This window comes from Eleginops maclovinus, chromosome 1, assembly GCF_036324505.1.
Source record: "Eleginops maclovinus isolate JMC-PN-2008 ecotype Puerto Natales chromosome 1, JC_Emac_rtc_rv5, whole genome shotgun sequence".
Taxonomy (NCBI): domain Eukaryota; kingdom Metazoa; phylum Chordata; class Actinopteri; order Perciformes; family Eleginopidae; genus Eleginops; species Eleginops maclovinus.
This window is the reverse complement of record NC_086349.1, coordinates 6897289-7041467: the sequence shown is the minus strand read 5'-3', so window position 1 is coordinate 7041467 and position 144179 is coordinate 6897289. Positions and strand designations below refer to the sequence as shown.

The 144179-nt window shown below is 39.3% G+C and overlaps 6 protein-coding genes and 1 non-coding gene across 9 annotated transcripts; 3 read left to right on the top strand and 4 right to left on the bottom strand.

Moving 5' to 3' along the window:
* Nucleotides 1-10755: 10755 nt before the first annotated feature.
* On the top strand, nt 10756-12896 carry LOC134863254 (E3 SUMO-protein ligase ZBED1-like). Its single transcript, XM_063881704.1, has 3 exons — nt 10756-11384; nt 11775-12403; nt 12498-12896. Exons 1-3 carry the CDS (start codon nt 10757-10759, stop codon nt 12894-12896), a joined length of 1656 nt encoding a protein of 551 aa, XP_063737774.1. The 5' UTR covers nt 10756.
* Nucleotides 12897-29356: 16460 nt separating this feature from the next.
* Nucleotides 29357-41381, bottom strand: LOC134879353 (protein-glutamine gamma-glutamyltransferase 5-like). Its single transcript, XM_063905846.1, has 15 exons — nt 41337-41381; nt 40697-40891; nt 39911-40150; nt 39694-39812; nt 39470-39598; nt 38665-38842; nt 38228-38363; nt 37014-37117; nt 36038-36277; nt 35867-35908; nt 35667-35708; nt 35037-35249; nt 34390-34550; nt 33113-33252; nt 29357-30728 (listed from the first exon to the last, which is right to left on the bottom strand). The coding sequence occupies exons 1-15, from the start codon at nt 41371-41373 to the stop codon at nt 30572-30574; spliced, it is 2133 nt and encodes a 710-aa protein (XP_063761916.1). The 5' UTR covers nt 41374-41381; the 3' UTR covers nt 29357-30571.
* Nucleotides 41382-49149: 7768 nt separating this feature from the next.
* Nucleotides 49150-59697, bottom strand: e2f1 (E2F transcription factor 1). The gene is made up of 7 exons (XM_063891657.1): nt 57936-59697; nt 57699-57798; nt 53426-53645; nt 53146-53298; nt 52430-52544; nt 51340-51622; nt 49150-49919 (listed from the first exon to the last, which is right to left on the bottom strand). Exons 1-7 carry the CDS (start codon nt 58185-58187, stop codon nt 49678-49680), a joined length of 1365 nt encoding a protein of 454 aa, XP_063747727.1. The 5' UTR covers nt 58188-59697; the 3' UTR covers nt 49150-49677.
* An 83-nt stretch (nt 59698-59780) lies between these two features.
* znf341 (zinc finger protein 341) lies at nt 59781-68524 on the top strand. Of its 2 annotated transcripts, XM_063889669.1 has the most exons (16): nt 59781-59873; nt 60588-60698; nt 61298-61488; nt 62414-62563; nt 63048-63371; nt 63987-64170; nt 64392-64485; nt 64579-64669; nt 64780-64957; nt 65043-65293; nt 66006-66214; nt 66332-66428; nt 66514-66646; nt 67130-67241; nt 67386-67456; nt 67619-68524. In XM_063889669.1, the coding sequence occupies exons 1-16, from the start codon at nt 59843-59845 to the stop codon at nt 68134-68136; spliced, it is 2745 nt and encodes a 914-aa protein (XP_063745739.1). In that variant the 5' UTR covers nt 59781-59842; the 3' UTR covers nt 68137-68524. The 2 variants fall into 2 exon arrangements, with proteins under 2 accessions (XP_063745739.1, XP_063746500.1); XM_063890430.1 differs by lacking the exons at nt 59781-59873; nt 60588-60698; nt 61298-61488 and adding an exon at nt 62176-62217.
* Nucleotides 68525-71713: 3189 nt separating this feature from the next.
* Nucleotides 71714-99677, bottom strand: itchb (itchy E3 ubiquitin protein ligase b). The gene is given in 25 exon segments (XM_063878497.1): nt 71714-73539; nt 74486-74558; nt 74812-74908; nt 75785-75889; nt 76052-76172; nt 76323-76463; nt 77217-77350; nt 77460-77619; nt 77791-77879; nt 78065-78136; nt 78962-79034; nt 80774-80902; nt 81061-81145; nt 82022-82091; nt 82643-82817; nt 84016-84111; nt 84938-85023; nt 85025-85242; nt 86290-86477; nt 86572-86617; nt 88891-89025; nt 90334-90458; nt 92495-92636; nt 94570-94662; nt 99524-99677. Coding segments are annotated over 24 exon segments (2730 nt in total). The 5' UTR covers nt 94640-94662; nt 99524-99677; the 3' UTR covers nt 71714-73439.
* Nucleotides 99678-102469: 2792 nt separating this feature from the next.
* Nucleotides 102470-132868, top strand: calcrl2 (calcitonin receptor-like 2). Of its 2 annotated transcripts, XM_063881860.1 has the most exons (14): nt 102541-102610; nt 116931-116988; nt 117494-117732; nt 117902-118064; nt 120825-120932; nt 121494-121606; nt 123979-124070; nt 124716-124845; nt 125055-125208; nt 126564-126624; nt 126954-127020; nt 128865-129083; nt 129681-129722; nt 129838-132868. In XM_063881860.1, exons 3-14 carry the CDS (start codon nt 117517-117519, stop codon nt 130120-130122), a joined length of 1650 nt encoding a protein of 549 aa, XP_063737930.1. In that variant the 5' UTR covers nt 102541-102610; nt 116931-116988; nt 117494-117516; the 3' UTR covers nt 130123-132868. The 2 variants fall into 2 exon arrangements, with proteins under 2 accessions (XP_063737938.1, XP_063737930.1); XM_063881868.1 differs by lacking the exon at nt 117494-117732 and having other exon boundaries at nt 102470-102610.
* A 352-nt stretch (nt 132869-133220) lies between these two features.
* Nucleotides 133221-133292, bottom strand: trnaq-uug (transfer RNA glutamine (anticodon UUG)). Its single transcript has one exon. It is a non-coding gene; the product is annotated as a tRNA-Gln (tRNA).
* Nucleotides 133293-144179: the final 10887 nt, after the last annotated feature.

Sequence of the window (144179 nt, the reverse complement as noted above, 5' to 3'; positions counted from 1 at the left end):
TTGGAAATAAATATAAAGTATTTAAGAATTGACCTACCAGAATGAGTCGTCTTACAACAACAAAACCATTCTCAGGAATAGCCATATTCCAGCTTAAACATGGCTTCCTGTTTCCAACAAAGAGACACAAACATATCATCCACTGCTCAGTCACAACAGTTTTATCAGGTTTTCTGATGAGTCCTCTGCTCAGGATAAAGCTACAGGTTGTCCCGCTTTAACAGATTGAGATTGTCAATCAAACCCAATCTTCAGGGGAGGTAAAACACAAACTGTGTTTAAACGCTATTCATTAGTTTGTTTAAAAAACACTGCCACGGCTTTATTGTTAATCCCAAAACCTAAAGACAAACATCAAATATGAAATTATTTCAAACTAAATTCGAAAAATCTCCTGAATTTACATAAGCCCCAATATAAACCAAGAAGATGTAATGCACAAATGCCGAGCTGAAGTTAATTTGCAGCCATTGTGTTTATTTTGGGCTTTTTAATATAGGTTACTACAACTAAATAAACAAAGAGATTAAACAGATTTGTGATAAAATTGGCAGAACAGATAACAATGAGTGTCTGTTTGCAAAAGTTATGCTGCATGATGAAACTTTACAAGATGAAAAGCTATATTTGGAAAGACATCTCAATTCCAAAAATCCCTAAAAGCCAATAAAATGCAGTTTATTTATATTCATAGTATGTGACAATAAACTATATTTTAAAACATCATTTAAATATCTTTCATTGACCTTGCTTAGCGAGACCCTGCCATGTCAGCCACCTTAAACCCTTTCCTTACCTTACTTTTAAGCACATTAGTAATGTAGCCCTTAGAAGGGTATTATCACTGGTGAAACCTTAAAAATGATGCTGCTGAGCAATACATATGAAATCCATACTGGAAAATGTGATTATTACAGCCAAATATAACCGGCAGTTATCTCTGATGCTGACGCTGTCATGATCCTGGTTTCGTGTCTGTCATGTCCTTTGTGTTGTGTGTTTTATTTTGAAAGGTTTTCCCCTCTTGTGTCAGGTTAAGTTTCAGTCCCTGTCTTTAGTTTCCCTCCTTCCCCTGGTTGTGTCACTGTGTTCACCTGTTGCCCCTGTGTTTCTCCTCCCCTCTCCAGCTGTGTGTTGCTTGGTGATTAGCCTGGTGTATTTAGTCTTGGTTCCCCTTTTGTCTCTTGTTCGGTCGTCGTCGTTTCCTACCTGTTCCTGCCCGTCCGTTAGCTGGTTAGTGTTGGTGTGGTTATTTTTCGTTTAAAGTAGAGCTTTAATTTAAATAAAGCTCGCCGTTTGTTTGGACCCATACCTGCCTCCCGTTCATTTTACTGCACTTGCGTCCTGTTTCCCCTAACCCTGACAGTACGACCGAACCCAAAGATGGACCCAGCAGTATGTTTGGACGATGCTCTGGTGGAGTTTTCGTACCAAATTCTGTATATTATGGGAGAATGGAGGAAAGCAGTTTCTAAAGAGGCTCAAGATGCAGCTCTCCTTCGGGCACGCCGGGAAGTGGCAGAGAAGCCATGGTTTGTGAGTTCACTGCCGGAATATTTAAGGACATTTGTCACTTCCCCAGAAAGCCTGCACCCGATGCTGAAACCTCATGCCACAGCAGTGACGCTTCCGGCTCAAGCTGCAGCCAAGCCTCCTGTCGCCAAGCCTCCTGCAGCCAAGCTTCTGGCTCAAGTTTCGGCCCCAGCCGCCATGTTTCCAGCTGCGTTCCGGCCTACTGCAGCCACTCTGGTCCTGTCGGCACCCCGGCCGACTCCAGCCCCTGCTGTCCTTTCGGCGGCCCGGCCGACTCCAGCCTCTCCTCTCCTGTCGGCTCCGGCCCCGCCTGTCCTGTCGTCTCCGGCCTGGCCTCTCCAGTCGACTCCAGCCCCGCCTGTCCTGTCGTCTCCAGCCTGGCCTGTCCAGTCGACTCCAGCCTCGACTCCAGCCTTGACTCCGGCCTCGGCTCCAGCCTCGACTCCGGCCTCGCCTGTCCAGTCGACTCCAGCCTGGTCTGTCCAGTCTACTCTGGCCCCGCCTGTCCTGTCGTCTCCGGCCACATCTGTTCCTGTGCCATTGGGGGTCCCGCCGTCACCTGTTCTGATGGGGCCCCGCCAACACCTGCACCTGTTCTGTTGGGGGTCCTGCCAACACTTGCACCTGCTCCGTTGGGGGCCCTGCCGTCGACTGTTCCGATGGGGGTCCCGCCAACACCTGCTCCGTTGGGGGCCCCGCCGTCACCTGTTCCAATGGGGGTCCCGCCAACACCTGCACCTGTTCCGTTGGGGGTCCTGCCGTCACCTGTTCCGATGGGGGTCCCGCCAACACCTGCACCTGTTCCGTTGGGGGTCCTGCCGTCACCTGTTCCGATGGGGGTTCCGCCAACACCTGTTCCGATGGGGGTCCCGCCAACACCTGCTCCGTTCCCGTTGGGGGTCTCGCCGTCACCTGTTCTGATGGGGGTCCCGCCAACACCTGCTCCGTTGGGGGCCCCGCCGTCACCTGTTCCGATGGGGGTCCCGCCAACACCTGTTCCTCCTCCAGGCCGCCCTCCAGAGCTGTCTCGCCACCTTCCAGGCCGTCCTCGGGAACTTTCTCGCTGTCCTCCGGAGGCGTCTCGCCGTCTTCTAGCCCGTCCTCCGGAGGCGTCTCGCCGTCTTCCAGCCTGTCCTCCAGAGGCATCTCGTCGCCCTCCTACCCAGCCCCCAATGTGTCCCTGTCGCGGCCTCCGGCCCTGTCTTGGTCTCCGGCCCCGTCTTCGCCGCCGACCCCGTCTTTGGCCCTGTCTTCGTCTCCGGCCCTGTCTCCGCCCCTGTCTCTGCCCCCCAGAATTCCCTAGCCTCGGCCTTCACCCATGTCTCCGGCCCCCAGTGTTCCCTTGCCGTGACCTACGCCCCTGTTTCTGGGGCCTCACGGCCTCTGCCTTGTCCCCGGGTCGTCCGCCCGAATCCTGCCTCCGGACCCCATCCACCCACCCTTTTGGCCTTGGTCAGGTGTCCCTCCTCCAGACCCCTTCCACCCACCCTGTTGGATTTTTTTTTTGGACTTTGGTGGGACGTCTGGAATCTGTCCCTTGAGAGGGGGGTTCTGTCATGATCCTGGTTTCGTGTCTGTCATGTCCTTGTATTGTGTGTTTTATTTTGAAAGGTTTTCCCCTCTTGTGTCAGGTTGAGTTTAGTTTCCCTCCTTCCCCTGGTTGGGTCATTGTGTTCACCTGTTGCCCCTGTGTTTCTCCTCCCCTCTCCAGCTGTGTGTTGTTTGGTGATTAGCCTTGTGTATTTAGTCTTGGTTCCCCTTTTGTCTCTTGTTCGGTCGTCGTCATTTCTTCCCTGATGTTGTACATGTTACCTGCCTGTTCCTGCCCGTCCGTCTGTCTGCTCCTGTTCCCAGTGTCCCTGTATCCCCTGGTTAGTGTTGGTGTGGTTATTTTTTGGTTGAACGTACAGCTTAATTTAAATAAAGCTCGCCTTTTGTTTGGACCCATACATGCCTCCCGTTCATTTTACTGCACTTGGGTCCTGTTTCCCCTAACCCTGACAGACGCCTGGTGACAGAGATAGAAACATCCATGAGGACGTTAAAGCTGTCAGGTTTAGAAGTTAAGAGAGAGACATGTGCAAGAAAAGAAGCCTTGCTCGAGCACTTCGAAGCAAACTGTGGTCACTTATACATTTGGTGTCTTTCATGTAATCCCACTTTCTTTTTTGTATGTATGTGATTGTTGGGAAAATACTGAATGTACTCTTTTAAGGACAGAGGTGCACAAGATAATGAAGGCCCAAGTGTATAACAGTGTATATGACAGAATGTATGATTACCTAGAAGAGATGAAACACTGTTTGAGGCATATGATAAGACTTATGACAACGATTGACATGATGATTCAGCTTCTAGGGAGATAGGCATATGAGAAACGTGATCATTTTTAACGTGAAGAACATGGTTCAAGGAACTAGTTGTATAAGCTTGTATGTGCCAACTACTTCCATTCTTGCAAGGATAATAAATACATGTATCCTGGTTTGAAACTCAAGCCGGTGACGATTGAGCCCACTTTTTCAGTTTCTGTGAACATATATTAGTTTTTCTGTGCTGAAAATAGATAGTCAGACAGACAGTAATAATGTCTTTTTTGGACTCTAAAGCATGTAAACATGTTCTAGTGGAACAAGTATGAAGCTGAAATTTGCCATAATACTCTATGTCTCTTTTAATACATAGAAATTAGTTATATGGTATGTAAGGGAAGAGACTAAAGATTTATAGCCAGTACTTTTGGATTCATTACTCTGTTCCTCAAAGCCCCCAAAGGTGTCCTTATTGTTCAATTGGCAAATTACCGTCTTTCAAGTTTTATCCTTTTTCAGTCATTCAGAAAAATTGGCCATGGATCATCATACTCAGGAACTGAGTGCCAGGGCCATATATTTAAAATCCGAGTTTATTTCCCCCTTAAATCTTTGATGATCATAACTCACACAGCAGTGCTCCAGCTCTCCGGTGGTCATTATTCATTCACTGGCCCATTTCTCTCTTTGCTGAGAATTCTCCTAGTCCAGTCGTATTAATCAAACGCTGCTCTAATTGACTGATTAAGTGGTGTCTCCAGAAGCCAAAATGGCCGCTGACTCATTAAACCTTGACACATATTCTGGTTGCAAAATGGCTGACTGCAATTCAATTTCCCTGAATTTAATGGGCACTTTCATTTTATGGGCACTATTTTTATTTTATTCTATTTTTATTCAAATGATGTTGAGCACATGAGACGTAAGACGTAAATCCCCATCTTCCTTGTGACTGGTTCATTTGTGTAGAGGCTGTAACAGTAGAGGGTAATCCCCACAACACCGATTAACTCCAGGATGGCCATGTGAAAGGTGAAGACCTCGGTGTGGCTCTTTGTAGCTGCAGAGCCATGTTTCCTCCATCGTTCGAAGCCAATGTAGAGGACGAGGATGAAGAGAAGGATGAGGAGGATGTAGACAATGTAGAGCGCGGTGAAGACCAAAGAGTTGAGATTGTCTTGGCAATCAGGGGGGAGGGAAGAATTGGAGGAGGAATTAGAAGAGGAATTGGCCAACATGTCCATTTGTTTGGAGGACTTTACAGAGAGAGAAGAATAATGACTGTTAATGAAACACAATTCAGCATTCATCCATTTACACTGAGTGTTTCAGAAGCTTTCCAATGGACCCTTAATAAAACATGGTAAAGATACAAGAAATTGTCCCATTTTCTACAATTTGACAATTTCCTACACTGCTAACTCACTACACTGTGCTAAAGTTAACATTTTTAAGCAAGTTTCCCATTGTTATTTTTACAAACGTAATAAAATAATGGGTTAAAAGAAGACCCACCTTGTAAGACATTTCTGATCGCCCTTCTCCAAAATCAATGACTACCTTTCAATGCTTTGTTTTCCAGATATATGCTTATGGAAGTGTGTGTGTGTGTGTGTGTGTGTGTGTGTGTGTGTGTGTGTGTGTGTGTGTGTGTGTGTGTGTGTGTGTGTGTTCTATGATATGTCAGCTAGCAGCAGAGGTTTGCATATATCATAAAACACGTTGATTTGATTTTGCAGATCAATCAGGGTTTGCAAATTTTCTTAATGGCTTTATAGTTTTCCACAGGTCAGGTGAGGATACTATTATTGTCAATGTTTTAATGTACAAAAACCAAAGGGTCAATTGTCAGACTTTGACTTAATAACCTCAGCAGGCCTTTCCGAGAACCAGCACCTTATCATGGTGGAGAGGCTTGTGTGCCCCGATGAACCTGGGGGCTGTGTTGTCTGGAACCTTGTGTTCCTGGTTGGGTCTCCCATGACAAATTGGTCTCAGGTCTCAAGGGGCCAGACTAAGGTTGGTTCAAAAGACTTCATGAAAAACACACTTGAAAGCAAGGATACCCAGGCCCGGAGGAAGCCCAGGGTCCCCTTCTGGAGCCAGGCCCAGAAGGAGGACTCTCACAAGGATCCTGGGGGGGAGGCCTGGAGTACGCTCATCCGGTGTACATGTGCTTTGTAGATTTGGAGAAGGCGTAGGACCGGGTTCCCAGGAGATACTGTGGGAGGTGCTGCGGGAGTATGGGGTGAGGGGGTCTCTACTCAGGGCCATCCAATCTCTGTACTCCCAAAGCGAGAGCTGTGTCCGGGTCCGCGGTAGCACGTCGGACCGATTTCCGGTGAGGGTTGGCCTCCGCCAGGGCTGCGCTTTGTCACCAATCCTGTTTGTGATATTCATGGACAGGATTTCGAGGCGTAGTTGTGGGGGAGGGGGTCTGCAGTTCGGTGGGCTAAGGATTGCACCTCTGCTTTTTAGCAGATGATGTGGTCCTAATGGCTTCATCGGTCTGTGACCTTCAGCACTCACTGGATCGGTTCACGGCCGAGTGTGAAGCGGCTGGGATGAGGATCAGCACCTCCAAATCTGAGGCCATGGTTCTCAACAGGAAACCGATGGACTGTCCACTCCAGGTGGGAATGAGGCCTTACCCCAAGTGAAGGAGTTCAAGTATCTCGGGGTCTTGTTCTCGAGTGAGGGAACAATGGAGCGTGAGATGGGCCGGAGAATCGGAGCAGCGGGAGCGGTACTGCAGTCGTTTTACCGCACCGTTGTGACGAAAAGAGAGCTGAGCCAGAAGGCAAAGCTCTCTGTCTACCGGGCCATCTTCGTTCCTACCCTCACCTATGGTCATGAAGGATGGGTCATGACCGAAATAACGAGATCGCAGATACAAGCGGCCGAAATGGGATTTCTCTGCAGGGTGGCTGGCATCTCCCTTAGGGATAAGGTGAGAAGTTCAGTCATCCGAGAGGGACTCGGAGTAGAACCGCTGCTCCTTCGCATTGAAAGGAGCCAGTTGAGGTGGTTCAGGCACCTAGTGAGGATGCCACCTGGGCGCCTCCCTAGGGAGGTGTTCCAGGCACGTCCAGCTTGGAAGAGACTGAGGGGTAGACCTAGGACCAGGTGGAGGGATTATATCTCTTCTTCAACATCTTACAACACAATTATATCCAACCAATACTTTGCTTTATGAAAAATATCTTGAAAACATATACCTAGCAATTGTTAGCAAGATTAATGCCAAACTAAGAAAGTGGACATTTGGCGCAAAACATCCGCCTGTTATTATTGACTTTCAATTGAAATTTACAACATAGACGTTTTGTGAAATTGTCTCATTTGCTGACTATCTATTGGATTGAAAATCGTGTATTTAGCCTAATTTTCACATCACATGTTGAATGTTGAAACCACTGGACCTAGCATTCGGCTAGCAAATGTTTTTCAGTGTTGCTGCAAACTAAATGTACGCATCTGCGCACCCTTTTATCAGACTTATACACAATCAATTACAAGTTTCCTTTTTGGGGGTTTATTTTCCTTACACAAATAGTGCTGACAAATTAGCTGTATATATTTAGAGTGCTTTGTATATACATTCAGAGAGGCAGAGGAATAATCCCATTTAAATGTTCTTATCTGTGATGTTACTGTTTGTAAAGCAGCTCTGGTGTCGACATTCAATGATCCATACCTTTACTAAAGTCGATGCTTGACAGGATTCAAATGAGCTGTGAGCTTAAACTGCTGCACAGTCAAATCAGATAGTATAATGTTACCCAGCACACCTGTGTGTCCTTGCAGTCTTCAAGTGTGTAGACACCAGGGTTTCCCCCAGAAAATGTGTTAGTCAAGGTGGTGAGGGGGGGGGGGGGGGGGGGGGACGTACTCATCTCCGGGGGGGGGGGGGGCGGAAGTCGGCCGGCTACGTCGCATGAAGAAGCCGGCGATTTTGGGCTGAGTTTTTCGATCCATTTGGCTGTGAACATTGCGAGAGAAAATTACGTGCAAATGTCAAAGGCAGGCTAGGCTATAATAATATAGCCACGTGTAAACGTTAAACACAATTAGCCTTGATAAGAAAACATTACGCTTATCCAGGTAGCCTACTAGTGAACAGTTGACAGACTATTATTAGACTAGTATAGAATTCAATAATAATCTTACCTTGATACGACAGGTTGTCAGCCATCCAAATAGTAGTCTTTCCGAAAAATGCTGGTTTTGAAGGATGTTGGTCGAACGATGATAGTATGGAGATCGTATTGAAACGCAGGAGACGTTCATTAAAGTTGAGCACACGAATGCGTGTCTCGTTTAATCACACAGTCAAAGTTAAAACCAAAACAAGATGGCGCTGTCCTGTAAACCAACAAGCATGGGGCTCCACGTCATCGTAAACACAGATTAATTAAAGGGACCACGATCCCTTTTTACAGTTGTACTTTTAAGCATAAACCAACGGTCATACTTACAGGCATGAAACAACAGTGTGTAGAACCACACTTAAGAAGGAGGTGAATTCTGTATATTACATTCACTACAATAGCACAATGACATATACCACTAGATGCCGCTGTTCGGACGCATCACGCGATTCAGAGGCATATTTGGAGGCAACGTTTCTTTTATTTGTTTTTTGTTTTTTATTTTAAAATGCGTTCTGCAGAGAAGATAGACTGTCAGTCACGGTTTGGAATGAAAGGTAGAAAACATGAAAGAGTAAAACGGCAAATATCGCTATAGGCCTATATCTATATAATTTTTTTTTTTTTTTCTGGAGACGTGACGTTAGTCAAGGCGGCAACCCCGTGTTGTTAAGGCGGCCGCCTTAACAGGAAAGCGCTGTGGGAAACCCTGGACACTGTTTGAAAGACAGTAGTGCATATCCGTTTGAGGCTAAAATAAAATGAAATTAAAGACACTTTGTACAAAAATAATTCAGAATCAAACCAGGAATATGAGAATTACAACGCTAGCTCAGATGACTTAAAGTCCAAGTCACTATTCCAAAGGGAGCCAGGACAAATGAAGAAACCTCATACGTGTTAGAAAATATAACAAGAGTTCAAAATGCATTGACGTGTATCATTGTTGACTGCAAATGGTGATTAAAACCAAAAAGTATGTAAAGAAAAACATCGGTCTAAATGTGGACCCGGACACAAGTGTTCAAAGGTGATATTGAAAATGCAGGCCGCCCTGGGAGTTCTATAAGGCTGTATATCATGCACAGCAGGAGTCCATAGGATTGCTATGATCCAGCAAGCACAGCATGGTGCCAATCTTCAAAACGGCATTCAGCATCAAGAGGTTTGAGCAAACTATGCCAACCCTGTTAACCCCAGGGCGTATGTCAGACCAGTGAACATGTGAATATGGAACTCATCGCATTCAAGTGCAAAGCATCTTTCTGCATTATCTTGTAATATATCTTTTGCTAAATTAATGTGAATAGAACACTGCCTTATATATTATATCATGTATTTTGAAAGAGATACTCTATCGATATATATTTTCCGCTGTTGATATGGAGATATTAACTGTTTTGTTTATTTTCTACTGTTATTGTCTATTTCTGTTCCTTTCTATGTTACTTTCCTTTTTTTCATATTTAGTTGAATGTGCAATGCCTCATTTACATGCTGCCGGCATAGTGTTACCGGCAACGGGTGCTCATGCCAAGAATAACGTAATCACGTCCTGTACTTACAGTAGCCTATACGCTGTGAAACTTCAACAATTATTTGTTCTTGCACCTTAGATTTTGTTGGCTTTTCAGACATGCAAGAAACAAATGAATTCATTTTTGCCATTAATGTCTCAGGGTTTAAAAAAGATTGCCAATTAGTTTCCAAAAGCTAAGAAAAATAGGGGTTCTTAAAAATTGACATTTAAACTAAGGTTTTGCCAGCCAAAATCGATTCATTGTACAGGATATTCAACTTTTCAACCCTGAATTCACTATTTGTTGTTCCAAATATTTCACTCCTTTCTTCACTCCTCTCTGCAGGGATTACATGAACTGCATTGAGGTGTTACACATTTAGTCTATGGCCTTTTGCCATTACCACACGTAACTTCTTGGTACTTTACAGAATGTTTTGTTTGTATGCAGCATGGCCTTTCAGAGAACACTACCACCAGACTTGGGAGCGAACCAGGTGAAAGCTCCAGGGTAAAGTCTATTTTGAATTTGTCAGACGCAAGCACATGATTCCTTGTTCCTAAAAGGAGGCAAGTATAAATCTTATGCACCATTATGCACAACAAGGGTATTAAAATATCTGTAACGCCTATGATGATCGTAAACTACACCTAGAAGTAGGGCTGACCGATATATCGCATTTGCGATAATATCGCGATATGACCAAGTGCGATGTTCTAATCGCGAAAGTCTGCGATTAAAAAAAAAAAAAAAAAAAAAAAAAAAAAAAAAAAAAAAAAAATTTATATCATTTAAAAAATCATACAGTACATATCAACATACAAACGTACAAGGGGTACACACGTATAAAAATACATCAACATTATAAAGAAAGGCTGCGATTATACTCTGTTCACGTGATATGCGGGAGTAAAACGAGATTGTCTAACCACAGAGGCTGCACTCTGGTCACGTGACACAGGGAGCAAAGTTTTGAAACAGTCTACCGGAGAGAACTCGCAAGCAAAGCTAGCTGTAACCTACGCAATGGCCTCAGGCTCAACAGAACCAGACCCTGCGGGGCTAGTTTCAAAGAGGAAATACACATCAGTCGTGTGGGACTATTTCGGTTTTAAGAAAGAAGATGTTGCACAGAGTCAGGTACTGTGTAAAACCTGCCTGGTCAGAGTTGGTACATCACGGGGCAACACTACCAATTTGTACCAGCACCTAAAAACGCAGCACAAAACAGTGTAGATGTATGGCTACAAAATCAAGCAGTGTGCAGAATAATCCTAGTAAAGTTAATCGGCAAGGATCACTGACCGAACTGTTTGAAGGTGTTACGCCATATGAACGCAGTTCAAAGCGGCACACGGAAATTACCAAAGCAGTAACCCAATGCATCGCGAAAGACATGATGGCCGTCAATACGGTGACCAAGCTTGGGTTCAATAATTTGGTAACTACGCTGGATAAGAGGTACAAAATGCCCTCCCGCACGTATTTTAGTCAGACTGCCCTTCCGGAGCTACATATGCAGTGTAGGCAGAAAGTAGCAGCGGACTTGAAGGCTGTGGAGTTTTTTGCGGCTACAACGGACATGTGGTCAAGCCGTACAGCGGAGCCTTATCAAAGCCTTACGGTCCATTATATCTCTGAAGACCTCCACCTCGAAGCTCGCAGCCTTCAAACGGCCTACTTCCCCGAAGACCACACAGGCGAAAACATTGCTGCTGGCCTGAGAGAGGGGCTTGCGTGCTGGGATCTCACTGAAGACAACCTTGTCTGCATAACGACGGACAACGCGTCAAATATGGTGAAAGCAGCACAGCTGAACGAATGGACCAGACTCCAGTGTTTCGGACACAGATTACATCTTGCTATTGGTAAGTTTCTGCTGAGAGAGAGAGAGAATGTGTGTGTGCGTGTGCGTGTGTGTGCATGCACGCGCCTGTGTATCACTCTCTCCCACAAACACACACCACACTATTATTTCCCTTGTTCTTTAATGCTGTTAATTCTAGTTATGTTATGTCAACCCAACGCTGATGTACCCACCTCTCCTTATGTATTTTCTTTTTTGTTTTTGTCTTATGGTCTGATGTTCTTGTATGTCATGATGTATGTAACAATAGCTTTGGCAACACTGTTCCCATAGTCATGCTAATAAAGCAAATTTGAGAGAGAGAGAGACATGGTGAAACCTTGTATCACACAACTGCAATTGTTTGAGTTACACTAATTTTACTTTTTTACTTAATTTTTTTTTCCTCCAGAAAATGCAATCAAAGATGATAGAGTATCCAGAGCAATAGGGCAGTGCAGGAAGTTGGTGGGGCACTTCTCCCACAGTTGGAAGAAAAAGGCAGCGCTCACTGAGGCACAGAAGGAGCTTAAGCTTCCTGAGCACTCTCTCATTACTGAGTGCCCTACAAGATGGTGGTCCAAAGAGAAAATGATTGCCAGAGTGCTGGAACAGATGACAGCCATATCAAAGGTATTGTCAGGTGACCGACATGCACGCCCCCTCATCCCAACCTGGCAGGATGCTGCCGTGTTGAAGTCCATTCATAAGGCACTGCATCCTCTCTCCGAATTTACTGATGCTCTTTCTGGAGAGGAGTATGTGAGCATCTCCTACCTCAAGCCAGTTCTCCATCTTCTGGCAACATCAGTCTTGGCTGAAGATGCTGAGGACACTGATCTGACTAGATCAATTAAAACCAAGGTCCTGGCTTACCTCAACGACAAGTATAGTGACCTCATCACCCAGGAGCTTTTGGATGTTGCGTCTTTCATGGACCCTAGGTTCAAAACGCAATACATCAGCGCAGACAACCTTCCTGCCATTAAGGCCCGACTGAAGACAGAAATGGTGGAATCAGCAAGACGTACACATAATCAGGTTAATCCTTGAAAATAATTTTTCCACAAACACATACTATAATAGGTATATATAAGCTAACTGCAAAACTAATGTCTCTTTTCCCATCTGGCAGGAGAAGAGGTCTCGCACTGAAACCGCTCAAAATTCTCCAAGTGCACAGGCCTCTGGGGGAAAGGCAAAGAAGTCTCTTGGTAGTCTTTTTAAAACCAGTGTGGCCTCTTCAGCTTTGCCTCTGCCACTTGAAGATGTCGTGGAGGCAGAGTTGAATAGTTACCTGTTGAGCCCTGTCATTGACGGAGAGGATGATCACTTAGCCTGGTGGAAGGTGCACAACATTCACTTTCCACGACTGTGCAAGATGGCCCGCAAATATCTATGTGTGCCAGCCACAAGTGCCCCCTCAGAGCGTTTGTTCAGCACTGGAGGGAATATAGTGACTTGCACTCGCTCATCCTTAAAGCCAGCAAAAGTTGATATGCTGGTCTTCCTGGCAAAAAACCTTGAGCTATGATGATTATGGCTGGCAGAGCCATACTCATTGTGCACTTTAGTTTGTGCTGTGTTACTGTTACTGCAGATAATCAAGATGTTCAGCCAGTTTTAATTTAAAGGTGTGTTTGTGTGTGTATACAATTGCTATATTATGTTTGCACTTTATGTGTAATGTTACTGACTAGTTTTATTTATTTAATATTATTTTTTAATTTAATGACTTTCTAGCAGTTCACAGATGTCGAAAGTCGAGTGTGGTAAAGCCACAGATTGTTTTTATATATATATATATATATATATATATTTCTGCACATTGTACTGACTTTCATTTTAATGTTTACACCAGGGTTCCTTGTCAGCACTTTATGCTCAGATGTTACTATACTATGCTCAGAGATGTTACTACTCAAAATATACTATTGTGTATGTTCAAATATACTGTTTTGATTGAATTAGTTGTCAGTCATCATTCATGCAAACTCATGTCATCATAACAGAGGTATGTCTTCCAGGAAAGAACAGTTTAAAATTAATGTAATATAGTATTGGCCATACTATATGATGTTTTGCTTGTCAATAATACAGAAGACAAAGTCTTAAAAAATAATCGCATATCGCATCGCAATCGCAATATTGGCGCGAAAAATCGCAATTAGATTATTTTCCATAATCGTTCAGCCCTACCTAGAAGTGTGCTACGGATCACCAAGTTTCCGATCGCGAGACTCTGTATTAATGAATAAGCAAATTGTGATTTACTGACGCATAAACAGTTGTGTTAATTAAAAGTTTTGCTTTTCTTGCAGGCATCCAACAACAGGAAGTCTATGATTAATTTTAAGGACAGAACTAAAACTTTAGTACCTGACAAGATTATGTACATACATTTGTTTTCAAACTGCCAGTTTTATACTCACTGTGAATAAAATATGAGGAAACTAAAAGTGACCTATGCTTCCATGGCAAAATTATTGATATGTTTTACCAAGCCTTGGTCCCAGAATGAGGATGAATTTGTCCCAGGGTGAAAAATAAGGCCTGCATTAGAGAGGAAATGTGTGATCGTTGGGCTGCCAAGTGCCTGAGCAAGAACCTGCAGGGGAAAATTCATTTATATTAAGATGCCCCATAGGCAGCAGTAGCAGTCTTATAGTTTGTCTATGGGAAAATGCAGTGACCGAGGACATCCGTCTGCACTGAGCTAATGAGGCAGCGCTGTGTCAGTGAGTAGTGGTCATATTAGAACACACTTACACATATTTTTACTCATGCAGGCGTGAACATACACACAGGATACAGAAACAGGCCACATTGAGCAGTACTGCTTACTTAAGTGCAGTGATGACAATGTTTTGCAGGCTTACTCAGAGGTTAGGATCGCTAGGGCTTTCTCTACTAGAAGCAATGAGATTTCTATTATTGGTTTTTGGAATATTGCATAAAACAAGATCTGTGGCAAATACATATGTATGTTGATTTATGAAGGGTAAACGCTATCCCTAGCCTACAAACAAAACGTATGCGCTTCACCACCGCTAAGCTATAGGTGGCTAACGTTTAGTAGTCTTAGTCACGGTAAGTCACCTATTAGCAACCGCCTTTTTCATGAAATACAAGCTTCGGACATTTAGTCAGGTATTTACTGATGTACTTTGTCTTATAACAAAACGTCACTTTCACAGATCTTAATTGAGGCATTTACTGCACAGACACGCGCAAAAACACGTTGCTTTGAGAGAAGAGAACCGGTGTTCCAGTTTAACTGGATTTCGGTTCAACTGGTTGAGTTTGTTTACGTTTTCCACTCCTTGAGCGTCATATGACGCTATACGGGCCGAATCATATGTGGTTGCCAGGTTCGTCATTTTCACCTTACTTGTGTGTCTGAAGTATGACCAGACAATATTAAAACCTCGGCGAAAAAACGTAAGCATCTGTTGAGCTGTAGTGCACTGTCGCACAGCTAACGTTGCATTCTTAGAAAAGGAGACGGAGAATGAATTATCTTTAGCCTTTGGCTAATTTATTCCAGGCTGCTCTGACGCATCATACTCACGGTCAGAGCTTCACCATCTACTACGCACACTGAACTAGCATAGCTCAGTTCACCCTTTTATAGTCTGTACCATATCGCCATCTAGTGGCATAAACATATATACAGCATTACATAGAACTGAGTACATACAGTAATAATGAACATCTCAACACCCCCACTTGTACTCAGGTTGCTATACTTCAAGCAAAATAAAAATAGAATGAATGTGGACCTCTGTCATACACATATCAATCTCCAAAAAGAGCACTTGCAAACCTCTTCAGTTTCAACTTATTTACAGGTTTGGTCATTACATCAGCAACCATGTTATCAGTTGAACAATACACCAAAATCACCCGTCCCTCAATCACAGTTGACCTGATAAAGTGGTACTTTATGTCAAAGTGTTTACACCTTTGTCTGTTTACAGGATTTTTGGCGAGAGCGATTGTCCCCTGATTGTCTTCATGTACTACAGTTTGTGTGTAATTGTAATTATCTATACCCCCCAGTAACTGCTCCAGGTATAGACACTCCTGTATGGTTGAAGCAAGCGCCATGTATTCTGCCTCGCAGGTGGATAGCGCGACTGTAGGCTGTTTTCTAGTCTTCCACGAGACTAGAGAGCTGTTCTGACTAAGGCTCACACAGTATCCTGTTGTACTGCGTCTGTCACTGGTATCAGCCGCCCAGTCAGCATCACTATAGGCTTGTATACCTAGCTTCTCACAGTCGTTTCTCCTAAAGGTTAACCCTTTCTCTGCAGTGCCTTTGAGATACCTTAGTACATGCTTCACAGTGACCCACTGCTCCTCTGTAGGCTCTGCAAAGTACTGCGATAACCTGCTCACTATAAAGCTTAAATCGGGTCTGGTACAAGTAGTCAGGTATATAAGACTGCCTACAGCCTCCCTGTACAACCTGACATCCTCCATCTTTACTGCATCCTCAGTATACTCGAGCTTCTGCTCACAGGGTGTTTCTCTGGTCCTACAGTCTTGCATATTAAAACGCTGTAGTATTTTGTAAGTGTACCTTTCCTGTGACATCTTTACACACCCATCTGATTGACTGAAATCAATACCCAGAAAATGTTTGAGTTTGCCTAAATCTTTCATCTTAAACTTTTCTGCGAGCATCTCTTTCACCTCTTTCAGTCTCTCTTCATTGCTTGCTGCAATGATCAAGTCATCAACCCATGTGATTATGATCACTTTCCCTTCTTTTGACTCTTTGGCATAAACACAGTGGTCGGCTGGGTTTTGTGTGAAACTATCCTCAAGTTAAACAATTGTGCAAAACCCTGTTCCAATTTCGGCCGGACTGTTTAAGACCGTAAAGGGATTTCTCTAGCTTGTAAACTATACCCTCTTTCTCTTCATAACCCTCTGGTGGATAGATGTAGATCTCATAGTCTATGGGAGCGTGCAAGTACGCGGTTTTCACGTCCATTTGGTGCAGGAGTAAACTCTCCTGTGCAGCTTTCTGTAGCACCACCCTTACACTTGTCATGTCTGCCGTGGGTGAAAACGTCTCCCCATAGTCTACGCCCATTCTCTGGCTGTAACCCTTGGCCACAAACCGTGCTTTGTATTTGTCTCTTCCATCTACATCAGTCTTGATAGCGTAAACCCATCTACCCCCCACTGTTTTCTTGCCTATTGGCAGTGTTGTCGGGGTAAAGGTCTTGTTCTCTTTTAAAGACTGGATTTCCTCATCCATGGCTTTTACCCATTCTTTGGAGTTAGCTGACCCCATTGCCTCCCCAAATGTTTGTGGAATGCCACACACCATTCTACAGCAGTAGTCTACTGTGATATTTACCGCATCACTTACACGGTTTTCAGTAATGAAGTCATCCAAGTGACTTGGCATCTTTCTCTCTCTGATCGGATACCTTCTACTCTCTGGTTTACCACTCTGTTGTGTTTGATCATGGTCAGTAGACCTCACTTCTGTACCTGGACTATCACTATGAGCACTTTTACTCCGTACACTTGGCTCTGGAGCATTTTCTGTACTCCTACCGACCCCCTGCGTGGTTTCACTAGTCCTGGGTCTCACACTGTCATAGCCATCATTTGGATCTGGCTCACCTGTCTGTGTTTGTTTCTCCACAGCTGACTTGCTCACAAACTTCACTAGTCTGTGTTTTTGTACTTTGTTTGTATCTGGATGATACACCAAATACGCTGGGCTGTTCTTGTCGTGACCTACAAAATGCCCCTGATCACATCTGGAATCGAGCTTCCCCTTGTTCTGTTTGTACGTGTAACATACAGATCCAAACTTTTGCATTTTGGATATATTTGGCTTTTTGTCTGTTAGCAGCTCATAAGGAGTCTGCCCTGTACGCCTGCTAAAACATCTGTTCCGTACCATTGCTGCTGTTTGTACGGCATAGGGCCATAGCTGCTTTGGCAGCGCACTTTCAACCAACATACACCTGCCCATCTCAAAAAGAGTACGCCACCCTCTCTCTGCTGTTCCATTTTGGTGTGGGGAGTATGGAGCTGACGTTTCATGTCTGATCTGATTTTTCCTTAACACTGCTTGGAAATCACTGCACGTGAACTCTGTTCCGTTGTCGGATCTGATGCACCTCACCTTCCCATAAGGGGATATGTCTGCTAGGAACTTTTCCGTAGCCTGCACTGCGTCACTTTTCTTCTTTAGAAAATAAACAAACACTGCGCTTGAGTAATCATCAGTAAATGATTGCACATATTTGAAACCATCTCTTGACTCTGTTGCTACAGGACCTGCAAGATCAGTGTGAACCATTTGTAAGGGAGCCTTTGCTCTGGCATCAGGATCCCTATTTCTGGTTTGGGCAAACTTTCCTTGAATACACACCTCACACTCTTGTTCGGGCCTAACCATTTTGCCCTTGATCTGCATACCTACAACAGCATTCTGCAACTTAAGAATATCGTCATAGTTACTATGACCTAATACCTCATGCCATGTCTGTATGTCGTGACATGCATTACACTTATCATTAGATTCAGTTTCAATGTGCAAATAATACAGCTTTCCATACACATGAATGTTAAACCTGGTACCGTCTCTGGTTATCAGGACGTCTTTATCTTCTTTGAAGACAACCGTAGCTCCACTCGTAGTCGCCGCCTTCACTGAGAAGATGCTCTGTGGATATGACGGTACATACAAAGCGTCTCTCAGCGTCGCCTTGTGCCGCTGTCCTCTGCTGTCGATGAGGGAAACCACAGCATTTCCCCTCCGCTGCGCAATCCCGCTGCACCAGGTGCCGTCTGCCAGCTCGACATGGTGCGTTTCTGGCCTGAACGCGCTGTCGAAACTCTTGAAGAGGGTTATGTCAGTGATGACATGAGATGTAGCTCCCGTGTCCACCATAAGGCCCCTCTCCTGGATGCTGCGCGCCGGCTGCCGTCTGCTCCCCCCGTCTCTCACCGCGAACGCGTAGTCCTCGTCGGCATCTTCTGAGACTTTACTCATACCATCCTGTTTGTCTTTACTGTTCTTCTCCTTGCGCCTACACGTGGCATCTTTGTGTGTGTCACTTCTGCAAAGACTACACCATGTCCTCTGTCTACACGCTTTCGCTCTGTGCCCTTTTGCGCCACACTTGAAGCATACCATTTCTGTGTCGTCTTTGTTCCAGCCATGGCCAAACGTTTTGGCGGGACGCCTTCCACTTTTCCCTTGAGTCTTCATCACACTGTCGCTTGAATCAGCTGCATTTATCTTCTCTGTTTCTTCAAAACTTCTTAGCTTAGTCTTGAATTCTGCAAACGTGATGTTATCGTCCGTGTGTGCCACATGTATTGCAAATGGCTTAAAACTCTCAGGCAGTCCTTTTAAGATCATAGCCACCAGCAGGCCGTCTCCTAACGTTTCTCCCGCGGTTTCTGCTCTGATGATATAGTCTATTATACTTTCATGGTTTGCCTTCTGAAGCGATGTCAACGTGGTGTACAAGTTGATTATACGGGGCTTTCCCCTCCCTGCATAATACTCTCTCAATATCTTCATAGTTCTTCTTCCATTGTTGGGCGCATCCCTCATAACTAACGAGAGGCTTTTGTCATCTAGCAGTAAAATCAGTGCCGCTGCTAGCCATTTTGGTGCCCTAAGCATAATTCCTTCATGATGCCCTCCCCCTCGCAAAGGTCCTTGGCAGTTGACACTGCCTGAGCAAACCCAGAGTGCCTGTATCTGGAGAGGGAGGTTTTGGCATTGTCAAGCTGCATTGAACTTGTCTGCAGGAGCTTGTTTACCTGGTTAGTGGTTGTAAGAATTTCACACCAGACAACAGAACAGATCAGAAATCTGAAAGAGGCCACTTCTTCTGCCAGGGCTTGAGCCTCTATTTTTGCAACAGAGTCATTGACAGTTTCCCTAGCCTCGATGAGCGCATTTTGGATTTCTTTGATTTGACTTCTGACAGCTGTGACACTCCTAAGCCTGCTCTCCCACCTCACATCACTCCATGATTTCACAGTTAGGTTGATGTGTTTTGTCAAGATGCTCCACCGCTTTGTAGCTCCTGAGAAGAAACAAAATAGCTTCTGCAAATAGCCAAAAAAGCCAGTGGCATCCCTGGATGACTTCGCAGCATCAGCTATGACAAGGTTCATAGAATGAGCTGCGCAAGGAACAAACAACGCCCTCGAATTCAACTGTAGCAGTCGGGCCTGAACTCCTTGCTTTTTCCCCTTCATGTTCGCACCATTGTCGTAGGCCTGTCCGCGGCAATCATCAAATGGAATGTCGAGTTCCTTTAATTTGTCTAAAAGGACAGTAGACAGGTTCAGGCCAGTTGTTTCAACCACCTCCATATACCCAAGGAAATACTCCTTGATATTTGGCTTTGGCTCCAATTCAACAATGCGCACGATGAGGGACATTTGCTCCTTGTGGCTTATATCAGGTGTACAGTCAAGAATTATGGAGAAATATTTCGCTTCCTGAATCTGTGTGTGGATTGTTTGCAATGTTTTGTTGGAGACGATCTGGATCAGCTCATTTTGTGTCTGCTGACCAAGATAATGTGTTCGGGAGCTTTCATCGGTTATCTTGGTCAGGTGGTTCTCCATCACAGGATCAAAACTGCCTAAAAGTTCCACTTCTTTTAAGAAGTTGCCATTGTCTGGTTCATACAGACACTGTGAAGAGCCTCTAAATGACAAATTCCTTGAGGCAAGAGATAGGGTTATTTTCAGTAAGCGTTTGAGAACATCTCGCCACCTTCTTTTTTCTGCCTCCAGCAATGTCTGTTCCTGGTAGTCTATTGTCGTATTTGTCTGTAAACGTGTGTCCAGTTCTCTCCATTTAAACATGCACTGGGCATGGTCTGAGCTACATTCATGACTTATCAAATTATTGTTAATGTTGGACCAGTCACCGTTGCCCTCTGCAGTGAGCTTTATAGCTTTCAAACTGAAAAGCTTACACGCAAAACAGAATGCAGCATTGTTCTGTTTCGAGTAAACAAGCCAACTTCTCTTGACTTTCTCTCCATTTGAGAGCGTTTTGAAATGCAGGCTACTATGAAACGCCCTGCCATCTAGTCCCTTTGGAAAATTAAAATCTGATGGGACTCTAAATGGACCTCTTCGTACGATCTCAACACGATCCGCATCTAAAATCCGTAATGGCCAGAGAGCAGGATCAGTTGGAGAGGGCAAACCCGTTTCTACCTTGTCACCTTCTGACGGACTCTCAGTGACAGGACTTTCAGAGGTGGTGGTTATCTGCTGTGTATCTGTGGTGGTTGAGGGTGGTTGATCAGGGCTTAGTACTGTTGCGGGGTGTACAGACCTGCTTGCTGGCTGGGGTTGATTGGGTGAACTTGTCGATGGTTCTTCCTCATCTGTGTCCTCTTCTTGGCCTCGTGCTCCCGCTTGAACGTATTTCAGCATTGACCCTGCATTAATTTAGAAATACGAAGAAAAAAGATCAGTATAGAAAGAGACAAAATATTCAAATAAAGAATCTTATACCAAAAAAGAAAATAAAGATTTAAAACTGAAAGCATGCAACCAAGGAGCTCTCCCCCTTTATTACTTATATATCAACTATTTGATCAATCTTATCTAATCTAATATAAAAACATTATAGAATGAGTTGCAATATTGTACACAATTTAATAATAATGTTTGCTTTATATCATTCATAATGGATATTTTATATTTATATCTTAACAACAGGAATAAAAGGAATAAAAGCAAAATGATACACCTTACACAAGACTATTAAACTCTACATTTAATTGAATACAATATGGTTAGGAGGGCATTTTGTTTACTACAAAACGTTTTTCTATTTCACCGACAGATGTCGTCCATGCCTTTGCATGATATAAATGCAATCAAAACGCCAGTTAATTTAGTCATGTATCTTCTGTCACTCTCAGATATAGCTAAGCTAGCTGTAGCAGTAGCTACAGGCTTCACATTATCACGAACCCTTTTCTGTCCCATTGCACATAGAACACCTAACCTTATTTATGTGAGACTGTAGCCTATTTTGCTGAATTCTACCGAATGACAATCCTAAAGATGGCCGTGGGTTTATTATGCATTGGCATTGCAAACTCCAAAATAAAATATACTTTCTCAAATGCTATGTAAACTTTTCTAAATGCCTGGCTAAACACTATTAATTTCACGCCACACAGTGATAAATGGTCTGAAGCCAGAATTGTTAGCCTACCTAGTGCAATGACTGCTAACTGTTACTGAGAAAGTATTGGCCACCGTCACGTCAAAATAAACCATAAACTGTCTACTATTCAATATCTAAAGTAAAGTAACGGCTAACTGGCATCAGTTACTTGCAAAATGCAGTTATAATTTTTAACAGCAAAATCTCAATTTAGCTTGCGCCTAAGTTATAACACATATTTGAGTTTGCTAACATTAGCAATAACGTCAGCTAGTTCAAGGTGTATGCATAGGCTAAGCTTTACACTAGCTGCACATATTTCCCGTATTTAAGAAAGATTAAACGTGGACACTTACCTGCAAGTGATGCACGGGCATCATCTCGCTGTTTCCTCTTTTTTCTTTTTTCTGCTCCTGACTCCTGTTGCCTTTTCATTTCCAAAAATGTCGAGTAATCCAAAAGACCACTGACAGCAAGGGCACCCACAGGGCGCTTGGGACGCAGATTGTGCAGATTGTGTTTTCGTTTGTGTTTGTGTGAGTGGGGAGGGGAGGGGGGAGGGGAGAGGGGGGCACCATCGGTACCTTTGAGTAGTATGCCTAAAAAGTGCCTCATATTTCTATAGTCTACTGAAATAATTTCGGCCTTATAATTATTATGACGATTTTTCATTAGGCTATTTTTGGTGGTGCCCCCTCGACACTTGGTGCCCTACGCACAGCGCGTAATGCGCGTTATGGGAGCGGCGGCACTGAGTAAAATTAACTCTGCATATGCGTCAGCATTTTTCTTTGTATCTGCTGCTATTTCGGCTTCTAACCTCGGTTCTCTCAGAACAGTGTTCTTTAGTCCGTTTAAATGGAAATATCCCAACATTTTGGTTTCCCATATCTCATACTTAGTCTCATCTCCGTCGAACGTCGGTCGAGGCAATCTGCTCGTCCCTCGTTGTTCCATCTTGCTAGCTTGCTCTTCTCCTTAGCTAGCTGCCTGTTAGCACGCGGTTCGTTGCGACTTTCTAACTGACCAAACTTCTCTTCCGAATGACTCCTGGGCCCATAACCTGTTGAGCTGTAGTGCACTGTCGCACAGCTAACGTTGCATTCTTAGAAAAGGAGACGGAGAATGAATTATCTTTAGCCTTTGGCTAATTTATTCCAGGCTGCTCTGACGCATCATACTCACGGTCAGAGCTTCACCATCTACTACGCACACTGAACTAGCATAGCTCAGTTCACCATTTTATAGTCTGTACCATATCGCCATCTAGTGGCATAAACATATATACAGCATTACATAGAACTGAGTACATACAGTAATAACGAACATCTCAACAGCATCACTTCATGTAAATGTGCATGTGGAGATCACCTACAGACAACAACAGAAAATACGCTGGCCAAAAAATAAACATGAAAATAAACAATATTCATACTCTAGCGACAGGATTCGAACCCGTACATTTGGGTAATATATATATCAACCATGAATGTTACTCATTACGCAACCGACCGGCTCAAACAACACCCTGCTTGAACCATCTAACTGTTGTCAGTTCTTGTCAGGTGTTCACAATCACCGTTTGACATGGATGAAATAAACCTCACCCATCTTAACTGGTGATATCACAATATGACACAGGCAGACGCTGCCAACGCAAGCCTCAAAAACGAATGTAAAAGCCATGTGTTACGGACAAAACACTAACATGGCCACCTCAAAGGATATTGCTTTGGGTTTTTTTGCCTAAAAAAGTGCATATAGTGACCATTACAAAGCACATATCAAACGCTATGAAAATAGCCGCTGTGAGATACGAACCCAGTCATGCTTTCAAAAGGTATTAATCCTCTGCCTTACCGCTAATGGCATGAGCTACCGTTCAGACGTTGAAGCAACAAGCTGAATATTTATTATTGACTATTTACTTGTAGAAAAAAAAGATATGCTTTAGGACCGTTGTATAATAAAACATTACAATAATCAACTTCAAGTGCTTACCCATTGGTCATGGGTGTCATGTTCGCCACACACCCGGCATAGCTCCGACAAATCATCTGATTACAGATAGCCATGTTATTGGCTGGAAAAAATAGCACTTGCATGACAATAACAACTGAAAACAAAGTAGAAACCAACCCGTTTCCTTGATGAGCTGTTGGGCTATGTCCATTCGCAGATGGCTGATCCCCTGCTCATCAAAGGGACCAGCCACCAGTTTCATCAACAATCGACAAAATAAGTCCATAATTACCAGTTTCCAGAGTGTTTGCTTGTATTTCTTGTACTTGTGAAATGTAGGGCTGGACTGAGATGAGGATGGGTCAGTAATTGCGGATGGGGGATCAGTTTGCCATTTGTGCGGCACACGTGGTGTTGGCTCTATGGCCGAGTTGGTCTGTAGCCTATACTTTATGCAAGGTCTTGCCCTTCTTTGACATTATGTCAGCACTTTTTCCATCCATGCTGACTATTATAAATGGCCCGTCTAAACAGCTATATATATATATATATATATATATATATTACCCAAATGTACGGGTTCGAATCCTGTTGCTAGAGTATGAATATTGTTTATTTTCATTTTTATTTTTTGGCCAGCATATTTTCTGTTGTTGTCTGTAGGTGATCTCGACATGTGCATTTTACATGAACTGGTGATGTTAACGTTTTTTCGCCGAGGTTTTCTACATTGTCTGGTCACATTTCAGACACACAAGTTACGTGAAAATTACGAACCTGGCAACCACAACATCTGGCGGAAAAGGTAAACAAACTCAACCAGTTAAACCGGAATCCAGTTAAACTGGAACACCGGAAGTAAAATGAAAACACATTTCCACGTTTTTTTAATCATTCCAGACACACTTTGCTCGTCAGCGGTAATGAAATCCAGACTGTTCAACGGTAAAAGACAAACAGCCATTCGGCACTACAGTAAACAAATAGCCCAGGCTGACCAAAGCACCTCCGGCATTTGTGAGCTACATCACAGCAGCATTGGCCAGCGCTGGTAATGAGCTATTACAGCAGTGACCTTCGGGACAAACTCATTACGTTGTGAATAGACGGCAGACAGAAGCTAGATTCATTATCATAATTATCAGCGCCGCCTTTATTGCAGCTTGCTGGTTGAGGTGCATGCTTGAGTGTGTGTGAAAATATAAAGCAAAAGATAGATACTGTTACAAGCAGTTAAAGACCATTACAATACTGTGAAATATGATATCCTTGCCTATATTAATACGAACAGTTTTGTTCGTATGTTATGGGCTGCAATGAGTAGGTCTGTTATTTCAAATACCACTTGGACTCCATTTTGCCCGGCGGAAAACTGAATGAATCTTTTGGGGTTTTTTTTGGCAACCACCACAAGTTGAAGCTCAAGCTTTAACTCTGGTGAAAAGGCCCATTACAAATCCTGCCTCGGTATGCTCACAGGAATGTCAGGACGGACAGCCACTTCAGGGCTCTGCAGCTGTTCCATCTGTTCAGCAGAATCCATCAGATGCCGATCCATCAATCTGCTCCCTCACTGCTCCCTCTTTTGTCGACTTGCCGCGGGAAGTTTACAAACTTCTGTTTCTCAGGCTGCAGGACACAGGGAGGAGTGGATTAGCAGCACTGAGCACATCAAAAATGTAATACTATACTTGCTCTCCACAGCGATGGGACTTGATGTATTAGTAACCTGAAATGATTGCTGTTCTCTTAAAGGGGCCCTTTTACGCTCATTTTCAGGTTCATATTTGTATTTTGTGCCTCCCAGTTTGCTCTGATTGGTTAGCTGGCCGGCTATATTGTGACTGGTCCTCCGCCTACGCTTTTCCACCACCTTAACATATCATGTGCAATGGTTTGGAGGGCTAGCCAATAGAAGCGTAAGTGTTATATATCACTCAGTTACTAAGTAAAAAAATGGAGGCGTTTCAGGCAGTGGGGACCATTCTCAGACCATTTGCATGCACAAAAACCTAAATAACACAAAGGGAAAACCCCAAAAAGCATAATATGGCCTCTTTAATATAATTGATACGGAATTGGGCGATGTAGCATTGTTAGTGGAGTACTTCTTCCTCCACTCTTCACAGGTTACTGAATGATTTAATTGGAACTAAGACCTTACCCTAACCCACTGACCCCTAACCCTAACCCTATTTAAGTATTGGATTTTCTTTGGACGATTGCATCTTCAGTATGATATTCAAAGAATGTGATTCAAAGCTTATGACTCACCATTTTGTAGGAGTTTAAATGGTAAAAACAGCTCTCTGGTAAGTCTTGGTGCAAGCTGTGAGTAGAAAATGGCCAGGTAGTTCTCCACAAGTGCAGCTAGAGATGGACTGTGATTGGCTGCAGGGCCCACATTCAACAGCCAATAGCAGGAGGGGGAGGACAACCTAAATCTGAGGCATAGAGCCTGAAACACATGTTTTAACAATTAGACTTCCAACTATTGGGGGACACAACACATGTTACGATTTTTTCTATATTTTGTAAGCATCGGAACTACATGCAAGTCCACCCCCCGAAACTACACACCCTTACCTTCAATCCCGCTCAAAAACTGTAAAAGTGGACAAAGTCACTGAGACGTCACCAATTGGTTTGTGGACTTTGGTTGTTCTTGTTAAATGCCATCTTGTTTTTTGGAACCAGAAGTGACACAATGGAGTGGGGCAAAGTACAGACCTGAATAACAGATATTTTAGGGCAACCAATCGTATACATAATGTTGATCAACTGAAAACATACTGTGAAAGTTTTAGGATGAAAACAGAGACACCAAGACCAGACAACAGTATGTGGTAGCAATCTGTCAATCACAAGAGCTCTGCCCCAAAGCAGACCCAGATTAACTATCTCTTTTACTACTTGATCCAGCTACTTTAAAGTCACACTTCTTCCTGCGTTGGTACTCAATGTTAGTTTTGGCTGTTTATTGTTGGGTGCAGAATTGTATAATATGATTGGAATTGCTTGGATAGTGGGCTGGGTTGGAAGATCTTTACTAAATTCAAAGGTTGAGTATACAATATCTTAAATAGATATGTTAGCTTGCTTAACTATTGACCATAAAATGACAAGCAGAAGAGAAAACAATAAGGAAACAGGATGCAATATGGGTTAATAATGGGTTAATTAAGGAATGAGATGACAGTAAGAATGAATGATTTTTTTTTAAAGGAGAGAGGGATATGCAAAAGAGGAAAAAGTGATCAAGATTAAGGAGGGTAGAGGTAATGAACAGCAGATGGATGGGAGGGAGGAAAATCAGTTAAGTCAAAAAGAAGGCAGAAATGAGGGGGAGAACAGAGGGAGGGAGGTTTGGACAGGAGATAAAGGAGGCGAAGAAGAAGTGATTTAAAGAAGAGGTGATTGGTGAAGAGGAGGGAGAAATGACAGAGGAAGAGAAACAAAAGTAAGAAAGGAAAAATTGTGATCAACACAGAGGAGGATGGATGAAGATCAGGATGGTTGAAGAGAGAGAGAGGGATGCAGAGAGGGAGGCCGTGACGGGGAGCCATTAATAATTTATGATAGCCTGAGCTTTTCAAAGCAGCCCAGCGGTCCCGCTCCCTGCTTTCCCCTGACGTTTAATTTGTCTGAAAATCAGCAAGCGTGGAGTCTGATTATCGTCTCCGTCTGCCAACGCCTCTGCTTCCATCTCCCTGACACCGAGGTGAGATCACAAGCTGCTCGGTACACACATGTCAGCCTGGAATCCTTCAGGTCAAAACAGTCCTCGTAGTGGAAGCTGAATCCGTAAAGCATCTCAAAGGAAAGATTCTCAGAGCTGCCTGAAATTAAATGCCCAAATACAGAGCTGAGGTCTTCTATATCATCCATTTATAAACCCATTATATTGACAGGGAAAAGTGCAGGGTGAGCAGTAAAGTGCCCTTGTCCGCGCTCACTCAGTATAGTTTTACAGGCTTTCTGATGGGCCTATTTCTGGAAGGAATGACTCGTTCTCTTACAGTAAAGTAGCTTCTCTTTCAGTGGGCCAAAATGGACTTCCAGCCACTGGTAAAGGTCTGTTCACCATGCAAGAGACTCAGGGTAAGAGTTTGGAAAATTATACAATCAAAATTGTGTGAATAGTCATATTAAAGAATAATACTTCTGCAAGATGTTTATTTCAAGCTATGTTCAACTAAAAGATGTCTTTCCCCTACTGTCAAAACAATGTGAGTTAATTAAACTTAAGCTCAATATTTTTTAATTTATTAAAGAAAATGACTAATGTGTTTTTTTCCATGACAATGAGACCATACAGCACAGAGGTGGATTGGATAAGGTTGATTAAATACCTTATCCAATTAAATAAAAACGGTCAAAAATATTTGATACAGAAATAAAACCTTAACAGAAAAATAGCAACAAGATGAATACTAAAGTGAACTTAAGTCATTTTAATGATGGATGGGTCATCAATGGTAGAGTTATCACTGGTTTCTTTGAATCACGACCACAATTTTCACCGAAATTTAACAAGATTTTACGACGAAACTAAGGTAACGAAGGAGACTTTAAAATCAATTCTATAGCAACTTTTGTCATCGTTATGATTGTTTTCTCTTTCGCGGTTCCAGCTTTTGGACATTTGTGCATTTTTTACCCCTCTTTCTCCAAATTTCAATATGGCAAATGAATGTGAAAATACTACACATACAAAAACCTCTGAATTATTTTCAGGTCTTAAATGGTTGAATTTAGCTATGAAACAACGCATCCTGGAATTCTAAATCTGTTCAACTCAACAGTTCAAGTCATGAGATTTAGCGTCAGAAAAATCTGTGATCATGTTCTGGAATATGTTGGAAATGTAGGAATTTTAACTTGTAATTTACATTTTCCACTACATTACTGTACGTTTTTACTGTGTGTAAACTGACATTTGGTTTTTGGAGTTGATAATATGGAAATGTCTTTCTCTTTCCTAATGTTCACAGCATCACTAATGTTTAAATGTTTTCAATGACAAATAATTGCATTTTTAAGACATTGTGCCAATTAAAAACAAATGACAGATGCATTGAGCAATTGGTGTGCATGGGAAAAAAATGTGGCTGCTCTTCGCCCTGTAACTCTGACAGCTGAGAGAGTTTTTAAAAAGAGGCAAAGGAACAAATGCAATATCATTTAGCCACTAATTTAAATTGACTTCTGAAACTAAATGTCAAACATCCCTTTAATGATCACAGAATGCAGGGAAAGACAAAGTGATAAAATAACCAGAGAAAATAGCATATGAAAACAGATTTTCTGAGAGAAACAGATGCAGAAACATTGGCAGACACTCCAATGCTGCCATCTAGTGCTGATACTCAATAACAGAAATGCAGATCAGCCTGGACTGTAAAGGGACATTCACATTCATAGAGGGTCCCTTTATTATCTAGCAGACAAGCTACCTTGGCGTGACTCTTTTTCCCCATGTAGTGCACGATCACAGGTTTGAACTCAGTGACATTGGCAGGAAGTCAAAGGCACTTTTGACGGTGTTGACAGGACAAACCTACTAATTAAATGTTTGTTATACTGCTATTTTCCATAAATGCTGAGAAACTTGACTGCAAGACTGACAGGAAGTAGGTCAAAGGGAGATCGAGCATTTGCTGAATTGGCACCTCTTCCAGTAGGCCTACACATCTGATGAAATACGAAATCGCTGTATGAATTACATATTTCGGGGGAGTAGCAGATAAGTGCCTGCCTACAAATCGTATACTATAGACTTAACAAAGTGTTTGTTTGGTACAGATCCATTTAAAAGAAAAATCACAGAATGAACATTTAATTTATATTTTTTATTCATTCAATTATGATCAATCTCTCCAATATCCAATTTCAACATCAATCAAAAATAATCCCTATTTATTTTTCAGAATTACGCAGCCCTGTCTTCCAGTTAGTAATTGATCTGTTAGACTTTCTTTTCATAACGCTTTGTTGTGAAACCACTGCTTTATTTTCCATTGTTTGAATGATTTGCTTTTTGATGTTTAATAAAAAAGATATATTATTTTGTTATGCTATTTATGCTAAAATGTCTCCGCTACCAGTTTGAAAAAGCCCAAACAATAGTTTCATTATGAGGCAACTTCTACTGATTTCTGACTACCGTTATCAGTAGAAAAATAGGGAGTGTGTATGCATATATTCACATTTCTTCTTCTAGTGAATCATTTATTTGTTACAGCTTTTCTCTCTTATCTTGTCAAACTCTTCCTTGTGAGGCAACTCTAAGGCTTGAACGCGCACTGAGCACCAAGACAGGAAGTCAAAGGCAACCAAGTGTCCCCTGATCTGACTCACTAGAGAGTAATGATCCTGGCAGGATCGCTGATCATTGTGATAATGATTTCATCATAAGTAACATACTGTAAGGCCCCTTCTTTATAATCATCATGTGAAAAGTATGCAGTGCGTAACCTTTATACTGTATATGAACCCTCAGTGTGAAGATATACACTAATAATGCTGTCATCAGATCTCTTTGAAAAGGGCTAGTTAATAAGCGATTCTTTCTAGTCCTATAGTTGAGGTTTCTACCGAGTCATTTAGTCTGCCTGAAAATTCTGAGACAGTTTACTCGTGGAAATGTATGCAACTCCAAAAGAAAAGGGAAAAAAAAATAATAAGAATTCAACCTACTAACACTATGCTGTATTCATATATCAAATGAAATTACATGTCGCTTGTGAGATGCGTTTATCCATCTATAATATATATTTTTGTTTAAAGTATGGTACATCAAATCTTAAATAATCAAATAATTGATGGTAAATCTGAAATATGGTTAATTGACTTTGATGCACCTGATCACGGTTACAGAATATATACTTAACATTACAATGGATTAAAAACAAATAAATCCAAGTGATCAATGAATGGAAAATACCCTAACACAACATATTAAGAATATAACAAAGTCTCAGTCCATGTCTCAGTGCAGAGAAAATCATTTCCTGGAGCTTTTCTGGAGGACGGACTCATTAGTATCATGCACTCACGATGATGACTTTGTGGAAGGTTTTGGAAATGGCTTTGGGGCTGTTGCTGTGTGAGAAAGTTGCCTTCAGCAGTTTAGTGCCAGGGCCAGTGGCTGTGATGGTCACTGTGTTCTCTATCTTCTCGTCTTGCTTCAGGAAAGTCATTCTAACAGAGAGAGAAAAAATGTAATCTTTCCACATTTCAACTCACACAAAGACCCACTGAGAAAACTTTCAGAGCAGGCATGAAACAGAGATCCATTGTTGTCGTGAGATAGTCATCATAATAGCTCTGTGTGTGAAGGCGATGAGTGTTGATTTATACTTCAAATTATTCAAGAAATCTTTTCCCAGGTAGAGATTATTAGAGAGGCCCTATAATGCTTTGTTGGGGTTTTCCCTTTCCTGTGTTATATAGGTTTGTCTGAATACACCATACGCCACAAACACCTCCATTGGACTCCTTTGTTTACGACTGTAACGTAATGACATGTAACTCTTTGCGCTTTATTAGCTAGCGCTCCAATACATTGAACTTGACAAACTAAGGGGTGGGACATCTCGAAAACCGTTGACCAATCACAACAGAGCCGGCCAGCTAAGACAATCAGAGCAGACTGGGCTCTGGTTTCAGACAGAGGGTGAAAAGAGGTGCAGCACAGGAAGTATGAGGAAAATAAAGAGCTTTTTGAACGTTAAACCATGGAGACATGTCACAGTAAAGGCAGTAAATGAAACCTGAAAATTAGCCTTTTAGGGCCCCTTCAAGCTAAAGCAAAATGATCTATCTAACAGTAACTTCATGTCTCTGCTTAAACTTTTTGTTATCTTATTAGCAATCTTATTTCTGTCTTGGAGAGAACTTTTGCTTTATTTGCTCAGACAATTAAGCAATAGTCAACATGGTTCCAGGGACCTCAATAAGAGGGGGACTACAAAACAAACACTAAAGATTAACTTAAAACTTTCATGTCAAAGTATGTCCGGTAAAACCATACAAGAGGTTACAGAGGGAAACAAGAGATTGAAATCTTAACACTACAATGGATCAAACCAAGACCAAAGGATATTATTATTTTTTTCATCGATTTTACAATTCAAAAGCTTATAATATTATTTACTAGTGACACTGACAGAGAACCCGGAGAAAAACAGATTTATGGACCATTTCTTTCTCATTCTGCACAGTGGGATTGCAAAACTAAATGCAGTTGCAGCTAAGTCAGAAAATCATGAAAAAACTAAACAGAAACAGTGTTACATTCCTGTAGGGCATTTCTCAAATTTGCATCAGGAGGATTGTTAACAGCAGAAAAGGTAAAAGCAATGCCTCATTCCACACTGCAAAATTAAATCTCTCTAAGAAAGGCTAAACTGGCCGCAAAATGTATCTTGGAATAATGCCCACATGCCACATTATTAATGGCTGTATTCAGCTCAGTCAACATGGCTTGGCTTGGGATCAGATCGTCACAGATCATCACAAGTCCCTGCACGGATCAGAAGAAAGAACTGTGACACTGTGAGAGAAAGTATTGCAAAACCACATTTCTCTGTTGTTGTACATTACCCCTCTTACACACCTGAACACTTCCCTAGAGGAATGTAACACTGCTTTTGTTTTGTTTCTTTTGTCATGTTTTTCTGTATAGCACAACAATGTATGTGTGTTAATTGGTCCTAATGTGTATAGGTCTGATTTGTGCATGTGTGTATTTGAACTTTAAAAAAGGATCATATTTGTGTGCCTCTACTGTGACATGTTTCCATGCTTCAATCTTCAAAAGGTGTTAATGTTTCTCATACTGCCTGTGCTGCAGCACCTCCTTTCCCCCTCTTTCTGAAACCAGAGCCCAGTCTGCTCTGATTGGCTATCATGTACAATGGGATGGAGTGCTAGCCAGTAGAAGTGCAAGTGTTATATAGTGATGCCACCATTTTATGGAAATATACAAAGGAGTCCAATGGAGGCGTTTCAGTGTTTTCTGGACATTGTGTTTAAGGTTTGTCTTCATATAGTCTGTTTACTCTGGTTACACAGGATAACGTAAACTGCACATTATCTCCCCTTTATTCCACTAGTGTAACTCCCTGTCCTGAAGACACAGCTAATGAATATATGCATTAATGCATACAGTATATGCATTTAATGTCGTTTTTTATCATTTGTTTCAATTGCAATAGATCATAATGCTTGTTTTTGGATTACGTTCAAATCGTAACCTGATTTGCCAATGAAGAACATTTGACTTGTGGGAGGCAGGGATCATTGCATAAATATATATTAGTACATTTAACGAGGATGACAGGTCCATACTTTACCTATAGCGCTAAACACGTTCAGATGTAATCCTGCTGCATAAACAGACCTGACAGCATTCCTCGGACGTACATACCATCTCTTCTTTCAGCTCATACGTAAGGAAAGGTATGTCTAACCCTCGAAGATTACACCGGTAGCATCTTTGGCCATTCCTTTTTGAAAGACACCTGTCCTTTTGCACAATGATGATTTATTGTATAACCCTGGGGCCCTTGTGTCAGACTCACCTGACTTCCTGTTTGCCCTGCAGCAAGCCAGATCCCTCTACAGTCAGCACGGCTCCATTCACACTTCTGCTCAATGTGTTGATGAAGGACACATGGGCTTTGTACTCCTTTTTGATCTGGATGCGGTCCCCTCCTTCGATCTGTGAAAAAGACAAAGTAGCATGATTAGACACTTGACGTCAAGCTCTGTCCAATAATCATTGATATACTTTTACAACATTTTTAGAGTTTTTATTTTTATTTTACAGTATAGAGTGGTGAACTGACGACATATTTGTTTAGACCAACCTGGAAGTTAGCTTATGGCTTCCTACATAAAAAGCAATGACATTTTTCCATTGGACTCTGAATGTTGCAAAAACATTGCGATTGCAAATTGTAACTGCAATCGCAGTAAAAAGTGAAATCAATAAACAGATAAACAAATCCTTTGAATCTTTGCTTGTCAAAACTAACACTAATGTAATTTTAAAAATGCAGGTGTGGTCGAGTTGGCTTTAAATCGGCACAGACTACATTTTCTTTAGGTAATTTGACCTTCATTTTTAGGTTTGGTTCCAACAGAAAGAGAAAGCATTCTAGCTGCCAGCAGATAAAAAACAGGTTGTTTAGGATTAGAGAAACTAGCTGGTCAAGAGCAACTAGTTTATGTTTGTTTGTTTTTTAAACTCACACCTTTATCCCTTTTACCTTAACAGTAAAATGATAACACAGTATGATGTAGTAGGACATTTGGATTTCAGACTGATGGAGATCAATAATGTTCTTAAAAAAACATTGACATCTTATTATTCATATCACATACATTTAAATTAAGTATTTACATGGGAAGACACAGTGAAGCCACCGAAAAAATCAGTGGTTCAATAGTGCTGCTCGTTTGCACTTTTGTGCAGTTTACAGTTCTTACTACTGATTGCTACCTGCTATCATAGGAATTTAAATATTCTGCTCAAAAGTGCAATATCAGCTTTTTATTAAAAAAAGCCTTTAAAACATCCTTCTTTGACAAAAGTACCTATAATAAAAGTGCTGGTTGATGAGGAAAACGCTTGTTTTTTGGAGGTTGTTTGTCTGAAAATGTAAAATATGTAGGTAAAAAACAAAAACAAAAGAATGTTTTAATGAATTTTGGTTTATGCTCTTAATTAACGTATCTTAATCTTGTCATGTACAACCGACAGGATACCGAAGATCAAATTAAAGAGTGCTGCAGAAGAAAAATAACTAAAGAGAACGCAGCACAGTGTATTTGTGAGTTTGCTGCTGGACTGCACCTCCACAGTTATCTTTGGTGAGGTGATGTTGAACTCCTGCGTGGCCAGGAATATTTCATCCGTTACGACATCCTTTATCACAACTGCCACGTTCACAATGTCATCTTCAGCCAGCACCGACTCATACTCAGACAGAGGGATGGAGTGTTCGAGCTCCAGAACTGCAGGACAGCAAAAAAAAAAACATCACATTTTTACAAAGGGTTTTATCTTCTTCGAGCTAAACATAATTGTGGCCCTTGGAAAAACGTAACATTAATTAGGTCTCTTAGGTCATTTTTTAGAAAGGATTGGATTGTAGATAGCTTCTTGTTTACCAGCTTTACAATTCATTGTTAAAGGCTATTATGCATTTTTCGCCATTTTCCCTCTATTGTAGTGCGTTGTACAGGTTTTTATGAACTCAACTGCTTAGCGATGTGGGTGTTACATAGTGATGTCGGTATGTTAGTGAAGTAAACAAAGGAGTCCAATTGAGGCGTTTCAGGCAGGAGGGGAGACTGTTGGAGAGGAACTTTGCGATTTTAGCCTTTGCAGACCATTTACATGCACAAAAACCTATATAACAGACTACAAGAGACCCACAAAAAGCAGAAAAGTGCACTTTTAACTGAGAAAAAGTACGTAAAGACTCATCGTATCCTCACCTCCCCCCCCCTTTATGCGCTCTTCTTTGTGAGACTTCCAGAAGCTCTGCTGTGCATTGCCGTTGTACTCCTTCTGCTGAGCGTTGACATGCTCCCTCAGGACCCGGGAGCTTCTCGAATTATTCCTGACCGTCACACACATAACGATACTCTCACCCAATGTTGGCACTCCCTTGAGGCTTAGGGACACCTCCAAATCCGGAGGCATTTCTTCTGCAGATGAAGGGGAGAGTTGACTTACATTTAACACACAAGTTCTGTTTTTTCTTGCTTTGTAGATGACCCCATCATAATGCTATGCAGCAAAAGTAGAACTAAACATGCTTGAGAAAAAATCAACAGGATTCCACACTCTGCAGGGAACGGGTATTTTTCCTATATGAAAGTATATTCTTTTGTTGCGGAACTCAACATCTGATAAGTGATTGGACTGCCAAATACCTGTAGAAATTGAAGAGATTTTGTCATGCAAAAAACAGCATCAAAAGCATGCTTATCAGAGTAAACTCTTTTGGTAGATATTGTGCCAGTGGGAAAAAAAACCTTTGAGTAATTTTCAGTGTCAAACACCTAAAGAAAAATGGTCTCATAGCAGCAAATTGACATGTTTAATTAAAAAAATATCAGTACCTTCTTCATATTCCACTGCACTTGACTGATAAGAAAGACACACTGCGAAAATAAAAGGGATTTTGTCAACAATGGTATCAAGCGTATGCCCTCACCAGACCATAAACAACAGAAATGTGTTGTATGGCTTTTCTGGTTAACAGAAATACTCCTAAGAAAATCTGAATGACATTTTATAATATTTTATCACAACCACTGACTTGTCCTTCCTGAGTATCTTCTAGAGTCTGCTTCTTTTGGTTCTGAAATGGAAAAAAATTAGGAGAAAGCTTTATCCAAACATGTGGAGAACAAAGATGGTAAACCTATTGTGTTTGAATAATTCTAACACAATGTAGATTCATTTAACACAATACTGTTTTTTGCCTTACTTTTCTTGCTCTTGTAAGCCGGTGTCAGGTTTTCTGGTAGGTCTGATCCAATGCTCTTGGTGTAGATCAGATGTCCCACTGTCTCAGTGTCTACCGTCCTTTTCACCACCTGTTCATTGCATACGACCACCCGTACGAGGTCAGCGTCAACAGCGGCGTAGATAAACGGTGCGTCGAAAGGGGCTCTTAAGACATGGTGCTGGATGGCAACTACTGGGCAAGGGCCACAGCAGAATATCCCTGCAGAGAAAGATGTTTGTGTTACAGTACATGCTAAGTAGCTATATCACAAATAAATCACCAGGGGCATCACACATTTTGCAATCACATAAGCTACTTGGACTAGTATGGCGCTACATGGTTATTAATCTCTCTATGTTGAGGCATAGATAGCGACTTAGCTTAGCTCTTGTTTCAGAACGATGAACACTTTTTTTTTGCGTGGATGCCGCACTGTCTTGATACTAAAACAGAGCAGATGAGATCAATATTGACTGAAAACATAGTTTCCAAGCCTGCTTTCGATTCATGGTTTTAAATAGCGCTTTTGTGTACAATGCAGAAATACGGGGAACAAATGAACAGTTAACAAAACAGTGAGAGAGAGAGAAAGATGCAAACTTATTTTATAATGTTCCTTCCCCTGCTGATTAAAACTGAAAATCACTCATCAGATTGTTTTATTTTGTATTGTGAAATAGTAGCCTTACAGTGCTTTAATTAGACTTTCAAAGGTATCCCCAAGAGGCTGATTGAGATGATGGATGTTAATGATTTTACTAACAGTATTATTAAAAGGCTTATATTTATTCCAAAATAGTCTATATATCACAAATAAAAGAAGAAAACCTAATAATTACATGGAAAATCAGACATTCATCCGAACAACATAGTCAGAATAGAATGATCCTTTGTTTCCTTTTTCGGCCATTGTGACGATTTGACTATGAGATTGGCAATTGAGCAGAGAACCCACCTCCACTTTTCTCCTGGGGGGTCGGGTCCACTACCTGCCACCCATCAAATGCTGAACCGAGGTCTGGTCTCCTCATCCAGCACTCCACCCACACATGGAAGTTCCTGCAAGAGGACAAAGAGTATAGATGCTGTAACATAACCACACTCATTTTGAAAAAAATGTACATGGATATACGTATACAAAATCAAATACACTGGGAAAACAACATAGCCAACTGGGATCGGATTCGTAATTTGTTTATGAGAAGTTGATACTGCAAAACTGGGGAAATAAGGAAGCGCCTTCACTTTAGAAATGGAAATACATTAAATATTACTTAACATTAAATTGGCCCTTTTCTACTCATTTTCAGGTTCCTATTTGTATTTTGCGCCTCTTCTGTGACATGTTCCCATGCTGTAATGTTCGAAAAAGGTCTTTATTTTTCTCATACTGCATGTGCAGTTTGAAACCAGAGCTCAGTCTGCTGTGATTGGTTACCTGGCCGGCTTTGTTGTGATGGCCCACTGCTAAGAGATGTCCCGCCCCTTAACCCTATCACGTAAAATGTGCTGGACTGCAAGCCAATAGAAGCACCAGTGTTACATAGTGAGGTCATTATATTAGATAATAAAAGCTTAAGCTTGCCTGTCATATGATTTTGTTTGTGTATGTGTTTTTATTTTATTTTAAAGGGGGGTTGTGTTTTTGGCAAGTATGCAAATGCATGTGTGGTTGATGGGACACTGTTGTACTGTAGGCCGGGGAAGACAAGCATATTTTTCTTTGTTCTTTCATTTAATTGTTTTGAATGAAGATGATGCATGTTAAAATGTGTTGAAATATTGAATGTAGGGTATTCAAACACCCACTCACTCAGTAAAAAATGAAAAATATACACAAAAAGAACATTGACGGAATTTTAAATATAAAACTAAATGTCGACAACATTACAAAATAATTTTTAAACTGCCTCCTGAAATTGTAGTTTAAAGGTGTAGTAATAAACCTGTATTTTTAAAACTCGGTTTTTGTTAAGAAGGAGCGTTACCAAAGTCATATTTTCTTTGTGATTTTAGATGCCATTTGGTTGTGGGCAAAAGGTCAAAAAACATAGAAAAAGTGTTATTAGTAAAAAAGAACACCAGAGTAGGTCTGGACTAAGGGTATTTAAATCATCGTAATAGCTAAACAGGTAAAATAGCAACTGTTTGAGAGTAATAAACACCCACCAAATGCTGTCCTTTGGCCCCGGGAGCTTTTCCCCAGTGCTCGAGAAATATTCCACAATTTTCAGGTTGCTGTCACAGTCATGGGCAGCGTTAAAAACTGTCACCACCCTGGAGGGAACACCCAGCACTCTCATCACTGAACAAAAAAAAAAGTTAGTTAGTCCATTTTGGAATGTGGCAGGTTTGTGCCATTATGAAAGATTTATTAGCAACAGTTTGCTAAGCTTAACAAGTCCTTTATTATTAAACAAAGGATTGGGATGAAAATGTAACATGAACCAATGCAAGTACTGTATCAATATAATAGATTAAAACACGTTCAGGTAGATTTAGCTTATGCTACTTGTAAGCCACGTTTGACAACTCCATTAATCATAGGCCAATTCAAACTTGTCAGCCATGATATTAGACACACAGTGTCCTAATTATTATAGTACCTGTGCAGAGGACAGATGCAAAGACCCAGCACTGTCCGTAGAGTACGGGTCTGCAGTTGGACAAGGCCCATTGTTTCAGGATGTCAGCACTGCTGCTCCACTCTGTAGGATTGACACCATCTTTGTAGTTGCCTGACCAATTCCCAGCTAAAATACCCAGGTCATCGTTACAGTTAACCTTAGACAGGAAGAGACACATTACATTCCTTGTTTAACTGTGAGAAAAAAAATGATGATCAATTTTCTAGATTAAATGTGTGTGTTTGTCTTAAAATAAATTTGCCAGAGCAACTTTTTTAAGTGATATTTTTTACACAAGTGGGGTTTTTTTCAGTTTAGTTATTGTAACACTCAATTCAACCCCAAGACGATGAATTGCACGACTACCCAATGTTCAAAATGGGACCAATGAAATTAAAATGTAAAAACATGACATGACATTTATCTTTCATGCAATTCTACCAAACAATATGTTCCTGTGCTTAGAGAGCATGGAGGAACTGAAAAATATTAATATTTTCAGTTCCCATTTAGTAGTCCTTTTGCCGTGTTTGGCCGAAATGTTACATTAGTAACCTAAACCTAAACAATAATTCAAAAGTGCCTAAAATGGAACTGGCATAACCTTTAACCTGTTCTTTAGTCATAAACAGGAGATCGAAACATTTTTCAATCAGACTTATTTGCCTCAGTAGGCTTCCGTATATTACTGTTAATATAATTAAAAACATTTGACATAAGAGGAGTTACATCTGCATGTTTTACATATCTATCACAGAAACTGAATGTGAATGTTGTCGCTCACCATAGCACATATCACCCGGCTGAGGTAGACGGGGTCTGCTCGTCGACTGTAGTCTTTTTCTTTGTTCTTGAAGTGCCACTGGCTGACCTGCAGCAGCTTCATACACGCCTCCAGGACTCCAGGCTCATACTTTATGTTTACAGATGGAAACATTAATTTTCTGTACTGTACTCTTACCATCACATAACGCTGTGACCCATTCATGAAAGCTGAGCATAACCTACCTGACCAAACATCCAGGGCCTTTGAGCAATGTTGAGATGGGTGCCAGTGAACAAAATGCCATAATCGCTCTTGACATATTCTTCTGTTTGAGCATCCAGTGGCATGTACACTGGATCCTCTGAAAGGCAATAGCAGTGGTACGGAAGGACCTTTAAAACAAGGTAACAGCAACACATTTAGACAATAAAAGGAAGTAGTATAACTAAATGGACCCACCTTTCAGCCAAGGATTGCAGAGCAGCACAAATGTTCCCACTTCAAAGGTACATCTTCTCCCCTGTATTGTCTCAATGTGGAAGAAGAGATAATACTGAGCTACTGGGGAAGTAACAGGGGAGCAGATGTGGATGGTGACTGACTTAGAATGAATGTCACATGGGGAGATTTTGGCTGACCAGCCTTGGGGGCAATGTTGTTCGCCAGAGTACTGGACTATGATCCTCTCTGACTGATTTCCTGCAAGGTGAAAGAAATAATAATACCACTTTACCTAATGTGATACTATACTTGTGAATAAAGAAATAACATACTTTTCGCTTAACAATAAAAACTATGATTTATAACAAGCACTATTAAAACCCAATTGCCCCATTCAATACCAGAAGAGGTTTTGCTGCTACATCCTGATTTGTTTTGGTACAACCAGTAATGGTGGTGAATGATAACTTAGCAAACGGCTGATCACCCTTATGATTTTTTTCACACCTTACTCCAAAGTAAATAACAGTATTTCCAAATATTTTAATCTAGTCAAATAACTAAAACTTTATAAGTCAGTAAATTGACTCTAATAACTTTTATGAAGTTTGCTGACATTAGCTCAGATTTGTAGCTAAAGCTACTGTTCATACAAGACCATGTAAAACTTTAGCAACAACTCCCTTGACTGCACTGGATCAAAGAAGTGTGCTTTTTATTTCTTTTGTACGGAAATGTGTTTTCTTCTTAAATGATAAAGTCATGCTTTAAATTTAAGCAGAATTTATCCCATCTTTTTTTTACCCAGAAAAACCTCGAAGACCGGGTACTCTGTTTGCGGATCCCACAACCGCTTATGAAACCACATAGTCAGTTTGAAAGGTTTCCCTCGTCGCACCACCAGGTGTTTTTCGCTGAGACCGTGTGTCTCATGGGAAATGCTGTTTTCCTCAGCCTCATAGTTGACCAACTTCAGACGGCAATGGCTATTGTTTATGCCTGGGGGAAAAAGATGACTTGTAAAAACAGATTAAAGATCTGCTATCACTCACAGAACCAGGGCAGGTAACTGAAATAAAAGAAGCAGGAAAAACAGCAGTTTTGAAAATAACAATAAAGGAAACCAGTCATATTGTCCAGGAAAAATACTAGTCTAAATAATTGTTATTAAAGTTTAGTTAGTACTCGGTCTTCTTCAGTGGCGTACCATGATATAAATGTTATCACTCCCGTATACATTTGATTTATGTGTAACTGATGTAATTCATACAATGTGGGGTGCACGTTAGAAAGTGTCTAACACAGCCAGAAATCTTAAACCACATGCTAATCTATCTGACAGAAAGGGCTAGAACAAACTTGATTTTAAAGAAACTGAAAAGCATTGACTAAGCTTTCTCTTCAGCAGATCTTAAAGTTTAGAATGGTTTGGAGATAAACTCACCGTTGATTGTCTGTGTAGTCTGCTGCATGAAGTCCATGGTGTGACAGCTGGAGCTACACGTGAAGGAATGACAAACACACGCCCTTATAAGTATGTCCCCCTCCCTCCTTTGTTGCGACAGCTCTTTTTTTATCTATTTAATTCTATCTTCTGGTTGCAATTATTGTTAACAAGCTCTTTCCAACAAGAGCAATACAAAAAACCTGCGGGGAAAGCAGTATTAAATGGCATTTAATAAATACCTTTGTAAAACGAATGTATTTCATTTGGTTTTAATAATGTGAAAAACTCTGTAGTGACTGTTAGGTTTGTTAATGGTGTTGGAGGACTTTAGCCTACTAAGTGAGGTGTTAACAATACTAATACAAAACAATATTAATGTTAACAGCATTGCCAATTTAAGTCTCAATATCATGCGCGATATTTGAATATTAGTTTCTTAATTGATCTTTCATTCTTTTTTTTAGGCATTGTTAATCTTGATATTAATTTAATTTTGTTGAAATGTACTTTTCTATTTCAGTGAACTTATTTTACTGAATGTATCATATTGAAATTATAGTTTGCACTGGTGTCAGCAATTACTAACACATTTTTGATTTATTAGTTTATAATTTATTCTTATGTTGCAATTTGGGTTTAGGTATAATCATAAAATATTCACTGAATGAGTTAGCGCAGCGGTGATTTAGCCCATGGTCTGTCTGAGAAAAGGCCTTGCTTTTGTAGTCTTACAATTTGGGTGTACTGTATGTGGCGACATTTTCAGCAAATAAAAAAAATCAGCTCCCTTGGAAGTTAGAAACTAAAATTTGAACATTCAAATTAAAGCTGGTCGCCAAAGAGTACAAAACGGAACATATTGAGATTGTTACTTTCATTTAGCATGTTGAGGTGCTAAATAGCACTTAGGACAAAGAACAGTTGAAGCTGTGGGATCAATTCATTTTTAGATACTTTCAGTCAGATTTTGAGTTGATGTTGATGCAAGATGAAACGTATATAGATACACGTTTTATTATTCATCCTGTGTTATATAATTCAGTTTTAGACTGGGGTTATTTTGGATTAATGTATGGACCGGATTATTTGTCATATTTATTGTCTTTGGTATTTCCTCCATTATTTTTGTTGTATTTCTGTTTCTACCAATCATTTAGCCCTTCCCCATTCGATTTACATTTTCACATACACACTCCAGCCTACTGTATCCAAAAGTTTGTAATGTTTAAAAGAAGATTCTTATAAAAAATAAAGGTATATAAATGTAACAAACCCAACAAAGATTGTGCAAGAAGGTTGTAAAACCCCCAGGAGCTTATGGTAAAACCTCCTCTGATCCACAAGACACTTGTTACCTACACAACGAGATCTTGAAATATAGGGAAAACAAATCACTTGGTAAAAAATCCTGATGAATTAAACGAATTAAACGCATCAAAACTACATTCACTATCGTCTAAGGAAGCTGCATACAATGATTCAATGTTCTGATGCAATTATTTTTGGCACACACTTTAATAACCAGACAATTAATCAAACCTTTTCCCTGGAAATGAGACACGACACTGAACAAACCCTGTACACACCTTTATCTGGCAATTGATAGCTGTGTCTGATGCCTCCCTTGCAAGTAAATGCCCAAAATGATTCAATCGTGTCTCAAGTCTTTTTCTTGAGATGTCCAGAAAAGATTAAATACATAGTAATAGATTAGGAGCTGTGTTTTAATGCGGGTAAAATAGCTTTTTAGATTAAGTTCAGCGACATATGAATCATTAAAGCATGAGAGAAAATGTGACTGGGTTTCCCACTTAACACATAGCAATAGATTAAGAAGAAGCTGGGTGAATATCTGAAATGTGATTCCACATCACTCCTTAACTGGGAAACGTTGCTTTAAACAACGGCTGGTGTACTGCATCATATCTTTTAAAATGTTTGTATCGAATAAACAAAATATGTACAAAATATTAATATAGGAAGAGCTTTAAAGGACTTTTAGTTGACTAAATACAACGCTATACTCTGGAAGCCCCTTTTCAAACCAAAATGTAGAATGACTTGAATTGATTATGTTCTAATAACCAAAGCATCTTTATCATATGCTCTAAAGAAAACTGAATGAGTGGTAAATGTTAACATTACATATTGTACAATTCTGCCTGAAGGGTTCCGCTCCTTGTTCCCTTTCCTCTCTTTGTGAATGTCCTCCCTCTAGTTACAGATCTGAGATTGCATTTGTTTGTATTTGATGAAATTAACTCAACTAATGGTCGCACAACCCCAAAAAACAATGTGACATTACAAAGTGTTCTATATCTGATCAGCTTATTTTCAGACAGGTTCTTATATAAACATCTCAGGACAAAAAGAGAATCTTTATTCCTGAAACTTTCTGAATCTCGTTACACAGTGGGGAAACATTTATGTTGAAAAAAAATGTTGTTCCTCTTGATATATCTGACAGTGAAAAGCTCATCTTTATATTTATGTAAGAATAATAACTGTAAGACAATGTTAAATAATATATAGATATTGGACCTTTTTATTATTTATTCATGTCTAAATGTTTATTTTTCAAAAATAGTTGCAAAATCCAATTTCTCCAGGTGATAAATGCAGTATTTCTGACTCTAAATGTCATCAAATACAATAGTTTTTCATCATCAATTTGCTTTTATTACTCTTAAAGTACTTATTTGATCAATAATTGCCAAAAATCAACAGTTAATATGCAAAACTTTTTAAAGGGGATGCTGTGTTTGGAGTTGGAACAGAAAAACACGATGTTGAGCACATGGGTCGAATCAAAATAGTTATTTTTTATTTTTGTAAAAGAACATTTGATACAAAAGAGCATATTGGGGCCCATTAATAACTCTAGTACAAATCTGCTTTTTTCCTTTACCCAGTATGCCACAAAAATAAAATTTGTTAAAAAAAAAAATATTGATTGTTAAGTTGCTGGATAAGCTAGAGTCCCTTAAAAGCACTTTGGACAGCGGCTGAGTCAGGGTTGGAGTCAATTCTCTTTTGTTAATATTTTTGATTTCATACAATTTGTCAGAACCTTTTTTCACCTTTTTTAAGTCACCTCGGCATAAAACTTTAATCAAATTACATATTTAAAGATGAATTTAAACCAACCAGGACTAAAATATGGTTTAATTCCTTCAATTCCCAATACTGTATATTATTTCAGTTTTAACCAAAGCCGATTTGATTTCAACCCTTGTGTGAATCTTAACTTAAACCTTTTTCTCCAAACAAAAACACCTGAAAAAATTGCATTCTTTTACCATGGCCACACACACACACACACACACACACACACACTAGGGCTTTGACCTCGAACTTCGTTGTTCGAATATAATTCGATTGTTTAAAAAAATAAAGAAATTCGAACGAATTTTAGGGAGCCCTTAATATTCGAACCTATATGGGAATTATTTTTTATTAGTGTTGTTTTCAATTCAGATTCCAAGGTTTTTTTCACGCCTGGTGAAGTAAAACCGCGAGCTCATTATCAAGGCTATTATTGGTCATCTGGGCTCCTGTAGACCTATGACGTTGGCATCCTCCTGGTTCGCGCAATCGCGCTTATTTTAAAACAATATTCTAAAACAATGGCCGCGCCAACGACAACTACGCCTGACGAGGAGTAGGCCATAACCTACTTAGCCTGACTGGCTTATTTTTTTATTTATTTTTGATGAGAACAGTGGATAAAACTGTTTGTGTTTAATCCAGAGTCTGATAATAATACAATTAAAAAAACCAAAACAAGTGACTGTGTTTTTCTTCCGAAAGCATCATTGACTGACTAGGTGCACGTCACGAAAGGTTCCTGTAAGCTCGTGTATTTCCGATGGAGCGTTAACTGTCATATGTGGGACCCACACTAATGTTGTACATATTACGGACACCCGCCATTGACTGATACACTGCCCTCTGGTGGACAGAACATCGAACTGAAGTGTGATACTAATATTGGTCTTACTGAAGACATTTAATGGTCAAAATATTATTAATAAATATTCGAATACATTCGAACTTTAATATTAATAAACAAACGAACTTCGAATATGATTTTTGGGCAAAAGTCAAAGCCCTAACACACACACACACACACACACACACACACACACACACACACACACACACACACACACACACACACACACACACACACACACACACACACACACACACACACACACACACACACACACACACACACACACACACACACACACACACACACACACACACACACACACACACACACACACACACACACACACACACACACACACACACACACACACACACACACACACACACACACACACACACACACACACACACACACACACACACACACACACCCTGATTTGAATATTAATTAATAATTAAAGAAAGACTTTACCTCAAAGGCACTGCATTTTGACCTGCAGACAACCAAAACATGACAGGTTGAAAACAAGAACTGCAGAAATTCAATAACATCGATCAGTTCAGATGCAGAAGGAAGTTAAATAAAATAAGACAACAAAATAGGATACATTCTAAGAGTTACAAAAGAAGACTTACATTTGAGTGGCTCGTAACACCGCTGTCAGTTGAAATTATATTCTGAATATTTTACAAAGGACATAAGAGATGACTGTAGGCTTCCCTACAATACATGTACAACCTTAAATTAGCTATGTTGCCTGCAACACGGGTAATTCTGTAATGTAAACTCATGTGACTAAAGAAGTCACACAATCAGTCAAATGATTTCCTGATTAGTTTTTAGCATCATGAGCCAATGCAAAGGTTGCACATGCACTACAACAGGCAAGACAGGAGAAGAAGAAGAAAAAAAGAGCAAAATATAAAATGTGCTACGGAAGCTAATTTACAAACAATTTAACAACTAAAGGACATTTATCGACGCATGATTTGCTTGGATTAACCAAGATTCCTGCCAGAAAATAAATGAAAAATTTGTACCACTTTTAAATAAATATGAAATTCAACCAAACACTTTGCACCCACACACACACCCACACGCAGTAAAACCCATTACTTCAGGGAATGCAAAAAATATGCGTTAGCTTACATCACTTAAAATAGGGAAAAATAGTTTGACGAAGACATTTGAACTAAACCAATACAAGATTTTCATCAGAGTGCATAAAGAGACATTGTTTTGTTATTGCTGCTTTTTTCTTCAACTGAAAATCAATGTGGTTAAGAACTTATTAATGTAGAACCAAGTGGAGACCAAATGTGAACAACAAATACAAGGAATTGATCCTTTTGAGCCCAATAAATGTCATTGTTGATTTAAGGCATGAACGCTAACTTTCCAAACTCTTACTCCACCACCACCGCACAACCCTGGTTTGACTTCCTGCTATCACTTCCACTGAACTTTTCCTGAAGGCTTCGTTGCTCTTCACTGATTGGAATGGGGAAACCAAAAAGCAGCGGTGCTTCAATTCACCCATAATGAAGAAGATGCCTTTAGAATTAGGAAATGATGGTTTGTGGGGAGCTTTAAACGAGCTTCCCCCGCATGACAATAACAGTCGGGTGGTTTATGGAGCATCGGTCGACAGGCATCTGGTGAGCTCACTTGAACCCTTGGCTGGAAAAACAGAAATAAACAAAAAGACTTTCCTCAACCTATTATCGACCTACATTACACCCACAAAACGCATCTATAGAACGGTTACAATCACATACATGTTTGCATCAATAACATTGATTTTAAGACTTTGCTCCACTCCAAACACCTGAGACTATACAGGCTAAACGCCAAGCTGACTAACAGAGAAAACCATTCAGTATTAGTTTTAAAATTACTAACTGCGACACACCATCATAACCTGGTTTCCCACACACCAACAAAACGCATCACAGATGATAAGGCTTATTTTTTCACATCATTGGTCTAAATGTAGTCATTTAGACTATAACATGGCTTTTAAACACCTTTAATTTGAGTATCTGAATATTTAACATGTTATGGTATCCTTTTATGTTACCATATACAGTGGGGCAAAAAAGTATTTAGTCAGCCACCAATTGTGCAAGTTCTCCCATTTAAAAAGATGAGAGAGGCCTGTAATTTTTATCATAGGTATACCTCAACTATGAGAGACAGAATGAGAAAAGAAAATCCAGGAAATCACATTGTAGGATTTTTAATGAATTAATTGGTAAATTCCTCGGTAAAATAAGTATTTGGTCACCTACAAACAAGCAAGATTTCTGGCTCTCACAGACCTGTAACTTCTTCTTTAAGAGGCTCCTCTGTCCTCCACTCGTTACCTGTATTAATGGCACCTTTTTGAACTCATTCAGTATAAAACACACCTGTCCACAACCTCAAACAGTCATACTCCAAACTCCACTATGGCCAAGACCAAAGAGCTGTCAAAGGAGACCAGAGACAAAATTGTGGACCTGCACCAGGCTGGGAAAACTGAATCTGCAATAGGTAAGCAGCTTGGTGTGAAGAAATCAACTGTGGGAGCAATATTAGAAAATGGAAGACATACAAGACCACTGCTAATCTCCCTCGATCCACGCAAGATCTCACCCCGTGGGGTCAAAATGATCACAAGAACGGTGAGCAAAAATCCCAGAACCACACGGGGGGACCTAGTGAATGACCTGCAGAGAGCTGGGACCAAAGTAACAGAGGCTACCATCAGTAACACACTACGCCGCCAGGGACTTCAATCCTGCAGTTCCAGACGTGTCCCCCTGCTTAAGCCAGTACATGTCCAGGCCCGTCTGAAGTTTGCTAGAGGGCATTTGGATGATCCAGAAGAGGATTGGGAGAATGTCATATGGTCAGATGAAACCAAAATAGAACTTTTTGGTAAAAACTCAACTCGTCGTGTTTGGAGGAGAAAGAATGCAGAGTTGCATCCAAAGAACACCATACCTACTGTGAAGCATGGGGGTGGAAACATCATGCTTTGGGGCTGTTTTTCTGCAAAGGGACCAGGACGACTGATCCGTGTAAAGGAAAGAATGAATGGGGCCATGTATCGTGAGATTTTGAGTGAAAACCTCCTTCCATCAGCAAGGGCACTGAAGATGAAGCGTGGCTGGGTCTTTCAGCATGACAATGATCCCAAACACACCGCCAGGGCAACGAAGGAGTGGCTTCGTAAGAAGCATTTCAAGGTCCTGGAGTGGCCTAGCCAGTCTCTAGATCTCAACCCCATAGAAAATCTTTGGAGGGAGTTGAAAGTCTGTGTTGCCCAGCGACAGCCCCAAAACATCAGTGCTTTAGAGGAGATCTGCATGGAGGAATGGGCCAAAATACCAGCAACAGTGTGTGAAAACCTTGTGAAGACTTACAGAAAACGTTTGACCTCTGTCATTGCCAACAAAGGGTATATAACAAAGTATTGAGATGAACTTTTGTTATTGACCAAATACTTATTTTCCACAATCATTTGAAAATAAATTCTTTACAAATCCTACAATGTGATTTCCTGGATTTTCTTTTCTCATTCTGTCTCTCATAGTTGAGGTATACCTATGATAAAAATTACAGGCCTCTCTCATCTTTTTAAATGGGAGAACTTGCACAATTGGTGGCTGACTAAATACTTTTTTGCCCCACTGTATTTGAAGACAGAGGAGTAAAGCTCCCCAGAAGCATCTTAGTTCTTGTTTGTTTTCAGTCTCGTAAATACAGCGGATGGCAATTAAAAATGTACCTCTAGTAATTGATCTTGTTAGTCCACTGTATGACATGTGTGAATCCTGACATTAAAGGAACATTTCAACCCCATAATGATCTTTTGTGTACCATGTATTTAACCTCAATTTTACCATGAATTCTGGAAAAAATATATACGCTTCAACGACGAACACAGCATTTAAAAACAGTCAAAAGTCTGGATGAATTCAAGTAACTGGGGGCCGATTACAGAAGCGAAAATGTTTTTGTTTGGGAAGCAGTACAGCCTTATGATTTGTAGTATGCATCTCATTGGTGTAAAGGAAACCAGCTCTACGAGTCCATACTCCACACACCAAAACCTGCACAATCCACTTGGATGAAACGTAATCAATAACAAAAGAAATATCAAAATAACATTCATATAAATAATTTAAATAGCTATACTAAAGCTAAATTCTTGGTCTAAAATTGTAAGGGCCAGAGAAGTGCTAATAATGTTATTTTAGGGACTGAGATTTTTACACAAAACATTTTCCCGGCACACTTAGAACATTAAGTTCTAAAGATTTGCAGCCCTCATTTTGAAGCCTATAAGGGAAGGAATCTAGAAGTCTCCGTGCTCCTCTTCGCCTCATTCGTCTAACTGTCCCCCAACACTTGCGATAGGTCACCAAAGTCACAATCGAACAGTTCACTGATGCCCTCATTGTCCTCCAATCCAAAGTGGTAGTCGTGACTGTGGGGCGGGGACAGGTTGATAAAACCATCCAATGGGAGAGGGAGGCCATCTCCGTTCAGAAAGTACGAGGAGGAGAGGGGGGACAGGTTGAAGTCGGGCATGTCACCGAGGTTGGAGAAGGGGTCGGCTCCCAGGAGAGATTCTGATGTAGAAAGTCAAATGTCAAAGAAAACACACAACCACAGAAACATTGTTTTAGCTAATTTAGATCTATAATTATTTGGCAAACAGATGTAGTATCAATTTTCTTACGGTATATGCATGTATACACACACATTTAGAGAGGTCAAGGCACGACAAGCAAAAGGTGGGATTTGGCTGCACGCTGGGGTGAGTCACTTTCCAGGAAGTGTTTTGTGTTTGCCAATTAGATCCAAACATTGGTAACACTTTAGCCTTTCCTGCCGACTGGGGTTTCATAAACTGTTGCACAACACGAAAGTGCTGAGGTGACAGAACTACCGGTTGCTGAATTGCATTTTTGACAGTTGGCTACTTTTCCATTACCACAACTAGACACATAAGTAAAACATACTGCAAATGTAGCAACCATACTATCATAGCTAGTGCTTCATCATTAAAATGTGGGACAAACACAATACTGGAGAGGTTGCACATCACAAGTGGAAAAAGTGGGAATCATATGTAGCTACTTCTTTCAAGTCCAAGGTTACCAGCATGATGGGTAATATTAAATGTGACCTAACATTTCTTCCACTGTAATTCATTTTAGGGTATTGTATCGCACTGTTACAAAATAAAAAGGAATACTCCAACTCCACTCTACAGAACACGTGGAGGAACATATCTTTATCAATCAATCTCTTAAAATAATCTCTTAAAAAAACAGATGTGTTCATTTGGAAGGGTATCCTGCCTTATCATTTCAGTAAGTTTCTTTGTGTAATGTGATTTAATATTAGTTAATATAATAGTTAGAAGTGACTCATGCTGTTGTTTTGAGTTGAAAAACAACAGCGTGGAATTTAATTGTTTTGCAATTAAAGTCCTTTATTGAAAATCTTACTAAAGTAAAAATACAAAAGTATTGACATCAAAATATACTTGAAATACCAAAAGTAAAAGTACTCCTTCGGCAGATTGGTACACTTCAGAATAAAATATATGATACATCTTGATTATAATTATTGATCAATAAAGTGTTCACAAAGCTGGTAAAGGTGCAGCTAGTTCTAATGACTTTGTATACTGCAGGGTAGCTGCTGAATTTACTCCAGGTGAACCAAAGTATGATATTTCCCATCATTAAGCCAAATCTGCAAAGTAACTAAAGGTATAAATTAATGTAACACTGTTTACCCCTGAATATAAAATACATACATATATAACATAGTAACTAAACATCACTGGTGACCAAAATCTACCTCTTTTTTTTATGGGTTACATTGCGCCTTATCCTGCAGAAAACTGTTTAGCTGAATTCCCAAAAGTTATGAATGGGCGTACAACACTTGGAAAAAAACGATTTTTGGAATATCAAAGTATTTATTTTGAACATTTCCCATAACTATACATTTATTGACTGAAATGTAAAGACTCACCTGCGTCCCCCCCTAACACCAGTAACGAGGGGTCTTGCTGGGAGGTGGCTGTCACCGTTGAGGACGTGGAAGCTGGAGATGATGAACCCACTTCAAGAGCGGCTGCGGATCTTCTGGCTTGCGATTGGTCCGTGGGTTGCGAGGGAGGCGGGACCAGGGATGGGTCTGCATCAGGTTTGGAGGGACTGCCTTCTGTCACGGGGCTGCAGACGCCGGAGCTTTCTTCTGGACAGAGGAAGACGTCGATTGGCCCCCGCGTGCTCTTCAAGGACACCTGGTAACTCTGAGACAGATAAGCACCGTCAGAGGAAACCTTATCTGGCTGCCAAACATGGAATTCAAGGACTTTCCAGGCCCAATTCCCACAGAATTAAAGTATCCAACACGGCACAGTTTTTATAGAATTGTTACAACGAAACTAGCAGGCTTAAGGGAAGCTTGCAGAAAAAATATACAACATTTTCAAGGCCTTGATATTTGACCCATGATACTTGTGTAGGTATATTTCTTTTGTTAAAAAGTTAAAGCAATCTGGTTCAACATGTTTTTCCTTTTGTTAGCGATATATTTGCAGTACCTTCCTTTTTAATTATTTTTTAAAGCAGTGTGGTCATCTCATCATATTGTCGGATCTGTTATGTATATTACTATTCAAAACAAAAAATAAATAAATGTATTTTAATTTAAAGAACTACATACCAGTACTTTTCACCCCCAAAAAACAGATAAAGACTGTAGTCTGAAGTAAAGTGAGTGAACTGCTCTTCCACTGAGTCTGAACCAAACGTGAATAGATTGATTGCTGAATTAGATCGAGGAATGATGTATACAATTCCTGCGTATTTCACTCTAAAACCTAAATAAAGAGGCAGATGGCTGGAGGGAGAACGCCTGAACGTTTCCCTCTTGCTGTTGGGTATATTGTACATTATTTCCAGTAAATATCACAATATAAAATGTTTGTTTGGAAAGTACAAATGATAATGTTTAACTGGTCACCTCTCCAGTCTGGTATGAAACAGACTATTGCGTCACACCATAACTATTGAATATTTATTTGCAGAATTTATTGTCTGTTTACGGCCCATACCTTGCTGGGTTCTGAAACTTGCATCTGGGTCTCTGGTGGAGCCCGGATCACCATGACCAGCTGGTCCGGGGAGTCAAACGACTTCTTCAGGTCCTGGCAGCGCACATAGCCCAACGTGGAGAACCGTTAAGGAACACAATGACAATATCAAACTGCAACACAGCCTCAAAGAAGCTCTGTTACCTTGGGGTCAGTGAAGGCCCCTTTTCCGAGCACTAGTGTCTTTTCAAAGTTATAGTTTTTGTGCGACTGCTTTGAAGCTTGAAAATATTTCAACTTTGGAAGAAAATGGCTCGTGACGTAACTGTAGGAACGATGAGAAGCTTGTTTTTTGCCCTGTATTTTAGACTGAAATTATCAAAACAAAAACCAATACACTTATTACGCATCGGTGAGGACTTATGGCCGTACTGGCTTTATGGGGGTCGGATTGAGTGGTGACAGGCTCAGGTCTAAGAAGTTTGAGAACCGAACCTGTTGGTGTTCATGTCAAACAAATATATAGTGGCACAAACGGATCATAAAATTCCAGAGGACGATGCTAGTCTGTCTTATCAAGCAGTGAAACATCAATATACTTGAAAAAAGGAAACAAGCGCCAGGAGGAAGCTTTGGCTAGTGCCCTACCAGAGCATTTCTGCCAAAAAAAAGTGCTTGGAAGGGTACTCTGCTAGCTGTAAAAATTAAACAGGTTACTAAAACTGGTGTAAGGATATTTCTTGTTATGTTGGTCCTCTGTGAGCAGTCGCAGCTGTAGGTTGCACTTGGAAATGAGTTCATCCAGCTGCTCCTCAGCCTCTGTGAGGTCACACACCTCCGTCTGCAGCGCCTTGTGGCGGGAAACCACTGCCGCATCAACTCGATTACCACTACACCAGAGAAATAACAGAAAAAGTAAAAAAATAATTAAGGTTTATGGGCTCCAAATACAAATGCCAGCCACTTAAGTATTTTTGTATTGCAATAGTTGTTGTTTATGTAGACATGTTTACTCACAGCCACTGGATGTTGTTCTTGGACTTCTTGGAGATGAGCTGGATTCCTTCCAGGACGTTGGTGATGTCATAGATGCGTCTCTTCTGGACATCGAGGACCTGCGACGCCCAGTTCAGGTCCACCACGCCGTCAGCAGACTGGGACAGCAGGTTCAGGAAGCGCTTGGTGGTCAGGTTCAACGAAGTGTCGTAACGGGACTTCTCCGTCGTTGTTCGAGGGACTGGAGAGAGGAAACATATGGGTTCTGAAATTCTGCTTTTAAACTAACTGGGTGATTTCACTGTAAAACACCCCCTTAATGCCCTTCAGCAGAGTGAGGCAGCAGTGAAGAAGAGCAGCATCTCTCCTAACTAGGGCTGCACGATTAATCTAATTGCAATAGAAATCGTGATATCAGCTTGTGCAATTACATAACCGCAACAGGCTGCGATTGAATTAAATTAAAAATTGTGCTTGGTGAGATTGACTATGTGTTCGCTGCATGGTTCGCTGTCAGTGTGCAGTCTGATCCTTATGTATGCCCCAGAGTTTACACACAAACTACTTATAGATTAACTACATTATTCAAAAGTTTACATTAACTTTGGATAATAACACAAATAAATGGAGCGCTCTCTTTTCTTCCCCCTCTCCTGACAGCCCGTCCCTCCATATCAGAAACATGCATATCGCTGATCCAGTAATGAGTGACCTAAGACAGTTAAGAATAAACCAATTTATAACTAGTTTAGCTTGTTCCGGATGTAGATAACATAGCTAAGTGTTAGGTCTTTACCCGGCCTACAGAGGTTACCAAACCGGTTTCAAAACAGGTACGGCTGTGGACAGAGGACAGTACTGCTGCACTTCAAGAATGCTTTGATACGACAGACTGGGACATGTTTAAGCAGGCAGCTACTTACAACCATCACTTTAACATACAAGAATACACAGAGACAGTCACAGGCTACATCACCAAGTGCATTGATGATGTAATCACCATCTGAGCCAACCAGAAGCCATGGCTGACAGGGGAGGTCTGCACGCTGCTCAAGGCCAGCGACACCGCCTTCAGAGTTGGAGACCCAGCTGGGCTGAGAGCAGCCAGGGCTGACCTGTGCTGTGGCATCAGGAAAGCTAAATGTCTGTACACCAGGAAAATCACAGGACATTTCAAAGACAGCAGGGACTCACGGATCCTGTGGCAGGGTATTAGGACCATACCGGACTACAAACTACCGCCGCAGACCTGTGACAGTCACACCTCCCTGCGCAACAACCTCACCGGCTTCTTTGCACGCTTCTTTGCACAGAACTACACACACACACAGAAACACCCCCTCAGCCCCTCTCTCTGCAACTGGTTGCTGGACTTCCTCACAGAGAGACCACAAGCTGCCCGGGTCAACAACAACACATGGAACACACTAACACTGAGCACGGGGACCCCCAAAGGCTGTGTGCTCAGCCCCCTTCTCTTCACCCTGCTGACCCATGACTGCAAACCCAGCTACAGCTCCAACCACATCGTGAGGTTCGCTGACGACACCACCTTGGTGGGTCTCAGCCACAACGATGAGACTAACGACAGGAAGGAAGTGAACCAGCTGGCCCGTTGGTGCCAAAACAACAATCTCTTCCTCAATGTGGGGAAAACAAAGGAGATTGTTGTTGATTTCAGGAGAACCCACTCCCAACCCCCTCTCCCTCTGAACATCAATGGTGCTGCTGTGGAGCAGATGAGCAGCACCAAATTCCTGGGTGTGACCAGCATAGACGACCTCACCTGGAACAACACCACCACTGCACTGGCAAAGAAGGCCCAGCAACGCATCTACTTCATCAGGAAGCTCAAGCGAGCTTACTGATGAAGTACCAGTCATGCTCTCATTCTACCGAGGCGCCACAGAGCATCCTCAGCAGCTGCATCACGCTGTGGTTTGGAAGCTGCACCGCCTCCAACCGCAAGAGCCTGTAGCGCATCGTGAACTCTGCCCAGAGGATCATCGGCATCTCACTCCCTACACTACAGGACATCTACAGCACCCGCAAAGCACTCGGCATTGCGGGAGACCCCACCCACCCCTCCAACAGCCTCTTCAGCCTCCTGCCTTCACTCAAGCTCCACCAGGCTGAGGAACAGCTTCTTCCACTAGGCGGTCAGGGTCTCTCTCTCTCCCTCTCTCCCGGCTCCCATCTCTCCCCTGACCTCTCCGCCCTCCGTCCCACCCACCTTTCCTCACTGCCTCAATGGAAATGTACCAGGACATTAATCCTCCTCCCTCACACACCCTTCCCTCATCCAGCACCAGTCACTTTATATTCTCCGCTGCTACTGACAATGTACTTTGCACTAAGTATTATTTGCACTAAAGAACTACTTGCACTACCGTCAAACTGTGTTGATTGTGTCTAATATATGTATATATTACTTAGGTTTTTTTGTATACCCCTTTTTACTCCCCCCCCTCCTTTTTTCCTAGGCTCTTATCTTTTTAGGTTATATGTTCTTGTTTATATATGCACTGTCGGACTGCCAGAAACAGTATTTCAATTTTCTGTATGTATAACACGTGTGGAAATTTTGACGATAAAGTGGACTTTGACTTTTGACTTTGAAGTACGTGTTTTTCGCCGCTGACCGGTCCTGTCACAGGCGGAGCTGCAGGTGATCATGTAGCTGCGTGTTCTCGGTCAGCAGCAGCTGATCCTGATCACTGATCCCTCGCGTCAGATTATACTTCACTCGTTTATGTCCATATCGATCAGATCCAAGTTATTTTCAAAACAGTAGCCTACTACTAAGATATTTTTGTTATTGTATTTGTTTATGATTCTTTGAGAAACAGATTTCAAAATGATCATTTGTCTGTGCTCTTTCCTTTCCCTGACTAACCAAGTACATATATTATATTGCAAAATTGTCCACAATAATCGCAATACGAGTTTTTCATCAAATCGTGCAGCCATACTCCTAACTGACGATTACAGGCTTATCTTATCTTCCCAACAACATAACAATAACAAGTGGAAAACAACAACTCAAAAGAGCAATCAATCGTTCTTCTTTGGAATTGTCTGGTGTCATGTGATGGAAGCAACTGGGATTATAGGAGTATAATTCTAAATTCAAATGAACCATAACGTTCTCTTTCGAACCAATGTGTTCTATATTATAACGAGTGCTGTACATTGATTAAAAAACTGTAATCGGGTTTATCACAATTATTATCTGTGATTAATCATGATTTTATAATACTAATATTTACTTTTTAGGGGAGGTGATGAAACATGTGTGGTGCTGTAATTAAGAAATGCATGACAAACTGTTAAGAGAAATAAGAGGGTTTTTTTTACTTCATGATAACTTGTTTTTTGGCATGATTCTCTCTGCTGCTATCATACTGCAAGCCCTATCATATGTAAGCATATGTTCCTCCTTTCATGAACACTGGTGGCAAATATGGAAATGTAATCTTTACCATTGTCCTTTTCAGCAAAGGTTGAATACACATCTAAAAGAATTTGACCAAAAGATTAAGTATAGATGGAAAATGTGACTTTATTTTAAATGTGATCCTTGTAAATTAAGCTGACGTTAGAAGGATAAAATGAAAAAGGGATGGCAAGAATTTTGTCTCGTGTATTTCTAGTTGGAGTTCTTTCAATTAAATCTTGTAGGTTTGTGTAATCTACTTCTTACTTCATGCATTTCATTATTATGAAACTGTGCTTTATGCTTTTACTTTTTTTAATACACTTCCCTTAATACAGTTAATGTTTGCACTCCCTGTAAAAACTTATACCATGTATTAATCCCATTTAAGAAAGACATATTCCATGAATTTGTAGTTTGTTATGTTGTGTAAGTACACTTAAAGTGTTAGTCACATAAACTACCAAACCCTGTCTGTCTTGTCTGTGTTGCAGCAAAATCTTTGCAACTTAAACTTCTTTCCTGTGTTTTGAACTTGTTAACCAGATTGATTATTTAACATCAATAGGAGGGAGTAAGCAAAATTAAAAAAAAAAAATTGATTTCTTCCCAATAACTTATCAATTCTGTTATTAGTCAGCCTGCTGTCAAAAGAGAACACCTGTTGTCCCTGCTGATAAAAGGAACAGCTGTTGTCCCTGCTGATAAAATGAACAGCTGTTTAATGGACAATGATGTCTAAAACAAAGGTCAAAGTTTGTATTCGCTGAATGGAGGTCCAGCTCACGTGTTGCTGCTTCTGCTGTGTATTTTGGGTAACAATGAGAGAAAGAAAAGCAGGGTAAACTGAGTGTGTACCTCTGGGAGGGGCAGGTGTAGAGGGTGGCGCTTGGCCTATGGACGGTCGAGTGGTGCTGACATACTGATGGTCACTATCCAGGTCCAACTTCCTCTTTACCTGAAGAAATAAAAATGGTTGCAAAAAAAAAATCAGTCATGATATTGTAACAATCATGTAATATGAGGAAAGGACAAAATGAAACTCCCCGTTGAATGAAAAGCCAACAGTCTTAAAGCAACAGGCAGATGTCTCACCGGAGGTCTCCCCAGGGCTGGTCGCCTCTTATCCTGGACCCCAACATCAACGGGGCCCTGTGGCGTGGCAAACAGCAGGATCTCCCCTGTGCTGGTGGGGGCAGCAACCGGGTGGAGTCCCTCGTTGCTGGGGCTGGTGATGATCACTATCTGGTGGTCTTCAGCCAGGTCAATGCTCCCAGAGTTCAGCAGAGTCTCAAAGTCAGCCAACAGATCCTCTGATGTGTGGCCCGTGATCAGAGTCTCTGACATTGCAGTGTCACTTAAAACCCCTTCAATGGACTTCAAGATTCGCACACTAAAATGCTGCAATTCGAGTTTCTGCAAACTCTTGGATTTTATGGTAAACAATGATGAACCCCCTTAAAAGTTTGCTTGGTTATTGGGAGCTTTAACACTGCTAAACAAAAGTTACCCTTTCTGCGTGGTCCATCTTATAAACAAGCAATTACAAATGCATTATGAATAGCAATATTCCCTAGATTAAAAAAAAGAAGCTAACTGCTCACCACCACTTTAAGGCTGGTGGTGACACAGCAACACAGGATGTCATGCCAAACAGGAAATTTGGCAAATGAAACTGTGCTAAATGCATACCAACTGATATAGCTCATATTAACAAATAAATAGGCGAAAATGAGCCGTGGCTGAAATAAACGCCGGGGGGTAGCGAGCTAGCATGGGAGCAAGCTAATCTTTTGTTGTCATCTGTCCTGTCAGTACAGTACAGCCGCGAGGCCTGGCCACACTGCACCTAACACAAACCCTGCTAACAAGCTAGCGTATCAACAAACAAGTTAACAAACTATACAGAGACGCCGAGAAAATAGATATTTAAGTCTATAAAACACTAGTATTTATCCTGACACATAAGGGCTTAGTTAAATTGCTATTAAAACTTTATCGCACCACTATAACGGTGGGCTTTTGAAATACAATTATAAACAATTCAAAACCCCCACTGTTACTCAGAAGCATTTTGCAAGCACATTTAATGAAGCGACAGCCAGTTCAGCAGAGTGTAAAGCGATCTTGTTGAATATGAAAACATAGGGCAGATTAGCATGCTAGCTGGGTTATTAGCTGCATTTCTCCAACCCCCTCGTTTTGTTGGGGCACGCAGGAAGCAGTCTGACTAAACTGGAAATGAAAGGAAATAAACCGTTGAAATAAACCGGCATCCTCTAAAAGAGTCTTCGTGGTTCCGTTGGGTCCTCACAACGGGCGCAGTCCATTTATAAAAGCGACGTTCCGACCCAGATAACGGCTGTTATTGTTGTTATTGTCCCAGCTGATCTACATCTAAACAAGGATCCGACGGTTTTCGCGCGAAATCTTTTTTGCCGCGAAAGTGCCATGTGCCTCATTCCAACGCTTGCCATTGGTCGAAAAGCAGCCGTTTCCGGAGGAAGGGACGGGCTGCGTCTGATTGGCGTAAACTGTTGTCAGTTATTTCATCGAGCGTAGATTCATCGATGTGACGGTGCATACTAATTACACGGGGGAAAGCGTTTGTTCTATCATCACGTTCGTTTGTCATCTTACATTTAATAACTTACCATTTATAAAACACTTTATTTTGAGAAAATTGTTCCCCATTAAAAATATTGAGCTGTGATCAAAACTTTTTTTATTTTTTTATTTTTATCACTATGTTTTTCCTGTTGTGTAATTCGGGAAACTATTATTTGGATCAACGTTGAACTTTACAAAGATGTTCTGAAGATTCCAGGAAAAATAATCAGTTCAGTCAATATGTTTAACACCCACCAGTCTACTATGAAGACTCACTTGGAAAACGTTTGCCTTTAAGCATTTAGTGATATAATTCTCCATGATTTATTTAGCACATCAACTAGGCAGCCCCTGCCAATCGAGCGCCTATCGCACAGCAGAGGAGCTACAAGATGGCGCAGGCAATATTTGAAGTGCTTGAAGGTAGGAATATTTATTTATAACTACGTACTTGCAAATACAATAAAACGCGAATGTACATTTTGAACACCGTCAATAAACCAGGACCCTTTTGGTTTGCTGAACGCTCCCTATAAAAGCATGTTAATGTGGCTGTTCTCCTTATAACAATCAAAACATAACATAGGGAAGAGGGATTGACTGTAAACAAACCAATTGATTGTTTATTGTCCATATCTTATAGACAACTTGAAACTGGAAGTATTTCTATAATATTACAGGCAGTCAATACCATTATTTAGCCCTTTTGCTATCTAGACTGCATTTACATTTTTACAGCAGGCTCTTTGATGACAATATACTGTATTGATGGTCTTTGTATCTGTTTTGTTAATGCGTCGATAATATGCTTTGTGTATATTAGTTTGTTGAGGTGTTAATCATTAGATTTGGGTAATATTTCCCAAACGTGTAATAAGACCAATATAGGTTAATAAAAGTTGCTTTAGAAAATACAATACATTATCGATTGTGAGTATGCATCGTTTTTCTACAGTATATTATAGGTTTACCTGACTATGATCACAGAGACCAGTCCTTGCTGAAATATATTTTAAGGAAGACACGCCGCATCACCAGTGCCAGTCTCCATCTCCCTTTTAGCTTATTACCCAGACCCCTTTACGACTGAACTACATAGCTGGGCAGTGTCTGACTTTTTACACGTTTCCTCCTCAGGCATGGACAACCAGACAGTGTTGGCTGTCCAGTCTCTGCTGGATGGCCAAGGTGAAGTTCCTGACCCAAACAACCAGAATGTCTCTGGGACGTCCACTATCCAGACCATCGGTATGTACAGCAATCGCTGTAAATAACAGCTGACCAAACAAACCAAATAATTAAAAAAAGGCCAAAAATTGTATTTATCTTTGTACTTATAATATGACAATTTCTTTATTTGGCCAGTCACATGCATTACATTCACTCTATGCGCTATTATGTGATCGAATCATGTTCATTTTAATACTGTAAAGCCTGCACATTCCTCTATTTTTTGTACATTTTTATTGCTATGATATACTGGCTGTATGTTTAATTTCCAAAGTAATCAGTTATATTTTTTTAATTGTAATTTGTTTTCTGTCAGTTTATATTTCTTGTAAAGAGTTTTCTTTATTTTAAAACTAGTTAACAGTTCTATTTTTACGACTAAAAATACTAACTACTAACTGTGTTTATGTGTGCACAATTGAACACCAAAGCAAATTCCTTGTATGTGTTAACCTACTTGGCAATAAACCTAATTTTGACATATCAGCTGCATTAGTAATGCTATTGTAATTTGTTTTTTTATAAAATAATGGAATATAGATACTATATTTTATTATAAATTACCATTTTAGGACTGCATATACAGCACCTCAAACCTGCATGTGTCCTTCCTTCAGATGACGAGGACGTGTTCCTGTGTGGGAAGTGCAAGAAACAGTTTAACTCTCTGCCGGCCTTCATGACGCACAAGAGGGAGCAGTGTCAGTCCAGCGTCCCCTCGCTGTCCACAGTGTCCCTGGCCTCCACCAACGCCTACACACCGGTCCCCTCCATCAGCTCGGGGCCACAAACGCCTACAAACAGACAGGTGAGGGTAGTTAAAGGGGTTTTAATGGAATGTGTTAGATCAATATCTATTTATGTGGAATAATATACAAAGTTACTCTCTATCGGTTGGTTTATTAGTATTGGTGCAGAATATAATCCAAATCCAGGTGGTACAATAAAATTTATAACTGACAAATGATTATATAAATGTGTGTGTGAGTACAAAAGAGCCATATGTATACACACAAGATTACTGTTAAAGTTAACTAATGGAATAATACATTTTTACATGCTTTTAGCATGACCAGAAATTAAGAGGCAGGGTTTAAAAAAAAAAAGTTTTAAATTAACAAAAGCTGGTAAACACAAAAAACACAGGGACTAGGCAAGTTAATAGAGAAAGAACAACAGCAAAAATAAAACAAGGCACAAACCGGGGATGTCAAGAGCAACACGGGGAATAATCCAGATACAGAAACAAAGACAAGAGAATCTCAGCAGGAAACCATCGACACAAACAACGACAAACTGGAGCACTGTGAAAGACAGGCATATATACACACATGACTCATGACACTGACAAGACACAGCTGGCATGGATAGGTAGAGACACAAGCAGCAGGGTGATTAAACACAGGTGGAAAAAATTAGGGCGTGGCAAACAATCACAAAGACAGGAAGTAAAACCAGACATCAAGACAAGAAAGGGATCTTGCAAAAATAAAACAGGAAACACAGGATCATGACAAGGAGAGCATGACGAGAAGAAGTAAAAAGGAGATTTTAAAGAGATATGTGAAGATAAAACTGCAGTAACATTTATTTTGTCTTATGAGACTAAGACAAATAATTATTTTCCAATTGTTATGGATTTATTTAACAAAGTAGAATTATTAAACAATCGTGCATGCTTTCTCACTTGTTAATTCTGATCTTTTGCATATTTCTCACCACTTCTGCTTCAGGTATCGACCTACATCGCAGTGCCTCCCTCCCCCCTGACACACACCCTGGTGCAGGGCAATGTGCTGGTCAGTGATGACGTTCTCATGTCGGCTATCTCCGCCTTCACTTCCATTGACCAGCCTATGGCTACCATGCAGGCCCCAATACAGGTGATACAGCACAGCAGATCAAGTAGGCTTTCTATTTAAAGGAATACTCCAAAACATGAGGTTATGTATTTATTCATAACTTGTGTGTTATTTGAAATTCTTAAAGAAAACGTTGTTTTTCTGGCATGGATCAATGGCGAATAAAGATATTCTTGTTCAATCAAAGTATACATGTATGGTGACAACACTGGCAAAACTATGACAAAACATACAAAAATGTTATTACATCTGCTGTGAACAGGGCATGTATGTATGAGAATCGGCCGTTATGAGTCCTGAGTGTTCTTTTTTTCACAAATTCTTCAAAAATAATCTTTAGAATTTATAATTTCAGGTGTGATGAATTTGCAAAAGGCAGCAAAGGTGTGACATGAATTCAGAGCAAATATCAAAAACATTCATTTGGAGTCATTCTTACATACATTATAGGATCTCATCAATGTTGCTGTTCTGTTATCAAATCTATTTTCTTGCTGTATTGCAGAGTAACCTGAGCATGCACTCAGCTGGTGTATCGTACCTGCAGCACCATCACCACCACCACCACCATCATCATCACGCCCAGCAGCAGCAGCAGCAGCAGCAGCAGCAGCAGCAGCAGCAGCAGCAGCAGTCCTCACACCCCCACCCACAGACTCCGGCCCACCCCCTGCCAGCCGGACAGCCCCCCCAGCAGCCGCTCTCCTCACAGGTCCCAGCGAGCCACAGCAACTCGGTGGTGCAGGTGTACAGCACAATGCCCCATATGGTGGGGGGTGGTGGTGCAGAGATCCACACCTTGGGTCTGCAGCCTTTCCATCCTGTGCAGGTGAGTGCAGCTCAGCAGCTTAGTATTTTATATATAATAAACCGTTTAACTATAGGCTTTTTGGTGTTGCACAATAAGAACATTTAGCTGATTCTGTTTGTGATTACTAAAGGGCGAATATTAAAGGGATAGTTCAGCCTAAATCAAAACTACATAATTGTGGGTAAGGAAAAGGGAAATTGATTCAGAAGGTTGGAGTGTACGTGGAGCGATCGTATTAATGTCTGCTTTTGCTTTAATAAAGTAGAAAAGGAAACATTTGTATTTTCTATTTATTTGAGGTGAACTGTCCCTTTAAGGAACTCCAAATGATGGCGTATAAATGAACCCAGTCCGAGGAATGAATTAAAAAAAGCAGATATTGAAAAAGTATAAAGATATAATGAAAAACAACTATTCAATGTCAAAAAGTGTAAAAAACCTAATTTCACATTCAAGGAAATACTTAGAATATCAAAAAGAACTTTGAAGGTGGATGAACTGGGCAGCTTTAAAAGTGGTAGTATTGTACAGAAACGTGCAAGATTATCAGACAGAGGAAAGTGCAAAGGCTCACAGTCCAGAATATGAGGAAGACTGAAATTGAAAAGCACTGAGTTTGTGTTTCTCCCTCAGGTGCCAAGTCAGTGTGTGGAGAGCCAGTCCTTCAACACCCCCCCGGTCTACAGCCCCGGGAAGCAGTGCACTAAAACAAAGACCTGTAGCATCAGCACCACCCTCACAGAGCTGGGCGACTTCGAAAAGGTCATCATCCCCAAACGGACAAGGTGCAGCAAAAAGAACCCTGATGGAGCCACAGGTATGAGAGGGAAAAGATCAAAACTCTTGCAAGATCAACTCTGTTTTTAAAGTATGTCGACCCCTATCTTTAAGAGGAGATATTTGAGATGTTTCACAAGCTCTCTGTGTTCTATTCATTTCATAAAAAACGAGTATTGATTAGTTTGGCTTTTAGCACACAGTTTTTGTTAAAATGATGATGCTAGGATAAATACTCCCCCGCTGAATTTCCCTCCTTAGCGGAGCAGCTTAAGGGAAAACTTCCAAAGCTGAAGTGCAACTTCTGTGACAAAATCTTTTCGAAAAACTTTGACCTTCAGCAGCACATTAGAAGGTGAGTTAGAATTCATCCTGGTAGACTCTATCCATCTTATAATAAACGTTGTACACAAAAGTAATGTCAGTAATGACCCTTTTCTGTTCACAGTCACACAGGAGAGAAACCGTTTCAGTGCATCGTCTGTGGTCGAGCTTTTGCCCAAAAGTCCAATGTGAAGAAACACATGCAGACACACAAGGTGTTGAAACCAAAACAATTACATATGCTACACTGATCAAATGTATCAGAGAGAATTTCCCATAAGTACTGCACTAAGTACTAAACAACAGTACTGTCTTTTTGTTAAAGGTGTGGCCTGGGGGTGTGGCAAGCACAGTGTCCAGATTACCAATCACACTGAAGGTGGTACCAGTGTCAGAGGAGGAAGGGGGCGGGGAGCAGCAGCAGCAGCAAGGTGAAGCAGAGGAGGAGGAGCCACAGCAGCAGCACTGTCCGGCGCAAACAGAAGAGGAGGAAGTTCAAACAGGTAATTGGCAATATTCAATTATGGTACTCGTAAGAGTAACAGTAACTGATCCAGTGTCAGATAAGCAGCTCTCACTTCATTACAGAACCACCAGGAAATTTGGAGGAGAGGGCTGCTGAGGCTCAGGCTGATCCGGAGGTCAGCATAGGGCAAGCCACTCGGTCACCCTCAAACGGTCACCCTCAGGACCAGGTGCAGACCAACAACCAGGACCCTCAGTGCCAGGCTCAGTCAGTCCTGGTGATAGACAGCTCCTACCAGTGCCAGTTCTGCGCCAAAAAATTCAAGACCTACTTCCAGCTCAAGTCACACATGACCCAGCACAAAGGGGAGCAGGTGAGTCTGCGTTTGCTAACTTTTTATCTCATGGGATTGATTATCTGACAGAAGAGTGCACAGTGTCTTGCTACAATACATTACCATGAACAATGAGGTCCATAGAGTTTTGCAGGAATGAGTCCTTAACCCGGTAATGAGTTAGCATATAGCACTTATGGATTCACATGTCTCGAAATCATTTTTTTCAGATGCATAAAAAAAGACATGTGGTTTAGACAAGCCTAAGAGATTGTTAAATATTGTAGTTCTACATAAAATACCCCATTTGTGTGTTCTTTGACTGTTCAACGTCATCACCCCATACATTACCCACCTTTTAGTGGTAGTGACGTGAAGTGCTACTGTTATGTAGTTTCTTTAAAGCATAACTTTAGCAATTTACTTTCAAAAATGTTAAAAGTGGTGTTGATAGCTAGAGATTATCCTGCTGGACAAAATTTGTAAGGATTTTAAACATGGGTTTACCACATGTTTAAAATCCAGGGAGCCCTCGCGATGGCGACTTCCTGGTCAACCTACAAAAATACTCATCACTGCACCACTCTACTGTCATGCAATTGTCAAGCATAATTTCAGTCTTTAATTGTTTTTTTATTCATTCATGTTTGTGATATGAAGCTGAGGGTATGCATTAGAAAAAGCATAAGAGTAAAGTATCCTTCATTTGGACAAAATGGGATAATGAATGACCACGTTACCTTCCCTGCAGGTTTATAAGTGTGTGTTGAAGTCCTGCTCCCAGACCTTCCAGAAGTTGGATCAGTTCCTGGAGCACATCAGGACACACCAGGAGCAGCTGACCTACCGCTGCCACCTCTGCAGCAAGGTGTTCCCCTCTCTGTTTGAGCTGGGGGTCCACCAGTACTCCCACTGCTTCTGCCCACAGCAGAGCACGCATAAGGAACCCACCCTCTACAGGTCAGCCACCTCTCTCAGCTCTGTGTGAAAAATTCTCTCTCATTAATTAAGCTCCTAAAGAAAAAACGATGAATCCATTGGTAACAATGCCACATTTTTGCTCTCATCTCACCTCAGGTGTGGGAAGTGTCAGAGCAGATACTCTACCCAGGAGGCACTGGAACAACATCTGCTCAACGCCACACACAACTTTCCCTGCCCTCACTGTCAAAAGGTACAATACACACTCTGTGAAGCTGTCGATGACACCTCTTAAGAAAGCTGTGCTGTGTCTGATTTGTTTTGTCGTTGGCCTTCAGGTTTTCCCGTGTGAAAGGTACTTCAGGCGCCACCTCTCCACTCATGGCGTCGGGGGGAGGTTCAAATGTCAGATCTGCAAGAAAGCCTTCAAGACAGAGCACTACCTCAAACTGCACACACGCATTCACTCAGGTCAGGAGGACTTTCATAAAGCAGGAATTGTGGCAAGTTATAGCAAAGTCAGGGATAGTTCTGTGATATTTAGGACTAAAGTGTACCAAAGGGAAATGTTAGTTGACAGAAATTCTAACTGCTATTTTAATAAATGTTTTGTCAATAGGAAAAATGAGCATGTAATCTCTAAATCAACTAAATCTGACTAACTGCACACTGGTATCTGCTGGTCTAAATTCATTATAAATAAATGTAAAAATGTATTTGCAGCATATAAATTGCACTTTAGCAAAGTCAATGATGACCAGAGAGGCATCTGCTCTTAATCAAAAGATTTCGAAACACAACAAGCCATCTAAGATTTTTTTAACTCGCACCTATTATAGCTTTTGCTAAAATGTTAGCATTTCAATATGGCCAGAGCAAACACTTTAGGCGATGACTGTAAAAGTGAGTGGTGAAAGTAAAGGCTTACTTTTTTTTTTTTATTACATATTTTAGGTGAGAAGCCATACAAATGCTCCCTCTGTGAGGCGACATTCAACAGGAAGGACAAAGTGAAGCGGCACATGCTCATCCACGAACCCTTCAAGAAATACAGGTGTCCCTTCAGGTAACTCATTCAATCGTTTTTTAAGTCTATCATTTCCTTCCCTACCCAACTTGCTTGTGCGTGTCATGTCATTCCATTATTTCCTTTCTTACAATCTTGTTTTTAATTGAAGTTATTAAATGTAATACTTTGTGTTTGAATCAGAACACATGTAGGCTGCACCAAAGAGTTCAACAGACCGGACAAACTCAAGGCCCACATTCTGTCCCATTCTGGTGAGTGAATAATACTAGTGATGTTTTTAAAACAACATTTCTTTTCCAATGTTTTTTATTTCAGTAAACAGATCAACTACAATGTGTATGACTGGGGGTCCCATATTTTCAGTTACATACAGTACGTTAACCCAAAATGCATCGTCTCCTCTCTTCCTCCAGGTATCAAACCCTACAAGTGTCTCTTCTGTCAGAAGGCGTTCAGCCGCAGGGCCCACATGCTGGAGCACCAGCAGTCCCACACAGACAACTACCGCTTCAGATGCTCCACCTGCAACAAGGGCTTCACCAGGCACAGCTACTACAGAGACCACAAGTGTCCCGCGGCAGGAAACGGGACAGGACGTGAAGGAGGGACGGGAGAGGGAGAGGGGGAAGAGGGCGGAGGGGTGGCTATGTCGGAGGAGAACGACGGAGAGGAGGATGGGGGAGGAAGCACAAACGGGGGAGACGATGGGGAGAAGGATGACAGCTCGGAGGAGGAGCAGGAGGAAACACACGGGGAGGAGGAAGAGGAGGAGGGGAGGACTGACGAGGGGTGTCAGGCGGCGCTGACTATCTCCACCATCGAAGGGCAGGAGGACAGAGAAGAGGAGGATGATGGGATGGAACACAGGGCCGTGTCACTGGAGCAGATTCAGAGCAATGACCAAAACTGTCTGCGGCGACCATGTTTGTAGTTTTTGACATTGTTTTCTGAACATGGACCAAACAAACCACACTTTCATGATTTTAAACAAGCCTGGGAATTTGTATCATTATTTGTTTTAAATTAAAACGTTATTTATATCATACACACTGCTTTTACCTTTGAACTCTAAAGAAAGGAGAGTATGTAACCTGGTAGATCTTAAATGCCAAAGTAAGCAGAGGAGCATTGTTTTGTACCTGTGAATAGAAATGTGTGCAAGTTAGGCCACAGTTGTTCATTTAAAATGTCCTAATTTGTATTTGTTTGTATCAAAGGACTAACTTATTTAGTTTTGTCTCAAAGTATACTTGTGTCTATATCAATGTTCTTGCACTTTGAGTAAAAACACTCTCTGGTACTCGTACCATTACACATGATCTGTTTGACGTTCAGTTTGTTTAATTTATGGGTGTAGCCACTTCCCCTCAGTGTCTCTTGATTTTCTACTTTAGTTGGTCATTTTTTAGATTTTTGAAAGAAGCTGATGGAAAACAAATAAAATGGCAAAATCCAAACATTAAATTAGTAATGTAGAGACTATCAGGCTGCTGCTGCTGGAATTTCCCACATTACCACTTCCACATGGTGACATAACTGTTCTTAATCGGATGAAAGGAAAAAAAACATTTTACTTAGAGATACTTCTTTATTTGAGTATTTACATTTCATGCTACTTCGTACTTCTATTCCACTACATTTATTTAATACCTTTAGTTACTTTACAGATTACAGCTTTGATAACACTTAATGCATCAATAATTATAATCAAATCACCTCATATATATTATTCTGAAATGGATCAAGCTGCAGAATGAGTACTTTTACTTTTGGTACTTCAAGTACATTTTGATGCTAATACTTTTCTACTTTTACTTCAGTAACATTTTGAATGCAGAACTTTTACTTGTAACGGAGTATTCCTACACTCTGGTACTTCTACTTTTACTCAAGTACAAGATCTCGTTACTTTCACTTTTACTCAAGTACAAGATGACTACTTCTCCCACCTCTGTTTTAGAGTGATGCACTTGACTTTAATCTGTCACCTGTCTTCACGCCGGTATGAATCTGCAGTCATACCGCACTGACTCAACATGGGGGCGATATGACACAAGAAGGGCATTGTTGCCTACTCAGTTATAGGGCTGCATCTAACCTTAATCTCGATTGTGCCCATTATTTCTTGATTATAATTTTGATCAATAAAAAATCTGAATACGAAAGAAAACGGTACGATGAGAAGAAAAACAAAAGAAGAGATGAGAAGAAAGAAGCACAAAGAAAAGAAGGGACGGTAAATGTCAATGTCTATCAAAACTGTGTGAACTTTACCACGCTTAAAGGTCAATTGAATGTATTCAATATGTTCATGTATTGGTGAATCACTTAGCTTTCCACTTTTATTTTCTTTAGATTTCGTTACTATTAAGTTGTGTTTTTAACTGAATTAAGGAGATGAAAAGCAAGGATTAAAGGATAGCAGGGATGTGAGGGGATGAGAGGATGATGAAAAGATGGTGGCAAAATAAAAAGTCAAATCCTCTGTTGTCATGATAAAACTGAAGTTAGTATTCGAGGAAGTGTCTCAGTTTGTTGCTAAGGTTCATGTTTGCAGTTCATATACTGTATGTGGGAAAATCAAAAGGCAGATTTGAGGCCTACAAAAGATAACTTCAGAAACATAAATAATATAATGAATAATCAATATAAAGGCATTGTGTCAGTGGAAATGGTTCCTATGGTAAAAAAATTATGAAATACTGAATAATTAATTGCGATAAAAAATGCTAATAAAAGTGTTAGATAATTACAAACAAAAAATACTTCTTGTATTGATATTTTACTTTAAAAAAATAAGGGATCATTTAAGATGGATGTTGTTAATGATGGTAAAAAATAAATTAAAATGACAAGAAATAAGAAAAAGGGAGACACAATAATTCATATTAAAATGATTAATTCATTGAAGACACAAAGCTTTTTTTGATTTAATTTATTAAGGTGACAATTTCTATATTACACATCTTTCATGTACATCAGCAATTTAACAGGGAAAAGAAAATATAGTGTTACCATAAACCTCTTATTAAAACCTTTCTTTTTAAAAAAGAACATTTGTTATTGACACCATTTACAACTTGTTTCATATACAGGAGAGTGACAGTGGTTTTAGTTGTACATGAGGGGGAAAAGGCGGTGAATTATGATATTCACATATTTAACTGCTAACTCCCTGGGATTTTTATTCGTGTTCGACCCAGATCAAAACCTCACTCTTCATCAGGGGTAACTATCTGAGGCAACGTTTCATTATGATACATTCGTTATATTACGCTGACTTTGTCTCAGTAGTTGTTATCCATGCTGAAGAAACAAGTGTAATCAGCATATAGCTTTTCCAAACTGTTGCACTTTCTCTTGAAGAACTTGTGGTATGAGTGTGTCCATAGAGTCCATGGTTAATCTCTGCCATTACCATGTGGCTAAAAAAGGATTTGTGATGCCTGAGAATGGAATAAGGCTACCTGGAGGCTCATGACAAACACCATCTCACCACCAAGTTGAAACAAAGAGCCCAGGACTAGATAATTCACATGCTAAAAAGAAACAGAGGGATATTTAGTTTTAAAGTGCAGTGCTAAATCACACCAACACCTGAGCGAGGGCTGCACAATCTGGAAAAATACGCATGGCAATTCTATTTCCAATATATATTACAGACAATGATATTTTTCTATTCAGATTATCACTGAAGGGCTCCTATTATGCTCTTTTTCAGATTTCATGATCGTTTTTTTTATGCTTTAATGTTCAAAAAGATCTTTATTGTTCTTATACTGCCTGTGCTTCAGAAGCTCTTTTCACCCTCCGTCTGAAACCCCAGAGCCCAGTCTGCTCTGATTGGTTAGCTGGCTGGCTTGGTTGTGATTGGTCAACCAATTAGAGATGTTCCGCCCATAAGCCTATCTGGTACAATGTGTTGCAGGCTGGCCACTACAAGCTTGAGTGTTGGATGGTGATTTTGTGATTAAGTTCAGAAAAATGTAAGCACGTTACAGGAAAGGGAAAACCCAAAAAGCACATTTTTAAAAAAGTGATACAAGTATGGTGTGGTTTCTTTTAAGAGGATCTGAACTGAAGAATGCGTTTGCGTTTCGTTGTAGAATACTGTTTCGGACGGGAAATCTCTTCAGCTCCACATCTTTCAGAATATTCTCAAATATGTTGTCTTTACTGATACATTATTGCGCTTACTGCAATTTGGATATTGCACAAGTCCACACTGTGACGTAAACATTTTGTTGATGAATTGTGCTGCCCTAACCTGAGTGTAATTAACTCATTCAAAATGAGCAACAGCACTCCCTGGATTTGTCTTTTTATTTGACTCTGTTACTGATCAATTGTCTGACAACCAAACAAGTCTTTGCAGTTTTGTTCCACATTGTTAATGTATCTGGAGGGGTCTTTTTGCACACATACTTCTGTTGTTACTGAATAGTTCTTGAGATCCATAATCAACTCCACACTAAGAATTAATACCTGAAAACATCTTCAAAATTGAAAAAACTGCCACAGGTATTATTTTATTCTGTGTGTCAGACATACATTTAAAATCAGTGTCTCGGTCTGAAAAAGCAAACTGACATCAGATGGATTTTGACTGTTATGAAGTAAATAGGTAAACTATATTTTGAGTATGGAGGAAAAACAAACATTTTAAATATATCATTTGACAGAGTTCTTGAAAATAAAAAGAGTGTCATTTCATGTTCCTGTTCATTTTGTGGTAGGCTGTCGGGCAATATGTTCACCAATCTCCTTCAAATGCTACATGTATATTTTCTTGCAATTTCTTTTGGATTTTTGCAAAGAATGCATTCAAAAAGTCACTTCAGATTTTATCTAAACTAAAAGAAAAACAAGATTTGGTTTGACTTGCATTTGGTGTTTTTCACTTGCATTCTAAAAATAATAATTTAAAGTTCTGACATTAATCGACGTACATTTCGAGTACTTCAGACATCTCTTAAAATACTTCATTCCCACTAGATTTTTCAGGATCTTGTTTTTATCACCCCGTGAATTAAAAATAACCCTCTGAAGCTAATCTTAACACGAATAACTTATAAAATACTCCCAGAATTCTCTATAATCCAAGACTCCCCCTTCCCATAACAGCGACCAAACTCTTCCCCTATAAAACTAGGGTCAGTCTAATTTCTTTTGTCCACATTTCCCACTACTTTCAAATAGTGGAGGCTCCAACACTTTTCACAATCATCAAGCGATTCACAGATCAAATACTAAAGAACACCGAAAAATAAGTTTCTCTCTTGTTACGCGCGGTTTAGACATGTCGCAAAAATCTCTTTGCAGCACCAAGATTGTCTGTTATTTAAGCATTAAAATGGGGCACGCAACTAAGCTATCTTTTTACATGGTCACAAAAAATCCACTTTAGTCAAGAGCAGAGTGAAAGTGTGAGAGATTTAAAGATGTGATGATCAAAGTCACCGTTTTTCACGATTTTAAATGTGGACATGATAAACAATCTTAGGGCAACAAAGTTTGCTTTTTGGTGAAATTTTAAAAAGGGCACAATGAGTAGGATTTTTCTCAAATGTATAGAAAAATAAATTCTGTCTCATCATCACTTATGAGCTATTAGAAGTGTGTGGATCTGGACCGGGGCTGAATTTAAATGTGTTAACAAAATTCGAACTGACAAATCCTACTCTTTGTGCCTTAAACCCCGTTAAAGAAAAAGCACACCCTCTCAATCTTATCTTAAAATGAACACTTATAGTTATTAAATCATGGTCAAAGTCACAAGACTCTACTTTAAGAACCTGAGCCCTTTCTGGTTTTAAGATTTCAACTGTAGCTCCGTTGCCCCCCGTTGCTCGCCGTTACATGATGAGAGGAGGGGAGATATCCTGCAGATTTTATGGAGGGTGCGTTTTCAGGATCCCATGCACAATTTGCCACACATTCTGAGAGATGGGAGCAGCTTCAGGTTCAGGAGAATACACAATTTTTCACGTACTTATCGAGCATTGAGAGGCCTGCCGCGAGCGGGGCAGACCAAAAATCCCAGCTCCGTAGCAACAACATGCAGGCGACGGTCTCACACACGCACCCGTAGGAGTAGCAAACGGGTGCGTGCGTGCATGCATGAGTAGAATGAAAACACCCGCTTTCTCTGAAGGGGCTCCCTGATTTGAACACTGGTGGTGTTTTTTTCCTTCAGAGTCCTGCACCCACTAATCAAACTCCTCCTGATTCCTCTCACTCCTGTCCGAAGCCTTCCGTCTCCTCGATGGCAAACAGCAGCTTCTCCTTCATTTGCTCATAGCTCTTGTACGGCGGCAAGTCCAGTCTGTTGAAACTGGAAAATAAAGTAAAGAAATATATATATTTTTACTGTACATCAGCTTGGCATCGGCCTAAGTAAGAGTGGAAAGAGCAAGACTCTGAATGAACTACATTCTCCTAATACCCATTCATCTTTGGGCTATGAGGATTTTTCTTGTAGCTGATCCCCAATATAACTACCACCCAAGCTAAGAGACCAAACTAAAGGGGTAAACAATACAAGTTCTTACAATTAACGGCTACAAACAGGCTTAATTGACTAAACAATTAGGCTAAACGTCATCAGATTGGTTCTCTACAGTTTAATATTACCTAAAAGGTGTGCACAGAAGTGGTAATCATCCGGATTAAGAAAGAAAACAACTCCTTACCTTCAAAATATGTCTCCATGCCTGGGCTCTTTATATTCCTTATAAACTCATAAGAGTGGTTTGTTTACGTCCACAAAGTTTTTGGAATAATGTCATGTGACTTCTATTGCTGCCTGTCAGCTTATTACACTGTTGTTGGGTATGCTTTCACTCATTACCTTAAGATGCAAAATAAAAGTATTACCACCTTTTATCTCTTTAGTTTTGACCCCTTTTCCTATCAGGTATGGACATTTTTTATTTTTTACAGTTTGAAGAGGATATGGAAATGTGTTGCGTCACTGGGCTGGATTCCCTAAATCCTCGGATGATGTTAAACAAGCCTTGTTTACTGTCTTGGAGCTAGATTGAATGAATGACTCCTTATTGATCAAGGACATTTTCACTGGTTTGAATACATTTTTGTATTTTGTAGCTTTGTGTAAAATGTATTGAAAAGTTCTATGACCATTTGAGGGCCGTGATTTAAAGCAATTAAAAGTCTGAGCTATCAATAGCATTTTTTCGCTAAGTAACAGTATCGACTCTGGGTTTGATTCACCCCGAGTAAATCTCCTGCAGAGTCTATTGAAGCTTGCATGAACTTACCACGTGTGACTTCTGGGAAGCCAGTTTTCTTTTCCCACCTTCTCGATACAGAACTTCTGTGGACCATTGCTTCCTGTAAAGTAAAAAGAAGAGTTTATTTAATTAATTGAATACACAACAAAGTAGGACTAACACAGTGAGATCCCACCGATACCTAGCTTTACAATCTTAGTAAGAAACTGATGTAAAAACAAACAGACATGTACCTAATAAACATAAGAAATCAATTCAATAAACATGCTTACAGAAAATAAAAACGTTACCTAGGTGCATATTTAATTTACTTTGGAATTATTGCACAAAGTCATATATACTGATGCATTTACCCATAAGGTCAGCAAAGCCTCCGACAGGTAGGCGACAGGTTCCTGTGACAAACTGCAGCAGCCTCATCCTCTTCTCATTGTCCGCCTCCTTTATGAACTGTGGGACGAAGAGGCAGGCTGGTTAAAACACTTAAATGCCCAGGACAAATTATACAATCATACATTATATATACATCAATTTTGCATTGTATTAACAGCATAACAAATAAAAGTATTGAAAATGAGTAGAGAGAGGGTGGGTTACACTCTTTCTCTTGTTTGTTTGTTTTTTACCAATAATGAACAGACAGATTAATCATAAACCAAAAGGGTGAACCATCTAAAAACTGATGATAAACTGATCAAAATGATTGGCTTGCTTCCTCAATGCAATGATTTCAAAACATAATATTGAAAACTCTACGTATAGTAAATGATGACCATTCCCTTGTATGTCTAACATGTTTTTGGACTGACACCATTTCTTACAGAGTTAAGTTGCAAGACATCTCAAAAATGTATATTAATGGTCATAAATCCCTCAAAGATGACCATATTAAGACTCTAAGGAAAACCACGCAAAAATACATGTAAATATTTTGTATCAAATGCTTTTGACATTTCAAGATTACAGTCCGAATTTTGGGGCGAAACTCCCAGATTATCATCTTATCAATATATCTAGGAAAGCCCCCAGTCTATGGTTTGCAGTTGTAAAGTTTCATAAAGCTGTATTTATCATAACACTCACAACAGGTCATTTTATTAAGTGAGGTCAGGTTGCAAAAAATTGGCTAACATTGAGTCCTGAATAAAGTCAGCGTTCCTGTCATACCAAAGATATGCAATGGAGAAATGTAGCTTTTTAAATGTGGTGAAAATAACTAATTTGTACAGCATGCAAATATCACTGCATGATTGTTTGCCTGACCTGCCCCTGTGGATCTTTTTGTTGATAAATATGGTAAATAAAGTTTATTAGGTGAGTGCTGACCTGCCAGAACCAGACGATCTGTTTGCTGCTTCGAGCATAGTGTCTGTAGATGGTGTTTTTCTGCCAGTCTGCGAGGTCGATCTCCTGCATACCACACAGCATCACCTGTAACCAGACACAAGGTATTTATATTTAAAGATTTGATTATTCATCTAAAACTAAAGCTGTTACGTATAGTTCAGCACAAACGTAGAGTTCAGGGTGTGCATTCAAGATGTTAGGCAGGGTGAGGTTGAATCAAGCTCTTATGTGCAGCTTCTTCTCTACCTCGAGCTCTTTAGCATCAAAGTACTGCAGGTACTGCTGAGGGAGGACCTCGTTGAAGCCTTCAAAGAAAGCCTGAGTCTGCTCCTCCACTCCTCGGGACAGCCTCCACTCTGCTACCAGCCTGCGGGGGGGAGACAGAGGCACACACACACGTTACACTCCACTAAAGTCAGCAACACTTCGCAACACAGTATAACCATGCAGACATAATATCTGTGTTAATTATTAAAAGCTGAAAAAAAAGGCTGAGTGAACTTGATAGATATTTTACCTGATGTACTCCTCCTTGTTCTCCTCTGTCACCAGGAGCTCTCCCCCGTCTGGTTTCAGCTCATGGGTGGAGATCTCCCCGAGGATCTCTTTGTCGACGGAGAAGAACATCTCCAGCCCGCACTCCTCGATGTTGTTATCCCTAAAGAGTTAACACACTCTGATCATTTATATGATTTTGGAGATGAAACAGATTATGTTTTAAAATCCATTCATTTAAGGATTTGTCTCCAAATTCAAGCAAAAAGTTAATACTTTAAAAATGATTGTTACTTATTTTTGCCGTGTTCAAATTAATCTCACTTTACTTGACTTGAGTACAGTGGTCTAATATGTGTGATAGCAGCATAATTGCAGACTCCTTTGATCTGTGACGGATTGGTGCATTTTGTATTGGTTTGATAGAATTAAAATAACTTAAGCTCTTCTTGGAATCTCCCCAATAAGAACATTAGAGGTTAAAACTGTTTTTCTTGGGTAAAATATGTGTTCAGGTTGTGATATCAAACCTAGATTTGTTTTTCCTTAAACAGCCCAACCGGATTGTGTGTGTTTATCTGCTGTAATTTTCCCTGAAGTTTTCCTAGCATTGAGATATATAAACGCATTGTCATTTCAGGTGTGTTTTTGCTCTTAAATTCCTTGTTTGCGACGTTTCTAGCTGTACTATAGTATAGTCTGATCCATTTTGCAGACTTGACTCAGACGCTCTCAAAGGCTTATGATTTAGCCTGGATTAACCATGGATTGTGTGACCAAATGGACGTTCTGAGCCATAGTCTGACATCACAAAATGAGATCATCCACAAACACAAGGAATACATTCAACAAGACGTGGAAAACTAGTCAAGGGTGTCTGATACGTTCAGAGTGTAAATCTGAAAAGTCGACTTACTTGATCCACATGAGTGAGTTGTAGAACTCCGGGTCGATCGACTCCAGGTCTTTGAGGGCCAAGGGCTTGTTCAGGATGCGCTTGTAGAATGGCAGTGAGAAACCTGTGTCGATGAACTTGCCGTGGAAAAGAGCCTGACGGACAGAAATACACAATGCTTTCTTTGTAATCTGAGCAGTACCAAACCCTTAAACTTAACAAATGCATTAGCCGAAAAATGTTAACGTATAAAACATGACTCACCATGGCAATGAAGCGTCCGATGAACTTGAAATACTTAAGGTGGTCAGGGTTGATGTAGGAGGCGGGGTTAATCTGGAGGCAGTAGTTATCTTTACCGGCATATTCAAACAGGCAGTACATGGGGTTCAAAACTTCATGGGACAACAGGAAGAACCACTCCCTGCAAAAGAGGAGAACAGAGTCTTGAGAAAAGGGCGGACTCAAACAAGACCGGAAACACGATCCAGATGATTATTGAGAGGAGGACCAAGTCAACTGCGATAAGATTAGACTCAGGATAAGACTCAGGATTACATATTCACAACCATTTACGATAAGCCATCTAATTTACCTGGCAACGCCTCCGTAGTCGAGGCCTTCTTCTCCAGGGAAGATGATCCAAAGCCTCCTTCGCAGGTCTTGAGCGTTGAAGCTCATAATCTAAAATAGAGACAATGAATTTAGAGTGGGGATGTAGTGACTGTATTGCGCAACAGTAGCCTATTGCAGTTTTCCACAAGAGCAATCCCAACAGCATCTGATTAATCATAAAAATGATGGGAAGTGTAAAAGCACAACTTCTTGTAGTAACGTAAACTTCGTGTGACATGTTTGGCACACTCTACCTGCTGGAAGGAGTCCTCAAACAGGGTTTTCCTGGTTACGCTGATCTTGATGTGTTGAGGCATTGACAGTTGCTGGTGAAAAGGGGAAATATCAGAAGCGCTCAACAAACATGATTTCTAGACGACACAGACTGCATTGAGCAAGAGTGTGTATGACAAGACTCAAAGGACCTACAATCACAAAATCATAAGTTTTATAATTCTGGGGACTCAAATTGGGTTTTGTGACAGTTAATAAAAAATAGAATAGATACATATATAAACATTAGAAGTTTAAGTTAAGATGTGCAATAAAAACACAATATAAACATAATGAAATAAAGATAAATGTATATAAACTAAAAAAGTGAAAATGTTCAATCAAACATAAAATACTCTTTAAATGAACAGCAAATGCCTAAAAAAGATAAACACAACATAAATGTATTTATTTAAACATAAGAAGTTATGTCCCAAAAAAGATAATACAATTATTTTTTATATAAATTGAAATAATATATATAAACATATATTATTCAAAGAAGTTAAAGTAAAAATGTGTAATATAAAGACAAAATAAAAATATTTATATAAACATAATAAATTACAGTAAAATTTCCCCCCAAAAAAGACACAAATAATAACATAAAAGGTATTTATATAAACATATTAACTTAAAGCAAAATTCCAAAAAGAAATAAAAGACAACACAAAAGTTTATATAAAGATGAGATGTTATGGTTAAATGTCCACATTGTACTACAAAATCATAAATACAATATCATATTCTAAATAAGGCGTACATTTACCAATGCTTATATCACAGCTGGAAAAGAAAATATGGGCTCAAAGAAGAACTTCACTTAAAGTATAAGTAAACAGTACCCATATTAAAGCGTGCACTGTTACGACTCTTACCTGGCACCAGAATCGGAAGTACTGTACTTTGGCTTTAAAGTCTCGAACGTAGGTGATCTGAGGTCCGTTTTCACTGTGAAGGCAGTGAAGACAGAAAGAGTTTCAATATTGTTAGACCTTAAAGCCGAAGCGTATATTTTCCCCTGTTGTTAAATTGTTATCTCCTCCTGTGTTTTTGGACGGGTTTGCGTGTCTGATTGTCAGCAGAAAGAAATACTATAGCCACTTTTATGAAACTTGGAAGTGTGTTGAGGGAAAATGTTTTCCTAGGCCTCTGCTTTTTACCCAGGTAATCACTCTAGTCCTATAGTCAATGTTCACGCACCTGACCTCGACGCGCTACTGTCTCCCATCGCCAGCACTCGGTTTTGCGACCTCGCTTGCCTCTTTCTCTCTTCCCTTGAGAAAAGTTTTGTCTAGAACTAGATAAATACTTTGGATTTGGTGTCAGTGTCTGCTATCAAGTCGCGCTCTCCTGTCTTCTCATTGTGTTTTGAGTCCTTGCTCCAGAACTTTCCATTACAACGTGGACCAAGGACGGATTCATGCAATTTTAAACTGAACGCAATCCCGTTGCATATATACGGCTAATATTTCACTTTTGTTTCCTTCGTGAGGTATGTCATTTGGCCAAAGTGTACGCATGTGCTCTCATAGTGACCTTCTTGTAAAAAAAAGGCATAATAACACACACAAATGTGCAAGGTTGTAAATATCTTAAAGGTTAATTTGTGTTAACATGCCTGTCAGTTCATATTGTCACATTCACCAAGCTGGTTTTTCCACCACTGTAACCAAAGCAATTACTCTCAAGTCTTATTATCGTCAGAACTTATATTCATGACTCAACTGAGGTGCTACATCTGACAGAATACCACGTCAGGATAGTGCATCACAGGTTGTAAAAATACAAGAAGGATTTTAGAGACAGTGACTCAGTTGGTCAAAGATCTGTGTAAACGGTTGTATCTGGTAGAATAGAACTACCTGCCAATACAAGTAAAATACTTTGGGTTGAAAAAACCACATTAGCAATAGGTAAACATGTTGTTTTTCTTTGTTACTCATTCATTTCTGGCATGCAGAAGAGCTGGAAAGACCAAAGCCAGAATGTTAACGGCAGTCTCTTCTGGCAAAATGTATCCAAGAAGGAGCTACCATTAGTTACTTTAACCAACCCACTGTGCCTTTTCACAATCTAATCTATCATTTACAGTCATCAAACATTGGAATATGCTTCCAGCTGATCTTAGAACCTGCACAGTTTTTCATACTTCTTCCCAAAGTGCAGAAAAAAAAGATTTTAGGCCACCAGTCCAGCCAACATTAATGTTGCTGACATTTGAGATGTTAGTTTAAATGAAAAGTACAATTATATTTGTATTGACAGATGTACTATCATTTCTATGTAATGCATCTGTATTTGTTTGGTTTCATTTGTTAGTGTCATAGGCATTATGAAATGTTTGTTGATTGTCATGTGTGTAGCTGCCCGGGGACTGATGGAATGCTTTTAGCTACAAATAGCATATTTACATTGCATTATTATTTACATTCTATATTTTATGCATGGTCCTTGTTCAACATAGATATATAATAATTATTATTGATACCTTGAAGACAAAACGTAGATGAACGCTTGTGAGTTCTTATTTTCTGCAATAATCCAAAAGCCAATGGAAAAATCCCATTGGCTTTTTTACTTACAAGTATGACTAAAAAAATGTGTCATCACCGCACCACTTTTTGGTTAATGTTTAAGTGAACAGTGAATATTTTAAGGTAGGAGACACAAAATGGCAGAGGACATACAGTGACGATTTTCCAGTGCGAGGGTCGATGTACGTGGTCGTTCTCCTGTTGTGATCCACGAAGTAGGGAATACCGTCTACAGTGAACCTCATCTCCCAGCCCTCAGGGAGAGGCTTGTCATTCAGCAAACTGCAAAAACAAAACAAGATCAACAATAAGTGATGGACTGTTTCAGAAAAACCTAATATAATGCAGCAAACAAAAGTAGGTCAGATAATGCTGGTGCTACATGCATTATACTGTATTATAATCTTCCTCTAAAATGGTTTTCCAATATTCGTACTAACCCCTGTGTTCGTGGGTCCTCCCACTGTGTTGCTCGCGTAGGGTGATGTACAAAATAAACTCTGCCAGTGGAGTCTGTTCTCTTCTCTGAAAGGACACATTAGCAAAAAGACAAACATTTGAACAATTACTTACTATTATTATCGACAACGTGTATACCATCAAAGCTATTTAGGGTTCCTGATCCATTTTAAAACAATCTTTAAATGCAACATATCGATCATTATGCCACTAGGGGTTTCAACTAAATTGTTTTAGATTAAAATTCAGTGTTTGGCCGATGCAGTTGCAACTTATGTTGTCAGGTTGTTTCTCTGATAAGGATCCAGACGTTAAAATTAACATGGAGAGTTAAACCGGTAAAAACACTGACTAAAGCAGTTTCATCTCAACTGATCTCAGAATCAACTTAAAATCATAGAATCCAATGACTCAAATCCATCACATAGTTAAAACATATAGTGAAAAACAACCTCGAACAAAAAATTGTAGCATTAAAATGTGGTTGAAGTCTTTTTGAGACTGAAAACTGAAGCATGAGCAAAGGAGAGATTCCTCTTGGTTTGAAACATATCTGGTAATGTAAATACACAACTCAACATCATATACATGATTCTAATTGTTCTTCAACTAGAAACTGTATTTCACCGATATCTCTGTTCTCTAGCAAACACTACAGATTTAGCAGTTCATATGCAGAGTTGTTGGCCGACAAACAGCAGAGTGTGGTATCGTTTGTTTGCTTGATGAGTGTTAGGATTCATTATTGGAAGCTTATTTTCTTAAACAAACAACAAGTTTCTATATTATCTCTAAAATAATAAGAAAAGTAAGTTCTTCTGAAACAGATTAGTATATTTTAATAAATAAGAGGCTCAGCTAGATGATACTAGCTAAATAAATGGTGCATTTAACGGTCCCAAGCCGGTGTACTAAAATTAAAAAAGCTTTAAAGGATCTTACCCCATCCATGTGGCAGAGGCCCGAGAGGATCAAACTCCTTATTCTGAGTGGCTGAGACCTGCTCTTGTAGCTGCACAGCACAGAGAAAGAATATTTAGTATAAATCTCAAAGCACCATAAAGACATCTATAATATTTTTAATATGATGTGAATAAAAACAAAAGTGACTTCACATAAAGAAACATAAAATAAGGGAAAGGTCAGACTATTGATAAATATCAGTAACATTTTAAAGCCCGTTGGTTGTTGGTTGTTGGTTGGTGTTTGTCATTAACCTTAGGACCCAAACATACTGTAAACCTAACATCAGCATTAGAGGAATTTCCAGTAAAAACCTTTACATTTTGTAAACTCATGGGGGTGACAAATGTTTGTTTCACAGAACAACACGGAACAGTTCAAAGAACAAGAAAAGAAACGACATAAAAATGTGCACCAATTAACTAATATTGCAGATGAAGAGGCTGCCATGTTCAGGACTCTGTAACTGATCAGATTGGGAGTTGAACCGCCAACCTACCATTTCTCAAGTCAAGATTCTACAGTTTGAGCCGCCCCTATTCCAGGTAATAAAGACCTATATTACCATATAGTATCATAAAACACAAAGGAAGTCCTCACCCCGAATATGAACCTCTGGTTGAACTGCTGCATGTGCCCCTGCAACTGGCTGCGCTGGTGCTGCCATTGCTCGTAGTTACGCACCGTCTCCATGGTGGGGCGCTGCCACGTGGTGGTTCGGGTCATGTGATCGACAAAGTAGACCCGCCCCATCTGGTCGACTCGACGCTCCCAGCTGAGGACCAATACATCGAGGGAACACAGCAGGAGAAAAGTGAGCAAGGTTAAAAACAGAAGACTCTCAAAGTCATTCTGCCATATTGAAACCATTGAACCCATTGAAGAGGAGGAGGAAAAGAGCAAACGTGTTAAGGAAGACAAGATGGTGGTATTGCAGACACCCTACCGGTATAATGGGGTGTATGGAAAAAGCTTGGATGATTTAATGCGTCAAGGCTTCAGAATGAAGTAAATAATCATATATAGAATTTGATGATTTATCAGGACAAACAGCATTAAAAAACAACGTGTAAAATAACTATTTTATGCCAATCGAAGTTACTTTGTAGCAGTTTCTGACAAAGGTGTGAAGTCTCTTAACTCTGAAAACTCTTACAGTGACTAGTTTTTGAATATTATTAAATATACATTTATTACATCTCCTGTAAATGTTTTCTGTCTGCCAGCATCAATTAATTCCAAATTGTGATGATGATGATGATGATGATGATGATGATGATGATGATGATGATGATGATGATATGTGGCTAAAGAAAACATTGAGGATTTCTGTGAGAAATTGTCCAAGCTGTAATGAATTGCGCTATATGTCATTTTCTAAGGGTCTCTCATTCAAAACAATAACAAAAGATGGAGTTTGGTGGCGTTTTCATGTAGCAAGGGATCATGGATCATCATTAGGATATTTTTGTATACTTTTCAGGAGGTTTTAAACGGCAGCTGAATTATCCACATGCCCACTCCTCTCCAAATCAAAAGGATTAAATATGGCTTGGATACACTAAAAGCAGTTGCACATTAAAAATGGCTTTTTTTGGGGCTATGCTTGTTTCTCTGATCATTTGGGATCCAGGTGTACTAAAATACATGGATAAAAATGCATAAGATCTCAAAAGTGTGGCTTAAAACAGGATGAATAAATCTGTTGATAAAGGACAACTTCAACACTGATGCATGTGCAAAGGGGTTATGAAACTTTTGTGTTACTTTGATAAAAACTAAGTATTTCTTTGACATTTTTTGAAACTTTTGGGAGGAGGATTTTAAACAAGCATGAGCCATTGTCTATTAACTTCTAAGATGGAGAGACCCGTTTATTCAAAAGTTCCTTTCCTATGAAAACATCCGATCAACTTCAAACAAAAGAACAATCCGTCATTAAAAGAAAATCAAAAAAGGGAAGGACGTTTTACCCAGGGGGCAGTGGTTCAGGGCGTTCCCACGCTGTTCTCTTTTCCACGTGATCCACAAAATACACCCTGCCGTTCTGATCCACCCTCTGCTCCCACCTAGATAAACATGACGATAACATCGAGGATATCAGGTGATGGTGCTTAGCCCTGGCCGTTAGGGTGATGTATGGATGTAAACACATTCACAACATGATTCAACCTAATACAAAGCAGCAGATAGCCAGTGAAGGTCATGATGCTGTCACAATGACGCACTAAAAGAGCTCTAAGGAGAATTTGAGGAATTACAGGCTGAATGAAACCCAATAGAGACAACAAGAGAAAAGATGGTGACAAAGGCAGAGTAGATCATATCTACACACAGAAGGGGAACATGTTGCCCCTCTCCGTAATAACAGTTTATCATAAGGCTGAAACATAACTCTACCTGCATATATCTCCCTTGTGCCTGCTCCTGTACATGGTCTGTGTCTGATTTGAGATATTTGTTTGGATTTAAGTGATGTTAGATGTGTTATCTAAACCAAAGCAATTGGTAATCCCACGATCCTCACGCTCCGAGATCCTCTTTATCCACACAGGAAATATTAAACGCTCAATAAACTTTGCCTCAGTGCTGGAGGAAAAGTTGAGTTAAATCACTCAAAGCTGACCCAATTTGCAAAACACCCGTCAGACTGTAATCCTCCTCCGAGTGATTCATCAACTACTTTTCCTTCTTGAACTTTGTACTGCTTAAGTTTGCGTTTTTTAAGTTTTCGTCGTCTCAATTCATTATATAACCTAACAACATATTTATAAAGTTGTCTGGCACTTTAATACTTCTATTGCACAATAAACCTGCATAAATGAATATCGTTTAACTTTACTTTGACCCAAACCTTCCTAAGTTCTTCTGCAAAGATTATTAAAGATGGCTAACCCTGGGGGCAGGGGCCCGGTGCTGACAGCGGGGACCCTCGGAGTGACAGCAGGGGTGGCGGGGGGGGGCGCTGCTGGCTGGCTGTCTCGCAGCCCCGGCACTGGACGCTGCTGTAGAGTTCCTCTCCGAGCCCGCTGATGGACTTGATCCTGGCGCCGGTGAAGGTCCTTGGGCCGGTGAAGGTCCTGAGGCCGGTGAAGGTCCTGGGGCCGGTGAAGGTCCTGAGGCTGGTGTTCGAATCGGTGTGTCAGAACCTGACTGACCATCACTGCCGTCAGCTGTTGCGGAGCCACTGCTAGAAGATGCTGAGGAAAGAATCAGACATTGTGGAGAGTTAAATCATTAGACCATGACGGCCATAGAGTGGTGCAGTGATGATGTGTTTTTGTTTGCCGACCCAGAAGTTAGAATTTCTCCCTCAACGAAAGCCACTGGGATATTTCCACTGGATTTCATAGGAAAATGAAATATGTGGCAAACACATATCTAACATCTAGCTTTTTCTAGAAAAATGTGGTATGATGCGCTAGCGTCACTTCCGGCCAAAATAACGGCTTGCCCACTTTAAAGCAAAAATAAATATGGATTTGGTATGAGGGGGGACGCCAAAAGTAAGAGGGCACAGTGTCCCTGTTACCCGGTTTAGACAAAACCCTGCTTACACGTCGTGTTCAGCAGGATAATCTCCACATATTACCATATATATCATATGTTATATTATATAAACCACTTTTGTAATAATCAAGGTGTCAATGCAATCAGAAGTAAAAGGCTAATGTGATGCTATAAACAAATTACATCAGGGTCACATGACTCCATATCAACTGCTGTTAGCAACTGCTGTTTATAGGCTTCGTAGAAACTTCAGACTTTCAAGGGGGGTATTTACCAAGTTAATGCAAGTCATCAACTCTTTATCAGGCAGTTAACCAGGAACGCATTAAAAAAAAAAACATGATTTTAAGATAAGAGAGCCCAGAAGGGCTTAAATGCTAACTCATTTCTGGGTTTGGGTTATTCCTGCACCATTATTTTGCAGAAACACCAGAATGATGGAACAAAAACACAAATGTTCATCAAAGCGGGCTGAAGATCTATTGTTCCCTTCACAGACACATTGCCGCCATATTATTTGTGCTTTTCCTCAGTGTTGCCTTGTATGACTCACCTACATGACATGTTTCCTCATATTGTTTGTGCTAGCATTTAGCTAGCAGGTAAATGCTTGACCTCAATTATTATATGACAGACTACACAGTCAGTGCAGGAAGAACAGCACTCAACCTTTGCTTCCCCCCCTTTCTTAGTTGAAAAGTGTCAAGAAGGAGAGCTTTCTTCAGTAAATGTCTGACCTGGTGAAGAGGCTGGTCTGCGCGGGGTTGGAGGGGGAGGTCTGGAGGGCCTGGGGGGTCGGAGAGGCCTCGTGCCCCCTGAAGACACAGAGGGAGAGCCCGCGCTGTGCACCGACCTCCGTCCACTGGGAGAAGACCTGTGCTCGACGCCGTCCACGCTCACAGCAGGGGAGCTGTCTCGACTCCGCCTGTGAGCAGGAAGAGCACACAGAGATTAATAAAGCAGAAAAAAACTTAAACTACAAATATGACGGAAGTTCAAATCTACTAAAGTTACTGCACCTTGTGACATGATCCCCATTGGGTTGGGATTCCCCGTTTGAAGTACCTGAAGTAGAAACATAACACAAATCAAATTTATATTAAAATAGCTTCAAGTGTAAGTTCCTGATTGCATACATTTACCATACACCAAAATGTCCCTTTTAGAACCCATGGAATCCCCCTATTCTTTCTAAGGTTTTTCCCTAAGAAAGAATAGGGGGATTCCATGGGTTGTCTTTTTGTGAAAATTCATAAAAACGCATCAAAATCAGTTTGTTGCTAATCATTGCCATATATCAGACTTTAAAACAATCACCCCTAGCATATAGTAAACTGAAAATAATTCACTTTGTTTACATAAAATACAACCGCTGCATTATTTAAACACACCCTCCCGCATTTAAGGAGTTATAATTCAGAATATTAATGAATGAAAGTGAAGGCAGTTTAGGATAAAAGATATTTAGTTATTTAACAACATTTTAAATGGTGAGGCACTAGGATTAATGATATATTGATATACAGTGGGGCAAAAAAGTATTTAGTCAGCCACCAATTGTGCAAGTTCTCCCATTTAAAAAGATGAGAGAGGCCTGTAATTTTTATCATAGGTACACTTCAACTATGAGAGACAAAATGAGAAACAAAATCCAGGAAATCACATTGTAGGATTTTTAATGAATTAATTGGTAAATTCCTCGGTAAAATAAGTATTTGGTCACCTACAAACAAGCAAGATTTCTGGCTCTCACAGACCTGTAACTTCTTCTTTAAGAGGCTCCTCTGTCCTCCACTCGTTACCTGTATTAATGGCACCTTTTTGAACTCGTTATCAGTATAAAAGACACCTGTCCACAACCTCAAACAGTCATACTCCAAACTCCACTATGGCCAAGACTAAAGAGCTGTCAAAGGAGACCAGAGACAAAATTGTAGACCTGCACCAGGCTGGGAAAACTGAATCTGCAATAGGTAAGCAGCTTGGTGTGAAGAAATCAACTGTGGGAGCAATTATTAGAAAATGGAAGACGTACAAGACCACTGCTAATCTCCCTCGATCTGGGGCTCCACGCAAGATCTCACCCCGTGGGGTCAAAATGATCACAAGAACGGTGAGCAAAAATCCCAGAACCACACAGGGGGACCTAGTGAATGACCTGCAGAGAGCTGGGACCAAAGTAACAGAGGCTACCATCAGTAACACACTACGCCGCCAGGGACTTAAATCCTGCAGTTCCAGACGTGTCCCCCTGCTTAAGCCAGTACATGTCCAGGCCCGTCTGAAGTTTGCTAGAGGGCATTTGGATGATCCAGAAGAGGATTGGGAGAATGTCATATGGTCAGATGAAACCAAAATAGAACTTTTTGGTAAAAACTCAACTCGTCGTGTTTGGAGGAGAAAGAATGCAGAGTTGCATCCAAAGAACACCATACCTACTGTGAAGCATGGGGGTGGAAACATCATGCTTTGGGGCTGTTTTTCTGCAAAGGGACCAGGACGACTGATCCGTGTAAAGGAAAGAATGAATGGGGCCATGTATCGTGAGATTTTGAGTGAAAACCTCCTTCCATCAGCAAGGGCACTGAAGATGAAGCGTGGCTGGGTCTTTCAGCATGACAATGATCCCAAACACAACGCCAGGGCAATGAAGGAGTGGCTTCGTAAGAAGCATTTCAAGGTCCTGGAGTGGCCTAGCCAGTCTCCAGATCTCAACCCCATAGAAAATCTTTGGAGGGAGTTGAAAGTCCGTGTTGCCCAGCGACAGCCCCAAAACATCACTGCTTTAGAGGAGATCTGCATGGAGGAATGGGCCAAAATACCAGCAACAGTGTGTGGAAACCTTGTGAAGACTTACAGAAAACGTTTGACCTCTGTCATTGCCAACAAAGGGTATATAACAAAGTATTGAGATGAACTTTTGTTATTGACCAAATACTTATTTTCCACAACAATTTGAAAATTAATTCATTAAAAATCCTACAATGTGATTTCCTGGATTTTTTTTCTCATTTTGTCTCTCATAGTTGAGGTATACCTATGATAAAAATTACAGGCCTCTCTCATCTTTTTAAATGGGAGAACTTGCGCAATTGGTGGCTGACTAAATACTTTTTTGCCCCACTGTACATACAAACATCTTGCTTGATTTTTCCATAACCATGAACTTCAAGCAACTAAGACATGATATTGATAGAATAAAAAAAACATTTGGAAATTAGCTCATTTCTCATTTTCCTTAGATTTTGGACTAAATACATGCATCTGAATTGCTTTTTCATATGACAAATAAACCTAAATTTGAGAATATTCTAACAGGCTTTGGCTCTGTGACTCACTGTGATGGTCGGCCTCTGCAGTGGCGAACATCTCTGGGTCGACGGTCATTCCGTCCAGGCAGACGGAGAGGTCTCCCACCACATCGGACTGGTCTCTGTCTGCACACAGCTGTAAGGTCTGCACCACCTCAGAAACTACATAGAGACCACAAAAACACAAGACGGTCCGAGTGAGACAATGACAAGTGAAATATTACGCCTGCTTTTAATGATGCACGCATAACTTGAGAAATTAGCATTCTCCGACTGTAGGTAATGCAGTTAGATTGTAAACCTTAGGAAATACTCTGTTTGGTAAGTTACCATTAGGTTGACATCGTAGCAACTCAGGGATCACAGAAAATACCAACTGTATTGTATATTTTAGTGTCATCATTAGGGAGATGACTTTTACACTTTAAATTATAATAAATTATCCAAATACATGAGAATAATTACGGTTAGGGATGCTGTTTGAGTTCTGGCTAAATGTTTGTACTACATTGTTAAAAACACCAAACATTTCCAATGACTAATTATTTATTAGAACAGTTACGTTTAGCTTAGTTTAGATTATTTGTTTATAGTGTTGTGGATAGTCCCCATTAATCACCTGTCACAAAAAACAGTAAATGGGGCAGCTTTAGCCAGCATTGCTCATTTCCAGCTGTCGTCCCCAGCCAGATGATAATAGACACCCTTAATCACAATACATCAACAGCATTAGTTAAAAACACAAATAAGTGTGTTTTCCTGCTTTGGCATGGAACATGAATCAGCTATTTGACACTATGAACCCAGAGCTCTGTCCTAAACACCGTTGGACAGGGTCCAAGAATAATAAATAACCTAAATATCTAACGTGGCAAAAGGCGATGACAAAAACCAGCTACCTATTACAGGATCTTTAAGTGGAATGCCTTATTGATATATATTCTTTACTCTTAAAAAGTCAGATAAACCACATGTGTCGGCATTAGAACACTTCCTGTTTTTGAGGGTTCACTCATTTAAAAAGAAGCCTCAAATGTTTTCTTTCAAATTAGAAGTTGCCTTCAACATTTTGTCATCTACCACATCAGATACATCTCAGATAAACTTTTGCCAAGACTTCTCGTGTTCATTCTACATTTGTGAAATAAATGAACGAGGAAGCGGGTAGCTGGTAGTAAGCCTCTTTCTCAGGAAAACAAAAGGAAACACCCCTACACTCGGAGATAAACCAGGGCATGCACTGTTTAGCATCAGAGTCCTTGAATGAATGCCTATGGGATTCTTAGACCAATGTGTGCCTGATTACACATTTCTAAAGAAAACACAACTTTAGGGATGTCATGGGAACCAAAAGGTGCAAAAGAGTAAATTATAACACTAACATGATCTGCTAAATGTAGCCTTATGAAATTAATTTTAGCTGAGCAACCTGAATAAATACATCTGTTTGAATGCATGATTCTCACTCACTTTTCATTTCGTTAGACTTGAGCGTGTCACTGACGTTCAGCGTGGCTATGCCCAGCAACACGTCGGATTTCAGCGTCTGGTGACTCCACACGCGGAACACCAGTTTGCTGAATGGAGTCACAATCCTATAGAAATAAACAGTTCAATTTATTTGAGCAATGCATTGATACTATCGGAGGACCGATGTACACAGAGGATCTGATTTCAGATAGCCCTCTGGGGGCTTACTGTCAGGACTTCACTGACAATCAGTTTCAAGCTGAGAGGCCTTTCACTGAGCAGCACTATTTCTCTCCTTTTGGCGAGGTACTGCTAGTCCCTTAATCACAGCTTACAAAATTAGATTCATCTCACAGTTCACCATCATCCCATTTTAGAGGCATTTACTTTAAAGGAGCCCTATTGTGCTTTTTGGGTTTCCCTTTCCTATAGTGTGTTGTATAGGTTTTTGTGCATTTAAATGGTCAGCAAAGGCTAAAATTCCCAAACTCCCTGCAGAGGGAGTGTCTCTCCCACACACTCCACCCCCCCTGCCTGTAATGCATTGATTGGATTCCTTTATTTACTTCCGTATGATAATAACATCACCATGTAACAATGTGATAGGCTAAGGGGAGGGACATATCAGGCGGTAGCCTAATCACAACAGAGCCAGACAGTTAACCAATCAGAGCAGACTGGGCTCTGGTTTCAGACAGAGGGTGAAAAGAGGTGCTGCAGCTCAGGCAGTATGAGAGAAATAAAGAGGTTTCTGAACATTAAAGCATATAAACATGTCACAGTAGATGCACAAAATACTTATCCCGATAATCTTAGACTTCTTAGTTTCCTCCCTATCTATATTTTCTAAAGGTAATTACAGAGGAGTTAGTTCATGTATCATTTATAGCCTGGTCGGGTCAGGTCTGATTACAACCCATAGTAAACACTTGTTACACAATAAGTAGGCCACCTTGAAGCATTCTATATTGGGAAGGTCAGAAGATCCTTGAAAGGCTAAAATTAAGAGGACATGATGTGTCAATATGTAGGACTGCATGAAGTCTTGGGTTGTGTGTGTATCTGCAGTATTAATTAGAAATAGGATTCCTGTAGATGAACTGGACACACTCTCTCACCACTGTGAGGCATTTTATATTTAAGTGCCAACCACTAAGAGATAGCATCTATCTATTAAACTGTACACACCATTATCCTTAACTCGAGAGTTTAACTACAGAGAAAAAATCCTTCCTGAATTCCTGGTGACTCACTGGAAACTGCTGGAGGCCCAGCGTCTCGATCGGAATCATATGTTACACCGGCAATTTCATACAATAATAAGGGAGTCTGTGTTTCTATGCATTGGAAGAACTCTTCAACGTCTGGGCAGATTTTTTGAGGAAATGCTGATGAGCAATTGCCAAAATACTTCAGTCAGCAGTCATTTATCAAGATATGAGAAATGCCAAATGAAAAAAACACACTGGTTTCACAATCCCTTCCTTTAAACTCCGATGAATGTTAGCAAGTTTTGGGAACACACACCACCGTTTGTGACACAAAGACCATCAACAGACATTCCATTGGTCAACTAGTGAGAGATGTCCCACCCATTAGCCTCTCGCGTACAATGTGTTGGAGCATTAGCCAATAGAAGTGCCAGTAGTGACGTCACTATGTTACGGAAACAAACACAGGAGTCCAATGGAGGCATTTCAGGCAGGGGGGGATGTGGAAGATTTTAGCCTTTGCAGACCATCTACCAACAAAAACCGATTTAGAACACTACAGGAAAGGGAAAACCCCCAATAGCAGGATAGGGCCTACTTAACTTCCATGTGTGCACACATAAAATATATCCTAGAGTAAAACCTGAAAAAACAAGCTTTTGTAAATAACAGATTTAGGGTTGTTTTGAGCTATCTGGAACACCAGACTGGTAACATTTAACTTATTAGGGTGAATAATAATAATAAGGGTAAGATCAAAGCTGAGTAAATTGCCCTGCAAGATGTTTCTGTGAACATTAGAATTCACTATCCCAAACCCAGCATGCAGTCAGCAGAGCAGAGTGAGCATTTGCATTTTAAAATACAGTTTGACACAAATCTGGTCTTATTCGTGTTAGCAACAGAATACCAAAATTCAGATTATCATGAATGCTGGTGCTTTCACTCACACAGTGAGCGGCTGCTTCCATTTGGGGCTGTGGGTGTTATTGCATTTCTCAGTTTTCTTGGACTGGCCGTCGACTGTCACTTCCACATAGGGACTGGGGCCGAACCAGTTTTTCTTGTTCTCTTTGAGCTTTGCAGATAGCACTGAAAAAGGGAGAAGGAAGCGAGGACACTCAGTCATGGTGGTGAAGAAAAAGGCAAAAAAGAAAACAATGATTCAGGAACAGCACACATTTTTATATTGAAAAAGCAGAACAAGGGAACACGACCGCAATAAAATCTGGATTTTACCAGTGTGGAATATATTTAGCTTGGGAGGCAGGAGCCGAGGCAATGTTATAACGGAGAAACCACAGACTGAAAGAAGTGCTGTCAATCATTCAAAAATGTAATTTGCTTTAATCACAAGGATAATCTTTGATAAATCATAATTAATCACAAGTTCAAAATACTTATATTTACTTGTATTTCGGGTTGAGATAAAACATGTGTGGTTTGGTTATAAAGAAATGCGTGACAAACTGGTAAAAGATATCCTATATTTTATTATTACACCTCAGCTTAGTTTAGATTTGTTTTCGAATGTTTTGCATAAAGTTGGGCAATTTTCCGACACTTAGCTAAAACATCAACCAAGCCGGTTTCACAGAGAGCCGCAGTGATTCCCCTCTGTATAATGTGCGCTACACATATGTTCGTACGGTAGTATTGTTGCTGTGCTGTCAGATTACGAGCACTTTCTGTTTCTACAGTGGTGAATATAACCGCTACTTCCCAATCCTGTGCTTCCCAATCAAGATAAGGGCTAGCGCATGACTGCATAGAATCTATCGTCCGTTTTCACCACACCCAAAGCAAATGAGTGCCGTTACAGCCAGGCAGTGCTGGTTCTTACTGATGTCCAGTATTCTCTAGTGCAATACATGTAGCTTGTGCTAAATCCTCTGCTTCTTTGCATTTTCACTACCATGGTACAAATCCTCACTGCAATTACGGGAGGAAGTTAGCGTCGAACTTAATGTGATAAATGTGGTTTAATATTTTTTTGGGACGCTTTGAGATCTCCAGATTGATAACGAGCATTAATGCATCGACAATAACACGTTCTGTCCAGTACTACTTTAAAAACACAGAGCAAAGAAGACAGACCTTGTCCTAGTTCTCACAACCTGACCTTCATCAAAGTAGACATGTTGACATTTCATCGTAGGAAAAGAACAAGTGTTACTAATAACACTAAAGATGGCTTGCCACATTAAGGCTGACACACCAAGTCGATTATTGAATGTTGATAAAGTTGGAGGCGTCGATGATGCCAGTGTTTTTGCAGTGTGTCCATTACATTACATTACATTTTATTTTAGGTAACACTTTCATCTAATGTGACATACAAAGACCTCTGCAGAGATCACACACTGTTGGACACACCTAGGGGAATAATTTGGGGTTCAGTATCTTAGCCTAGGGCACTTTCACATGTGGAGTGCATGGGAGGGGGGGTCAGACCACGATGGCTCTGATTGGTGGCCAACCATTTATCCTGTGAGCCATAGCAGGCTGATGTAGCAAAATACATCCCTCTGATTGGCTGTTCAGGTCAAGTGAATTGCGCACGGGAGGAGACACAAAAGAGAGGACTACAAAGACTGAAGTCAAAAGGGCAAACACAGAGTCTCTTTCTATTTTTCATCCTCATTTGGGGATATTTTCACAATGCCATTGCTGTGTAGAATCAAAGTGAATGGTGTATGCCTGGGTTTAAAGTTTGTATCAAAACACTGGCTTGTATTTTTACAGTCCTAAGGCTTCCAGTTTCAATTGATGTTAGTTCAGTGTGTCAGGGGCTTTGCCAATCCCTGTTAGCTGTGACAGTGAGCCAGCATGAACAAAGCAGGAATCTGAAACTGAAGCAGCTAAAAGGAATACAGACAACATTTATTGTAGTAGTAGCACCTGTGCATTTCTTATTTTAGGTTTATTTTATTATCTTTTGATAGGAAAGGTCATTTGGGAATGGGAAAATTAAAAACATACCAGCAAAATTTTTGAGAAGGAGTTGATTTTGACAAAGACTTACCGATGATTTGTAGCTGTGCCTTGATAGGGTGACCGTTGGAAGGGCCCGGCTTGGTGACTCCACTTGCCATGACATAGGGGCTGGGCTGAAGGCCTGCAGCACAGACAACACATCATTAGAGTGGAGACATATCACTTTCACACTGCTGCCACACAGGACATCATTAACATAAAGCCCACAATATGCAAGACTGGCAACAAAAACAAAGTACCAACAAGTTAAAAAGACATCCCTACAGTAATAATGTACGACATGTTCCACCAATTGCCCATAGCTTTCTCCTGCTTACAGTAAATCTGTATACATAACATTGCTTTAATTCAACATAATATTGTAACATTTGGGGTTTTTGGGGGGGAAATATATGGACTGCACTTGATTGATATTGTATTTATGTATTGATTGGGTTTTCCCTTTCCTTTAGTTTTGTTATTGTGGAACTACTAATACTGTTTGGGTATAACAAACAACATTTGGAGACTGTATACCTAAAAAGATTTGTATTAGCTGTTGTTGTATTGGCACATGGTTGATATGAACATCTTTGTGTATATTGTTTGGGCTATGTTACATTTGTGTAAGGGTAATTGATTTTTTTGCAGGATTGATGGGTGGAAAAAATATGATGATGACCATCCAGTTTTCAATTAAGCATTAAACCCAAGTGCAGTTCAAAATTAAGACACATTGTTACATGGTCTGGATGAATACTCGATTCTGATATGTCATTTTGAACATTTCAGAGGTCGGTAATACTTGCTAACAGACCACTGCTAAGCATAACATGACCGTTGCTAAGGAGGATTAGGGGACTATGTGCAGTCAAATCAATCCTCAGAAAGAATTCAGATCGATTTAACATCAGCTGTGGACAACAATCATTCATTTTTCTCCATCAGAAAGCATTATGGAATACTTTTTGAACATGAACTTTTATGTTTGTGGAGAAACATTGGATTCATGATGGCTAAACTGTCGCCAGTAAAGAAAAGGAAAACAGTGCCAGGGAAGGAAAGAGGATAAAAGACAAAAGTACTGGATGTCAAAGAACTCAGCAGAAGAAGGCAGACAGGAAGTTAACAGGAACACGGTATGGGCTCTGGCAGTTTTAAAGAGTGGTTAACAAAAAGAAAAGACTTGGAAAGTTATAGAAAAACCTTGATCAGTGCTGCCGTCATTTAAAGTTACGTTGCTGTTGCAGCAGTTGACGCCATTGGTACACATTGGAATAGATTAGGTTTCTCTTAGCAAAAGCAATACAATCATTACAATTACATTATTTTTAATCAATGTGACTCCAGTCGTTTATTTAGTGTGTGGCCTTGTATTAAGCGGGATCATTTAATGCACATTATCTGTTATTTAACCATCAAATTTTCCACCTGAAAAGCAAATTATGATGAATACAACTATATCACAATGATGCTAACATGACTAACACACAATTATGTTCTCCTGTTGCCTCAAAATGACCTCATGTGCACATCGAAAACAGTACGCGCACTTGTTTTGCCTGAAGCCATATAATTTCCGTCTGCAGTTGCTCAGAGTATGAACCAGCCATAAAATAAAATCAACATATCTCCCCAAGCCACAATAAGTTTTAATTTACCCTGTTGACTGTATCTTTCTGACATGTAACTCTCCTCTTTCTACTTCCCGTTGGACCAAAGTGTCCGCCAAATGCATTTAGTGACCTCACAGATGTGGACGTTGCACCATCATTGGAGGTAATAAAAAGATACTCAAAGGAAGACAAAGGTCAGGCCTGCACTCTGTGAAATACTGCCTGTATAAAACATTCTGCAGAGCAGCTTCCACTTTAAAGGACACAGCTTGTGCCTAGGCCCCTGCTCTGTGCCTGAGGGCCAAATACACCTGACTGCAAATAGAGCCACAGTATCTGCACAACCTTAAACAACCAAATGTATAAGGGTTATACCTACAAGCGTCTCTGAAAAATGGATATATCCATCATTATCTACGTATACGAGGTTTCAACAGGGGGCTGGAGCCAATACAGTTCCCCCTAAATAATCATACATTTAGTAAGTGATTTCCTACATTTTCCTGTCTCTTAGCAACACCCTATAAACAAGACCACTAATTAGTTGATATGGTGTTTTAACCAAATAAATAACACTAGAGATGCAAAATTAGTTGATGAATAGATAAGTCCAACTGAAAAATGATTGCTAAATATTTTGTTAATTGATCAATTAGGAAAAAATAACTAATTGCGTTTACTTTGACTGAAATTGGAATTGAGATTTGATTTAAACTATTGGTGGGGTTGATCAGTTTGGCATCGTGATTCTCTTGTCATTTAAAAAAATCAAATGATATTGATTTTTTTAGGATGATCTGTACCAAACAAATCTGTTGAATATGATTTAAAGGCTATGCTATCCAGGCAGCTCCACAATACAAAACCAAATATTTAATAGAAATGTTGCCTGTTATGATCAATCACAACAGAGACGGCCAGCTAACAAATCAGAACAGACTGGTCTCTGGTTTCAAACACAGGGTTGAAAAAAGAGGTTCTGCAGCACAGGCAGTATGAGAAACATTAAAGCACGAGAAAATATCTAGGTTAAAGCGCAATATACAAATATGAACCTGAAAATCAACATAATAGGGCCCCAGAGTAATATTGTACTTCATACGACTTGAATATTGCACTAGTCCATATTGCGATGTAGAAAACATTCAGATTCATTGTGGAGTCCTCAAAGTCATTTTTCGTGCAAACATGAAAGAAAATTCTGTTTCAGCAAGTAAGGAGAGTTAAAGACTTCAACTTGGATTCTGGAGTAAGGATGGCAATTTTTTCACCGTTTTGTGACATTTTATATACCGAATGATTTATCTAGAAGATAATATAACGGATTAAATGATAATTAAATGAGTCTTTAGGTGCAGCCTTACTAAACACAAAGATAAACTTACATCTGTAGATGCTTGTCTTGTGCTTTACTGATGAACATAAAACAAATTTCTTATGGAAAAAATGTGTATATTTTTCTCCTTTGTAATAGATTTAGACTTTTTACAAACATGGTTGTAAACTGGCAGTTAGAAAGAAACCTTAGGGGACTGACCCAAACACCTAATGTTTATGCTTTCAGTTTGATAACACTGACACATAATCACTGTAACTGTAATGGAGATATCATTAAAAGACACAGTAATTTGGAAGGTCATTCTCCCTTTCATAAAAAGTAAACACCAGTCATTTAATGCTCTTTCACAGAACAGATATGACCTCTGGAACTCCTGCAAGGCTGAACCATTGACAAATGTCACTTAAAAAGGGATCACTGGCAGAAAAATCCTGTGATCTTTCCTCAAACCTAGTCCGTGTGTCACTGAATAATGTATTATCCTCCGTCTAACTTTTTCCAGTATGCACATGGCAGAGCAGAAAGAAGTGAGGCACTCCTGGGTAAACTTTCACTTTGGCTACTGCTTTAGTTTCTGTCAATAATTTATAGCAACCGCTGACTTTGCAGCCTCGCCATCAGGCCGTCTGCAGTTTTTAGATGAGGGTATTCTCTGAATATTAATCTCCTCATTGTCCTGCTTTGACTTTGACTTGATTTTTTTTTTTTTTAAACCAGCTTAATAACATCCATCCACAGGCCAGTGGATTTTGCTTGGTGATTCTGTGAGGTATTTAAATTGAATTTGAGCTTAAATTGCCCCATTTTCTTGGCTGTGTTTTGTCTTCTTTAACTGGTTAACTCATGAACTGTTAACACCATGATGAGAAAGCAATAGTACAGGGCGCCAACACATACAGTCATGGAGACTAAATTTGTCATTACATAGAGACAAACCGGTTCTTCCATTGTGACGCTAAAAGGAAACAGCATACAACACTCTCCTGCGTCTCTTTGATATGAATCACCATTCACACTAAGTAACAGATTCTCATTAACCAACGTCATTCATGGTTTCCTTTCTGTGTTTAGAAGTACAAAAATATAGAATCTAGTCTACTGAATGTCTTGAATGACTGAACACTTGATAAGATCACAAACTAGGTCTGAAACATGACTTCTGTCATTCAGGTCAGGAAATGTTATAATGGATTATTAATAGCCAAAACATTTCAGGAGGGAAACCCAGGAAAATAGAAACCAAACTCCCTTCAAAACTAAACATTTGCCTGTAAATAACAAACGTATTTGAAGAGAACCAAACAAATTGCCAAGTTGCTGACGCGTAATAACTGTGACAATGAAACCTCTGTCTGTTCCCTTGTTTGCTTATTGGTTGCTCCTATATTAATAAATGTATCTAAGAAGATAAAACTCTGTAGGGAGAATTGGTTGTGGTGGGGGACGCTGTTTAGGAAATGGTTTAATCAGCTCAACAGCCATTTGTTATAGATTCAATAATTGTGCTTACATCAGCTAAATATCCTAGCTACTTGTTTGTATAAGTTTTTATACATATACAAACAAGTAGCTAAAGGAAAACAACTGCCATACCTTTAAGTCCATCGTTACCAGTAGCTAGCAGGTGCGTTGATTATTGACAGCGTGTTATAATCATTATACCTCATACGCACATTTCCTTTTTAGCATGCTATACTTACTGACGCTTGGTAAAGGTTACATAATTTAATCCAAATAGGATTGGATAAGGAGCTAACGCAGCTCAGTTAGCCGTACAGAGACGAACAGTATGTACTGGTTAGCCAACAGACTGCACTTTGGTTAAATAGTGTGTGTATTTGCTGTGGCAGTGTTCTGTCAGGATTTGCTGGGTACATGTTGAATGTCAGCTGGTCAACAGCTCTGACAGCCTGCTGCCATCATAGCCGGGCTAGCTGCTAGCTGCTAGCTACTAGCTCGTGTCATCATAATGGCTGGCTGGAAATCCCAAAGTCCAACGGCTATGTTAAAGAAATAGCACCGCTGATACATAATTCGTAGTTACTTACCCTATTTTTAAGTCTATAAACCCAAACTGGTAATGCTGCAGTGAACTCCTAGCCCTCGGTGTTTAGAATTCAGTCGGAGCTTCACTTCAAGGAAGAAGAAACTTCCACCATCTTCGTAAGCTCGCGTCACGTGATCGAAACAAGGTGGGGCGCATGCTTCTCCCCCTCTGGAATGTGATTGGACCAGAGTTGGAGCAGGATAGACCAATGACGGGCCTGTTAACATACTGATGCATTTAGGGTCCTTGTTGTGACTTCATGAAATACTGTAGGTGTGAAAAAATGTAATGTTTTTTAACCCAAACTGTTTCATTGAAGAGTTTTTCGTTTAATTTTTCAATGGAAAGAGAATAATAGGCAGTATTACATTGAGTATTTGTGCTCTGAAGCAGGCTAAAACATAAATAAAAGAACAAGTACAGTTTTGATTTAAGATAAGATAAGATGTACCTTTATCAATCCCCGTGGGGAAATTCAAGCGTTTATGCAGCAACAGAGAAGAGGAAAAACAGTACAGATTCACACAGGGGTATGAAACACGTAACGGTTTTAAAACAAACTGTTAGAAGAGAGAATAATAAGTGATGTGGGGATATATACATTTGGAGTGCATATTGTTAAAAATATACACGTGTGCAGAAGAAAAGTACATTCAAAGTTATTGTGCAAAAGTGCAGGCTTGATGTGCAGTCCGGGTTATTGTCAGTGAGTTATATGGTTAACCCCTTGTTGTGCAGCCTGATGGCTACAGGCACAAAGGAGTTTCCCAGGAGCTTAGTGCTGTGCCGAGGTGGGATGAGTCTGTGGCTGAACGTACTCCTCATCTTCACTACATGGAGGGGGTGGGAGGGGTTATCCAGGATACTGTCCAGTTTCCTCTTCGTCCTCCCCTCAGCCACCTGCTCCAGATTGTCCAGTTTAACTCCAACAACAGAGCTAGCCTTCCTAACGAGCTTGTTCAGCCTGTCAGCATCCCGTTTGTTGGTGTTTCCAACCCAGCACACCACGGCAAAGAAGAGCACACTGGTCACTACAGACTGGTAGAACGTCTGCAGCAGCCTCACATGTTGAAGGACCTGAGCCTCCTCAGGAAGAACAGCTTGCTCTGTCCCTTCGTGAAGAGAGCATCAGTGTTGTCACTCCAGTCCAGTTTATTGTTCAAGTGCACTCCCAGGAACTTGTAGCTGTTCACCACCTCCACCTCCTCCCCTCTGATTGGGATGGGGTTAGAGACCTCTTCGTGCTCCGCCTGAAGTCCACCACCAGCTCCGTAGTCTTGCTGATGTTGAGCTGGAGATGATTGTTGTCACACCAGCCTACGAAGTTCTCCACCAGGGCAGGATTTATATAGAATTAAATGTTGCTGATCAAAATTGTACACATTTTAAATATTAATGCCAAAATATATTTTTTGCATTACCTGACTGATTTCCCACTCCATGTTAAGACCTCTAGGAGTTACATAAACGAATAAATGCAAGTGCAGCAGCAACATCTTTTATGTGTAGGCCTACTGCTGTCATGCATTCTTGTTTATATGTACCTTTGATAGACACACAGGCCATCCTTCAAGTTCAACAAATACATTCTTGTCAATTTAGGTAAGATAAACAAAAAATAACAAATGCCCTATTTCTTGTTGAGATACATGTTTGTTAGCTGATTCAGCAACCTTATGGTAAAACATTTCCCAGCAGCACATAAAGGCATCATTAACTAAGATAAACCTGTAGTATCATTTAGGGATATCAGATTCGTTTTATTCTTGGTTTTACCTAATGTTAAAGGCATTTCTTATTCCTAATATTTTCTCCTGCTTTTAATGTTGATTTGACTGTTTTTTAGACACTGCAGTAAAACTATCACCAACGGAAAACAGCAGATGGCATTGTTGTACTTTCCAGCAAAATGACTTTGTTGCAGACACAGACCATCATTTAATCAAATCAAAGTGTATCTTTAATAAGGACATTGAAAGCTTTCTAAATAACTGAATTATAAAGCATATCCCCCGTGTTTTATAACCAATATAATATCTCATTAAATTACAATCAATTGAAAACATCAGACTTTTGCTGAAATTGCACTCGGGAAGAAATTGTTCTTTTTTATAGGGACTCTATTCATTATTTTATTATTATTATTATTGATGTTTTTACTGTATGGGTTAGACAAAGTAATTGTCTTGACTGGGATAGTAGGGGAGTTGAATAAAATATGTTCAGCACATACCATATGTCTTCTTTTATATGTCTGTACTCGCTGGTTTTTAAACAAACACTTACCTAACGTAACAAAATGATAAACAGCAGCCTTTAAATTATTATAATCAAAGCCTTTTTGCTATGTGAGACCCACAGACAGAATCAGAGTGATACCGGAATGTATGCTTTACCATCAAAATAAAAGGCTATATTTGTCACTGGGGAAAGATGTAAAATAAAACACAGTAGCTTTATAAGGCATTGTCCATTGATTTATCTATTTGAAAATGACCTTTTTATTTTACAACCAATTGTGTTTCTTGTTTCCCTAAACATTTCAACATGAATCCAATTCATGCTGATATCAGTGTTCATGTTAAATAGAACATATTTATCTCATTAAGCTTTGAACTCTTAACCGTGCTCTTAAATCTAAATAAATATGTTATTAAGTTCAGTGCTTGTTGAATTTATCAGTAAAGTTGTGCGTAAATATTGTCTTTGTTCACGGTAAGAAACAATATTTTCTTTCTCAAAGCAATTTTGAGCAATTTAGTCCGAATATGATCAAATATAAAATATGAAACATGCATGTTTTCTGGCACCTTGATTGTGTTTTATGTGTCTAATTTATGTACTTTGTGTCCCTTTATTTCCAACGCTGCTTTGCTTCTATAATTGTCTTTCCCGGTAATTGTTTTATTTTGAAAGTGCAAACAGGAACTATATCTTTCCTACTACACCAAGTTTGACGCCTGTGGCTCAGTGGTCGGGGTTTGTCAGTGTTGTCAGAAGGGCAGCATGAGACCCCTCTCTGCACGGATCATGCGAACATCGGAATATTTGGAAGAAAATACAGTTTGACAGCTCCCTCACACAACAGGTAAGCGTCAAGTATTTGCTTTTTACTAAGAAGCCACACACTTGGAGCAGCAGCGTCACTAATTGCACTGGTTTTATGAGGCGTCACTTCAATGTGGTCGCGTGTAATGTGTCCATGCAAGTCAGGATCTGGTGATTTACCCTCGTGAAGAAGAACTACGGCTATTTCAAAAATCTTTATAAAAATGAAACTTATAAAAAATGAACACTTAACTTTTATCTCCCAAGAAACTGACATTTGTTTGGGAATGAAGTACAAAGTGCAATTACTCTATAAAGTCATAATTGAGAACAATGGAAATAATGCAAGTTCTGATAGGAATAGTGTGGTGTATATTTCACAATTGATATTGATAAAATAGCCATTGACTGACATAGAGGCAGTATATGTGTTTATAGTAATCTGTGAAATAGCCACTGACTGACATAGAAGCAGCAAAGGTTGTTATAGTATTCTGTGTTTTTCTGAACAGGGTCGTAAAGTGTATCATTGAAGATGAATGCAGGTTGAGGGAAGGTCACACCCTGAGTTGGCTTGTTGCCTGCTTCTACAGTTGCAATTCTAAGTACCATATAAATAGAAATAGAATAGAGTTGAATAGACAGCCAGTGTGATTATCTCCACAAATATGAAACACAACAGATGGCGGATGAGTCCTTGGTCAATACAAGGAAGCATATACAGTGGGTCACAATACAGAGGTAAAAGTTAATTGCATGACATTAAAGATGGGCAATATTGCAGTGATTTGGCCATTAACTGGAAGCCGGAGTGTATCCTCTCATTAGCAGAGAGCTGAGACCCAATTAAGCTACAGTATAGTCAGCAGCTTTAGAAGTATTGTCTGAGCTTCACAAAAACGGGCCACTTGTGAAATGTATTTGGGTTGTGACTTCAAAGTCAAATTGAGAATCAAGAGAGAATCAAGTCAAAATTCTGAGAGTCAGAGATTAAAACAGAGTGAAGTTACATTTGTGGGAATTACTGCTGAAATCGGAGAGAAAATTCTGAAATGTGAGATAAAATCCCCCAAAATTTGTATTAAAATCTAAATTATAGAGGTAAAGCCATAATATCGAGAACATAGTCAGACCTGAAATTCGTTTTTTAATGAAATTTAAAAAAGCTTTTCACATTAGTTTCAGAATTTAGATTATTTTCCTCAGATGTCTGACTAGGGACTTAATGTGACCCTAGTCGTCCTCTGTAGATCTTTTGTGTAACCTGAGGCGCTGTAGGCCTACATACTAATAAATAAATGAAACCAGACTAAAAAAGTCTTACTTACGGAACAATTTAATAAACAGAATGGTGCAAATTAAACAAAAACTCTGGGTTCTGGTTACTAAATAGATTTTCTGTTTAACATGAAGTCAACTTCCAAAACACCAACATAGAGTAAAACAACATGGCGGCTTAGATACACAAAGCTACTTTGAACCTGCCTTCTGCAAGTTGGATACATTGACTAGTGCTTTGTTGCATTCTCTCCGAATTTGCATTTCTCCCGGGCTGATTTTCATTTATTTTTACATGCAAATTAGCAATCACCAGTAAACCCCACAGCCTCATTGGAGTAAGCAGAAGTCACTTGATGTTGCCTGCTGTGCCTGACACCTGTATACTGCAACGTCTTTAATAGAGTAACATGTTATTTTGATACCACCCTGTCCTTGAACATGCCAATGCAAAACTTGCAAGGCAGCTTTTATTTCACCACCAGAGGCTATTTCCATGTGAGCTTTGTGTGTTCCTATCTCTAATTGGCTCTATTTAATTGGAGTATCTTTAGGAATACCCTCTATGACAAGTGCCAAGTTGTAATTCGCACACCCTCCACACGGATCTCAGACCAGCTCCTTGCTTGATGTTTGAACAACTCGCACTCTACAATCTGACCGTGGGAAACTTCCCCCAACCCACCACCACCAGCGTGTCTTTTTGACTAGAACAGGCTGCTCTTGCCAGGCCGCTATCAGGGTATTAATAAGCGTTTACGCAGCTACTTTGGTCCCAACCCCCAACTCGCTCCCCAGCTATCCCCCCATTTCATAACACAAACAAGCCAACAACACACACACACACACACACACACACACACACACACACACACACACACACACACAAGCACACACATACCCCTCCCCCCCTTTTGGTTCCCTGAAAAAACATGTGCTTATTTCAGGCTCGGGGGAAGATAACTGACACGGCAGGGTTGCATAATAATACTCGCAGAGGTTGTGGTTGGAGAGCAAATATTTCCTATCCCTGTGCACCATGGGAATTGATAGGACTCAACACATGCTTGAGTATTTTTGAACTACTTACTCTTGCTATAAAGCTAGTAAAAAGTCTTGCTTGTAGCTCATGTATGGGACCTTTTTAACTACAAGAAACATGTCGTTGATTAAAGGGACCCTATTATTCTAATTTTCAGGTTTATATTTTATTTTGTGCTTCTACTCTGATACGTTTACTTGCTTTAGTAGTCAACAAGGTTTTTTTTTTTTCTCATACTGTCTGTGCTGCAGCACCTTCTTTCACCCTCTGTGTGAAACCAGAGCCCAGTCTGCTCTGATTGGTAAGCTGGCCTCTATTGTGGTTGTTCCACAACTAAGAGATGTCCTGCCGCTTAGCCTATCATTACAATGTGTTGGAGCGCCAATCAATACAAATGCGAGTATTTACGTACGTCTGTACGTAAGTAAACAAAGGAGTCCAATCGAGGTGTTTCTGGCAGGAACGTGAACTTTCGGATATCAGCCTCTGCAGACCATTTACATGCACAAAACATAACACACTACAGGAAAGGGAAACCTCCAAAAAGCATAATAAGGCCTCCTAAAAAAGGAAATGAGAGGGTTTCTTTGTGTTCTCGGGGAAAAAGGAAAGACCTCAGTGATATTAAGTGAGGATAAAAAAAGAATGAGAGTAGATGCTTTGGTGATGAGACTGGTGTCAGGATGACCATATCTGAGAACTGTGTCAGGGTGTGCTGCCTCCCACACTGATTGATAGTTAGGGGGGTTATAACAGTGCTGATATCCTCTCTCATTTTAACCTAGGGGTCAGTCAGCTGTCTGGTGGGAGAGCCTGCGTTTGTTGGAAAGTTACAGAGATGTGATCATATCGTGTTTCTACGATCAAGTGTAAGAGCAATGTTTCTTTTCTGTGCTGTGAATGGCCTGCGCTGCTCTTATAGCCCAATAGGAACAAAAAAACGACAAAAAGACATTGCATGGTGGGTCTATACGTAGCTCCACGCGGGGGGAGAAAGAACCATAAAAACAAACGAGGGATGTGGAAAAATATCATTTGTGTAAATCAACTTAGAGCTAGCTAAGAGGTTTATTAAGGAGGAAAAAATAACATATCACATCACTATAAAACTTCCCCAGTGGATTATTTATTCTGTTTTGTATGTTTACATATGCAAATGAGGGATTATTTGTATATTTGTATGCTCAAATCTGGAAAGGCAATCTGAAAATTGGATAAAGACAGGATCAAAATTCTTATTTTGTTTTATTGAGGCAATTAGTGAACACTTCTAGAAAAAATATTATTGCCCATGAATTCGGAAACATTTTCTTTTCAAACACATTCCACTTATTATATAGACACAATCATTTCATGAAAAGAGGTAAAACATATTTTGTTCCAACTTTTTTTGCACCAGTGTAAATAGTGCTGCTAAAGTGAAGATTAAAAAATATTTTGAGAAAATATTTCCCCTGTTAGTTATTTATATTAAGACAATTATTTTTTGTAAGTCTTACGAAACCCTTTGCTTAAATACTAAAGCGAGACATTATCTAATGCTAACTTTAGGTGAATATAGGATAAATCAACATATCCAAAACAGGCAAAATATCAAAATAAACAGCTTAATGTGTGTTTGGATGTTTACCTCTCACTTGTATGAAAGAAGACCATGGCGAGTAAATTGACCAGTGCATGAAACAATGATTTTAGTGTTTCGCCATAATAGCTGCTTCTAAAACATTTGTTCCTTGAAGGCTCTGCATATTTTCTTCTTCTCCTACCCCCTGCCTGTAGGTTCACGTACCCTGTGACCTTTAACTGAACCTCCTTGTGGTCATTGCAACAGGATTATATGTGTTGACTGGTTGTTTACTCTCACTGTGCTCCATACGTGTTTTGTACAACATTTTATTGCATTTCAAAGTAGTGGCGTCCCCGTAAAGAGAGATTATTTCATATTTTACATATAAACATTGAACAAAAATATGTAATTTTGCCGTAATCCATTTACATGTTAAGATGTAATGATATTAAAATGTATGGTATATAGCTAGTCTCCCTTTCCTAGCTGGTAAATCAGTTTTAGGATATATCAGATTAAGACAGTGAAAGCTATTGTTTCAATAACGTATGCATGATGAATTACAGATAGTTAATAGTTTTTTGCATTGATTTCAATTTCAATTATTTTAATGATTTTAAAGTTCCAACTTCTCAAATGTGAAAGTGTGCTAGTGTAAAGCAATACTCTTCTATTAAAATAAACTCAATGTTTTTGTTTCTGTTAACATTTTATAGACCACATGCTTAATGGATTAATTGAGAAAATAATTATTATGTTTAGCCCTACATCATATACGATATTTCCTTAATTCCGTAACGTCCTCACTTTTCAGTGTCTAACAGGGACTTTGTGTGTTCATATTAACGTGTCCTCCCTGTGCAAGCCCTTTCCCTGTCCCTTTGTGTATGGGCAACAATGGCTTATTTTTAACCCGTTGGGCTGTTTATAAATTAAGAGGGGGGAAAAGGGAGGAAGTGGTTGCAGGATGACTGAGGACGATATCCTCCTCAACCTTCATCCTTCCTCCGCCTCCCTCGCACACACTCTTGGTGTTCGTGCTTATCTAGATCCCCTGATGGAATACATATGGTAAACATTTCTCTTCAGATGGAGCCCTGGCCACATTATAACACTGATTTAAAGCAGCTTAAAGCCTATAGTAACTCTCACTGAACAGATTAGAAGATGGACTCGAGTCAGCCAAACTCACTTTATTTATCTCATAGCTAAATGTTAGGATAATCTATATCTAATATTCAATACTCATACAAAAATGTGAATACTAATTCAAATAATTGGATACTTACATATATTAGTAATCAACCACTAATATTCGAATACTAGAATTATCATACTATACTAATATTCGGATACTCTTTCATATTTGGATGCTAAAACTAATATTCGATACTCATACTATTATTTGGATACTCTATAACAAAAACGTATAATCAGCAGTGTTAGGTGTAACGGCGTTACAGTAATGTATTACTTTTTGCTGTAACGCAGTAATATAACACATTACTTCTGAAATGTGGGTAATATAATACCCGTTACAATTCTCAGCAATGCAGTTTTTAGCATTTAAAGCCCTACTTTTGCGGTTATTTTTGGTGAAAGTAACTCAAAGTAACGCAAAAGTAGTGTAACGCATTACAGTTCAGAGACAGTAATAATGTAACGTAACTTATTTCTTTAAAAAGACAGTAATAAGTAATATGTACTGTATTACATTTTGGAAGTAACTTGCCCATCACTGATAATCAGATACATTAAAGCTGATATTTGGGCACTAAAACTAAGATTTGGATACTGATGCTTTATCACTAATGGATATTAAAACTAATATTTGGATACTGATACTATATCACTAATGGATATTAAAACTAATATTTGGATACTGGTACTATATCACTAATGGATATTAAAACTAATATTAACTTAACTAAGGTCTTAAAAAAAAGATATTCACCGTGTTACTCTGTCCTGTTTTCTCTCATTCCAAACCGTGACCAACGCCAGCCTCCCTTCTCTGCAGAACGCATTTAAAAAAGTAGTAATAATAAAAAAAAAATTTGGAAAAAACAAAAATTGCGGGCTTCTTCATGCGACGAAGCAGGCCTACCTCACCCCTGCGCGCCTTCTCTCCCTCTCTCTTATTATCTCGTTATCTCGATATAACAAAGATCGTTTTCTCGTGATAACGAATTCATTTATAACATGTTCGACTTGATTTCAACCATTTCAACCTGATTTCAACCTACAAGAGCTGCCACGAACGGCTTCCGTAGCCACTAGCTGTAGGTGTAGCCTACCCGACGAGGCTGAAGTTAGAATCCGATTCAGAGCTTCCGATTCGGCAGTTAAGGGGAAAGTTAAGGGATATTTAATTTACAGCGCTGAGTGACCAATCCTCCGTTTTTTGAACCTCTTAAATCGCTGCATAGCCGATTTATTTGTACACCGATTATCGCAGAGAGTCTAAACATTCTTTATAATAGTGTTTCAGATTTGTGAAAGCTTTATTCTATTTGTGAAAATACAAAAAAAGGGAGATTTCGCTGCTTTTTTCACATCCAGACCACATTAGACCTGGTCCTGATCTAAAACCAACTGAAACTGAAAGTGTAAGATACAGAATGTTTAGTCTCTCTGGGATAATCCAGTCCAGATTTGATGAGTCTACGTATAGTGGTTTTAGATCAGGACCTGCTCTATTGTGGTCTGGATGTGAAAAAGGCAGCGAAATCTCGCTTTTTTGCATTTTCACAAAAAGAATAAAAGTTTTACAAATCTAAAACTCTGTTATAAAGATAATTTAGCCTGTTTGAGATAATCCAGTCCAGATTTGATGAGTTTAGGTATAGTGGTTTTAGTTCAGGACCTGGTCTAATGTGGTCTGGATGTGAAAAAAGCAGTGAAATCTCCCTTTTTAGTATTTTCAACATAAGAATAAAGCTTTCACAAATCCAATGTGTTATAAAGGATGTTTAGACTCTCTGGGATCATCGTGTACAAATAAATCGGGTTAAAAAAACGGAGGATTGGTCACTCAGCGCTGTAAATGAAATATCCCTTAACTTTCCCCTTAACTGCCGAATCGGAAGCTCTGAATCGGATGTTAACTTGAGCGTCGTGCCTACATGTAAATTGCACTTTATGTTAGTTTGTTTACTTGACTGGGTTTGTTTAGGGGCTACCGGTTAGCAGATGAGAGGCTGACAAACTCCTATCTATCTGGTTGCTTCAGCTAAGGTAACGTAAATATGTTTGTTTCCGAAAACGTATTAGGCAAGAAATAAACAGTACAGTAACAGAATCTTGATTTATATTTAATCAAGACTGCATATTTTACCAGTTAAAATACGTTTTTTGAGAAAAAGGACACCACATGATGGCTGTATGTTCAGAAACTTTAAAAACCCGAAACAGAATCACTCTCATTGAATAAGTAAAATCACAAGGTTAGTGAGAGAAAAGTAAAGTACAAGGTATTTTCAGTAAGCATAGCTATTAGTTTTTACAGTGTATGAAACTGATGATTTGAATATATGTAATACATGATGTAAGGCTATGCCAAGTTTCAAATTGTACATCCCTGAATGAGGATGAATGATTTTTCTAATATTTTATGAAAATAATTCTAAGTTACAACAGTAGTGGTAGCGGTATGGCGTCTGCAGAGTGTTGAATCAGAGAGTAAAGGCCATTCCTTTGTTTTTGCCCCCTTTGGTTCTTTCTGGTTTTGTGTGTCTGGTATTTTATCATATCCATGCCAAACACTAAATTGTTCCTTTGAGTCTTACTCAGTAAAACTAAAACTAGTTTTAGTTTTACTGAGTAAGAACAAAATGTAATTACAAAATGTCCCCTTCTCTTCAGTTGTAGACAACAACAGAATAATTCCTTTCAGATATTCTCCATTAAGGATTTTCATTTTTTCTTAAGTCCAGGCTTTTGTTCTGTTCTCCCTTAAGCATGCATTGTGTCTGGGTTTTTCTCTGATCAAGTTCAACACTACCTAAAAGCAACTGCATCCAATTACAGCAGTTAAAAAGCCTTCAAGGCATCCCTGCAGCTAATTTAAAGTCCTTCTTTTAAATCACTGCCTACTGTACCTTAAGCAATATTGACCTTTAGGGTCGGGACAAACGTCACAGCAGCATCTGCAGAACAGTTCACTGGGTGCAATTGCCAATAAAGCTAAATATGGTGCAACAAACCAGCAATGTTTAGATTTCCCATCATCCCGTCTGATGACCCATGATCCCATGGGAACAGTAAGACTCTCACGGTAAAGTTTAGGGAATTGGGATCAAGAAGACCCGGATTAAATAAATGTATACTCATAGTTTATATATTTGATACCCTAAAACGTTATTTATTTAAAATCCATTTAAGATAGACATGAAATGATGGGGTTGGATAACATTTGTTTCAATGACCTAAAACAAGGTTTTATGTTAGTACCTCAATATTTAAAAGTAGTTTAAAGGTTTTCTGAGCAGAAATGTAACTGGAAGAAAACAATTGCCAATGATGCGCTACCAGATTCTCCACATCATATCTGCTGATAAAATCACTACTGCTTATAAATGGAGGTTGCCATTCCTTGCTGTTTTCCAAAGGCACTTCAGGAAATGGAAGATGTCACTAATTGATTTAGAGGGGGATGCATGTTTAGAGAAAGTGGGCGTAATTCTCCAGGAAATAACATCAAGAAGGGATAAGATATTATGAGGGGCCGTATTTAATATTTGAAGTGGATGACCAAAACACCAGGAAGATTATATTCTACCACTTTGTGGGCTGTTGCCAAAAGTAGGTAGGCTAATCCCTGCTGTGTGATGGAAACTTCTGAAGCAATGGAGATGAAACTCAGAGAGACGCCAAACCAATTCTGAAGATCTCGACAATAGGAAGAGGTTTTAACTTGTTCCAAATGGATAATCAACATTCTTCAAACGCCAGACTAAACAAGCTCTGACAATACATTTAACTTAAACTGTCATGATCTAGGTCACAAATAAGGTGTTTACCGGAGCATCTGGGTCCAGATAAACTGGCGCTAGCTGTCACTAAACAATAAAGCCAATCTTAGGTCAGCTTGAGCTTGTACTCACTGTGGTAACAACAAGTTGATGTAGACTAGCCCAATTTAAGAAGCATTTCAATGTTTTAACACATTTTGGAAGCATATTATTAGTTTGCTTTCAAAACTAATTGGACTATTTGGTGTTTGATCATGATATAAAAACAAATGTATTATAAAAACATCAGTTGCTATGTGCTTTTAATGACGAGAGACATTTCTGCAGGTCTATCAGCACTCAGCAGCAGGCTGGCCTTATAAAGTCTGATGGTGATATTGTTGAAGGCTGATACTCATGTTGATGTTTTTATAATTGAGGCTGCCAAAAGTGGATTCATTTCTTCTGTATTTTGGTGTGTTATTATGAGATTCAGTTTCCTTCACTATACATGCTGTACTAGTGAATCATTGTTGTTTTAGCTGATTCAAGCCAAGCATTCCAGTTTGAGAATGACTGCACTCAGACCATCTAAACATTATGCTGCAGAAAGAAATACAGATTCCTTTAAAGGAAAATCAGTCTTGGCTTTGGTTTTCATGCTATTTGTAGATGGTAAGAAAAATAAACTATTGAATATCTGAGCTTATACTTCATATTTTAATCAAGCATTCTATGTGCTTCAGATGAAAAGAAAGAAATAGCATAAACATTTAGCATTCCTATAACACTGTTTGACAAATTAGTGTACAAGTTTAATATAATCTTGTATTCAGAAAAGGCTTTATACAAGACCTGTAAACAGATTTAAAGTGTAAAGATCTGTGGAGTTTCCATATAAATGTTGTATGCATTTGAGTGATTATGGGTGTTCATGTCCTGATCACTTTCCTGAATTGAGCTGACAAAACAAAAACAAGAAGGCCTGACCAGAGTTAGGGACACACACACAAACACACACAGTCCTGAGATGAGACAAAGTAGCCCAGATAAATGTTGACAGGTGACAGTGTAAGAGAGAAAAAGCAGAGAGGACAGAGATAGATACAAACAAGAGATAACATGAGAGAGAGGAAAGAAAGTGAGATTGGTGGCGTGGGAGAGAGAGAGAGAGAGAGAGAGAGAGAGAGAGAGAGAGAGAGAGAGAGAGAGAGAGAGAGAGAGAGAGAGAGAGAGAGAGAGAGAGAGAGAGAGAGAGAGAGAGAGAGAGAGAGAGAGAGAGAGAGAGAGAGAGAGAGAGAGAGAGAGAGAGAGAGAGAGAGAGAGAGAGAGAGAGAGAGAGAGAGATTGACCTGAGTTTAAACTTCTTTCTTCCTTATGTCCGCCTGATGGAATGTCTGATCACAAATAAAGTAGTTTATGCAGATCATGAAGTCACAGACAAGCATCTCAACATGGAATAGAGTTTAGACAAAAATTCAAACACAGTTGTTGTTTTATACTCACACACCTGTGACATTATTTTAAAATACAATTGAACTCTTTGCACATTTTCAGTTAGCACCAAGTTCCTATTTTCAGTGCACTTTTTTTTATAAATGCTGTGCTCAATACTCGTACTTCTGTTAGTAGCTACACTAATCATGTTATACTCTGAATATTTAACACTATGTCTACTCACTTCCATGGTGCCTGAATTTGACAAATAAACAAGGCTGTGCATTTACTTAAAACAATTGCAATAGACAGAGTAAGCTTGCTAGCTAGCATTAGTGTTATCTTTCACAGTATCAAATCATGGCAGACAGATTGAAAACATACTATCTTTACAACAACAAAATGGTAGTACTTGGTGAAAACTTACACACGAATATCTTACATTTTCAAAGTTTGGTTTTCAACGGAAAACAGCAACTACATGCTAATACTGGATTTGTAAAACTTAGTAACAAGGCAAAGAGACTTGCCGCCCAACTTACTTTCCTAACCTTAACTACTTAATGCATAATCTTAATTATTGAGCTAGAGTGTTAAACATTAAGACTAACCATCTAGCCGACAACCTATGCTGGACTTAAACAGTTGAAGTCAATGCCTAACCTTTCTTTTCTTGAAAGTTAGCATGGCTAGCAACCACTTCTAGTCCCTCCCTATATGCTACCTAGCCAAGATGTCGGCCATTGACTAGGAAGTTTTCAGCTTTCCGCAATATCAGAGTACTAGCAACGCACTTGATTTTAACGTACTTTCCAGTGGTCATTGACTCAAAATAGCAAGTGCAAGTAGCTTACTGAAGAACACAAAATTGAGACACAGCTTTAATCTTTCATTTATGTCTGATAACTCCTCAGATGTGATGACCTGGGGGAAAATTAGACAAAGAAAGACAGAAATTCTGCAACCTTTTTGTATATTTTGTTACCAGAAAACAATGACAGTACATGGCTTTAGTAAACATAATACATTTCGTCAGTGTTTGTTGGTGATAATGGCATACAGTGAGCACTGCCAAGGTATTACTGTGTGTGAGCGTGTGTGTCCTTGTATTTACAATGTCCAGACAGGCAGCTGTGTACAAAGCAGATCGAAAATCAATCGGTTTTTGGTTCTTTTTGAATGGAATTGTCTTTATAAATCTGTTTCTGTTTGCAAATTTATCTGTGTATAGTAGTAGTTGCAGACAAAAAGTTAAGGGAAAATGTCCCCATTTATTGGAAGTCTTAATAATAACTCTTTGAAATGACAGAAGGTCGTCAAAGCATATGACTGAATTGTTTTTCACTGGAAGGAAAACAGTTAATAGATCAGATCAGATCAGGCTTTGATAATGATTTATGTGCTGCTTACATCTGATGTAGACAGTAGTTTAAGAAGCAGGTTAGTGCATTGTGTAGAAAAGATGGAACGCAAGATAGAAACAAAAGCCAATATAATATATTTCATTCACACTTGCCTTGAAGTAAAGTAGGATAGAGGAAGCTGCAGTGCCTATAGGTCTAAAGCAATAACTTGACATTTCGTAAAATTGTGATTTTTTGCCTTTTGACATTTAAATTAGAAGATACGATACCACTGTCATGTATGACCTTTTCAATACAAAGCTACAGCCAACAATCGGTTAGCCTAGCCTTGCACACAAAGACTGGATATAGTAGGAAACAGCTGTTCAGGCTCTGTTCAAAAGATAACAAAAACCTACCTCACACCACGTCTAAGGCTCATAAACTAACACATTATGATGTGTTTGTTTATTCCACACAGAAAAGAAATATGTAATTTAACACAAAACGGTAAAGCTTTTGTATAGACTGAACAAACAAGATACAACTTGGTAATGTGTAGGCAAGGCTGTGGCATATTTATCACTTATTTATTTATTGAGGGGGGCAATTTCAAGACAAGGTAAGAGTTTTGAAAGTAGGAAGAGACTATGGTGCTAGGTGTTGCAATACAGCTGCCACCATTTTGGACTGTAAATGCTATCGAGACCCGTGTTTTGTATCTTTTTATTATAGGTCTTTGACGTGAAAAAGAAGAGATTGCCTCTTTTTCAAAATCCTAATAGTTCTGGATGGTTGTAGTGTATGTGTATCCATCACTCACTTTTGACCTTTTTCAAAAAGTGAAGCAAAAACCTGTCATTGTTAAAACACAATGAATTGAAAGTTAATGTTTTTTCAAATTAAATCATGAATCAGTATTTTACACATTGCTGCTTTGATCATTTTATTAATGTTAAAAATAAAAGAGTTAGTTAGTAAATAGCATTAGTTATGATATTGTGACATTGTTCAAGACAGTAGGCCTAAATGACTTGACTTTTGAAAGACACTTTATAAGCGGGAAGATTAACAGTCGTGATTAAGTTCTTGATGCTACTGTTGTCTCCTTTAGTCCAAAATGCCATTGAGAGAGCTGATGTTGCAATGGGTCTAATAATAACGCTAACTTTTTATCAATCAATATTTTTGGCTAGGTCAATAGATTTTCTTGCTTTCAGTTGTACAATGTATGCTAAGCTAACACAAAAGGAGCTACTGCCTCTGACACGCAGACATAGTCTCATCTTGGTTAGACAGCAAAAAACTAATTTCCCATTGATTTTATGGTAATACTTTGCAACTAGGATTATCACAATGAGTGTCAGGTATTTTTTGGAAGGAACAATCAAATCTATCTTCTCTAATTTGTGCAACGTTCTGTTTGCACGGCATCAAAACATGAGTCCCTGCAAACAATTACTGAAAGATTGGCTACATCATGAATAATACACTCCTGAATGCTGATTAGTTATTTACTGCAAATGTTTTCATAATTACCTTTGTGCCTTAGGGTGAGTCAAAAGAGCTTACATACACTTTGCACATCTCTCCCTTTGGTTGTGAGCCATAAAGCAAAATCACTGAATATGTATAAAATGATGCTTTAAACGTTCACTGAAATATAATTTATTAAAATGCTCTATTGCAGTTAAATCTACGCTGTCTTGTTCTTTTTTATATCTACTCATTGAAAATCACAACACTCTTTATCTCTTGCTTTATATGAGCAATGCCTCAAAGACTAGCTTTCTGGAATGAAATTGAACTGTGCTTTAATCCCTTAATGTTTTCAATATTTCATTTTAATGTCCTAAAGTGTTATTAAGATAAAGTACATTTCCTGCATTCTGACATTCTCAAACCAGTACATTAGTGAGCTTTTTTATTTGTGTCAATTCAGTTTTTTTTACATTTGCCTGTTATTCAGTTTATTTTAATTGAAGTTATGAGAATATTGTTTTGCTTAGAAAAATTTTCTGCACAACAATACATTTTTATATCATGGAAAATAATGCATTGAGACGACAAAGGTTCACATCAACACTGCTGAGGAGAGATGTTAGGCTTTCTGATTAATATTCATCATTTGGAATCATTTCCAGAGAGAAGGCTTTATTTTAGGCCTCTTTAAACCGTATGCAGCACAACTCTGCATTTCATCTGAAATGAACATCTGGCATTTTGATTGACTATGAAATGACAACCTTTTTTTTTGCATTGAAAACCAAATGATGGCCTTTGAGTTCCAAACACAATGTTGCCACTTTCTTAGATAAATAAAGCCCCTCATATGTTCCCAGCAAATGAACTAATTTTGTTAGATTTCGCTAACATATAACAACAAACACATCTGTTTCTCTGACCCTGACTGGACATTGAGAGCTTAAACTTCCTGTACTGATAGATGGGAAAACACACATACTGTAAATAAACATTCATAAGCACACTAGTGAGACCATGCAAAAACTATAATCATTTAAATCTCAAAAGACATTTGCCCCTGAGGTTGGAACTCCAACAGCTGCGACCATGTATACTCTAATTTGTGTACTTTCATACTACAGTATATAGAGTACTTCTTTTTTGGTGAGAACCACAGTTTTGGAATAAATAGCAGCACTTTACATGTAGTAATATATGGCCATGTAGTGTAAAGATGTCCAAAAACTGTATTATTCTTGTTCTTGTTTATCTTTCAGAAACATGTGGAGGACTCTAACACTGACACTGGTTGCTGCAGTGGCGTTGGGCACAGAGGTGAGTGCAACAATGTGTTTCATTGATGGATTGCATTGCATGCAGTACTGTATATCTTCACACTGTCATTTTTGTCATTAGGATTGTCTATGTTGTAATTTGATTATGTTGTCTAGTCTGTACACACAACATTTATTGCCTGTGTGTTCGTCCTGGGAGGGATCCCTCCTCTGTGGCTCTCCCTGTGTTTTCTTCCAATTTCCCTGATTAATTGTGGGGGGGTTTTAAGCAAGTTTTTCTGTGTGCTTCAAAGGTCTGAGGACAGAGGGTGTCATATGATGTACAGTCTGTAAAGCCCTCTGAAACAAATGTATATAGTTTTTATATATGGCTATATAAATAGTTTTAACTGGCCCGCATGGCTAAGGCCCAGGAGCCAAATTCATCAGGCCTTCAGCTGATTCCTGATACAACTCTTTCTGTTTGTTTTTGTATAATTTGTTTTTTATTATGTTCCACACAAGGTGCTCTTTAAATACAGTTTAAGTATTATTATATTATTAAGTATCACCCAGGAAGAGACTCAACATGACAGCAAAAGTACATCAAGTGAATACAAAGGGATGCAAAACAGCTGCGCTGACACACAAAGAGGCTCACAACTACTATGAGAAGGGCAAAACAACCACACAAATTCCCAAAGCATCTTCAGAGAGACACAACGCAACTAAACAGAGACACAAGATGGTCAAAAAAAGACACAAAATGACTGCCATGAGCCATGAAACGAAAAACAACAAGAGGGTAAATACTAAATACCATAGGGTCTCGTGCTCCACTAGGAGAACTGGCGGCATCTTTTGCATACTGTTACCCACTGTCTCATCTGCCAAATGACTGTGTGTGTGTAATAAAAAATATTATGTCTGTCATTCCTAAATCTGTTGTACACAATTTGTGATTGTTTTCCCAGGTGTCCCAGTCTGAAGATGTGGTGACCATCGAGAATGGTTTGGAGGAGCAGGATAACTTCAGCGACATTTCCACCGTACTAGGAAAGTCCCGACGTCAGATCCTGGCTGCTCAGTTTGAGTGCTACCTGAAGATAATCGATGACCCGCAACGCACAGAAGAAGGTGATAAAATGTACTGTTCTGTTTATTCACAGTGCAGCTGATAACACCCGTCCAAATGGAAGTATCATCTTTTGGTATCAACACATTTTTTTTTCTGGCGGATGTCAGATAAATGTTAATGACAATATTTTGCATCAGAGTTGCAGGATATCCTTTTATTCATTCTGCTTAGGTAGCCTTGCCATTTATCCCATGGGCTCATATTTTAGCACTGTTTTCGTGCTTGGATCAACAAAGATGTGAATACATTGGAGAAAAGAACATTATTTAGAGAGAAATTTTCTCAAAAGAATTATTAAATGTGTAAACTACTTCAGTAAGATACAGCTGACCATAATCAGCAATATTTAGGAATGCTAGAAATCTATGAATGATGTTTGGATCAGCAATTTGAAATATCTCAATAATGTTGGATTGACTGTCATTCAAATGTTAGACAGACATTCATAGTCAGAGGATGAATCCTTTTGACTTTGGTTATGACCAGAGTTATAGTCTATTAGTGTATCTCAAATATTCTGGTAGAGCCATTTATGTCCTTCTCAAGATACTTTTCACCTAGCGCCATCATAAGGTCTGAATGTTTAATGTCCATTCCTTTGACTTTCCCATCAGTCTGTGTTTTGTGCTAATTACATGTTAAACTAAGATAGTGAACATTATTGGTGCAGTAATGAGTCCTTAAACCCGGAAAAGACTTAGCAATTCAGCACTTTCGGTTCCCTCTTCTCGAAGTCAATGTTTTTTTGTAACAGTTTTGAAGCCTGAAATAAGGTGGTTAACACAAGCTGAAAAGATTTGCACGCTTCTTCTACAACCATAAAATACACCAGCAAATACTCCACTCCAAGCTTCTATATGTCAAAAAAACCTGTGACTGAATTTTTACTAAACTCCATCATCCCAACACGAGTCTGCTTTTAATTTAGTGGTGTTGATATGCAATCATGCTGTGATGTAGTTAATTTATAGCCTGGCGTTAGCTTTTCATTTCTGCCAATTGCATTTATGCTTAACCTGATGAGCAAAACGTGTTAAGTATCATAAACGTGTGGTGGCCACAAAGCTAATTCTCTGTAATAAACCGAAATCCAATGGAGCGATCCCATAGCTTTGATTGTGGGACCCCTGGCGATGCTAACTTCAGGGTCTGGCTTAGAAAACACATCCTTACTGCACCACGCTATGCCTGCTAAAAGTTATCATGATAGCATGTTAGCCTTAAGCTGTCGCTATATCATCTTTTAAATCATTTTGATGTTCTTAGTCATTGCTGTATAAAGAAATGAGAATTCCAGAAGGAATTGGTGCAGTGTGTATGGTGCTTTGCCAAACTCCCTTTTGGTACCAGGTCCTTTTCTTCATTTTGATTCCGACTACAGATAGCCTCTCAGTATAGGCAGAACTCTCAGGTCTTGCCATGTCGTTGCAGTTTGAAAATGTTGTAACATCACCTTCAACAGCAGACTCGCACTAGGTCAAATGTATGGTTTAGATGTATGTTTTTTTTTTTATCTGGGTTGATTGGATAAAAATTGTGTTCGCTTTGTGAGTTCTCAAACCATAATTTTAAATAGCTTTTAGGTGCTTTTCTCCTCCTTTTAGCTTAATATTCAGTGTGGCACATTTCCAACAAACATGCAGATATACATCTATGTATTACTGGTTGTCCTAACTACTAAACATTTCAGAGAGAAAGAGAGACAGGAAGTGAGTATGAAAGAAAGGAAATGTGCCTTTTGTCTCCTTCCCAGTGCCTGTTACTCACGCTCAGTGCTTCACTGCCTTTGAAATGTTATGTTGTGCTCCGTTTCCCAGCATGCCAAAGTACAACCTTGGCATCGTCAGGTTTCCGTCTATTGTTGACACGCTTGGTGCGGGCCAGCTTCAGTTGGAGATAGATAATGTATTTTATTCATTCCGTCAGGGAGTTTATTAATAATTGAAGTTTCTAACCTTTATGATTCTCTGTGGACATGTGAGCCACTGACAGCACTCATCATACAGTATAGTCCATGGGTTATGTTATAATGCATAACAGGAGACTTTTGTTTTTGCTAGGTCATTTCTCAAATGCTGTGTTTGAAACGAATTCCAAACCATTTTTCTTTGATATCTAGGGCATCATCTTGTAAATGAAGTTGTATGAGGGCTTATTAACATATGCTGACAATAAGAATGGATATGTTGCCCAAAATCATTTATTTTAAGACAATATATTTATAGAGCGCATAATTGAAATGTGAAAATAATGTAATCTGGGATTTCTGGCTATTTCACTCATAATTTCTCATTTAATGTAAGAAACTGCCCTTAATCATTTCTTTCAATAAAAGACCAAATAATTGTTATACTGATATAGCCAAGAGTATGTTTGAGACATCATTTTTGAGACATGAATGAAATGTTTTCTATTATAAGACACCAACATTTATTTTTACTTTTTAAACATGCAGTGGCAGAAACAGTTTACCTTGGAGGGTTTAAATAGAAGAACTGGGTGGTTTGCTTAGCGTGAACAGAGACACTGTACATCATGGGCTGACTGTATACACCATATGTTTGCTTCTTATAATAACCCTATAACGCAACAGGCATTTAGCAACAAGGATAGAGAGACTGTTTAAGAAGCAAACAATTGCCAAGTTACTAATTATTACCTAAAATAAGTAGTATTAATTCTACTCTTGTAGAAAAGTGTGTTACCTTTTTAAAGTTGTATTTTAAGTTTCAATGTAATGTCCACTGCGCCCTCTATAGGTAGTTACTGTAACCGGACATGGGACGGCTGGCTGTGTTGGGGGGACTCAACTCCAGGGACCGTCATGCAGATGTGTCCGGAGTACTTCCTTGATTTTGACCCTGCTGGTGAGGACACACACACACAAATGCACACATGCACATATTTAGGCACTGTTTTTGATTGTCTACCAAGATTTTGAAACGATTCGTAACGTCCAAATATATTTATTTCAATGTTTTTTTTTAATAATTCACACCAAGTCAAAGTTGTGTCAAGATGACTATTATTGTGTGTTTTGTGGAAAAATCTCCCAAAAAAACTAGTTTTACCGAGTTTATTTGTGTGCAGATAAATAAATAGAAAATCTGAAGATACAAAAGCAGCTATAGCCTAAGCCTCCAAATGTTTCTAAATGCTACATGCCTTTGTTTGATCACATGTGTCATTCAGTTCATTTCATTCATCTTGAAATCTAATGGTGAGATACCAAAGGATACAAACCCCAATTTTTTTTTTATAAATGTGATTTACAATGTAAAGCTTACATATTCTTGACTACTATTCACTGTTTCTATAATTGCCAAAATAATGGTTGCTAATGGATAAGTCAGCTTTTATTGTCAACTTGGGCATATAAATGAAACCACAAGCAATGTACGCATTAATTATTATGTTTTCTTTCACAGAGAAGGTGACCAAGGTGTGTAATCCTGGGGGCCAGTGGTTCCACCACCCAGAGAGTAACAGAATGTGGACCAACTACACCCAGTGTCAGGCCCACAACAAAGACAAACTCAAGGTAAAACACAATGCAGTGAAACTCAACATATAAGAGTAATGTCACAAAAAAACAAGATTAAGAAGATTAACTTCATTCAGCTGGACTGGTGCAAAGTAACAATATGATTTTAAATAATACTCTCTGTATTAATCAAAAGATTAAGCAAACATATAAGAGTGATTGTCCCTTGTAGTAAGGCTGAGGGGATGGCGCTTCACAAAATGATATTAATAAAACATGTTTAAGGAATAAACAAACATTTTGCTGCAAGATTCATTTAAACATATTATGCTCAGAGATTATATTACAGTGATATTGATATGTTTCTTTTAAATTTTTATAAGGAACCATTAGGTGCAGCGTTATTTGCTGATTATGATTTCCTATACAACAAATGTGGGTTTGCACAAAACCCTATGTGTGAAAGGATAAAGGATGCTGCAACAGTGCACCCGTTTGCTGGCATGATGTGGAAATGTAACGCTGGAGACTGGAAAGTAGTTTGACAGTCTCCAAACTGTCAAATCTCTGTAGGCGCAAAGGTTAGCATGCAACTTTAATTTGCATTCTGTTATTTGCTTGCAGCAGCGGGGGGGGAGGCCACTGCTATCAAAATCAGAAATCAGATACTGTATTTGTCCTGTTGAAATTGGGTTTCGTGCTACATTTTAGAATGAAATAAAATAAAGGATGAATAAAAACAAATTGAATAAAAGTATATTCATAAACATGGGAAGTTAAAGTAAAAAGGTGCAACAAAAAGATAAAATATATAAATTGAATAAAATAATGTATATAAAATAAAAGATCAAATTAAATAGAAAATTCACTTTATTATTTTACTTTATAAAATCATAAGAATTATCCACAATATATATATATATATATTAAGAAATAATAATAATAAATACCATTCTCTAACATTGGGCTCTTCAAATGTTGATATTCAAAACACTGCTGCAACTTTTTTTTTTTCGTGTGAGCTTGTATATATAATATTTATTTATTTTTCTTGCATGAGATGGTGTCAGGGCTGCAAAAAACACAAGGTCTAAGGCCCAATAAAGGGTCCTATCAGGTGTTTGAATATTTTCATATCTTCCATTTCTTTTAATAAAAATGCAGTGCTCTTCCTAATCACCCACTGGGAGTGTTTACCCCATTACCATACTGTTCATGCAGGAACCACCATTGTATCGAAGAATTGAAGAATCGGAGGATGAAACCCTCTTTATTAGTCACATACATGCACACAGCAGAGCACACACAGTGAAATTGGTCCTCTGCATTTAACCCATCCTAGTACTAGGAGCAGTGGGCAGCTATTGTGCAGCGCCCGGGGAGCAATGGGGAGGGGGGATTGGAAGTGTCCGGTGCCTTGCTCAAGGACACCACAGCAGGGCCCAGGAGGTGAACTGGGACTTCTCCAAGTAGCACTCCACTTTCCATATTTCATGTCTGTTTGGGGACTTGAACCGGCGACCCTACGATTCCCAGTCCAAGCCCCTACTGACTGAGCCACTGCTGGACATGTCACTGTCATGTATAATTGTAAGTGTCAAGCATAGATTATCATTGATTTAGTTCTTTCAAAATATGTGTATAAGTCCACCATGCAATGTGATAAAGCAGAAAGGTAGGTGACACGTTTGTTTTTCACATTTTCATCAAAATTAGGCCTACTACAAATGACAAGTCCAATACATAGGCTTAGGATCTCATAACTTGCACAAGTTCCAATCGATGATGACACAAGTGTTTTCAGGCATGAACAACATCACTAATGTGAAAGCTGAGCTCGAGAGGAATGGAGAGGCGGTCAATGCTGCTTTCACGCTATAAATCAATCTTACCAAATTAGAAAAACATGTTTGAAAGCTATGAAAATGATCATATTTGGAAGTACAAAATGACAGGAAAAATCTTCAAACTTTGTTGCAATAGTGAACTTCCTGCGCATTTTAACCCCACTTTCAGCCTTGGAATTGAAACTCATCATTTAACATGGAGAGTTATATCTCGGGGAACTTCTCATTTAAATGTAAATATAAGAATTTCTTCCCATGGTTTTGAATGAAGGATTAGTCATTGTAAATCACCTCATGTCTACACTGAGTTTAACATGCAGGCCATTGAGGATTTGTTCGTCTGAGGAATGAGAAGCTGCAGCCCTGCAATCATCAAACTGCATAAACGGTCTCTGCAAAGATTGTCTACCATGTATCTCATTTAAATGCCATGACATTCTCATGGCCTTTTGGAAACGTTCTGAATTTCTCTAAAAGGCTCATTTTGTTGCAAACTATGCAAACACCCATTCTGTCCTGAACTTTAAGATTCATAATAAGTGATTAACTAATTAATTTTCATTAATTTGTCTGTCCTTGCAGTTTGCCATCAGTCTCTACTACCTGGCCATGGTGGGTCACGGCCTGTCCATCGTCTCCCTGATCATCTGCCTCATCATCTTCTCCTACTTCAAGTGAGTCATGACCTTTCTGATAGTGTCAGTTTGTGAATGACGGCTTAGAAACAGGTATAAGCTTATATTAGATTTAAGTGTGATCTGGTTATGGGCCTGAACTATCCCACAAGAATTTATTAGCATATGCTAACAAGGATGAGAAGAAAGAGGGTCAATTATGGCTTTTAGTAGAGCAGTGGCATGAGTGAGGTGTGTGTGGTTGAGTCAGGAGTAGTGGGACTGCGATATGAATGGCTTCACTTACAAGACCCTCCCCAGCGCTGAATTGTAATGAATAATGATCTAGAGACTCTTTATTGGTAGAATTACAAAACCAACTTAGGAACACAAGTGTCCCAAATGAGAATTGAAAAGATCGGATAACATGTGATTTATTCTGTGCACTTTTATTTATACAAACAGGAGATACATTTAGGCAACAAACAAAAACAAAACTAATTTGGGCCACAGTGAATGTAGCCAAACATAATGCGTATGTCTCAAAGGCTTTTCCATCCTGTTTATTGAATGTAAATGTGGATGAAAAAGTTCTTTGTTAAGATTTTTGGGATTCTTTTAGTAGATATTGAACAAGATCTATTGCAATTTTCGTCAAAAAAAAAAAAGCCTTGACTTATTTCTGTCTCTCTCTCTCTCTTCCAGGAGTTTGAGCTGCCAGAGAATCTCCCTCCACAAGAGCATGTTCCTCTCCTTCATCCTGAACTCCATCGTTACCATCATGTGGCTCTCGCTCACTGTGGCCAATAACCAAGCCATAACCGCCAGCAATCCTGTGAGCCACTGAATTTATATGTCATCCCATTAAACTAATGAATTTCACTTCACAAGCCTAATTTAGCCTAACTTAACTTTACACTGTGCTGATAAGGAATTATATATGGGGCATAATTCAGACTGTGGGTGCTTTTCTGATTGGAATTCTGATTTAATTATGCTTTGAATTACTTTTGACACATTTTAAGACCGGTTTCCTGTCCACAGGTGAGCTGTAAGGTCCTAGCTGTACTTGTACTGTATACGTCCACCTCCAACTACTTGTGGATGCTGTGTGAGGGCATCTACCTGCACACACTCATCATAGTGGCCGTATTCGTCGGTGAACAGCAGCTCTTCTGGTACTACGTCCTAGGATGGGGTAAGTCTAGAGGATGTGATACTTCACTGCCATTTCTAAACAATTTCCTTTTTCATGCTTATCAGATGCAGTGAATAAAAAACGGCAAGCAACGATTTCCAACTTAATCTGGTGATTTTCAGTCTTCTCACAACCATAGAACTTATATCAATACTAATAAACTAAACAGAAGGCTATTGTAACTCAGGACTCATGCTGATTGTTATATAAAGTAATCTTTGTGCACCTCAACCTTTGACATCACACAACACATACAGTGTATTTATATTAGGGGATATGATCCGTGGAGAACTTACTAACTTAAACTGAAAATAAAACGAAAGAAAACATTTAATACAATTGTTGTAAATGAATACATTCCTAAAAGTAACTAACCACACCTTTTGCCTTGTTTAAATAAACAAATGGGCATCATTTTAGTTTATGTTATTTTTTGATTCTAATATATACCTACTGAAAAAAAGCAGACATCATAGTATTCTGTCAACTCGCTTGTCATTCAACGACAGATATTAAACCGACTTAAGGTTCCAGGAGATGGTGCGATACTTCACTGGCACCCTATCTTTCTAGTCAGATGGAATTAAATAACTAGGTCATGATTTACTCATTCTAGTTAGATCAAATGCGATTTAACCAGATTTAGTTTACATATATATCTCTCAAAACAAAATGTTAAAACAGTCAGGATGTTCCTAAACAGTTCTCCAACCATTACTTTAACTTCAACTCCAAAACTTTAATAACCTTGTGCTAGAGAGAGATATAGCATGTATCTTTTTCTTTTACTTTCATTTTTAAATATAACCAAACTAACCATCCCATAAAACAAAGTCTGCTTTGATAAATCAAGTATTCTGATTATGTTAAAGTATAAAAGTGCATGAGCATTTGCTACCAGGAGATCATAAGGCAAATACAAAGGGACTGCATTAATAAATTAAATAACCTTTGAATTCTGGGGATGCTTTATAAGATTATACTTGCTACAATAAAGCTCATAATACCTTTTGAGCAACACTCCAAGTGAGGAATAGCTGCGTTGTCATCTTTAGACACTGTTTTCTGGGTTAACAGTCCTGTAATTCAAGGGCCAAAACAGTAATTAACTTATAAGTACACCTGAAAATATGAGCCTATCCAATTTCCCACTATACCCTGTAAGTATTTGATGGACATTTGTTTCACCCAACCCTCAGCAAGATAATGAATACGAATATTTCCCAAAATGTCGAACTATTTAAGTTTAGATACTGTTTGTATTTATATAAAGCCCTATTATAACTTTCTAGGAGCATATAATGTTGTTTTAACAGTCTGATATTTTCCATCTGCGTTTCTCTCTCTGTTCTTAGGTTTCCCTATCATTCCTGCCATCACGTATGCTGTGGCTCGCGGTCTTTTCTTTAACGACAAGTGAGATGTAGCATGTTTTTTTTTTCTAATATTGGATCAAATGTGTCGGATCAAGGCCAAAATTGTTGCAGTTTGTCCTCATATTGGCATAACTCCAGACTGCTGTTTCTCCCTCTCTCCTTCCTGTGACCTTCTTCCTCTCTGTTTGATCAGGATGATAGGATTTGTAATATATTGATTCATCAACAGGAATTTGTGTGAGCCCTTTGTTTGCTAAGTGTAGCACTATTGATTAATGATGCAGGCTTCAATAAGGCCCTCAGGCTTATCTGAGTCACTGTGCATGAGATATTGTAATTTGTATTTTTTCTCCTTCGTATTTTTTCCAGGTGTTGGATCAGCTCACACACAAACCTGCTCTACATCATCCATGGGCCCATTCAGGCTGCACTACTCGTGAGTGATTAACACATTTGGTAGCCTCTCTATGCCAATTTTACTTTATAAACATAATTGTAAGGCATTATATCAATATCGCCTTAGAATTATAGTTATGAGACACTTTTAAACATTGAATGCTTTTTAACAATAATCGCAACGAATAAAGCATCGTATGGTTGCTCATAAAGTCAAATATCATAATACCTAATAATATATGTACACTCATAGCTTTTTTTGAATATGCAGGATCATAGTTGAATATCATTCCCATAGATCAGCAATCATTTATAATCTTTGTATATTGCATTTGATTGTGATTGTACACTGCCTGGCCAAAAAAAAGGCCACAAGCCTGTGGGGGGCAATGCTATGATCTGGGGTTGCTGCAGTTGGTCTGGTCTAGGTTCAGCAACGTGCCCAAAGAATGAGGTCAGCTGACTACCTGAATATACTGAATGACCAGGTTATTCCATCAATGGATTTTTTCTTCCCTGATGGCACGGGCATGTTACAAGAGGACAATGCCAGGATCCATCGGGCTCAAATTGTGAAAGAGTGGTTCAGGGAGCATGAGACATCATTTTCACACATAGATTGGCCCCCACAGAGTCCAGACCTGAACCCGATTGAGAATCTTTGGGATGGGCTGGAGAAGACTTTGCGCAGTGGTCCGAATCTCCCGTCATCAATACAAGATCTTGGCGAAAAATTAATGCAAGACAGAAATAAATGTTGTGACATTGCAGAAGCTTGTGGAAACGATGCCACAGCGAATGTGTGCGGTAATCAAAGCTAAAGGCGCTCCAACGAATATTAGATTGTGTGACCTTTTTTTTGGCCAGGCAGTTTAAATACCTGTTAGCGGTAACTAGATGCTTTAATTGAAGTAATTACATTTGTAAGGTTTAGACGGATATATACATTAAAAGCTGGTTATAAAAGAATACAAAATTAGTAAAATAGGGTAAAATATTTCCTGAGTATAGGCAGATATATTATATTTAACATGCTGTTTTTCAAAAAATGTAAATCGAATAAAACATTAAATATCAGTGACTACAAATTATGAATTGTGATGAAGCCATTATAAAATTATATATAATATTTAATAATTAGTGCTATAAAGCTCTATGAATATTTATTGGCGTTTATTGAAATATATTTATATAGTGCTATAAGCAGATTATATTGCAATGAAAGTATGTTTATATTGTATCATAGACACGGGCGTCAAATTTTTTAAATTATATTTTTGTATAGACATACAGTAAAATAAATAATGCAATTAAAATCTATTCATATCAATCTTATATAATGTAAGGCTTACATATATTGCTATTGTCAGATTTTGTTTTACTGTCTACACCCATTGCAGAGTTATTTTACCTCAAAACTGATTATGCAAATGAACTGTGGTACAGATGCAAATGCACAGCTAAATCAAATAAGTGATCAGACAGTTTCAATGTACCGCTTTTTTTTGCCAGTTTTTATATTAATATGCCACTGAGATGTGAGAGCAGTTTAAGTTTTAACTTCAAATGTTGCAGACTGTATTTGGTCATTTTAAACAACTAAGTTACTTTGTAAAGGTCCAAGACTGGGGCAACAAACATCATGAGTGTGTTAAGGTTGTGTTATTGACAAAAATAATAAAATGATACATCTCCATTTAAATGACGTGCTTTTTTTTAAAGAAAGGAACGTCATGTATTTTCAAAGGTGATGATTTAGTGCCACCATCAGGCAAATCAATGCCATTATTTCCCGTTCAAAAGTCAAATCATAGTCTGCATAATATCACACCAGATTGAAATGTTCGTCTTTTCTCTTCCATTTTCATTTCATCATCCACCTAGGTGAACTTTTTCTTTCTCTTGAACATCGTACGTGTTTTAATCACCAAGTTGAAGGAGACCCACTGCGCTGAGTCCACAGCCTACATGAAGGCAGTGAGAGCCACGCTCATCCTCATCCCCTTGCTTGGAGTCCAGTACATCCTGTTACCATGGAGACCCGAGGGACACATCAGCCAGGCCATCTATGACTTCTTTGTCAATATCTTCTGCCATTTCCAGGTATAGGCAACAATACGCTGCAATTTAAAGTTTGAACAAGCTGCTGAACAGAGACTCGTGATGTATTGAAAAAACCTCTATGGTAACGTTAAATATAATTAATTTGACATCAATAATCTGCACATCTCTCTAAGATGTTTAATTTTGTATGTTTCAAACACATCTGGTTTTTAGCATGAAGGCCAAAATGGGAACTATAATAATGATGTAAAATCTAAAAAATTGTCTTCTTCCGAAGCCATCTTAAGTAGAGTGTATAAGCAATGGAAAGAAATATGTTCCGAACTATTCATACACAAATAGGGGTGTTGAATAGCACAAGTAACATCAAACTGAAAAGCACTTTAAACAAATTCCTCTACATAATTTTGCTACGTAGGTATCCCTTCTCTCTACACTTTCCTGTCAATTTTCAGCTGTCATGTTTATTAAAAAAAATAATTAAAAAATTGTCATAAACAGCTTTCCAGAAACTTTGTTATTTTGTTCTTTCGTAAAATAGAACATGATAATTCATATATATTTATTATTTACAGGATAATCACACTGACATCTGTTCTTGTATGAATATTTAATTACTTTCCTATTGCTTTGCAGGGACTCCTGGTGGCAATCATATTCTGTTTCTGCAATACTGAGGTACAGTAAAAGGGGTCATACAGTAAATGCAAGATCATGTCAACTTTTTGTATTCAAGATACTGCATGTAACCTCTAATTGTTAAAAAATGTAATGAAACTTTCTTGACGTTCAGGCCCAGACAGCTCTGCGGAGGAAGCGGGATCAGTGGAAGTCTGCCTGGGGTAAAACCGGCTGGGGCACAACACCCACCGTCCACAGCCACTTCAACAACCACCACAACTCCTCCATCACCGAAAGCAGCCGCGCCACCATCAACTTGGAGGACACTAACGCTGCGAATTCAAAACGAAAGGAAAGCAGCCAATTCCTGTGCCTAGAGAAAGCCAACGGTCAGCAGAAGACAAGCAGCAATGGGGAGGCGGACATGCTCAACAAGTTGGAGACCACCGACATCTGACCAGGGAAAGGTTGTGGTGGTGCCAAACACAAACACACAGTAAAAAAAATAATGACTGAAAAAAACAGTGAGGACAGGAGCAGGTGTATTTTCAAAATAAAGGTTAACTGATGGGCCGTAAATGTACAAATGATCAGTAAAGCACTTAAAAAAAGCATGTGATGTTCACAAACAAATTTGTTATATCTCCAGTTTATGGATACTAATGAGCTGATTAGGAAAAAGGTATATTTATGTCATGTATCTTAGCATAGTATATTTTTTTGCATACATGTGTTTTGTTCTGTGGCTGGGATAAAGTCCACTTATGTATATCAATTATTGTTGAATGTATTTCCTTTTAAATTTCAAATCCAAAACTGCCATTTCGAAATGACAAATGCATTAATGTTTGTGTTGCCTTACAGTATGGAGCCTCTGAATGCTTTACCCGTGAACCATTGAGACCAATGAATGTCATAGCCAACCCATATGATCTATATGTTCTTTTACACGCTTTTACCTAGAAAGGTATAATAATAATATAATCATTACTGGCCTGCCTAAAAAAGCCAGCATTCCCAGTTATAACACAACACATGTTACAATAGTAACAGAAATATAATTTACTCCACTACTCCTTTAGGTAGAGGTTGCTGACTTAAACACAGTAGGCAAAAGACCAGATTCAGACTTTTTGACATCTGTTAACCATATAATAATAATATTTGCTTTTACACGGTGAGGGCTCACAGAAAAACATTGAACATGAAAACTAAAATAAGAGAGTTAAGCTTGTCGATGAAATAGCCACAGCTAGCCTTAGCTAGCCTCAAACTATATCTACCATATTTTACTGATATTTCCAAGCTGTTATCTGAAACGGAAACATGTCAATCTTGACAAACCCAGTTAGTCCATATAACTTAATGATACAGTAATAAATTCCAATAATGATGAAGAGAGCATGATGCTAATATTGACTCAGCCAAAGTCCTGCTAACATCAGGCCTACCCAGTTTAGCAGAATAGCGATAGCTATCATCTCAGTTTAGGACTCTGATGGAATTCATGTTATTTGTTGAAGTTGAGTTTCCTTAAAATAAGGTTTTTATTTTGAAATGTATTCAATTGTAAAGACAATAATGATTTTGGTTTTAACATCATTGATTGGAGGAACCCAAACCGTCAGACCAGTCCCTTTCTTCTACAAAGTTGCGTTCCCATAGACTTAAAACGCAATATTATTATGAGGTAAACATAGTGTCTCCTGGGTTATGCTTGCTGTTTTAAAACACGTTAACCAGCCAAAGATGCAACTAGACCACTTGGTTTGGTTTAGTAAAACATCATGGTTCAGCCTTAAATAAGTAATAAAGTACATTTCCATGTGCCAATTTAAAACTACTTTTATGGCTGATAAACAGACTCCATCTGAACACGGAACATAGCTACTAAGATCAAAGCGCTTCTGACTTACGTGGTTTGTATACAGAACTTTATGAAATGGCTCAATACTATAACATCCTGGCTACATGATAGCTAAACGTGTATGAAGCACTTCTCTTTATACATCCGGGGTGTTATGTAGTTGTTTAGCTCATTTTGCGCCATGTTTGATCCCAACTGATTTACTTCCTGGAACTAAAGGATATGCTGAACATTTTTGGTTAAAATTCTCCTAATTCAAACTAAGAGAAGAGCTTTGGGTGCAGGATAATTACCAGTATAGAGATAATAGAGCTCTTAAGTGCTGCAATAATTGCTCCAATTTTACTCCTTCACTAACTCCATTAACAACACAGGGTGTTGGGTGATTTTGGCCAAAAAGTAGAACACATACAAAAGATTTAGAAAAACACTGTGATGTGTGAAATATTGTTTGCAAGCGGTGTGTGCACATGTGCTTTTCACTTACAGTCCCTCCTACTGTGTGACAATTAGTTGGGGGGAAAAGTAACTTATTTAATTTCCAACAGTCTTCACTTTTATGAAATGTTTTTTTTCACAATGGTTAATCGAAATGTGAGATAGAGCTTTAATATTCTGACGTTTTAAGATAAAAACAAAGATAAGCCAGAGCTACACATGTAAAATACCTTTACAAAATAGCCAAAAAATAACTTTTGCAGACAGAAGACTGTGCCTAATGTGTAACTAAATGAATTGTTCAGAACATTTAGTTTTCCTAATGCCTAGTCATGTTTCTATTACTATTGTGGCTGTTAAATTAGTTTGTTTCACTATTTGAAATTATTGTTACAATATTGTTTTTTCAAATACAATTCCCTGCCACTTAAAAAATAGATATAATTTAATAGTTTTTTCATCACACATGTACCGTGCTGTATGTACACTAGCAGGCTACAGTACCAGAGCCTTTTCAGTCTCCACTGGATTACTGAGCAAGTCTTATTTTTAGCAGTATGCTTGTAGCAAATGCATCCACATGTCACAACATACTTTGGGGAAGCAATTATTCCAGTGTGGACACGAAGAGCTACACTCATGCATGGGAAAACAATTGTGGTAAGAAAACAGCTGAGTATGAGAAAACTAAAAAGAAGAAAGAAAGGAATACACTGTACACTTTAGCCGATATTGCCCTGTAGGCAAACAGCTGTCATGGACATTTGTAAAGAAATTTGAAAGAACATTCCAATAAAACGTGAAAAGTAATCTTCAATTCAAGCATATTATTGTATATATATATGTTTTTAACTCTGCCATTTATGTATGTGTGGAAATAAAATAGTTTGAACATAAACCTGTGGTTTCAGCATGAGTGTTTAATATTTGCCACAAAATGATGTTCCAGGCTTGATAATTGTCTCTGTTCGAGTGCTTTAGGCTACTGCACTTATCAGTCCTGCTTCATTATTTTACACATAGAAAAGATAAATAAGGGTATTAACTAGAAAGGTAACTTGAGGTCAGTGTCATCTTTCAAGGAAATGGCTGGGCGAAGTAGGCGGTGTATAATCATCTGATCATCGGCAGTGCAAGCTCTTTAGGTGGGGCTACCGATGTAGCTGCTGTTTATTAGCTACACATAAGTAATTGTGTAGTAAATTGTTGATATGTTGTTTCACAAAAACCGAAAAACTTAAAAAAGGATGAGGTCCCACCGAGATTTGAACTCGGATCGCTGGATTCAAAGTCCAGAGTGCTAACCATTACACCATGGGACCAGATGGTACCGTCTGGACGGCCTGTCACAAGATAATGTAACAACTATTTCAAAAGTTCACAAGGTACATACTTTTATTATAGATGTTGTAAACCTGGTTATACTTCGGTGTAATGCTGCAACTGTAAGTACAATAGGGACAATAGCTAACGTTAGCCAGTGCACCGTCTGGAACCCTCGTTAGCTAATCAGAGGCCAGCTTAGTTTGATAGCATGCGTAAGGTTAGCCCCAATGTGGCAGCGTAAGAACAATATAGCCTAAATCAAAAAGGTTTCAGAGTGAATGTTAAACCCACATTCTACGTAACGCTTACTGTAACCTAGCATTTAACTCAACCACCCTGAAACCTAAATAACTAACTACCGTCGTGGTAGGACACGCACGTGAATGTATCCAAAACTTTAAGATACAAAGAGAGACTAGGCGCACGATAAGATAAGTCACTACTCCTGAACAGTAATGAACGACATACCGTTGAGGTTTTCTTTTATCTTTAGTCATTAACATATATAAGCCTACTTGTGTAAATGTTCGTGAAAGGTTCTGTAACGTCTCTAACTGCATTTGCTCCGTAAACGTACTTTAAATGAGTATTTACATGTTACGCAGGCACTCCAATAAATTGAGAGAGGGAAAAACATATGAACTTTTACTCAACGTTACTGCCTGTATGTAGTAACAGATCATTTAATAAATGACAGACCCAGTACAAATGTAGTATACAGTCGCTTGGGATTAAAACGGAATCTACAAACCATAGGTTGTATTGGCGTCTGAACTATCTTATTACTTTTGTATCTTTTTTTATAGCAAGAGTGTTGACGGTATATAGTTGTAATAATATTGACAGGCCACGTGGGGGCAGCATCTGATCTGTCTATGTATCTATCTAAGTTTATTTGTATTTTATTATATACAACCCCGAAAAAATGAAGAGATCACTTCAGCATTATCATTTTACCTTGTTTTATTATTTATATGTATGTTTCTGAGTTGAATGATGATTTTTTTTCTTTTTCTTTTGTATTCTATAAACTACTGACATTTTTTCTCTGTGTTGAAATTCAACAAACACTGGAACGGCTGCCATACATGCAGGCTCCACATGCCAAACATGTGGAGTGGTCTTTATTTTTTTCCGGAGCTGTATGTATGTATGTATGTATGTATGTATGTATGTATGTATGTATGTATGTATGTATGTATGTATGTATGTATGTGTGTATGTGTGTATGTGTGTATGTGTGTATGTGTGTGTGTGTGTGTGTGTGTGTGTGTGTGTGTGTGTGTGTGTGTGTGTGTGTGTATGTATGTATGTATGTATGTATGTATGTATGTATGTACGTACGTACCTACCTACAACATTCACAAATGTTGGATGCATTATTCCTAACACCTGCAAATTGCCATGCTGTAATTAAGCCATGTTTATTTTCCTTTATTTATGGTGCGATAAATATGAAATCTAAACTAAAATAACTCAGATTACCACTGTCACTGAACTCCTGCATTACAGTAGAGGAGCATGATTGTTTTTCTGCTCATCCTCTCTCCCGGCCTGCCCCATATAGCTCCATCCACCCGCAGCTCATCAGAGGGGTTCTGTGAGGATACGTAAACCTAATGTCCCAGAGCTTAGTCTATACTAACAGCTTAATGCACACACACACACACACACACACACACACACACACACACACACACACACACACACACACACACACACACACACACACACACACACACACACACCATCACAATCCCTAACACGTGAGCAGAGTACTCCCACTTGACCCAACGCTTCTTTAGCCCCGGTAAAGCCAAGCATACACACACACACACACACACACACACACACACACACACACACACACACACACACACACACACACACACACACACACACACACACACACACACACACACACACACACACACACACACACACACACACAGGGACACAGATGATTAGGCATTCACAGACTCATATTTGATCAATCAATGAATCAATGTCCAACTGGACTTTGGATGCAGGAATGTGACTGAAATCAATCCAGTGGCATGTCAGGTTTTCTGATTACACATGGACATCAACATCATCCCTGGTTCAACATGCAGCCCCATATGTTGAAAGTAGGTCTATGACACGGAAAGAAAAAATGTTCTGTGGTTGTTTGTTTTCTACCCCCTTATGGAATTTTTAATTCCACACAATTATCCTAAACAAACATGATTATGTCAAAAGCAGTCATAGTATGAAAAAAAACTGTATTATGAATCTTGGTTCGGACAGAATAATTAGAGGCCATAAGGAATGAAAAGAAAATGGTTCTCTCTTAAAGGGGTGAACCAACTGATGGGTAAAAAGTTAACTTTATGATACCACCAGGAAACTGCAGTTAATTACATATTCTTTGAATTGCGAGGTTGCTGAAATGTTATGTTTCTATATGAAAACGAAGCTTTATCTCATGATGTATGTGCTAATTTGCAGACATTGAAGAGCAGAAATGGGAAAGTCAGGCCCAAAAGCAGGGGGGGGGGGTCACTGGGAGTCTGCAGGTTACCTTTTTGCTCCACTTTCAGATATTTTTGACATAAATCAGTTTACAAGACAAGTGTGAGTTTAAACATAAAACAAAAAATACTCCCGTGAGGAGACATATTCAGTTCCAAGTGAGCCAATCAAGTTATCTCTTCAATCTTAGAAAAGAAAACTGTATTTCATTGAATAAGCATTTGAAATCTAGACATTTGACCACCAGACAAATGCAGATAAGATGAGAACGTATTTGTTAACACTGTATTTCTGAACATTTTAGGTACATAATCAAATGAATAATCTATGCACTCGTACACTACAAACAAAAGAAGCCTAAAGCATCAGAGTAATAGACTAAGAGCTATCAGTAGAGAAGATCATTGGGTCCATGCTAAAAAGAAACACACGGCAATCCTTTTTATTAAATACTTTTCTCACAGACAGGAGAATTAAGATAAAAGCTGTGGACTAATGCTTTTCTCCAATTACATTTCCAAAGTGACTGAAAAAAAGCAAGAGAAGAATTGTGATGTTAGTAATTATCTAACGTGATAAGATGTGTCAGCTGTAAAAGCTTTTAAAAGGTTTTTGGAATAATAATTTCAGGAAATTCTCTTCCTAATACATCTCGTTTTATCATGTCAGTTTGGTTCAAGGTGCTTGAGATTCCTCTCTAGTCTAAACTGTAGTTAATAAGCAATGGCTTTTGTTTCCTTATCATCACGTTACTTTCGTGTACCTGTGTGTGTGTGTGTGTGTGTGTGTGTGTGCGTGTGTGTGTGTGTGTGTGTGTGTGTGTGTGTGTGTGTGTGTGTGTGTGTGTGTGTGTGTGTGTGTGTGTGTGTGTGTGTGTGTGTTTGTGTGTTCCTAGGTCCCCGGTTGACCTACACAGCTGCCACCAATCTGCACTTCTCTCTCTCTTCGAACACACCTGCCTGCATCTTCTCTCCAGCATATCAACCAATCTCTTCTCACATTCTGTGCCAGATCATTACACCAACTGCTTTGGTAGTCACACTCTTCAAGCCAACTGGGTAGGTTTTCTTTTAATGTTGTTATCAAATTACTCAGTTGGTGTGTGTCCCCTACATTCTGGTGATTTTTCTGCTCCACTTTCTGTATCAAAATGGTTAAGTAAAAATAGTCAAAATACATTGGTTTTATAAAGCAGCGAGGCTCTATTTCCCACCAAAATAAGGGTTACCTCTGCAGCTTAGGGTTAGGTTTGTATTTCATTTTGTGCTAAACTCACAACTGTGTTGAACTTCAGCTGACCCCAGGAGCGCCTCAAGAGCAGAAGTATCCCATTGTGCGGTTGTTAACTAAATAGTACCCTACATGTCTTGGGAAAACAAAAAATGACATCTTATATTTTGACTAAGAAAGCATTCAAAATGTAGCCCCCATCTGAACTTAAAAATCCTGGAAAGAACCTGAAATAACCCCTATTCATGTGTCCAGGTGTGCTTTCCTACAACCCCCATATGGAAATGCACTTACTTCCTTGTTTTGCATTACAGCTCAAGTGTGTCCAAACATCGGCCATCTAAACCACATTTCATGTTATTTGCCACTGAAATGGTATGCTATCTAGCTCCAGCACTGCTGGCAGCTCAAGTGCACAGGAGGAAATTTAAAGGAGTGTCCGATGAAAATGAAAAACAAGATTAGTTGCATATATGATTTATGGCCCATTCAACTCTCACTTTTTGGAAATATCCAATGCATTGCCATGAAATGTTCCACATAAATTCATGTTCCCTTAAAGATGAACCACGGATCCCCCTCAATTTTTTTCTAGTGCTACCACAACTATGACATTTTCAAATCTACAGTGCTGAAAAATGAAACTAATGCGGAAGTGCAAAAAACTGCTGTTTCTTAAACGGCCAATTGAGGCTGGCACCGAAGATCCCCATGGTAAACTGCGATAGTCTGGTTCAATGTAGTTCAGTAGCTTACGAAATCCCTCACCGTCCACCACATTTATCGCCGACATTTCCTTTTCCACCATAAATCTAATCCTCTGAGTTATTGTCTCTGCACGCACATCACTGCAGCTCCTTCTAGCTAACACATACAATAGTTTGTTGGTAGGACGGCGTTCCACTTTCGCCTTGCATTGCAGTCATCTGGTGCTGACTCTTCAGGTGGGACAATAATGACGATGTACTGGAGTTGTCAGTTAATTGGCTTATACATTTTTAATCGGTTAAATTCTTAACGGCAATTAATCTACTAAGGGTTAGTCATTTACATCCCTTTCTAGTTTTTTTTGCAGACACCTTCAAAATGAATGGCCTTCCCATTAGCCTCATCTGCACTTTGTATTAGAAGCTAATTAGCTAATGATAAAGTGTTAACAAGCTTGGTTAAGAATACCTGGAAAATATTAGCATGATGACGTGTCGTTTTAAGCATGTTAGCCAGCCTACTTAGCAATTAGCTCAAAGCAATACTAAGAAGCGCTTTAATATTTTTAGACAAACCAATAAACCAATGAGTTCCTCACTCTTTTCTCAAACTCCGGCCTTACATGTTTCCCTTTCTCTATTTTTTTCTTCTCTTTTGGGAGATTTGGGAATGTGGCGAAAATGGCAAATTGCATTTATCTGCAGAACTTCATAGGTTATTTGTGTTGTAGCATTATGAGAGCTATTCAGAACCTTCAGACGAGCATTGCAGTTCTAATATATGCGCTAGGATATATGCTATCATCATCTGCAAACCAATGTTTGTGTATTGTCCTCTTTTTCACACTCCAGTTGGCTGATGTATAAATCATATCATCAGTCTCTTGAGTTGGCAAAAATATCCTTCACTAACACATTTAGTTGCTGTATCTGTAAAATGAAAAAACACTGAACATGGACATTTTATAACCATTTGCTGAAAGCGTTTCAAGAAACCCGATCTGTCGGTCTAGTGCGGTCACAAAGATGTGACACGCCTAAGGATTCATTCCCTGACCATAGGGTGAAACCTTGTTGTTAAGACCCTGATCATGCATGTTATTGATGTCTCCTCCCTCTGTGTCTCTTTTTGTTCGTACATGATGTCCATCACTTTGACCTCACATACGTTGATTGGATCCTGCAACCTCACTTCACCTGGCAGGAAGGCACTGATGGTGTTTATGCAACACACACAGCTTTAGATTAGCATCGTTGGAACCCCTGCCCCCTTCTCAGCCTCGCTCTTATAATCTCCCCTGATCTTATTTTGTCACCTCACTCACTCTCTGTTATCAGCAGGTGGGACACCTCCTGGCATCTCCGGTTTTCTTATTTCCTCTTGTTCCGGATAAAAGTCCTGTGTATATACGTCTCAGAGCAGTCTCTCAGTTTCCCTGGGCAGTGACTGGCCTTTTCTCTGAGTATCTCCTCCTCCTCGTTCTTTGTTCCCTCGATCATCTTGCTCCTATGCCTCCCTCTCCCTCCACTCTGGTTGGCACGTAAAGCTCCTTCTTCACAGTCCTGCCACTTCTGATCATGTCACTCCTCGCTTCACGCCTGCCTGGATGTGGCGAGTCACTTTGTGCGACCTCCACAGAGGAGACAGTGCTAATGGTAAGCCGACTAAAAAACAATCAACTAACATACTCAGTGGAGGTGGGCTGAGTCGGGGTGGAATAAAATGCGAAGCCACAATGATAACACAGAATTTACCTCACACCCAAAGGAGAGCATGATTTTGGATTTGTGTTGTTCTTAAGCATGTTTAAGCCTTTATTTCATTGCTGGCACCTGGGATATGAAACGTATTGGGCTTTATTTGTTGCAGTGTTGCTCAAGAGTTTATCTTGACTCAGACGATTGAACTTCAGTCAATGTGTCAACAACATTCACTAATGTCACTGACAATTGAAAAATATAAATTTAAGGTTATGTTTTCAAGCTAAATCGTCAATACAGTACCTTTTTTAAAACATGTGCGTTATTATTAATATTATGATTATTATTATTATTTATTCTACGATGGTGACACTGTTCATTTCAGAGGCACCACACAATTAGAATTTGTTATTAATAAATTCTATTCAGGCAATATCAATGAAGATTGACGACATGTTACGGAAGCACACATACAATTACAGTATATAACAATAATGAGTTAAATTCACTGAAAAACTAAGCAAATACCAACATTAGTGGATAGAATTAAACATTTGTTTTTTATTTCCAAAATAATGTTAACTATGTTTTCATTTTTAAATGTAACTAGTTTATTTCTATTTATGGATGTTTCTCACACCTACAAAACTAAATAATAATAATAATCCTCATCAGGATAAATAGATCCTTTCATAAATAAAACAAGTTACAAATTAAGTATGGTTTCCATTTTCAACAAGACCTAACTACTAATAGAAAAAAACATTCTCTTTATTGTGCTGGACTTCAGGCACATTTTTTACTGTCAATTGGAAATGCTCTGTGTGTTATTTTATTGCTATATCAACTCCAAGTTGCCTCCCTTTCTCTAAACTCATAGACCCACCACTTGGAAGGGTTATATTATAATCTAATAAAACATTTATTTTGGAAGCACAAATCCCAACATTTCCCATTTCCAACTCATTTCACAATCCACCGTGTGTGGTTTGTCCCAGGACGGTTCTTGGTTCCTGCCTGAATGCTTGCTGTCACACAGCTGTCCTGCATTTCTGCTCTCTTTTGTCCCAGTTGTCTCCTCAATTTACTTTCTGTGCTCCAATCAATATATAGAATAATGGATTACAGCGGATCATTTTTAACCTACACTGACAGTCTGACCAAACCAAGTAACATCACCAATTACTACTGAATCTAATTGTAACACCCAGGTAATTGACGTTTTATTTGGTCACCTTAAGGACTTCCATGGAGGACGTTATGAGTATCAAATTACGGTTAAAACAGCTCAAACATTATTATATATGTTATATCTAAAGCCAGCATATGTTTGATGACATGCTGACAATAGGACTTTGGCAGATAAAGTATTTCATCAGATGATTATCAGATCCAAAAATTAGTTGAAGATGTCTTGATAAACGTCCACTGTCAGCTTGGCTTTCTTGTAGATTCCTTCTTATTTCCCCTTATAAAACTGTGGACATGTCATTAATCATTTAATTTCTGCTATTCCAAACAGCTGGCAGCCATACATTTCCTTTTACTTTGTCATATTTGTTTATAGATTTAACAAACTACAGATGTTATGGATCCATTCTGTCTTTTGCCTATTTCGCAATCAGCAAAGCAATGAAAAGTCAAGCTGAACTGAACCAATGGGAAGGATGCCAAGGTTAGAACTGTTAGTTGGTTGGTTGGTTGGTTGGTGAGTTATTTAGACTTTGTATTATGAAACATTTTCTCAGTGAAGAAAGTTGAGACGATAAGTGGTTATAAGGTAAATGTTCATCTAAAAATCAAAAATCAATATTTAAAAAAATATATGATTTTAGGAAATTGACCTGGTAAGGAAAAATAGTGAACCTTTCTATTTGCTTCCAGCAATTAGGGAAATTACAGGTGAAATGGTCTAGGTACATATCATATATCAAGTTATCGCACATTGAGTAATATCATTTCATAAGATTACATTGCTATGAGCAAAAGGCAAGGACTCTATTTTGTTATGATAGTATTATACAATACAGTGCTCTAGGGATGACCTATTTTTGTAGGCCAACACATTAAAAGCCATCGCCTTGGTTCCCTCAACAAAAAGCCAATTGGATTTTTCCACAGGGTTTTGGATAAGTTCACTGTAAAATTAGGGTATGGGATACAATCTGAGCCATGGGTTTTGTTTGACAAAGCCTACGCATGTTACATTATTTCCACATTTAATATGATCAAATTGTAACGTAATACCTATTCTATACATAAACATATTCAATGTTAACCATATGTTAAAAGAATATGTTTTTATGAGCTACCTGCAGAAACCAGCCTGCAAACATTATTTTGAAAAGACACACAGATGGCTCATCTATCCAGAGAATCTATGTATACATATACAGTTTATCCGTGGAGCACCAATTTCTAGTGTTTACATTTTCAGTCTTAAACTGACACATTTATATGGCCCTCATTTCTTAAGTGCCCTATTTATCCAGCAATGAATTAGGTGCTAAAAACACAGGAAACAGAAGTTATAAAAAAAAGAGCGTGCAAGGAGAATAATGACCCGAAGGCCAAGAACATACTAGAATCCAACTGTGTTTTAGTTTTCCAAAAGTATGCTTCAATAGGGCTTTTGGTTTTTGTCTCACTCCATTAAAAGCTGCTGTTCTACAGAGAGTATGTTATTGTTTCAGGGAAAAGGTCTATGTTAAGGGCTGCAGAATATTTAACATCAACTTTTGATTGAATATCATTGAAAGAATACACAAAAACAGTCTCCGTCCTGGTATTTTTCAGGTTGATTCTGTGTGTTGATGTTTTGCAGATGCAAGACTTTCACCCAACAGCATCATTATGCATCCTCACACTCCAGGAGCCACTTACCAATGGGAGGCTCACTCCCAAAAGGAGCAGTATTCAAACTCAGAGCAACTCAAACACTGCTCATTCATTCCTGCGGAGCAGAAAGAGCTCTAAATCTGTCTGAAGCTGTGTTTTTGCTCCCAGACTCCCTCCAGGTGGGACACCTCTGATAAAACCCACAGACTGCATACTGTACTGAGGAGAACTCCCACAGACAGGCTCATACTGTAAGCAAAGAATGTATGTGTGTGTGTGTGTGTGTGTGTGTGTGTGTGTGTGTGTGTGTGTGTGTGTGTGTGTGTGTGTGTGTGTGTGTGTGTGTGTGTGTGTGTGTGTGTGTGTGTGTGTGTGTGTGTGTGTGTGTGTGTGTGTGTGTGTCAGACATTAGGGAACGCAGCAAGTAAATACATATAAATCTTCAATTATTCACTTAAATGAAGTAACAAAATATATACCTAAAACCACAACAACAAAAAAATGTTTTGTGACTCAGATCAGTGGTTCCCAGACTTTCTCCTTAAAGGGCCAGTGTCTATATAGATGATTTAAATATACGAATGGAATATATTATATATCATAAGAATCGTTACAATGAGCACTTCATATATTCATTGGGCACAGCTTGGTCGACCACCATATTTTGAAAGTATGTCAAAATGGACAAACAATACAATGGACATTGATAGGGCCTTTAGCGTTTTTACGCTAGCTGACGGCCGCCATAGTTCTCTGACACTTCTAACCGAAGGCAAAGGTCTTAAAAGATTTACAAAAAAGGTACCCCAATTTTGAACTTGGCAGCTCCTTACCCATGTCTTGTATATGTAGGGGAAGAGGAGCTGTATTTAGCTTGTTGCTAATGGCTAACACTACGCAAAAATCCTACTTACTCACTTAGTTTTTGGATATTTAATTTTGTTATACAATCCATAATGTAAAACCGTGCAGAACAATTGATACAGGTGGTTGTGTAAAACGAGCGAGTTAGATGAATTTTGAGCAGATAGTTTGTTCATATATTCCATTTGTTTTTTTGTTACTTTTAGACATTTTTGTGACAATTTTCTGTCTGTTCTTTGAATTTTCTTCTTTAAACAATCATACTTTGTTAGCTTCTTCTTTTTTAGCGATACATTTTATAAAAGAAATGTGTCCTACACCACTTTTAATCAAGAAAGCTTCAGGACCTCCTCGTCAAGCTTTAGAGACCCCCCACTGTGGATCCCCCCCCCCCCCCCCCCCCGCTTGGATCCGCTGTTGTGAAGGGTTATTGCACAGAGCAGAAGAGATTAGTGACAGATATCACAGCTTGTGAACAGATCCTAAGGAAGCCTTCATGACCTTTTGATTTTCTAGGAAAGGGAAGCCAATCAATGTTTCCCTTCTCTACCTCGTAACCATGCCATCATCAGTGTGTGCTACAGCGCGCTGATTGTAACAGGGTTATGGAGAGTTCAGGTAAATTGGAGTTTTTCTGTCCAAATGATACTTTACATTAGAGAGACTGAACGGCTGCTATCACTGGGCATGAGGGCGAAAACAGCGTACAGATTTATTTTATTTTAAACATTTATTTTAGTATAAATCTTCTCTCTATAATCTCTGTAAGTGAAGGAATTTATCAATGTAAAATAAAACATGGATCTAGCTACAGGCTAAAGGCTGTGATCTATGTTTTTTGTGTCGAACCCTTGTTTGTCGCTGTTACTCTAACACCATTGCCTTTCCTGCTATGCTACTGTATGGAATAAACCAAAAAAGATATAATGTGGTTTAATAACCTGAAGAAGGAACCAGGTAAGTTGTCTCTCATTCTGCTAAGCTAATGACACCCTTTCGCTAGCTTCATACATAGCTTAGGCACAAAGA

Excerpts from the sequence above, each read along its gene's own strand:
- LOC134863254 (XM_063881704.1), top strand. The coding sequence starts at position 10,757 with ATGGCTACAAAATCAAGCAGTGTGCAGAATAATCCTAGTAAAGTTAAT. Across the intron at positions 11,385-11,774 it reads CAGATTACATCTTGCTATTG|AAAATGCAATCAAAGATGAT; the intron begins GTAAGTTTCTGC and ends TTTTTCCTCCAG. Across the intron at positions 12,404-12,497 it reads CAAGACGTACACATAATCAG|GAGAAGAGGTCTCGCACTGA; the intron begins GTTAATCCTTGA and ends CCCATCTGGCAG.
- znf341 (XM_063889669.1), top strand. The coding sequence starts at position 59,843 with ATGGCGCAGGCAATATTTGAAGTGCTTGAAG. Across the intron at positions 63,372-63,986 it reads AGCCTTTCCATCCTGTGCAG|GTGCCAAGTCAGTGTGTGGA; the intron begins GTGAGTGCAGCT and ends TTTCTCCCTCAG. Across the intron at positions 64,670-64,779 it reads AACACATGCAGACACACAAG|GTGTGGCCTGGGGGTGTGGC; the intron begins GTGTTGAAACCA and ends TTTTTGTTAAAG.
- LOC134879353 (XM_063905846.1), bottom strand. The coding sequence starts at position 41,373 with ATGGACTTCATGCAGCAGACTACACAGACAATCAACG. Across the intron at positions 35,909-36,037 it reads GGCTTACAAGAGCAAGAAAA|AACCAAAAGAAGCAGACTCT; the intron begins GTAAGGCAAAAA and ends TTTCCATTTCAG. Across the intron at positions 35,709-35,866 it reads AAGATACTCAGGAAGGACAA|TGTGTCTTTCTTATCAGTCA; the intron begins GTCAGTGGTTGT and ends TTATTTTCGCAG.
- e2f1 (XM_063891657.1), bottom strand. The coding sequence starts at position 58,187 with ATGTCAGAGACTCTGATCACGGGCCACACATCAGAGGATCTGTTGGCT. Across the intron at positions 57,799-57,935 it reads CAGCCCTGGGGAGACCTCCG|GTAAAGAGGAAGTTGGACCT; the intron begins GTGAGACATCTG and ends TTATTTCTTCAG. Across the intron at positions 51,623-52,429 it reads AAGTTTCAGAACCCAGCAAG|AGTTACCAGGTGTCCTTGAA; the intron begins GTATGGGCCGTA and ends TATCTGTCTCAG.
- calcrl2 (XM_063881860.1), top strand. The coding sequence starts at position 117,517 with ATGACAGCAAAAGTACATCAAGTGAATACAAAGGGATGCAAAACAGCT. Across the intron at positions 121,607-123,978 it reads ACAACAAAGACAAACTCAAG|TTTGCCATCAGTCTCTACTA; the intron begins GTAAAACACAAT and ends CTGTCCTTGCAG. Across the intron at positions 124,846-125,054 it reads CCATAACCGCCAGCAATCCT|GTGAGCTGTAAGGTCCTAGC; the intron begins GTGAGCCACTGA and ends TCCTGTCCACAG.